General features: G+C 37.5%; 1 pseudogene; it reads right to left on the bottom strand.

Annotated features, from left to right (window-relative positions):
* Positions 1 to 21,509: 21,509 nt before the first annotated feature.
* Positions 21,510 to 94,116, bottom strand: LOC149169362 (uncharacterized; annotated as a pseudogene).
* Between the last annotated feature and the right edge of the window lie 28,186 nt (positions 94,117 to 122,302).

The raw sequence follows: 122,302 nt of genomic DNA, 5'->3' as shown, positions 1-122,302 counted from the left end.
TTTTTTTTTTTTTTTTTTTTCAGAACGTTCTTCCATAAACTCAACTTTACAAGCTCTCTTGGTATTGCAATGTTAATTTGTAATTGTGTAGTGTTGCATATTGTATTTCTTCAGTGATGATGGCATACGTTGACTTGAAATTGTGCCTATAGGCATTGCTCTGCATTGTGTTATTTGAAAAGGTTTCCAAGCAATTAAATATTTAAAATATGGCAAGCATTTCAACATTGGAAAAAGAAAAGATTGTGTTAAGGAACAATTTTAATGAAACCCCTTCATATAACCAGGTTTACTTGTTAATAGTATTTGGTTGGTTGGTAAAGCAGGGTCATTATTAGTTTTTTTCCAAGAGAAAAATAATCTTTATATTCATGGGTGAATATGCATGTTGCATCCCAAGTAGGGACTATTCAAAGACCTTACTCCATTCAAGACCCCAATCCATTCAGTAAAACAAAAAATATAGTTTCAAAAATCTGAGACCTTGTGCATCATATGTTTCAACATAGTTATATGTGTAGAACAGAAGGGATGGGGAGGGGGAAAAAATACATGGAATTTTGAATAACCACATCCACAACTTCTGAGATGTTAAAAGTCTCAAATAAGAAAGATAGAGCCTCTTTAGATAGGTCATCAACCTGGTTTTTTAGCTCTCTGAGAATATGATGAAAAGAAATCCATTCAAAGGAGTTATTTCCTCTTTTATATCCACCAGGAGAGGTTGCAAAGATATATTTTCCACTAATACTTTTTTGTTGGCCTTATCAATAGGGTCATTATTAGTTACCAAAAAATTTCAAGTACAAAACATGAATCAAAACTTACAATGCAAATCTAGACTTGACTTCAGAATCTTCTACAAACACTCCCAAAGATTACCTAAGATTACCTACCCTGCCAACCTTGCCAATTTGCACTTGACCAAACAAACCATCCAATCTAATGAAATTTGTTGAGAAATGGCAACAAGAAATTCCAATTTAATTTGTCCTTGAATTAAACTGTGAATTAAATTCGAATTCTATTCTCATAACAACTTAAAATAGTTAAATTAAGTTTATTAAACTTACTTAACTTAGGAAATTCGAGTTGGAAGTCTTTTGGAAGTCATTTATATGTTCTCCCTACTTTGTAGGAGTCCGGTGTGAGTTAATTGTGAGTTGTAAAATAGAAGACTCAATTTCATGAGTAATTTCAGTTAAATTAGTTCTCAAACTAATTGAGAGAACTAATAGTGAGTTAACAGTCAGTGGTGACACTAATAAACTCCGCCAGTGCTACTCTAGTTAACTGAATATTTACTCATCAAAAACTCATGCATGTCGATTCTGAGAAAGACCCAGTTGAGACTAGAGTGCATGGATAGTGTACTATTTGTTTTATATTTTCCCGAGTTGCACTGATAGTGCATGCAATCAGGGACTAATCCTTTAGGGATTGCACTATTTTTAGAGGCTTTATTTCCCTTTAAATACAAGCTATCCTTCATATGAATTACACATTGGAATAGAGACTTGGAGAGCTTGTGAAGAGGCTAAGCTTTGGCCTTGAGCTTTTTTATGAGTTGGAGATTGAATTTGATGAGTGCTCGGATTTTTCTAGAGAGAACAAGCATTGTAATGTCATCTTGATTTTCCAGATTAATACAAAACATATAGTGGGGTTTTGAGCTGTGGCTTTCCCTGGATATTTATTGTGTCATGTGCCTTCGATTCTCTTCCTCTTGTTGATTATTGCTTTGCTCAATCTTTATCGGCTTCTACTGTAAAGAGTAGAAGTAGATTCTTGTCTCTTGCTTTAGTACATTGCATGAGCTTGTAAATCTATAGGATTTTCTACATGGTATCAGAGCTAGATTTGTAGAAATATTTAACATGGTATCGGAGTTGAGAACAATACTCTAAAGGAGATTTCGAAGTTTTGAGTTTCTGGGTTACAAGTGAAAGTCGAATTTGCAATACATACTTCAGGATCGGCAGATGGCGTTCCATGGGTTGAGGCTTGAGTATGCCTTAGAAGGCAGCTCGAATTTCATAGCCTGGAGCGACAGGATGGAGGTTGTGCTAGAGGACAATGACTTGAAGGAATTTTTTGAACAAGAAATTCCTAAACGAGGAGCTACTGAAACACAGAACTTTTCCGAGCAGAAGAAGTGTGTGGTGAAGGCAAGGCGGATAATCCTTGAGGGAGTTCGAGATCATATTGTCTCGAGTCTTCATGGAAAGGAAACCCCACATGCTATGTGGAAAACATTGATGAACTTGTATCAGAATAGCAGTGATCAAAGGAAGTTGGCACTGAAGGATAAACTTCGTAAAATCAACATGGAGAAAGTCGAGACGATTCCAAAGTACTTGACGATCAAGTTCACTCAATGTCAGGATGAACTTGGAAGTGTTGGAATCACGGTTGGTGAGGAGGATATGGTGATCCTTTCTCTTCTTGGACTCCCAAAGAGTTGGCATAGTTATCAGGATTCTGTCAATAGTCGGGAGAAGCTACCAAATTGGGAATGACTATGGTCGGATTTGATGTAGGATGAGATCAGGAGGAACACCAGGGATGGACCTTCATCAAAGATTGATGATGAAGAGAACTGTGCCTTAGCAATTAAGGTGAGGAAGGGGAAATGTAAACTTTCCCATTCCAAATCAGAGTCTTATCATGGAGGTAAGAATAAGGACATGACGAAAGTTAAATGCTTTCATTGTCACAATATGGGTCGCTTTGCTACAAATTGTCCATTGAAGAAGTCCAACAAGAAGTCCTCAAGAGGAGAGGTGGGTGAGGCTTTGGCCTCACAATTCGAATTGGACTTTTCCCTCATTGAATGCATGGTGTCTTCAATGATGGGAAGTGTCTGGTACTTAGAAAATGGAGCTTCATTACACATGACTGGCGACAAAGAGTTATTCATTGAACTGGAGGAGAAAGATCTCAAGATGCATATTGAGATGGGTGATGACGGTAAGTATAGTGTTACTGGTGTGGCACTATTAATTTTCAGAGGGATCATATGGCTCCACTCACCTTGAAGAATGTTATGCATGTACCTGGACTGACGAAGAAATTGGTATCCATTTCCATGCTTGAGGATAGAAGCTATGATGTGATCTTTTCGAAAGGAAAGGCGTTCCTTCGACACATAGCCACGAGTCAAGTAAAGAAGATAGGGATTCAAGTTCAAAATCTCTATAAGATAGAGGTAGAGGATTGTGCTGCTTTGAGTTCAAAAGAAGAAAATATGTTGAGCCAGGAAGTCGGTGAGTTGTGGCACATGCGATTGGGCCACTGGCATCATGGGGCTTTGAAGATATTGCAACATCTCTATCGATCTTCCCAAAGGTACGCTTGAGAAAGTTGATACATGAAAGGGTTGTACTTTGGGAAAATACACCAAGTCTTCCTTTGGAGACAAAGATAGTAGAGCAGAGTCTATTCTGAAGAGAGAGTCCATTCAGATGTGTGTGGACCATTCTTGAAAACATCCACAGCCAAACATAGGTATTATGTTATATTTGTTGATGAATATTGTCATAAATGTTGGGTATTTTTTATGCAAAAAAAGGATCAAACTTTCACAAAGTTTTATGAGTTCAAATCATTGGTAGAGAAAGAGTCTCGAAAGAAGGTTAAATCTCTACGAAGTGATAACGGTGGTGAGTATGTCTCCAATGAGTTTAAGAACTTCTGTGCAGCGGAAGGAATTAAACGAGAGTTGATGGCACCCCATAACCCTCAAAATAATGGGGTTGCTAAGAGGAATAATAGGAGCATAGTAGGGGCAGCAAGGGCAATGTTTCATGATCAGGGCCTACCACTACACTTGTGGGTTGAGGCATGCAACACAATGGTTTATGTTTAGAACCATAGCCCACATTGGATACTTGAGATGAAGACAACAAAGGAGGCTTATTCTGGTAAGAGGCCAGATGTTGGTCACTTCAGGATTTTTTGGTCATCGGTTTATTGCCATGTGACAAAAGATGCATGGAAGAAGCTTGAGACAACATCAGAGTTGGGGATCTTTGTGGGGTATACTGATACACCCCACGACTATCGGGTGTACATTCTGACCAGTCGGATGACAGTGGTTTGCAAGGATATCAGGTTCGATGAGGAGAAGGCCATGCGAGTATCCCTTGAGAGGGAGCTTGAGCTACATGTAGATGAGGAGCTTTTAGCTCCTAAGGTTGAGGGGCCTCATATTGATGTGGAGCAGCCACTTGCAAAGGTTTGGAGACTGGAGACATCCACTCAGGCAGAGTCTTCCAGAGAGGGAATAGATCACACTAGAGAGGCTGATAGATTGTTGGATGATGCACGAGAGAATGTGGGAGCACTGTATTCTCAACGCAGACAAAGGAGGTCATTAGAGAGGTACACTAGATACATGGCACTTATGGGTGAAAGTGTTGTGACAGAGCCGTCTCCCTTTCAGCAAGTAGTGTAGTATCCGGTTTGGGTTGATGCAATGGTGGAGGATTATGAATCCATAGTTCGAAACGGTGTTTGGGATGTGGTCCCAAGACTAGAGGAAAAGTCAGTTGTGAGCTCCCATTGGCTTTACAAGCTAAAGAAAGCTGTAGATGGTTGTGTGGAGAAGCATAAGGCCAGATTTTTGGCCCATGGCTTTTCACAGGTAGAGGGGATTGACTATGATGAGACCTTTGCTCCTGTTGCAAGGTACTCATCAATCAAATCTATTTTAGCACTATCAGCACATATGGGCTGGAAGATCCATCAGATGGATGTGAAGATTGCCTTCCTCAATGGCATGATTGAGGAAGAGGTGTACATAGAGCAACCCGAAGGTCTTGAAACCTTGGACCATGAGTCGCATGTGTGCCGACTCAAGAGAGGTTTATATGGGCTAAAGCAAGCACCCCGTGCTTGGTACACTAGGATAGATAGCTACTTCACTAGGTTGGGCTTCATGAAGAGTGAAGCGGATGTGAACCTATATCACATAGTGGTGGAAGGTAAGATGTTGATCATTTTCACTTTATGTAGATGATCTCATACTGACAAGTGATGAGAAGCTCATCAAATCTTTCAAGGAGGACCTTGCAAGAGAGTTTGAGATGAAGGACATGGGGCTCATGCATTACTTTCTTGGCATGGAGGTATGGCAAGGAGATGGGGAGTTGTTTTTATTTCAGGGCAAGTATGCCAATGAGATACTCAGGAGATTCTGCATGGAGAGTAGTAAACCCATGGAGACTCCTATAGTTGGAAACTGGAGGAAGGAGGATGTTACTTAGTGGAAGCTACTGTTTACAAGAAGCTTGTGGGTTCACTCATGTACTTGGTGAACACATGACTAGATATGTGTTATGCAGTTAACCGGCTTAGTCAAGCTATAGTTAGGCCTACCAAGCTGTATTGGAAAGCGAAAAAGCATGTGTTGAGATACCTTACAGGCACTACTCAGTTTGGGTTATGGTACAGAGAGAGAGAGGGAATGAAGCTTCAAGGCTTCACCAATGCAAATTGGGAAGGGAGGCCATCCGACAGGAAGAGAACATCAGGAGGGATCTTTAGTATTGGGTCAACGACAATTTCTTGTTACAGTAGGAAACAAATATCGGTTGCACTCAGTTCAGCAGAGGCAAAGTACATGGTTGCAAGTCAGGTAGCATGTGAGGCTATTTGGATGAGGAAGATCCCGGTTGGTTTGTTTTGTCAGCAGATGGATGTGACAATGATTTATTTTGATAATAAGAGTTGTATCAAACTCTTTGAAAATCCAGTCTTTCATGATCGGTCCAAGCATATTGATATCTGGTATCATCATCTCAGAGATTATGTATTGAGGTAGATCATGTTGTTAGATTACATTCCCACGGAGGACAAATTTGTTTACATCTTGACAAAGGAATTGTCAATATGTAAATTTGAGTTTCACAGAGACAAGACCAGGGTAATTGATAATCCCTTTCTTGTTGAGAGGGAGTGTTGAGAAATGGCAATAAGAAATTCTAGTTTAATTTGTCCTTGAATTAAACTGTGAATTAAATTTGAATTCTATTCTCATATCAACTTAAAATAGTTAAATTAAGTTTATTAAACTTACTTAACTTAGGAAGTTCAAGTTGGAAGTCTTTTGGAAGTCATGTATATGTTCTACCTACTTTGTAGGAGTCCAGTGTGAGTTAATTGTGAGTTGTAAAATAGTAGACTCAGTTTCATGAGTTAGTTCAGTTAAATTAGTTCTCAAACTAATTGAGAGAACTAACAATGAGTTAATTGTCAGTGGTGACACTAATGAACTCCACCAGTGCTACTATATTTAATTGAATATTTACTCATAAAAAACTCATGCATGTTGATTTCGAGAAAGATCTAGTTGAGACTCGAGTGTAGGGATAGTGTACTATTTGTTTTAGATTTTTCTGAGTTGCACTGATAGTGCATGCAATCAAGAACTGATCCTTGAGGGATTGCGCTATTTTTAGAGATTTTATTTCCATTTAAATACAAGCTTTCCTTCATAAGAATTACACATTGGAATAGAGACTTGGAGAGCTTGTGAAGAGGCTAAGATTTGGTCTTGATATTGCTTATGAGTTGGAGATTGAATTTGATGAGTGTTGGGATTGTTAGAGAACAAGCATTGTAATTTCATCTTGATTTTACAGATTAATACAAAACAGATAGTGGGGTTTTGAGCTGTGGCTTTCCCCAGATATTTATTGTGTTATGTGCCTTTGATTCTCTTCCTCTTTTCAATTATTGTTTTGTTTGATCTTTATGGGCTTCTTCTGTAAAGAGTAGAAGTAGATTCTTGTCTTTTGCTTTAGTACATTGCATGAGCTTATGAATCTATAGGATTTTCTACAAAATCTTCCTTCCAAAAAATCCATCATCTTGACATCACAAGGTTAACAACGAGCATTGAACTTATGAACAAAATTTCATTGATAGAATCCTTGTGTATGGGCTTCATATTCTCATGACGTTGCTTCAGTTTTTTTCCTTCCATAGGCCCTTCTTGTCCATTTGCAAAAGCTTCATTGTTTCTGCCCAAAAGGGATTGATTGACATTCTTTATTCCATCTGTATCAACCAAATTACTGCCATTAAACCGTTTTGATTTCTCCATTCCACAAAATATTAGGGATCTTTATAAGAAAGCAAAGTCTCCAGCATGTTACCATTTCCTTGATGACTTCCATCATAAGTCAAAGTCACTACATGGCCCATCATTAGCAATGTTATAGGCCTCTCTCTCATTACTCTCCAATTTAATTATGTTTAATAATGGGTTTCCTTGGTTTGAAGGGTTGCTCACATCTTGCCCAATGAAATCAGTCCAATTCCTAAATGCACCCATATTAGAATTACAGTAATGCAAAGTCATGTTCTTAAATTTTGAAACATTCATAAAATCATCATGTCCACCTGCAAGTTTCGCTAGTCCTCCTTTCACAGCCACTGACATAGTATCATTATTACCATCTTCGGTATTTTTGCATATTGCCAACTTTCTGGATTCTCTCTCTGCAACCTGGGAACAAATATGTAACTTTCTACTGGATGAGTGAACATGATCCCCCTGATTCATGTGAGACTTTGTATACAAATAAATTATTACTTAACGTTGGAGAATGTAAACCACTATTAGGACGTTGGCTGACATCACAAAAAACCAGTGTTGCAACAAGATCTACATTCTTTTCCATATCAACCCACATATTGTCAACCCACTCTTTGGAAAGGTGAAAATCACATTTATGGAATGTTGAATAAACAATTTCACCTGAAAGATAAACATGCTATGTTACAAATTCTCAAAGAGGTAGTTCACGAGAAATTCAAAATAACTTGGAATTATATGTATATATCATAGGAATTATATTATACAACAATGAAGAGCATAAAACATATGGGGAAAATATATTTATACTTCATAAGAGGGTTCCTTTTATCATAACTACAACTCCTTTCCACCAACCATCATTCCACCATGCTGTAGAAATTTTGAATAATATGACACTTATTCACAGAGATTATCCTGATTATACACTATTGCAGAATGCATGCATAATACATAACCTCCTCTATGTTGATCATCAATTTTGTGGAATTAAAAACAATGAAACATCAATCGCATGTGCACATTAACATAGTATGTAACCCGAGGAAAGCATACAACTGAAAACCCCACACTATCTGTATATTATAATGATTGAGAACATGTAACAATACATAGTACAATACTTCTCACAAGTACTCAGTATTATCTCCACCTGTTACACACAAACTAGCTCAGATCTGAATCAATCACAGGTTCAAATCTCCTCCACTGCTTGCTTGCCTCCACTGCGTAATCCTGCATGAGAATAGATGAGTATGGCTGATCCAAACTCATATTTTCCTTGGCTAAACCACGCAATCCTCATTGGCAATACTCAATCCATTGATTGTGCAAATCTCATGCACAACTATAGTCACAATTGACAGCTGTCTTGCCCTTTCACTCACCTCTAACACCTGTCTCCACTGAACTGTCCATGCACTGAGTTAACTGATGTATTCTTTAGTTGCTTTATGAGTTAATAATTAGTGAATTAATTAATAATTAATTCACATCACTCATCACTAGTGTATTCTGCAGTTAGACTAAATACAACTAGTTTAACCAAGTCAAACTGAACACAACTCCATCAACTCCTCAATCAACTCCACCAAAACTCAACCACATGAGTTCTAACTGAAGTCCACCATGCAATAGCTCAACTGACTCATAAGAAAAGTGTATTTCCTTCTGACAGCTGCATGTGCCACATCTGTAGCTCAAACTGAAGTGCTCCAAGAGGATAACATAATGTTTATAGTCCAAATATTATTAAGAGCTAATAATATTTGACTGTTCTATTTTTGGCCTGGCAGTCTAAAACTAGAAACCGCCCATATGTCTAAAAATAGAAGTCCATCTATTTTTACCAACATGACCAATCATCCACAAATAGCATCCTGCAACTCATAGACCATGATCCATATGTCTAAAAATAGACTTTGTGCCAAAAATAGCCTGCGGGCCCACTTAGTGAAGGCGACTCCTTTCCACTAAGCTCCATCATCTTGTTGCATTTTCAACACATGCATCTACTACAGTTCCAACTTCAAAGCCATTAGGCATACTCTAAGGTGGGCAAGGACAAATAATAGGACACCCAATAATCCCATACCTAATTTATCTAGAGTGGCTATTCTTGAAGATATAATCCACTCCTATAATTATAATTACAAGACAAAACAAAAAATAGAAGGCTCAGTTTGCAAATCATTATCAATTTTTGGACAATTGTTCTCCATATTGAACAAATAATAGACAATTGGATCAAATACCAAACCTATAAATTCCCATTCTCGTCTTCATTCACAATATCTCTGTACCAAACCTTTAATTGATGATTTAGCTTTCTTGTTATTGTGCATCTAAACCAACAACCTCTGATGCCACTATCTTGACACAATACTTTAATATTGTCACCAATATTAAAAGACAAACTTTCTTATTCATATGCACAATTTGTTTTTCTGTTTTTTTTTATCCAATAGAATATGTCCCCTTTCAGGTCTACAGTTGTTTAAATCTCTTATCTGCTCCAACATCCTCCATTTGTTTAAATACATTTACAGAAACGACTCAACTTTTTCCCACTGCATTTCCCCCACAAATTCGATCATAGGTACCTACACATCTTTGAGAACATTTATTTCTTCTCGGACAACTCTTTAGTGCAATCCCAATCTCTACTTCTTCTTCTTCATCCACATCCAAGTTGTCACTTAGATAATGTTTGGAAGAATCTTGCAAATCAACCAAATCAATACTTTTAAGTATCTTCAAGTGTCAATAGCCTTGCATCTAATTTAAATTAAAAGGTTTAATGCCTTTATTGTTAAATTTCCCATAAAAAACATGAATTTGAGACACCACATATGGTAGGAGTTTGACCAAACATTTAATTTAAACATAGTTCAAACATATGATTTAGACATGCAAATTAATATTTGAAGCTCCATCTATTAGTTTAGAAGAAACGACAAAAATATTCTAATCTCTTATATTTTCAATCATAAAATTAAAACCCGTAACTAAAAAATGATTAATAGCTTCTAATAAAGAAATACCTATCAATATAACATAATAACATTTAATGATAGAGATACTCTATTTTTATATTATATTTTTGATGTTAAATTTCTATAAAATCTGAACAAATTCATTTATACAAATTTACACGCAATTACCACGTTTTATTTAGAAAAATATATATCAAATAAATCTTTGTCAAAATTGATTTTCGTGAACTCTAATTATTATTTTATAATTTTAATTACAGTAATTTATTTATTTTTACAATTAGTTAGTATTCATTAAACAATTTCAGGTTTCTTAGGAGACTTTTTACACGTGTGTTTTAATTTTGAAGGGACCTGGTTTGGTGACGCAAGACAATGTATGGAAAAGATTTGAATGCCCAGATTTTCCAGCAATGTTGTGAATTATTTGTTCCAACTTCCAAGATGGCAGGCGGCCTCACATGGTTAAACAATATCTATTCGGCGAAGCACATTGTTGAACAATATCTATTCATAAGGTCTACATTTAAGGGATTCATTTCCATACACCTCTTTAAGAAGTGTCTTTCCTTTCTCATTCAATCACCATCGATTTTAATAATGATCATAAAAGTAAGGTGTTTAAATATGTATTATGATCGATTTTAGTAAATCTTCAAGTAACCTAAAGTAGAGGATTATTCGCTCAAATATATCACATGGTCGAAGCGGATTTGTCCATGCTTTTTCATTTTTTTATTTAAATTTTTAATAATACAATTGATTGATTCGGGGTGTTTGAGAGTGGTTTTGATTTCATTAGATTTTATATAGCAAAGTAAAATTTTAGATTTCACTCAAAATCTGGCAGATTTAATTTAGGGAATTACAACGTTTCCATTGGACTTTGTCATGTATGAAGGTATGGAACTAACATTTGATTAAGAGGACCAAGCCCTTTGTCATGTATGAAGGTATGGAACTAACATTTAATTAAGAGGACCAAACCCTCTATGTACTTCCATGTTGGTGGCATTGATTGTTGAACCCTAGTAAAAATGCACCCATCACTCAAACCTAATCTTGAGAATTTAAGTTTTTTCTATCTTATTTTGATGCTTCATAGGTGATATTGATGATGAGGATCCTAGTATAAGCAATGGTTTTGTTGCTTCATAGGTGTTACTGATGATGAGGATCCCAGTGTAAGCAATGGTTTTGATTGTATATAGTACTAGTTATTTGTTGAAGAATTTTGCTTTTTAATTACATTGGTCATTTAGGGCCTCTTTGCACTTAGTGCTATTTTGGTTATATGAATTAGTTGTGTGATTGAATTTGTATCATCATCATGTGATTTAATTAATTAATTAATTTATTTTATATATTTCATATTTTATGTATAATTTACTATTTTTGTAATATTTTTTAATATATAATATATATCGTGTCCTCTATTGACTTTGCTAAAAACAAAAAGGATTAATAAGAGATTAGTAATATATCATAATATTGGTTTATGTTGATATATTGTATTACTAATATTATTAATTTATGTTTTTAATATTTAGATTATTAATATAATTAATATTGTTAGTAAATTAATATTCTTAACTAAATAGTTAAGAAAATGGAATTCAAAAGAAAGTGCGAGAGAGATAATAATAATTTATAATATCAAAGTAACAGTTTTATGATGATGTCAACATTAAAATTTTAATTAACACAACCATATAAAGTAAATGGCTAGTAAATACCAATAGGCATCAAGCCATGCTAAGCATCAAGATACTTATTTCATGATACATCTGGCATTGCTAAGATTTTAAAAATCATTAAAATTACCAATTGCACCACATGTTGCAAAGGAAACCCCATAAGGTGATAGCTTAGGAAAGATTATGGTGATAGCGTAGGAAAGATTATGCATATTTATCTATTTACAAGTGTTAGTATGAAATTTTATTTGTTTATGAGTGTTATTGTGAGAAAAACTTTGACAAATGCAATTTAAGTTATATTAAGGGGTGTACACTAACATTCAATTGAGTACTTATTCAATGTAGAGTCATACAACTAATGCAGTTACAAAATGGAAATAATGTACATACATTGAGTCATACATATAAATGTTTGTAATTGCACCACATGTTGCAAAGGAGACCCCGTAACTCTGTAGCATATGGAATAATAACATAGATGAAAGAATATGTGATATGCTATATGATATAAATGTTGCCTAGTTTGGAATTGTTTCCTTTGCAACATAATTACTTACTGAGAATAGGTAATAAATTAATTTAACTTTACAACATTTTTACCTGGGCGTACATGAATGGAGACCCCAATTCCATTTAATAATTATTATATTTTAATTTATAAAATAATTTTAATCAACTAAATTAATTAAAGTAATGAAATTTAAAATATAAAATTTGAACTTTGAAGTTGATAATGGAACCTTTACACATATGAAATTTACGACAAATTGCTTATTTGGCATTGCAATTGTCCTTCACTATCATATTGTAAACTAATCTTACAACTCTCTTATACATGTCCAAAATTTGTATGACCTCATGTACCCTTGGATCCAGCATGTCCAAAATTTGTATGACCTCATGTACCCTTGGATCCAGCATGTCCAAAAATTGTATGACCTCATGTACCCTTGGATCCAGCATGTCCAAAAATTGTATGACCTCATGTACCCTTGGATCCAGCATGTCCAAAATTTGTATGACCTCGTTTGGAATTGTTTCCTTTGCAAGATAAATTACTTAGTGAGAACAGGTAATAAATTAATTTAACTTTACAACAATTTTACCCGGGTGTACATGAATGGAGACCCCAATTCTGTTTAATAATTATTATATTTTAATTTATAAAATATTTTTAATCAACTAAATTAATTAAATTAATGAAATTTAAAATATAAAATTTGAACTTTGAAGTTGATAATGGAACCTTTACACCCAGATGCGGGTGACAACCAAGCTATTTATGACGATTAGACGAACAAGCGGCGAGAGGATGGGCCACATGGCCACCTGCGTTCCCTCCCATGCCAGCCTGAAAAAAATTCATGGCGGCCTGCAGGTAACATTAAATGGGTACTCTGGCCGAGATTTATCCATCATTCGCACAACAATGGATTCCACAGACCATAATGCTGCTCTTCCCCCCCTGCTCCATAGCATATGCCCTCCTCAGGCAGTGGAACCTTGTTCTTGCACTGTTGCCGGGAGCCGCTGCTGGTTGCTCAGCTGTGTAGACCTTGGTAATGGGTATCATTTCTCCCACACCGGGCTCTGCAATCTAACTCCAACTCAGACTTCCCTCACTCATCCTCAACTCAGCCATACAACCAATTTCCCCACTGATAGCTCTGCTTCGAATACTACCATGGCTCGCATCTGCCACCGAATGCGTAATAGAAGAGGGGGATGTTGTGGTGGTGGCGTCCGCCCTCTTGCGACGCCCAGCCCTGACTCTGCCTCCCCCTCCCCTTCCCCTGACATCCCCAATCCTCATGGCACCTTCTCTGGCAGGTATCCTGATACCCACAGTGGTCGAGGACGCGCACAACTCCAAAGTGCTAGCCGGAGAGACGTCGCTGTCCACACAACCAATTTTCCCCTCCCCCCTCACCCTGCTCCTCACACGACACAATTTCGTTTCCGCAACACCCTGAATAGGCCTGTCATTACAACCACTGTTACCATCGTTTTCTTTGAGCAAAACGACCTGCAGGATGCTCCGCTAGAGAACAATGGTGTGCAGCAGCGGGCTGCTCACAGGATCAGGAGCACCCATGACCCAGGCAAGCAACCGATGGATGAGGATGTCACCACTATGCATGGCAAGGAGTTGGGTGGTAGTCAGCAAGCTGCGGAAGGTAGATTTGGAGACACGCAGACTCCAGGAGGCAGAGTGGGAGACACGTCCAGCCCGCATGCAGCTGCAGGCAGCTCCGCTGAAATTCAACCCGCTCGTGGAATCCAAACTGGCGCGTCAACAGAGGAGGATGATTGGTACCAGTACGCGTGCCTCATCGAGGAGGTGCCCGCCCCAGATGACCTCTAGAGATGACACTTGGCAGTCATGTGTCACCCTTCTGCCAGCTGGGTGTTTCTTCTGCTGACTGGTTATTTTCTTAAATGATTTGTTCTGTTAAAACTTTCCTGGTTATTTTTCCATGTTCTGATATTTTTTGGTTTAAAACTGATAACCCCTGTGTGGGTTCTTTTTGCCTTCACGGTAGTCGAGATATTTTTTGATAAATGATGTTCAGTACTACTGAGGCCCGAGCCTCGATGTATTCATATTTTGTTTCATATCAATAGAATAGTTTTACTTAGAACAAAAAAAAAAGATAATGGAACCTTTACACATATGAAATTTACGAAAAATTGCTTATTCGGCATTGCAATTGCCCTTCACTATCATATCATAAATTAATCTTACAACTATATTATAATGTCCAAAATTTGTATGACCTCATGTACCCTTGGATCCAGCATGTCCAAAATTTGTATGACCTCATGTACCCTTGGATCCAACATGTTCAAAATTTGTATGACCTCATGTACCCTTGGATCCAGCATGATCCTTCACACACAATTAAAGAATCCAACCATAGTCTCACTATAATAGTCAAAGTTACCAAAGAAAAAACAATGTATAGTTGAGAATGACCCCTCTTATATTAAATGGGTGTTGGAGCATATTGTTCCATATATCATCAAGAAAATCCCATGATGTACATGAGGTTGCCCTCTTTACCTAGTTTTTGATAAAATTCTTGGCTAGATTCATTGTGACTCTATGCATGGCATCATGTAGGTAGGATCTAATGGGCTTGTCACTATTAACCAATAAATATTTATCAAAGGTTCACTAAGAGAAAAAACTTCCCTTCCTAAGCCCATGAGGATTCTCTGGAAACAAGTGAAGGAATAACCTGTCCCTAGATTTTTTGCTAAAGATATTAGCATATGGTTTTGTAGAAATAAACATTTTCTTTCACTCTAATTAAAAATTTAGAATTGATTGACAGTGGTAGGAAAAGGGGTGATCGTACAACAAAGAAAAACTCTGGTATCTATGAATTTATTTGTGAGGGCATGATCATAAATGGATTTGGTGATACTCATATTTTCATCATTTCCTCATTAAAAACGTCAATTTTTCATATATCCTCCAATATTAAATCAATGCAAGATATAGAGAAAAAAATAATATGAGTGATTGGAGACTTCCACAGTTAATCATATTGTTTGAGATTTTCGGACTAACACTGTGTAATATGTGTGATATGTCCAACGTTTCGAATGGTGACTCCCTCCATCATCAGGGACCACTAAGAGCCATATGAGTAAGACCACAGAGAGTCATACGAGTAAACGAGTGCTAGAGAGCCTTTTTATAGGAGAATAATTGAATGTTGAATAATGGTCAAAATTTGATTTAAATAAATAATATTTGACCAATTTTTGAAACCAGAAAATATTTGAATGTTAGGGCCATATGAGTAAGACCATAGAGAGCCATATGAGTAAAGGAGTGCAAGAGAGCCTTTTTATAGGAGAATAATTGAATGTTGAATAACGGCCAAAATTTGATTTAAATAAATAATATTTGACCAATTTTTGAAGCCATAAAATATTTGAATGTTGGGTTAACAGTCTAAATTTGATTTAGATAAATAACTCATATTTGACCAAATTTTGAACTCCAAAATAATAATCATTAGGATTTGGTAAATTTGAAAAAATGAAAATAGTAAAAATAGAAATAAGATAGTTTTAAATTTAATTTTTAATTGAAAATCTAGAAAGTTAATATAAGGAACTAGATAAGAATTAACATTTTTTAATTACGTTCTATATAATGATTATAATTCATATGATTTATTTATTTAAATCAAATTTGGACCAATAACCCAACATTCAAATATTTTCTGGTTTTAAAAAATTGGTCAAACACTATTTATTTAATTAAAATTTTGACCGTTATCGAACATTCAATTATTTTCCTATAAAAAGGCTCTCCAACACTCATTTACTCATATGGCTCTCTATGGTCCCTGATGATGGATGGAGTCACCATCCGAAACATTGGACAAATCACACATATTACACAATGTTAGTCCGGAAATCGTAAACAAAAAAAATATTAGCCGTGTCTTCATTATCAGTTTGTTAAGTGTCATATAATGGGCACCTGCTATACATGCTCCACACCTATCTCTATGTTGAATTTATCCAACAAGTTACACAAAATGGAGCAACCTCAAATTTTTTTATTAACTTATCCATGGACAGATTTAATAAATATTTCCCCTCTGAGACACAACGAAAAAATTTAACAAGGTCTTGGCCCTCCATTGGCCCTCCCATTAGTGAAAACGTTCAATGTAACAATGCAGGTGGTATTCTGCCAACACTTCGTCAACTTCAATCTGGCTATATATATATATATATATATATATATATATATATATATATATATATATATATATATTTGGGATTGATTGCCTCCTTTAACTGATTGTAAGATGTAAGTAAAGGATTTTTATCGAAAGCCAATAATTATAGAAACATCAAACATGGCCCAATAAAAGGGGTTATTTTTTGAAATGTAAAGGGAATGTCACCCCACAAGAGATGCTTGCACTCGATCCTGTCTTTTGCTTCATTTTCCTTTTCTGAACGACAAAATGAATGAAAGATTGTGCTCCAGGTTTTTTCCTTTGAACAAAGAACAATGATATGGTAGCAAGAGCAGGAACATAGCCTGTACAAGCAACATAAACATGTCAAATTTCTAGAGTTGAAATGAAATCATGAACAAGATTCAATTTCACAAATACATAAAAATCTCTGTAATTGTAATTTAAATTGGAACTATAATGATGCCCTTAAAACCAAGAGTTGTTTTTCCAATCCACTCATGATTCTTTGCATCAATAGGGAAGTTATCAATCATAAAAGCAGATGGTGAGAACTCCCCTAGCTTTTAATTGTACAAAGTGTAGAGTAGTTAATCGCAACCTGGAGGAGTAGAAGGAAGATGGGAAGCATAACCAAGAAGAGCCTTAGACTTGGAAGGAAAATAAGAGATAAATGATATATGACATGAAGGATTCAAGAGATAAATGATATATGGCATAAAGGATGCTTTGAAGATTCAGGTCATTGAGAAAACTAATTAGTACAAAATCTCTCAAATGCCCTTTCTAGTCTCACCTGACAATCACACCAGCACTAGTCAAATCTTAATTTAATTGAATTTTTCATAATCTTATCAACAACACGACAATACCTAATGCGTAGAATGACTTCCCAATATAACTCAAGTAATATGCTAATGAGTAAGAGGATGTTGTGCTTCATTGGTGAAGAGAAGGTTTGAGTTGAGTTTAGCCACACAAATGGGAACTAATCACGTCATTATATAAAAAATACAAGGATTTTCTATGACTTATTCTGATCAATGTTAGTAAAAAAGATTCGTGTAGGAATTTCTCTTCAAAATTTATGGCAATAGACTAAAACATTCACTATAGATAAACAATTGATACCACCAACAATCATACAAAGACTGTTGACTAAGAGAGAAAAAACACAAAAATTGGGGCCTCACATACTCGTTGCTAGAACAAATTGCCTATGTCAGCACCCTAAATTGATGGCGACTTAAGTATGCTTATACTAAGACCTTAAAATGAGAAGTTGAACTTATCAACTGCTATGAGTGCAATCCCAAGGAAAAACATGCTACCAATTGGGGATTAGACCATATGCAAGTTCAGGGTGAATTCGATGGGAATATATACCTTTCAAATGTCAATTTTATAGCCAAAGGTGATTTAAAGGAGTTTGAACCCTCTAATGTCAAAATATGTAACCAATAAATGCATCCATCCATAGTAATATGAAGTCAAAATAGCTAGTTATTCTATAAGCAAGCAATTTTCCAACTTCAACCTGTTTAGGACCTGTGTATAAATTTCGAATGGAATTTTATGTTTCAACCTGAGTGTAGTAGCGACAAGGAATCCTTGAGTACATGGGTTTGTCTCTTAATTAATGGCAGAAAAAATAGAATTGTACAAGATTGTAGGATTTAATGCTAGGTAAAATGATGTCAGACATGTATAATTAATTTGTGGTCCAACACCACCATACATTTTATATAGCAGTTTGTTTTCCTACAAGGCCATGCATTTTATAGAATACATTGTGATCCAATGAAGATATAACAAATGCAATTGCAGTTAAAAATTTATCATTTCCTCAATAGGCGGATGGTCAACTTCTGATGGACATATTAGTAACATAGGACTTCCACACCAAACTATTGCCTAAATGGATGATTTCCTTAAGATGTCCCTTCCAGACCAAATTGTTTCCTAAATGGACCATTGCCTTAAGTTGTTCCCAAACACCTTTTCATTTTTAATCAACGCAACAATTTAATGGGAATCAAAATTTCCAACATGATGAAATCAGAAATAAGCATCCTTAATTGTAAGTAACTTGTTTCTTTGGATGACTAGATCACAAAATTTATCCATGAGAGGTTAACATAATCATTGAAAACATGCAACGCAAAGGGATCAAAGGCAACATATGACATGCATCCTTAGTCAAGTGAGGGCTTTCTAGCATACAAAAAAAGTCAACTTAAATGTGTCAAGATTTACTTTCCTAAGCTTATTGTGAGATTCATGAATTGCCCCTCCCTTTTTAATGAAATTTGTTGAGTTAAAATTTAAAGAAAATTATTTGAAATATTTGGAATGTAAACTGCAATACAACCCTTCACAAATTTAGACATGCTATATAGAGTGCACTACACAGGGTCCTAATTTAGTAAGCGAGTGTTCCTATTTCCTTATGACAGAGGCCTGTACCTTCTATCATTAACATTTAGATTGGATGTATCATTCAACTGCAAGCAACAAAAATATCCAATCCATTGTGGTTTAGTTTATTTCTTATATGAATCTTCTTAAGACTAAGTTTTCAACATGTATAGGAGTTCACCGAATGCTGACAAGAAATTAAAATGAAAAAACTGAAAGAAGTAACACCACATAAAGGAGTTCAATATTTGTTTAAGCTGCTTGTTGGATAATTTTTGGAAATTAACATATGGCATCATTAAAAAACAAGTAAGATGCTAATGAGTAAGAAGATGTTGTGCTTCATTGGTGAAGAGAAGGTTTGAGTGCAGTTTAGGTACACAAATGGGAACTAATCATGTCATCATATAAAAAATACAAGGATTTGCTATGACCTATTCTGATCAATGTTAAGAAAAAGGGTTCAAGTAGGAAATTGTCTTCAAAATTTCTGGTAATAGACTCAAACATTCTCTATAGATAAACAATTGATACCACCAACAATCATACAAATATTGTCAACTAAGAGAGAAAAACCACAAAAATTTGGGCCTCCCATACTTGTTGCTAGAATAAATTGACTATACCAACACCCTAAATTGATAGAGAATTGCGTATGCTTATACTAAGACCTTAAAATGAGAAGTTGAACTTATCAACAACTATGAGTCCAATCCCAAGGGAAAACATGCTGCCAATTTGGGGATGAGACTAGATGCAAGTCCAAGGTGAATTTGATGGAATAGACACCTTTCAATGTCAGTTTTCTAGCCAAAGGTGATCTAAAGGAGTTTGACCCTCTAATGTCAAAATATGTAACTATTCCTAAAACACCTATTACTCGATTGCAGGCATAATATAGACATGAAAAAATCTATTTTGGGCATACGCTTTCGGTAGTTGTGCCTAAAATGAAATCCTTTCATTCCATTCTAAAGTACTCTTTATTCCCACATGCATGTTGAGAAAATTACCTATTAGTCACATTATAGAGACTAGGTAGTTTAATGTTGTTTTGGTCTTAACACTTTTTGAATATGTGCCTAAAATGAAACATTCATTCCATTCTAAAGTACCCATCATTCCCACATGTATTCTGATAAAATTGTTTCTTAGTCACATTATAGAGATATAAGATGCAAATTCAATATCAATTTCCAAGAAAATTCCAAGATGAAAGAGAGTACAGAGTTTTTTGTTGGGTTTCAAGAATTTATTCGTGTGAACCCAACATTGTCTTACAAGTTGTCAAGAAAAAAATAATATTTGGGTCCCTATTGAGCATCGAAATCCCTTCTTGCAAGCATTTTAAGTTTTTAATCATATTTTCTTAGTTCCAATTATAAATTTTCTGACATTACTCTCAAAATGCAGGTGGATTTTTGCCACACCTCAGATTCTTGAAGGTTTGTAATGATTTTATCAAATGTTTGCCTTGGGATGGCCATGTTTAGTCTAGGTGAGTTACTTTTATACCAATCCCAAGGGAAAACATGTTGCCAATTTAGGGATGAGACCAGATGCAAGTCCAGGGTGAATTTGACCGAATAGATACCTTTCAATGTTGTTTTTATAGCCAAGGTGATCTAAAGGAGTTTGATCCTCTAATGTCAAAAGATGTAACCAATAAATGCAACCATCCATAGTAATCTGAATTCAGAATAGCTAGTTATTCTATGAGCACGCAAATGTTCCAACTTCAACCCGCTTATGATTTGTGTATAAATCTGGAATGAAATTTTACGGTGCATTATCTCATCTGTTTCAACCTAAGTGTAGCAGCACACAAATGTTCCAACTTCAACCTGTTTAGGACATGTGTATAAATCTGGAATGGTATTTTATGGTGCATCATCTCATCTATTTCAACCTAAGTGTAACACTGACAAGGCATCCTAGGGTACAAGGGTTTGTCTCTTAATTAATAGCAGAAAAATAAATGAACAAAATATTTGTATATGAGATGGTGCTCAGAGAATGAACAAGTAACAAACTGATATAGTAAACATTTTAATTATCATTCTTTGGCTTTAAGAAGCTCCATAGTAGTTTACAAACACATAAATTTCCCGGTATGGAGAATATCTACTATAATTATTTCCATTATTATGCTTATTACAAAATGTTGGGATAATGTTTCCTCCATGGCAAAGAATACATGCCACAAGCATGGGAATAACAGTTATTCATTCTTTCCATTACATTTCCCAAACACCAAAAGCAACATTGCTAATTACTAAATTGTTTGAGACTTCACTTACTATACAAGTGAGTGTCTATGTGTGCTAGCAAAGAAAATGAGGGCCACCAAACCTACTACTATTCCATGTTAATCAGTATGTCCCTTGTAGAACATCGTCAGAAGAGACTTACTACAAACAACAACTTAACCAATGATATGGCTCTTCTTGGTAATAAAAATATGTAGAGAGACTCTAAGCCTTGGTGTCTGTATATTTTCTCCACAACAAGTTAGACTTTAGACGTTAGCATTTCAGTGAGTTGAAAGGAAAATCTACTACTAGTAAGTCCATTCATGCGGAAAAATGATATCAACGGACTATGTTTGGACCTCCAAACAACCAAGATAAAAACCTAATTTATGCTCATGGACATGCCACATTTCTCCTCTCACTTCCTCCTAATGCTTAGCTACCCTCGTATAAACTACAAAACCTTTGCTTTGTTTATTTACACTATCATAATACTTATAAACCCTAAATTATATCATATTTCTAAACCCTGGAATCATTGACCAAACGAATATGTCAGGGATACAACGTTAAGTAAAAAAAGGTTAAAGGCAAAATCTCCTTACCGCATCGGTTAAGCGAGGTCTCTGATAAACCACGCGGCTTTGAGCGCAAGTCCTCAACATTAAGGTTAAAATCCTGTACTATCCTTGGTAGAAGAAGAACCAGAGTGTCTGACCATCTAACACGGGATGTTGGGGTCAGAAAATTTAACTACATGGCTTCTGCTTGACAATGCGACCATTATCCATCCTTCGTGGCAGAAAAACACCATTGCCTCCAGATTCTCGTCCGGGTTCGTTGGAACTGAGAAATACTACCCTCATTCCAAAACCACCAATAATCTGTTGGCCAGGGGGGACATGCTGAGTAGATGCAACTCATTGGCTTAGCATGCTCACATCTATTTTTCCGTTGTTGGGCTTGTATTGCTTGTAGCCTTCCCTGTCTTGCCATTGATTTCTTCGCTTGCAGTTACTGATGATTCTAAAAACACACAAAACCATTCAAATGTAAGTTCAGTGCCTCACCCTCCAAATATTAGACATTGTTCAAAGAAAAGAATGAAATATGTGTAAAAATAAAAAATAGACTTGGTGAGCGCTAATTTTGCGATCTTTGACCCTTGGATGATGCTTCCAAGGCCTCTACTGGCAGTGTTAAGAGGTATTGTGACCATAATCGAAGCCAGAGAGTGCTAATAAGTATTGTAACCAGAATCAAAGCCGGAAAAGGCTGATCAACCATTCTAAAAGTCTGTAACGTTTTGAATCGACGAAAATTGAGGTTCCCCTGCTCCAAGAGCTATGGTGAAGCCCTTCACTAGTGACTTATACAAATCATAGTTCTGAAGAACTAGCATATTAAATCGAACAACCTAGTCTGCAGCCATATCGAACAATTCCCATGCATCTTCGCCTGCAACGCTGCTCGAAAGTATCAATCCCTCTGTAGGCGAGAAATGACTCCTCCCTAGACCACCACTTAATGTAGACTACAACAACCTCAAGATCATAAACCCATCCTAGGATTTCATAAAACCAAAAGAAAGAAAAACTAAAAGCATGAACATACCTTCTCATTACTATTATCCACAAAAAATGGTTGCTTCGAAGAATCCTAGTTCATGGCAGCATGAACACCCACGGCCACATTAATAACTTGCTAAAAATTTGCATCATAATCCAGCATAGCATAAGCAACCTTCTCGACCAATCCAACAATATAGTCATCTTCTTCATATGTTTCGTTCATCCCCAGTGGGGGTGATTCTCCAAAGTAATCAACTTGAAAACCGAAGCCTTGACAACACACAGTTAACTTGTGAAACGGTTAAGGATATAATCGTCATTCAACGGCAGAGAATAACTCAATCGTCTAACACCAAAATCAGCGGGAAAGGAGGGTACAGGCACGAGAGGAGAGTTCTTCCCATAGGAACACCTTACAACATAATTAACTAAATTGCATCATCATCATCATCATCATTATTATAAAGAACATTAATATATGATTTAAACATATATACATTTAAAAAAACATTTAATAAGATTCTTGACCATGGAGATTCACCCCAGTTTACCATATAGATTCTTAGAATTTGTTAGAAGTTATTATAATTTTAATATTAATTTAGGTCAAATCTTCTTAATTATAATGAATTCTTCAATTTAACAGTAATCAATTATTCTATTTATTTTAGACCTACACTCTTTAATTTCATGAAAGCTTTATGTGTCACTAATGATGGGTGGAGTTTCCACCCGAAACATCTGACATCTCCTGTAATCGACACAGTTGCTTCCAGAAGAATTACTCACCCACAAGATCTCCAAGTGTGAAAATATTCATACTCTGGAACATGTGTATGATATAATTATAATTTATAATTAATTTTTAATACACAATAGTATAATCACATATATTTATATTCTTTTATAGATGATTGAGCTTGTAGCAACAGTTTATTGCTATAAGTGTGGCTGAGTTGCAGTCTAGTAGTAAATTTGTAGGAGTTTTCTATCATTATACTAGGTTTAATTCTCAAAGGGAGGGTGTCTTTGGCTTCAAAAAGTGGAAATTTCATAATAACATGTCACACAATGGATAATCCATTAACTCTAACCTCAAAACCCTAATCCTTATAAATAAAATGAATCCAAGGGATAAGGGATATGTGGGGATATAAGTACCTGACTCTAACCCAAAAATAAAGGGGTTATTATTAAAGAAAAAAGCATCATCATAAGTATAATTTTATCACACCCCCTCATAATCCCACCCCAACAATGGTTAGAAGAAAGTGGTTACTATGTTGAACTGGGATCTAAGGTAACATTATGGGAATGGGATCTAAAAATTTTGATCATTTCCAAGTTCCTTAAAACTTCAAATGGATGACATAGTTACGTATGTCTCATCAAGAGGATTCCAATGATATAAATTTTGTCTTGATTCGACCTCTGGATCGAAAGTAATGGGAATTTAAAGTTTAGTGCCACATCATCAACTTGCCATGTGGCATCCACATGGCTATCCGATTCATCCTCATCACTGCCACTTTGCATTATCATATTAGCTGTCGACCCATTCATGACCCAGGGTAATAACATATAAATATATGGATGTAGACAGATAAACCACCGACCCGCTCCTACTCCCTCTCTTATGTAAGCGCACTGAACCACTACTGCCATGTCACCTCAAAGATAACCCCACCTTGGAGGAAACCATCCTAGAAGAAACTCCATTGCACGAAGTTCATAAACCATTGAGGTATGAGGTTATGAGATCTTGCCATGTCACCTTGGAAGAAACTCTTCTTGGTGAAAACTCCCTCAAAGGAAACTCTACCTCAACAAAAAACCATCTCAATAAAAACTATGCCGGACATAAATCATTCTTGGGGAAAAACCACCCTGGAGGAAACACGCCTCGGAGGAAACTATCATGAAGAAAAATCTGAGAGGTTGATCTCTAAAATTCCAAGATCGTTTTTATTGGCAACTGATGGAATAAGCGCCTATTAAGAGACATGAATAGTCAATGTCCCGAATGTTTAATGAGTCAAAGTGCAGTGACTAAATCTAAAGAATGACAACTTACAAGAATATTTTTTCATCTTGGGACAGACTCTTAGATGTTTTTATCTCATCCAAAACATCTCATATATTTGAGAGGAGCGACACTGCGAAAAATTCCTAGATTTGAGATTTCGAGGTCTCCATCACATGGGAAAGTCATATTAGCTCAAGTCCTGAAAGCATCAAGGGATGATATTAGAGGGACCACGCCTGTATAAGCCAATCTATGTGTTTGAAGAGACTTAAGCTATGTCTCGATCGCAATGGTTCTGTGAATAATTGATCGTGGCACTAGAACTAGGCCCATCACCCTTAACATCACTATTAGGTTCCCCTGGAGCTATCCCTCCTGAGGTTTCAATAGGGATATGGTCAACCCATTCAACCTTTGTATATATATATATATATATATATATATATATATATCTATAGACACACACACCTTACGTTATCCTTCTTGAGCTTAGAGACAATGAAACAATATCGACATAATAGACAAGACAGGGACTTATCCATTCAATTTTAATGAAATTAGTGAGCAATTATTATCCCATAGACACTCAAAGGTCTACCAACTTCTTAAGTTAATATTAATTGATAGAGATCAATCCCATCTTATCTCAAAGATCTCTGTTGGGTGTGGAGCCTAATTATCTTCTTTATTCAGAGGTATCGTCGCATTGGACACCATTTCGTAATGTGGCGGAAATGCCGTCTGTTTATGTGCACCGCCGTGGGGGTTGGGGGGGGTCTAGGGGTGGGAAACGACGATTATTTATAGCCCCCCCCCCCTTGGCAGGGTATTTGGGGAAGCTCCCTTGAAGCTAAAATAGATGTAAAATTGCATTGGGAAATGTTGTAATTTCGTAGTCAATTTGGGCCGTTCATTACACGAAAGTCTGATGGTAGAAGTTATTTTTAATTTAGGGTTTTTTTCCCTATAAGGAAACCCCTCGCTATATATGAGGGAATTGTATTGCGGCTATGTAGATGTGTATTCTGAGCGAGAAAGAGAGAGTAGATTGTGTGAGAGCGAAGAGGGAATTATAGCGGATCTGCTGTAGGTTGTATCTCTTCATTTTGCTGGATAATATAAAAGGAAGGACTGGCTATTTCTCCGTGGACGTAGCCGAAATTGTGTGAAATACATATATTTGTGTCTCCCTTGTTTTATGTGTTTTCTGTGTTTATATTTCTGCAATATATTCTATGTGTTCCATTTCTCTGTAATATATAATTTTCTAACAATCTCCTGATCTCTCGAGCTAATAGATAACATGAGATAAACCCATGCAAGCAAGCAGGAAGCCATATAGTACCCAAAGTCCTGCAAGAAATTAACATTCCATCAACTTTTCACAGGTAAACAAGAAAACTCATTCTAGATTCGATTTATAGGAATAACCACACATATGAGCATCAAACTAACATCATCACAGGCTTGTAGCCAACATAGTGAGCACATGTTAGATATTTGATTTCAAGAGTTAGAGAAACACTTATCTTATACAATGCAGAAGTGTTCCAACTGAGAGTGGGACTTCAAATCTCCACCCAATAGTAGACAATGTACAACCACTATTACTTGTAGGTGTCAACCTCGAGCCAAATTCCAAAGCTTCAGGTGGAGTGCTTTTGAGGTTTTTAACTAACAAATAACTGAAATAGGATGCCACGAGGCCACAACACCTTCATCCAAAAACTATGATCATTTCCATTCTCAATTTTTAGGCATATTCATATTCATAATAAGGAATGTTCTTCAGTGGTTAAGATATGAATGGGTAAATAAATCACTCTCCAGGTGGTTCATGAGTGAGTCAAGCACTATAACTTCAATCCCAAGGCAAATCCTAATGGTTCTTCATCCCTCACATGCACTTGAATGAATCTTCCCAACCAAATAGGTTCATAAATTCACAATCTTCCAGTGGGTTCTTCAACCGTAAAAGAAAGCCACTGTCGTTTATGATGTTTATGCCCCACCAACCTTTGAGAGGGTTCTTCACTTGGTTTCTAAAATTTTCCTAGTGCTTAACAACAACAGTTCTCTATGTTTTTCTCTACAATATTCCACAACAATAACTAGATGCTTCTTTCCTACGCTCATCCATACTTCTATGTGCGAGGGAGTTCATTCCCTTTTCATATGCCTATGTGTGTGTCCTCAAGCAAGAGAGAGAGAGTGTGTATTCATGTATCAATATGTTAGGTCCCTATCCTACTAGTGTAGCCCCTAATTTTTATTATTAGTGTAGCCCCCTTATTATTAATGTTGTGCCAATGTAGTTGCTATATCATTATTATTGTGCCCCATAGAATCCTACTATTGTTATTTTTGTGCCCTTACATTATTATTGTTATTTAGGCTTTGATTATATTGTGACCCCTTAGACTCCTATATATAGAAAGGAGGTATTTCCATTTGTATTATCCAAGAATTTTTCACTTATGTAATGTAAAGGAGGTTTCCCCCTTGAAGAGGATATTTTTTAAGTCGTTGATCTGTCTTTTTGTGAGTTGGTTACATAACATTTGGTTTCAGAGCTTTGGATTCTAGGGATTCGTTGCTGCAAACAGGCCATCATGGAATTTTCACTATAATTTTTTTTATACGAAGGTTCATAAGCTGAAAATTTTACCACAAGGATATGAAATCCTAATGAACCTTTTGTAAAATTTCAGATCTTGGTTCGCTAAATTTTCGGAGATATGGTCTGAAGAAGTTAGGGTTTTTGCATGCTCCAAAATTTCATCTCAAATAGGTGACCTTGGGAAAATCGTCATATATTCCTATACGACCATTGGATTTGAATTTCATAAAAAGTGGCTGAAATTAAATGGACTATAGTATCTTGTGTATCATTTTTATGGCCGAAGGTTAAAACATTGACATGTGGTACTCCATACAAGTTCGCTCTATTGAACTAGTTTATAGTTAGGTCATCACGGGAGATTGGACATAACTTTACCTTGAAGAATCCAAATTTGGCCTGAGTTATGGAATTGGAAATAATACATAGAGGGATACCGCATGACCGAATTTAAGACGTTGGAGATCAGAATTTATAGAGATACAACAAATTCAATATCGAGCTCCTACAAAGACAGAAAAATGTGTGTATTTTTTTTAAATTGGCATAAGTTTTGTTTGAAAAATCAGTTTGAAGTGATTCAAGTGGCATAGTAAAGCATAAATATCATTGTTTGATTCCAAAATGATTCAAAGCAAGAAAATGGAAACACCTAGTAAGCAACCATAATGATCTACTGTGACGCATGAAGAAGAGGAAGAAATGTAACATGATGTATCAAAATTACGAGACCAAGTGCAACAAATTTCGTTCTCACAAAGAGTAACCAAAAATGAAATGGAAGCTAAGATAGATGGTTTGAATAATGATATGGAAGCTAATATGGATGGTATAGAAGAAACAATGAAAGGAAACATGGAAGAATTGAATAATTTTTAAAAGAAAACATGCAAGATTTGAAGGAAGGTTTGACAAAGTTGCTACAAGGAATGCTTCCTAATGGAAAAAAAGGTATTAGATGAAACTCATGATAAGAACAAAATGAATGTTAATCATGATTCCATAGACTCTTAAATTTGGATTGAAGACACACCATATTCCAAAGATCGATATGAGGAATTTTGATGGCAAGGATCCGATAACATGGATACTACAGATGGAGCAATATTTCAATCTCCATAATGTGCAACACACACAAAAGGTACACATTACAACTTTATATTTAGAATCCAATTAGTTTGTATGGTATCGATGGATTTTTTGTCGTAAACCACTTGTCACTTGGTCAATTTTTATAGAGGAAATGATAGCACATTATGAGGATATAATGAGTAACACATTCTTTAGCCAATTAATAAATCTCAAACAAAAGGGTTCAATGGCGGAGCACATTGAGGACTTCCAAAAATTGAATATCAGGGTAAATGATATTCTAGAGGAGCATAGGGTTGATGTATTCATAGGGTCATTAAAGGATAACATTGAACATGAGGTTCACCTTTGCAAACCCGATTCATTGGAGAAGGCATTTAGGGTGGCAAGAAAAGTTGAAAGAAAAATTATGGCAACAAGGAAGTCTACCACTCACCACTATAAAAATGGAAGTGTTGCTTCTCCTAACCTTCCAAAACATACAAGGATGACACCACAACAATTGGAGGAAAAAATATAAAAAGGGTTGTGCTAAAACTATTATAGCAAGTACACTAAAGATCATAAGTGTGTCCAGAAGAAATGATTTTACATAGATTGTGAAGAGGAGGAAGAAAAGGAACAAGAAATGTCAAAAGAAGAGGATATACACTGGGAACCAACTCGAGAGAAAGAAGAAATGAATCCGACCATATCTTGTAATGCATTGGCAGGAATTACCACTCCTCAAACTCTCAAGATAAAAGGGCATATTAAGAAGAAAAAGGTAATAGCGTTGATTGATTGGGTTAGTACCCATAATTTTAGTCATTGTAAGATATCCAAGGAAACGAATTGCTTCCTATATCTAGCACTAGACTGTCAAGATTATGGTTGTAAATGGAGGAACTATAAATTGTTCTAGAAAGTGCCATACTATCAAGTTATCCATGGGGGAATATGTATTGAATATTCCTATTCTTTCCATTCCAATGGGTGGTGACGATGTTGTACTAGGATTCCAATGGTTACAATCTTTGGGGACGATAGCTTTTAATTTTCAAAAACTTTTATTGAAATTTTTTTGGGAAGGAAAGGAAGTTGAATTAATGGGTATCGTAGGGAAATCATGAAATATAATTAACTCTAATGGCATGCCAAATATTCTAAATAAATAACAACTGGGTGTAATTGCACAATTATGCTTACTAGAGGTTCAAACATTTAATTAATATATTTCTCCAGATATTCAAAAAGTCTTGGACAATCATTCCAAGGTATTTGAGACTCCCAAAGGCCTCCCACCTATTTGTGATCATGATCATGCTATTCATTTGATTCTAGGAAGTGTTCCTCCAAACATTAGGCCTTACAAATATCCTTATGCCCAAAAGAGTGAAATTGAACGTATAGTTGTAGAAATGCTAGAGGCCAGTATAATTCAACCTAGTCAAAGTTCTTTCTTTGCTCCAGTAGTATTGGTGCATAAGAAGGATGGATCATGGCGCATGTGTCCAGATTATAGCGAGCTCAACAAGATCACTATTAGAGATAAATTTCCCATTCCTATCATTTATGAATTGTTGGTTGATGAATTACATGGAGCAATTTACTTCGACAAGTTGGATCTTCATTCAGGATATCATCAAATTAGAATGAAGATTGAAGACATTAAAAAAAAACATTTAAAACTCATGAGGGTCATTATGAATTTTTGGTCATACCTTTTGGCCTTACCAATTCACCTTCTACATTTCAAGGTTTGATGAACTCTATTTTCAAACCCTTCCTTAGAAAATTTGTGTAGTTTTTTTTGATGATATACTAGTCTACAACAAGTCTTGGAAGGATCATGTTCAACATGTTGATAGGGTGCTCAAACTATTGGAGGAGAAACAATTGTATGAAAAAACCTCCAAATGTTTCTTTGGAGTATAAGAAGTGGAATATCTGGGTCGTATTATATCTCATGAGGGTGTTAAGGTAGACACTAGCAAAATTAAAGCTATTAAGGAATGGAAAATCCCCATAACCATAAAGCATATTCGAGGATTTCTCAGGTTGACAGAGTATTATCACAAGTTTGTTAAGAATTATGGGAGAATAACAACACCTCTAACAACATTATTGAAGAAAGATGCATTTTCTTGGACTCCAGAAGCAACTAATGTTAGAAAATTATATATTACAAAGCAATGGAACACATAAAATATTGCAGAAATATAAACACAGAAAACACATAAAACAAGAGAGACATAGATATACATGGTTCACCCAGTTTGGGCTACGTCCACGAAGAAACAGCTAGTCCTTCCTTTTATATTATCCAGCAAATTGAAGAGATACAACCTACAACAGATCCGCTGTAATTCCCTCTTCGCTCTCAATCTCCTCTCTCTTCCTCACTCAGAATACAGATCTGCATAGACGCAATACAATTCCCTCATATATAGTGAGGGGTTGCCTTCTAGGGAAAAAAACCTAAATTAAACATAACTTCTACCATCATATCTCCGCCTAATGAATGGCCTAGATTGACTATGAAATCACAACATTTTACAAGACAATTTTACATCTATTCTTAGCTTCGGGGGTGATGCCCCCGATCCCCCTGCCAAGGGGGGCTCCCAAAGGTCGCAGCTACCCCCCCTGGACCCCCTTACAGCGAATATTTTACGGGTGGCGTTGCCACCCCATTATGAACTGGGGTCCAATGCAGCGATACCTTTGAATACAGAAGATAATCAGGCTCCACACCCAACAATCTCCCACTTGGAGACTGATTATAGAAACTCCACCGCTGCTTCATTTGCTGGACAGTGACTCCACTTTGGACCTGGCTATTTCTCATTTTCTTCATCATACTTGAAGACCAATTGAGACTGAGCAGATTCTCAATTTCTCCCTGGTTACAACTTTTGTTAACATATTTGCAGGATTCTAGCTAATGTGTATCTTTTCCAGCTTCAATTGTCCATCTTCCAATGTTGACCATATGAAATGGTACTTGAGCTGTATATGTTTAGTCTTGGAATGAAATGCAGAGTTCTTTGCAAGATGTATGGCACTCTGGATGTCACTGTATAACTTTCCCAACTCCTGCATCTTACCCAATTCATCCAGAAACCTTTGTAACCAAATCATTTCTTTACTAGCCATTGTAGCAACAACATACTCTGCTTCTGTTGTTGAGAGTGCAAAAACACTTTGTAGTTTTGAGACCCAGCTGACAGCTGTTCCACCTACAGTAAACACATACCCTGTTGTGCTTCCCCTGTTATCTCTATCACCCACCATATCTGCATCAACATATCCCTGTAGAGCAATGTTTGAACCACCAAAGCATAATGCTTGATTTGTGGTACCTCTCAAATACCTGAGAATCCACTTCACCGCCATCCAATGTTCTTTTCCTGGATTATTCATGTACCTGCTTACAACTCTCACTGCATGTGCAATATCAGGCCTTGTGCAGACCATTGCATACATTAAGCTTCCAACTGCTGATGCATATGGAACTTTAGACATATGAGCCATTTCTTCTTGAGTCTTAGGACATTCCTCCTTACTTAATTTGAAATGGCTAGCCAAAGGTATACTAACTGGTTTTGCATTCTGCATATTAAACCTTTTCAACACCTTTTCTATGTACTCACTTTGAGACAATGTTAGTTTACGATTCTTCCTGTATCTAGTTATTCTCATACCAAGGATTTGTTTTGCAACACCCAAATCCTTCATTGCAAATGAGTTTGCCAATTTTCTTTTGAACACATTTATTTCCTGCATGTTAGAACCTACAACAAGCATGTCATCTACATACAATAACAATATAATATAGCTGCCATCATTTTGCCTTTTGAGATAAACACAATGATCAGAGTGACATCTAGTATAACCTTGTTCAGACATAAACCTGTCAAATTTTAGATATCACTGCCTTAGAGCCTGTTTTAAGCCATACAAGCTCTTCTTCAACCTGCACACTAGTTTCTCCTTCCCTTTTACCTCATATCCTTGTGGCTGCTGCATATATATCTCTTCCTCCAAATCACCATGGAGAAAGGTTGTCTTTACATCTAATTGCTCAAGATGCAAATCTTCAGCTGCTACTAGACTTGAAATAGTTCTGATTGAAGTCATTTTAACAACAAGAGAAAATATCTCATCAAAGTCTATACCCTTTTTCTGTGCAAATCCTTTCACCACAAGCATAGAAAATTTTAGGGGCGAATGTTCGCCCTTTGGCAAAATTAAGGGGTCTTAAATTTTTAGTGGGCGAATATTTTGTATCATAGTATATTTTTACAAATCACCTCAAATAACCCACCTTATTTTAAGGGAGAGGGTAAAAAAGGTAAATTTAGCCCTTGAAATTAGGAGTTACAACCTTCCATTTGCCCATTTTCAAGAATAGGTTTTATTTAAGTGAATCAATTCGCTCATTTTCAAGAATAGGTTTTATTTAAGTGAATCCTATGGGCCAAGGGCCCAAATACTATATTTATAAAAGAGGTATGGTAAATTAATAAAAATATAAATAAATGAGAGGTATGGTAAATAAATAAAACATTTTTTATATTTACTCCATAAGTCACCTTATATACATGCAAGGGTGTAAACAAATAAAAATATAAGTAAAGTGGAGGTATGGTAAATAAATAAAACGTCTTTTTATACTTACTCAAAAGGTATGGTAAATAAATAAAAATATAAATAAACTAGACGCATGGTAAATAAATAAAACCTCTTTTTATATTTAGTCCATAACCCTCGTTCTATTTATGAAGGCTCAAGAAAGAGGTTTTATTTAAGTGAATCCTATGGGCCAAATACCATATTTGTAAAAGAGGTATGGTAAATTAATAAAAATATAAATAAACAAGAGGTATGGTAAACAAATAAAACATTTTTTATATTTACTCCATAAGTCACCTTATATTTACGAACACTCAAAAAATGCATTATATTTAGGTGAAACCTATGGGAAAAATACTATGGGACAAATACCATGGACTAGATTGTTATTAATACCATGCAAAAAAACATTATTAACCCTAATATTAGTATTAATAAAAATAAAAATGGCACATGGTATTGACCCATGGTATTCACCTGGAATGTAGCCTATTTAAATGGGGGAATTAAACCAGCATAGATCCATCTTTACTCTGGATCTATTAACCCCCGAGAGGTATCAAATATCGTGATATGCAAACTAGCATAGAGTGAAAAAATATTTGATCCGATCAAGAGTAAAAATGGATGTTGTAATTTAATGTATGTTAAACATTTTAGCTTGGTTAAAATAAAAAATAAAATAAAAATCAACTATTAATTTTATTAATTTTTATAAATTACTAATAGTAATTTTTAAGCTCCAGGTTTATGATAACCCATGGTATTGACCCATGGTAATACCATGGTATTGATGTGAGCATAGACTATTTAAAGGGGAAATTCTATCATCTTAGATCCATCTTAATTCTGGTTCTACCAAGTGCTCAGAGGGATAAATAGATTTCACCCCCCTAAGAGTGGTAAATGTCGAGTTAAGATGGATATAGGTTGGTTTTTATGATAATGAAGATATTAAATAGACTTAGGAAATTATATTGTAAAAACATCTTAAGGTGAATGGTTAAAGCATAGAAATTGGACAAATATATTTGTATACTTCTGTTTAAACTGAGACAAATCCAGGGCTAAAAGGAATGGATTGATTGCACTAGTCATCCTTCTATAACTTTCCAACATAAGCTGGAGTAAACAGATTGTAATTTGGGTAATTTTTCTAATTGCAAACAGGAACATACTTGTGTATTGGCAGGGTGGTTACAAGGTCCCTAGAAGTGATGAATTTTAATTTTTCTTGGTTTTATATATAGTATTAGGTTTTTTCTCATGCTTTCTGTGAATGGCACAGGTGAATTTTATCCTATACCCACTAGGTTATCAATATGTAATTTCGGTCATTTTGATTTCTAAAGATATTTTAAAGAAATGCAATGATTTCATTTGTGTATTCAATAAACACAAGATTTTATAATTGATTAAAATATTCGCCATGCCTGGTGAGAGATTCGCCAAAAAATTATATATAAATATCATATTATTGATAAAATCGCCTTCCATTTTTCCTATATACCATGGAGATTCGCCCATTTATTATACATGTAAATTTAGGGGGGTTCTTAAAATTTTCCCTGACCACAAGTCTAGCTTTATACCTTTTTCTACCTCCATCTTCTTCCTTCAACTTGTAAACCCATTTATTCTACAATGTTGTTTTACCTGTAGGAAACCTGACTAAGTCCCAAGTCTGGTTATGTGCTAAGGATTCCATCTCTTCTTTCATGGATTTCTCCCACTTCTTCCTAGTTTCTACCTGTACTGCTTCTTCATAACATTCTGGTTCACGAGAATTAGTCAACAATACATAATATAATGAAGGAGATTATCGTTCAGGGGGTCTACTTACCCTGGTAGATCTTCTAACACCACTTTCAGGTGTTTGAGGTGCTTGTTGCTATTGTGGTTGTTGATCATTATGATTTTCAGGCACCATCACTTTTTCTGTGATCTCGTCAAACACTGTGTATTTTCTGTTTTCTTTTTCATGTTTCTTTTCCTGAAACTGATCCTTATACAAAACCTTTTCATTGAATATGACATCTCTGCTCCTAATGATTTTGTGTTTTTCATAATCAATAAAGCGATAACCAAAATCATTAACACCATATCCAATAAAGGTACATTTCTTTGATTTTGCCTCAAGCTTTGTTCTATTTTCTTTATTAATGTGGACAAAGGCTTCACAGCCAAAAGTCTTTAAAAAATAGTAGTTTACCTTTTTACCTATCCATGCCTCCTTTGGAATACCACCATCCAAGGAACTTGAAGGCCCTTTGTTTATTAGATAAAAAACAGTATCTACAGCATCTGCCCAAAATTGTAAAGCAATCCTGCATGCAATCTCATGCACCTTGCACGCTCCATGATTGTCCTGTTCATCCTTTTTGACACACCATTTTCTTCTGGTGTTCCTGGAACTATCTTCTCTCTATGAATTCCATTCTCTGAACATTACCTATCAAACTCTTTGCTGCAATATTCACCTCCATTGTCTGATCTGAGACACTTCAACCTTTTTCCTGTCTCATTTTCAACCAAAGCTTTCCATTTCTTGAAAGTATCAAATACATCAGATTTATTTCAAATACAATAAATCCAGGTTTTTCTGGTTGCATAATCAATAAAAGTAACATAATTACGAGAGCCACCAAGAGATGATACCTGAGCAGGTCCCCATACATCTGTATGTACAAGCTCTAATTTTTCGCTCTTCTTTTCTTTCCCAACTCTATGTTGGGTTGTGTTATATTCTTTCCACGACTAGCCCACGTAGTTAACCGGGCGGTTAGAGGGGGGGCCACATGGGGTTTGAGACGTACCCATAACCCCACTTTATGGGTCTAGGCCAGCGCCCCGGAAAATTTTGGTTTTGGAACCTATGTTAGGTTGGGCGGACCCACCTATGGTTTTGTGCATGATTTTCGCACATGTTTTTTTGGACACGATGGTTTTCGGTCCATGGTATTGGACGCGATGGTTTTTGGTCCATAGTATTGGATGCTTCGGCATGTATAAATATGTATTGTAACATTGAAAGGAACATAATGAAAAATCAAGCTCGTAGTCCCGGTTTTGGAATCCAAGGGAAAATCTCTGTGTATATGTGCTTTATGTGTTATTCTCTCACATTGTTTATTTTATGTGTTTTAGAATTCGTATGCAGGTAATTTTTGTATGGGGTTAAAACCTACATTCTAAGGAATCTGACTCTGTCCTGTTTTCCATAAAAACAATTCTCATAGAATTTTAAATCAACATGCTTCAAACCTGGCAACATATTTCTTGAGTGAATAATATGCATCCCCTTCTCACTCATGTGCCCGAGCCTATGATGCCCCATTTTCGTATCTTCTCCTGTAGAGGTTAAAGCATTAACAGAATTAGAAATACCATTGCATAAATACAATGTACCAACCTTTCCTCCTTTCACTATTACAAGGGATCCTTTAGTGACCTTCCAGGTTTTATCTGTGAAAGTAGTTACGCAACCTACACCTCCCAACTGCCCTGTTGAAATCAGATTTTTCTTCAAATCTGGAACATGCCTTACCTCCTTCAATAGCCACTGATTTCTATTTTGCTGTTTTATGAAAACTGTACCCATTCCAATGATTTTACAGGGTTTATCATCACCGAATTGAACCTGTCCAAAATCTCCTTGAACATAATCATAAAAATGTTTCCTATCAGGTGTGGCATGGAATGAGGCCCCTGAATCTACCACCCAAGCATCAATAATGTTTTCTAATGAAAGAATCAAAGCATCTTGCAACACACCACCTGTTACATTCGCTTCATGATTAGTTTCTTGTTGCGCGTCTCCTTCTTTTCCCTTTCGAGACTTGCAGTCTTTCTTCAGGTGTCCTTTCTTCCTGCATTTCCAGCACACTATCCCCAATCTGGACTTGGATCTTCCTTTTCTTAACTTACTGCGATATCCAGGGCTCTTTCATCTTTCCATTTTTCTTCCCCTAGTCTCTGCAGTCAAAGCATTACTTGATGTCTCATCGGAGCTTTTCCGTCGCATTTCCTCGCTAAGGATTGCATCGACAACATCATCAAACTTTAAAGTACTAGATCCAGAGATAGAGTTACTAATGGCCATAACTAAACCATTCCAACTTTCTGGCAATGAGCATAGAAATAACAGAGCCCTAACTTCATCATCAAAAGTTACCGCTACAGAACTTAATTGACTGGTAACTGTATTAAATTCATTTAAATTATCAGCAACAGATCCAACTTCTGACATCTTCATATTAAATAAACGCTTCATAAGAAATACCTTATTTGAGGGCAAGGGTTTTTCATATAGTTTGGCCAATGTTGACATTAAACCCTCTGTTGTCGTTTCCTTTGAAATATTAAACGCTACTGACGCCGCTAGGCACAACCGTATTGTTCCAAGTGCTTTTTTGTCGAGAATATCATTCTGTGTCTGTCATACTCGTCAGCTTCTTTGTCTTTTCACTTAATGGTTGGTATGGATCTCTCTGGTACAAATAATCTTCCATCTACATCTTCCATAGCTGGTAGTTTTGGCTGTTGAATTTTTCGACCCTAAACCTACCATCTTTCGCCATTGCTCCCACTCGAACCAGGAACCCTTCTCTCCTGCAAGTTTATCAGCCAAATAGATCTTCGACTCTGATACTAGTTGTTAGAAAATTATATATTACAGAGCAATGCAAAACATAAAGTATTGCAGAAATATAAACACATAAAACGCATAAAACAAGAGAGACACAGATATACATGGTTCACCGAGTTTGGGCTACGTCCACGGAGAAACAGCTAGTCCTTCCTTTTATATTATCCAGCAAACAGAAGAGATACAACCTACATTAGATCCGTTGTAATTCCCTCTTCGCTCTCAATCTCCTCCCTCTTCCTCACTCAGAATACAGATCTGCATAGACACAATACAATTCCCTCATATATAGCAAGGGGTTGCCTTCTAGGGCAAAAAACCCTAAATTAAACATAACTTCTACTGTCATATCTCTCCTTAATGAACAGCCCAGATTGACTATGAAATCACAAATTTTTACAAGGCAATTTTATATCTATTCTTAGCTTCGGGGGTGCTGCCCTCGATCCCCCCATCAGGGGGGGCCTCCCAAAGGTTGCAGCCACCCCCCTCCTGGACCCCCACTATAGCGAATATTTTACGGGTGACGTTGCCACCCCATTATGAACTGGGGTCCAATGCGGCGATACCTTTGAATACAGAAGATAATCAGGCTCTACACCTAACAATTAAGGCCTAGGAATCTTAAAGAGGCAATGTTCCAAGCAACGATGTTAGCTATGCCATACTTCACAAAAACCTTTATTGTTACATGTGATGCCTCAGGAAATGGAATTGGTGTTGTTTTAAAGCAAGAAGGAAGACCCTTTGCATTTGAAAGTCATCAAATCAAAGGAAAGTGTTTACACAAACCTATTTATGAGAAGGAAATTCTGACAATACTACATGCACTAAAGCAATGTAGAACTTACCTAATGGGAATACATTTCAAGGTAAAAACAAATCATAATATTCATAAATAGTTTTTGGAACAAATATTATCTTCAGAAGAGTAGAAAAAATGGGTCACAAAGATGTTGGGTTATGACTTTGAAATCATCTACAAAAAACGGAAGCAAAATGTTGTTGCAGATGCACTCTCAAGAAAGAATGAGGATATGGAAGCATTTCTTTGTGCCATTTCTATTATCCAATCTGATTGGATAACCGAAGCAAGAGATGAATGAAAGATTGATGAAGAAGTGTTGATTCTCATTAAAAATTTGCGGCAAGATCCCAACACATCTGATACATTTAGCTGGAAAAATGATTCATTATGGTACAAATATTTCTTATATCTTTGTAAGAATTCCCAAATCAAACAAAAATATTCGTCTGGAATTGCACACCTATCCCTTTGGAGGGCACTCAGGACTTTTAAAAACTTACCACAGGGTCAAGAAGGATTTTTTTGGGAGGGCCTTAAATTTGATATTCAAAAATTTGTGACAGAATGTTTGGTTTGATAAAAAAATAAAATTTAGATAGTTAAGACCTCAATTATGTTACATCCTTTAGCCATTCGAAGTCAACTTTGGGAGGAGGTTTCATTGGATTTTATCACTGGTTTACCTGAGTTCGAAGGAAAGAGTGACATCATGGTGGTAGTTGATAAACTTACAAAGTTTGCACACTTTTGTGCATTATCTCATCCATTTAAATCTAGTACAATTGCTATTGCATTTATGGAAACAATTCAAAATCTACATGGAAACCCAAAGATTACTGTAAGTGACAAAGATCCCATTTTCACTTGAAATTTTTGTGATGGAATCATTTTCTTGTCTAGGTACTCAATTAGCTCATAGCTCATCTTATCATCCTCAATATGATGAGAAAACTGAGATAGTGAACAAATGTTTGGAAGGATATATTCATTGCTTTGTATTTGATAAACAAACACAATGGTTCAAGTGGTTACCTATGGTTGAATGGTGTTATAACTCTTCATTCCATATTGCAACAAAAATGACCCCATTTATGGCACTTTATGGATATCATCCACGTCCATCACATCATCTTTAAGTGAAAATTCTAAGGTTGAAGCAATGGAAGATCACATTGAGCATCAACAACAAGTTCTCCAAGTCTTAAAGGATAACCTCACTTTGGCGCAGAATCGAGTGAAACAACAACCATATCAACATCGCAATGAAAGAAATTTTTATGTACGTGACTGGGTATTTTTACAGCTACAACCATACAAACAAATGTCCCTCAAGCAATATAAGAAGGATAATAAGTTATCACCAATGTACTATGGTCCTTAAAAGGTGTTGCAAAATATTGGTACTATGACATACAAATTGGATCTTCCTGCATCTTCCCAAGTGCACCTAGTTTTCCATGTTTCATGCTTAAAGAAGGTTATAGGTGATAAGCTCCTAGTTCAAACAATATTGTCAGAACTTGAAAAGGAAGGAAAAATCATATTGGAACCAGAAGCATTCATAGAAACAAGAACCTGAGAGCTATGTAATCAATCAATTTCAGAGTATCTCATCAAGTGGAAGAAATTACCACTGAAGATTCCACAAGGGAGGATGATAATTTTATACAGAAGCATTCATAACTACTCAAGCATTGAGGACAACACTTTTTTGAAGGAGAGGGGCATGTTATGTCCCTATGATACTAGTGTAGCCCCTTATTTTTATTATTAGAGTAGCTCCCTTATTATTATTGTTGTGCCCATGTAGTCCGCATATTGTTATTATTGTGCCCCATAGAAGCCCACTATTGTTGTTTTTATGCCCTTACATTATTATTTTTATGTAGGCTCTGATTATATTGTGATCAGTTAGACTCTTATATATAGAAAGGAGGTATTGTCATTTTTATCATCCAAGAATTGTTCACTTATGTAATTTAAAGGAGGTTTCCCCCTCGAAGAGGATATTTTTTAAGAAATTGATCCATCTTTTTGTGAGCTAGTTGCATAACACAATAGGGGTGAAAAATATGAAGGTCCTCCTTTCTCTTTCTAATGAACTAACTGCCCTCCTTCTCCATGATTTCACAATAGTTAACCTTGTGGAAAACACAACCCATGTTGTCATAATGTTTTTTCTTGTTCTTTTCTTGTTATTGGAGCCAAAGGACACCTGCCCCTATCCCTTATTCTTTTAGTTATTTATTGCTTAGTCAGCCCACTAAAACAACCAAGATTGATATCTGAAACAACAATTCCCTCAAGCAATGGAATTTCTGTCCCTCTCTCAACCATTTTTAAAATAATTACAATTATTTACAAGAGAGAAATATTAGCTAGGGGATTTCATAATGATAATATACTCATCATTGTTAGGTGGACAAATTGCTTATGCGGACAAAAGAAATCTCCCTAGATTTCTAACAAAACCTAGTAACAAACATCAAAAGAATTGCTACCTTTCCTTAGATTATAACTTGAAACATGAAACATGTAGTACACGAATAATCACTTACCTATTAGAAATGTGCTTGTAGAAGTCCTTTCAGTGCTTTCCACAACCAACTTTTCCTCAATGCCTTAGAGGCTTTCCCAATGCTTTCCACAGCTTCTCCATGATTCTCCAAAAGAGATTTGCATAGAAAAAAAATTCAAAGGGATCAAAGCATTTCACATATAAAATCAAAGGTAAATGAAATCCCTAACTTAGCATGCAACATATATTTGAATCAATAATCAATTATAAACCATGCGAGTGATCAAGGAATCTCACAAATAACATCAAAATAGACGCAATTAGGAAAGAACAACTACTTTGTATTAAATTCAAAGGAGAACAAGCTTACAACCTGGTTGCCTTGATGTCACAAGCCTCTTCCAATGGTCTTCATTCCTTCCCTTGATGACAAGCTCTTTAGACCGAAAATCAGCAACATAAGTTTACAAATCCAAGTCTCTCCCCTTCCTCTAGTGTTATGCTCAATTTATAGGCCAGAGGAGGAGGTTTCTAGTTCCTCTTCTCAAGAGATATGATGCTTAAGAGGAGGAGATTAGTTCCATGAACCAAGGGATAAGGTGCAGGTATGTAGTAGTTTGATGTTTCTAATTTGGATAATATTCCTCCATCAAAACTTCTAGAACTTGTTTTTTTATTTTTACTTGCATGAAGAGGATTGTGCAGGCCACAAGGGTAAAAACTTCACATGCGCAGGTGATGGCTAGGAAAACTGTGCAGAGACTCAAAAATAGTTTTTAAGTAGTGAAACCCAAAATTCCTTTTGTCCCTCATATTTTTTTTACTTCAAGATTCATAGGGGATTGACTTGAGACACTCATCGGATGGTGAGAGATTTGAATCGACAATCATGAAAATCCAAAAAAGATGTTTGATGGTTGAAGTGCTTTATCATGTCAAATCTTCAGATCAGAGACCAATTGGTTGAAGAACTGAAACAAATAATCAAGGATTACCATATCATTCTTTGATACAAATATCAATGAGGTAGGCATTCCCATACTCAAAATACAAGTATCTCAAAGAATCAGTATGGAAATGCATCTGAAGATCCATGTCAACAAAAGACACATTATGGATGAAACCACCAATGGATCTATGTTTACAATAATGAATATTTAATAACTCCACGCAGCCTGGATGGATGAAACTAGATCCAGGGTCTTGATCTCCATCTCTTGATGTATGAATCTAACCATGTGAGTAAATTTCTTGAAGTTGAACATGGTAGAAACCAAATGATTATTGGTCAATGATGTAAATCATTAACAGGTGCAAGAGAAACCACCAATAATGAAAATGGCTCTCAAGGTACTCCAATACAATCTATGAAGTGTCATTAAATGTTTTAAAGTCGAAACACTCATAGAATAATTCAATCGAAGGCCAACGATGAGAACCTGTCGTCAAAAGCGAGAAACTTTCCATTGAGGCATGCAGGCTCCAAGGTACTGAATGGGGGTTTCTAAGTCAAATTCCTGGATAATGATATAACGTCAACAGGAAGCGACCCATTGTAGGAGGGCCTTGATGCATGCCCTATTAATGACATGAAATGGGTATTAAGTTTTGAAGAAAAAAATGGAGTGATTCAGGACTGACTTAGGGATGACGACGCGATTGAAGGTTATGATATGCAAGGTAATTTTGGCTGAGGTTGGAATTCTCTTGAACATATAAATGACACAACATTTTGACTTGAAAACATTTGACTAAAAAATAGGACCAAAAACTAGTTTGAAGACTTTCAATGAGGTATGACCAATTAAGAGGAGAAAGGATTTCCAAACCTAGACACAAAGGTGATGGAGTGTCATGTTCAAGAGTGACATATTTCCTTTTACAATACAAAAACAAATGTTCTTTCCTATTCCCCCCCACCATTGCTAGAAAGTACATATTTATTTTTACACAATATTGAGGAGGATAACATATGCTTGTCATGTAAGCTCATCCCTCAGAGTATTTTTAACGAATCCTAGGAAGGAGTGGATCGGTCTCATCATGATTGACAAGTCCTACATTGTTTACATTTTACGAGTCCACTGAAGGGGTAACTTGATGTCATTTTCATATTTAAAGAGTTTTAAAAAGACATAAAAAGGAAACTCATTAAGCTCTTTCAACGTGAAGTTTTAACATGCCCAGAGAAAGCTAAGCATAATGTTTTTCCTTTTTAGGGAGTCAGGAGAAAAACATAAGTAAACTCCAAAATGTAATTTTTCATAGATTTAATCTCTCAAGCTCGGAAAAGGGTAAAATAATGTGGGAGAGAACTCTTTTGACCATGATTAGTCAAAATATAGATTTTTCATAAATAATCTACATGATCCATAAAAGGGGTAAACTTATATCAAGTAGACCATTTTTCGTTTTCTTTAACGAGTTCGAAGAAAACAAGAATACTTGGAAATCTTTTCATACTTTGAGAGTCAGAAAAGAGCTTAAAGGTTACTCTAGGGTTTCTCTTTTTCATAATTTTTAAGGAGCTTGAAAAAGTGATAAAAGTATACTGATATCACCGACTTTCAATCTAATTAACGAGAAGGAAAAGACAAAAATAACTCAGCATTTTCATGTACATTTTATGAGCATGAAAAGATAGCAAAAGAAGGTCGAGATTTTCATGAGTTTAACGAGTCTTGAAAATAATAACCAAAATGGACTCTAAATAGTTTTCATTTTTATACAAGCTTGAAACAGAGAAAAACTATGCTTGAAAGTGATTTAATTTTTACATAAGATTGAAACAAAGAAAAACTATGCTTGAGATAAGTTTTAATTCCCCCCAAACATAACCTGGAGAGTTACATTTCCCCCAAGCTTCGTTTGATCTACCTAAGTAGATTATTGGTTACTAATAGGTGGATGAAATGAAGGTTCATTTACGAGATCAGGTGAAAGACTTGACTTACTTAGGTATTTGTTTCACTTTTTAACGAGATCAAGACAGGAAAATAATTATGCTCAAGGAACCTTTATTTCATTTTTTAACGAGCTTGACACGTGAAAAGGAACTATGCTCATGGAAGCTTGCTTTATTTTTTAACGAGTTTGACACAAGAGAAGGAACTATGCTCATAAGTCCCTATTTCAATTTTTAACGAGGTTGACACAGTAAAAGAACCAACCTCATAAGACCCTGTTTCATTTTTTAACGAGGTTGACACAAGAAAAGAACCATCCTCATAGGGACCTATTTCATTTTTTAACGAGGTTGACATGGTAAAAGAACCATCCTCATTGAAACTTGATCATGGCTTCCAAATGGAAGAAACACATGCCAAGGGACACTACCTGATCATGGCTTCCAAGAGGGCCTCATCAAAAGGAATATAGTTCTCTGGAAGGAACACATGTTAAGGGAATCAATGGGATAATAAAACTGGGTTCAAATGTCCCCATTGAAGGGTCTACCATGTCAATTACCGGATCTAAGTCAAAATAATTCAAGAAAACAGTGAGAGGCTCACTTGCATAAGTAATTGAATGAATGGGACAGGTTGCCACATAATTAACCTGTTGTGGGGCTGATACCACTTGCATATAAGGAATATTCAGGGGTGTTGTATGGATGGTAGTTGAATCAAGACCAACAAATGAAAGTTGGTCAATATTCAGAATGTTTCCATTGTGAGGGAAATACATCGTGCAAAAGAGTGTTGATACGAACCTTTCATGGCATAGACATAATCTTCTCCAAGGAGAAAATTGAAGTCCAAGGGGCCTTGGACTACCATTAGATAAAAACATACAGTTTTTCCATCCAGAGTAATAGATAACTTAGGAAGGATCCCTAAAGGTTCACTAATGGTTCTGTTAAAATATAATAGATTCTATGTAACAAGCACAAGCTGAGGGGAACGTAAAGCTTTCCAAGTAGTTGAGGATAAAATACTAACAGAAGAACCTTCATCTACATTTGTGCGACACACATTATTATAATAAGCCTTCAAAATGATTTAGAAAGGGGTGGAAGAAGGAATATGAGGCTTTGTCAGTCTATTCCAACCAAAGGAAATAACCTCATTACTTGGAGGGGGTTCAATGGAAACATGTGAAATTCCCCCATGTATAGAATATGTTGAGGTAACAAGAATAACCTAAGAAATATTAATTTCACTCTCTAAAGGGAGAATGGGACCCAATGAATGTGGATTTGAGTTGGCCACTTGATCAACCAATGGTTAATCAACTTGAGTGATATGCATTTCACTCCCCAATGGAAGAGTGGGATTGATTGTACTTGTAATTAGATCAATCACTTCATCAACTAACGGTGGGTTGGGAGAAATTTTATGGTAACCAGTTGGAAGTTGTTGCTGTGAAACAATAATTTTTTCCCATGATTTTGAGGCTTCATCCATATGAGGGAAAATGTGACTATGATGAATCCCTTTGCATAACTTACAAGGAAACCTAACTTTACCCTTTTTCCCAGGAACTTGATAATCACTGGTCAATGGATCAATAGTAAGTTTATAAGTATTTGAAGACCATACTTCTAACACCTTTGGAATACTAGGACAATCAATAATAAGGTGGTTACCCTTACAAAGCTTGTAAGGGAATTTGAGCTTGTGGTTTGTTTTGGGCAATTCCTCAACATTTTCCATATTCAAATATGGTTGGTTGACCTCTTTCTTACCTTTCTTATTTTCATTCTTCTTCCCTTTCTTATTCTCCTTAGCCACTTGGTTACTAGCATCAAGGATTTTACCAAGAAAATAAGAAGAAAGGGAGGAAGCCATTCCGAGTGAAAAAGGTAAAGGGTTAACCGATGATTGGTGTTGTTGAGATGGTGAACCTAGTTGAGGTGAAGCACTTTGTTGAGGCGGTATAGTTTGAGTATTTGGGACTGAAGAAGTTGAAAAAAACCACACCGGTAAACCTATCGTGAATTCAGGAAGTGACAACGTAGCCATATAAGGAGGAATGAAATTTCCAAAATTTGGAAAAGGGCTAGGATTCTCGTTAAAGAGGATTCCTTAATCGGTAACTTCCAGAATTTTTTCCATTAGATTCAACTCAAATAAGTTTTATTAAGAATTTAAATAATATTCACAATCCACACCTAAGGTCTGTAAAAAGTAAAAACAAGCAAATAACACATGCTAATAATTCTAAGGAGTCAAACCATGCAAGCAAACTTTTCACAGTGAAATCACTAGTTGGTGATGAAATCCAACATCGTAGAGATTAATGTGAAAAGTGAATAAAGATAGAGAGGGTGGAACTAGTTACACTAACAACCTGTTTAATGAACATTGTCTGGTACAAGTAACTTCACTTATGCCATCTAAAGTGAATAATTCCCTCCAAAAAGGTCTGAGTGAGTGTAGCCAACGTATGTTCTAGTTATAACATAGAATTCCCCTCTGTTGTCACCTTGGGTAATAGCCCTAAGATTATGGTCTCTAAGGTTACCACTTACGACAATTTAACCTAGGGGGAGAGTCACAGATTAGACGTACATGCAAGGGAAGCGTAAGAAAGCTTAATCCCCTTGAAGGTTCCTCAACATGGTCAATTTAAGGTTTACCTTCAAGTGGATCCCAAGCACCTTTCGGAAATGTTTGTAAAACATATAAATCACTCTACTGTAACCAATGAAGTGGGGTCGATCACTCCATTGGGTCTGATATTATGTCATTCTTAACTCCCTTGTCAGAGGAGCTTCACAGAGCCAAACTGTAATAAATGGATTTGCTCCCTATTGCAAGATTCTAGTGTTTGTTTGCAGCTTTGGGAAGTTAACTCACTTCCCTATTCTAAAACCCTACAACCTAATTTGATGTAGATGGAAAGAGACCTAAAATAACAAAAATTCTAATTGATTTTATTACCGCTATTTTTTTTTTAAAGTTGTTACTTAATGGGTAAATGGATGTGAAACTAATGGTGTTATGACTTGAATAAAAAATTTAATGCAATAGAACATGATATTGTGATCTTTTCATTTATATGAACTCTAGATAAAGTAAGGAGAGAGGTTCTTATTTAAAATATTAACTCCAGAATGCACCACTTATAATTTTCCAACGCAATTCAAAGCCCTAAGTGCCAAACCATGCAATTTAATCTATGCACAATTTTCTTGAAAACTATGCAAATGTCATGTATGCACAATTTCTGTTCATCTTATACAAAATGAGAATTCTAACTATGCAAATGTAATCTATGCAAGATAATTCTTCGAAACAAACACAAGATGATTCCAAATTAGCGAAAGAACAACAAGACTATTTTCCTTCACCAATGTAAATAAAGAGCCAATTGAGTGTAAGTAAAGGAAATTGGGTGAAAATTTTAAAGATCAAAAGTGATGACACTCAAAGGAGATTAACACTCAGACATAATTTAGGCCCCCCCCGATGACTGAATGGGTTTTGTTTTGCAAAAATGAAAGCAAAAACAAGCAAAAATTTTAAGAAACTGAGACAAACCTCTAAGTAATGACCAATTGAAATCAAATTAATAATTTCTCAAAAAGAAAATTCAAAATTCCCAATCAAATTGATAGAGACTCTATAAGACTATAAATAATCTTAAGAAATCATAAAAACAAAAATTATGGACTTAAATATGAGAAATGCTAGTTTTTTCAGAAAAAATACAGGGTTGTGCAGGTAATTAGTTTGATTCAGTGTGCATGTGCATTGTGCACCACATAGAACTGTGCAAATTTGTGCTCTGTTTCTAAAGGAAATTTGCGCATACCTAAAAACTTAAGAAAAAATAAAAAGAAAAGTTCTCAAACCAGAAATTTCAATTCTTAAAAGGGTCTAAAGGTGTCAAGGGTCACAATAGGACACAATGGAGCACTCGTGTTCCCCAGTGGAGTTGCCAATTTGTTAGACGGACAAATTTCTTATGCGGACGAACGAAATCTCCCTAGATTTCCAACAAAACCTAGTAACAAACCTAAAAAGAATTGGTACCTTTCCTTATCTAATAACTTGAAACATGAAACATGTAGTACATGAAGAATCACTTACTTATTAGTGATGTGCATATAGAAGTCCTTTCAGTGCTTTCCACCATCGACTTTTCCTTATTTCCTTAGAGGCTTTCCCAATGCTTTCCACAAACTCTCCATGATTCTCCAAAAGAGATCCGCATAGACAAAAATATTCAAAGGGATCAAAACATCTCGCATATAAAATAAAAGGTAAATGAAATCCCTAACTAAACATACAGAATATAGTGGAATCAATAATCGGTTATAAACCATGCGAGTGATAAAGAAATCTCGCAAATAACATTTGGCACAATTAGTAAAGAACAACTACTTTGTATTAAATTCAAAGGAGAACAAGCTTACAACCTGGCTGCATTGATGTCACAAGCCTCTTCCAATGTTATATGTTCCTTCCCTTGATGACAAGCTCTTCAGACCCAATATCAACACCATAATTTTACAAATCCAAGTCTCTCCCCTTCCTCTAGTCTTATGCTCAATTTATAGGCAAGAGGAGGAGGTTTCTAGTTAGTCTTCTCAAGGGCTATGATGCTTAAGAGGAGGAGATTAGTTCCATGAACCAAGGGATGAGGCGTAGGTATGTAGTAGTTCAAGGTTTCTAATTTGGATAAGATTCCTCCATCAAAACTTATATAACTTGCATTTTTATTGTTACTCGCGTGAACAGGATTGCACGGTTTATAGTGGAAGAGAGTGCACGTAATTGCGCAGGCCACAATGGTAAAAACTGCACATACACAGGTAATGGCTTGGAAAACTGCACAGATACTCAAAAATGGATTTTAAGCAGTGCAACCCAAAATTTCTTTGGTCCCTGATATTGTTTTAATTCAAGCTTCATATGGGATTCACTTGAGACACTCATTGGATGGCGAGAGATCTGAATTGACAGTCATGATGACAAAATTTAGTGTAACAATCATCATCATAAGCATGTTGGAATGAAAATATTTGTAGGTTCAACATACATATAGAACTTCTAAATACGATCCATTAACAATTGATAGTCAAATAAAATATTTGACTGAGAGGTCGACTATGAGACTAACTAAATGGTTGTTTAAGCATTCCACTAGTTGGAAAATTAAAAAAACAAAAAAATGATTGTCGTACATAATAAGATACAAATTAAGGAGTTTGTTGTGTGCCCTCACTAAACTATGTTTACCTCATGTTCCTTACTTCAAGGGAGTTGGTTACATCTTGATGTTATATAATATGGTTCTATGAGTTGATCTAAATAAGCAATAAGTGTGTATAATGAATATGTGAAATTTATAAGCTACACCTAGTTGTGTTGAAGTATTGTAAAAGTGTGTTTAGGCACCACCTCTCTCTTAGAATACTACCTTTGTAATGTACCTAATCCTCTAATTCTCCAAATTATATGAAATGCTTTGATATCTAGCATGTTGTTTACAAGTCTCGTAAAGTATGTTAGTTGCATTTGCTCTTGACAAGTTGGATCTATCTAGTATATTAACTCAAGGTTTTGATGAGGAGTTTGAATATGGAAGCAGATTTATAGATAAAAAGAAAAATCATACATAAAACCTTAATATAAAGTATTCTATTGAGCAATATTAATATTATGAAGGGACACTTGACCAAAATGTCATTGACGGAGTCTTGGCAATAGAAGAGTAAACATGCACACACTCCTAGTGAAGATTAACTAAGCTTACTTGCAATTAATCATATCGGTATGGTGGTAATTGTGACCATTTACATGAATTACTTACCATCAGGGTAACGAAGCTCCATACTTAGCCAACCTGTGTGTAACCACAAGGTCGAAATTGGGTGGCTAACCTTATGATAATGATCCCACACCAAAGTGAACCTAAGTCACTACTATTGGATGATAGAAATAGTGATACCTAACTCTTGCCATAATGATGCATGCATATATTTCCTTTGTAATGGTAAAGTGAATCACATAAATAATCCCATATAAGAATGGGTATACATTCTCTCAAGCTAGTTAACTTAATATAATGTTTTATGATTAACAAAATCATTATTATGTTACTCGAAAATTTGGGTGATGTGTAGAAATCTTTAAGAAATAAATATGATACCATGTTAATCCCAAATCTATTAAGTTCCCAAGAAGAATCAGATCTCTCGAGGGGCAAATATTTCTTCAAGTTTTTCACTCTAAAAGAAGTTTTTACATAAAGATTTCATCTCTATCTGCGCTTAGTAGATCTGGGGTTGACTTTCGAATAAATTTTTGGAGATGATTCATCTATTTTGAATATTTCAACATTTTGAACTAACCATTTTGATCCATCATTTAGAGGGAAAGAGTTGATAAATAAAGAACCTAGCTATTAATGTGAAAAAGAGGAATACAAAAATTAAAAGGTTAGCCAATAAAAATAAATAAAGTTATATGAATTATAAATATATAAATATTTTTAAATAAATTCTTATATTTGTATAATATATTATAATGAAACTATATATATATATATATATATATATATATATATATATATATATATATATATATATATATATATAGATATAGCGAGAGAGACATTTTGATCCATCATTTAGAGGGAAAGAGTTGATAAATAAAGAATCTAGCTATTAATGTGAAAAAGAGGAACACAAAAATTAAAAGGTTAGGCAATAAAAATAAATAAAGTTATATGAATTATAAATATATAAATATTTTTAAATAAATTCTTATATTTGTATAATATATTATAATGAAACTATATATATATATATATATATATATAGAGAGAGAGAGAGAGAGAGAGAGATGGTCTTTTTCATGGCATTTTTTGATTAATTTTAATCAAAATCTAGCAAATATCTTTAAAATCTTTAGAGGGAAAGAGTTGATAAATAAAGAACCTAGCTATTAATGCGAAAACGAGGGAACACAAAAATTAAAAGGTTAGCCAATAAAAATAAATAAAGTTATATGAATTATAAATAAATTCTTATATTTGTATAATATATTATAATGAAACTATATATATATATATATATATATATAGAGAGAGAGAGAGAGAGAGAGAGAGAGAGAGAGAGAGATGAAATGAAATGGTCTTTTTCATGGCATTTTTCTGATTAATTTTAATCAAAATCTAGCAAATATCTTTAAAATCTTTAGTTTAAGTTGTTTAACCTATAGAATTTGAGTGCCCTATGGGATTTTTAGGGTGCTGAATCCATTTATGCATTCAAAAATGTATTTTAAACAACAATAGAATCACAATATTGCTTGAAATTATATTGTTGGATTCTGGTGATCTAGGTGGATCCCTAAAGAATTTGAGTGCCCTATGGGATTTTTAGGGTGTTGAATCCATTTATGCATTCAAAAATGTATTTTAAACAATAATAAAATCACAATATTGCTTGAAATTGTATTGTTGGATTCTGGTGATCCAGGTGGATCCCTAATATCCAAAAAATAAAAGTCCTTGGAACTTGCCGAAACCAAGACTAGATCAAAGAGATTGTCGCGATATTTTCAATGACACATACATCGCCCCAATCTGATGAAAGTTATGGTCAAACTTGACTAAATGAAAAAGCTAAGTGAGCGCTAGTTAAATTTGGAGCCTCGCCAAATTGGTGATCTGACCAAATCAATAGCTAAATCTGGCAAAGGTTTTAATAGGGGATAACTTTCTCGGAGCCACCATATATGGTGGAACCCCACTAACTTTGTAAAAAAGGTGGCCCAATTGAATAATGCCATATGGCCTAACTGGATGGCACCACATGGTACCCAATAGACGACCAAGTTGGCTCGACCCATTGAAAGCTTGGCGACATTGGTTGAAAATATCGACGGTTCAAAATATTGTTTTAATTCAATGGAACCAACACGTTCGATTTTCATGGGTGGCTTGGAAAATTGTTACAACTGTCCGTAGCTAATGTTAACGATAGAGTTCCAAATGGCCAACAGTCATCAAAACATGTCAGAAATTTATTTTTATATAACTAATGATTATATAAACCATATTTTCCATGGTGTAAATATTCAGGTGGTCAATAGACAATTACTGGGTGATTAATATAAACCTAGTCATATATTGCTATACGATTCCAAAACCATAACCGACAGACGATACTTTGGTCACAATTTGTTTTATGTTTAAACATATGCCAACAAGGGTTTATATATAGTGGCGAACTGTTTTATTATAACATCACATATTTGTTTTATATTACAAAATGGGGTTTGGAGGGTTTGAACCCTTGACTGGCCCCAAACCATACCCTATACAAATCATGTGGACCATTGTGCCAACTGCTCATTTCTTGTTTGGTTTGCCATCAAAGTTTAGTTAAGCTATGTTAATTCATTCAGTCGGGGGCCATGAAAGAAGAGTTGACGGTCCAATGGAACCATGAGTTTGGAATAGTGCAGAGACGAAACGAAGAGTCGAAAACTTACAGTACGCAAACCAAGAGGGGAATATTCCTAAAATATTCTGATGAAAATTTGTGAGGAATCTAAAAGATTCCCTAAGGGACCAGAGTTGCAGGTGACGAAATATAGTCAAGTTTATTCTCATTTTGCTTAGAATTTCACAAGGATCACAATGGTGTGGTTTTTTTTCATTTGAGAAATGAATCTCAAGGGTCATGGAAGAAAACCCACATTCTTCATTAATTAATGGGCTTGAAGTTCGAGAAAACAATGCACCTTTAAGAAGTAGGTCATGTTTATATTCAAAAGTATCATGAGGAAAAGACAAACCTACTGGTGTTGTGATTGTTGTGTTTTGAGCAGTCGAATTTCAAGTCACTCCTAGGATTGGTGATATAATGATTTATTTTTCCATGTACTCATTTTCATTTTTGTTGAGATGAATGAATTGACCTCCCCACTATTGAAGCAGGGCTTAGAGATGTAGTCCACACTAGACAAACTCTGTTATCAAACTTTTGTGTGCATTGCCTTTATGGTCTCCTTTACATTGCTTCTTATTTAAGTGTTTGCATATATGGTTTTTACATACTCTTTCATGAAATTATGCTAGCATCAACCGAAGAAAAGATCTTAGATAATGTTGGTATCATAGGAATACAAGATCAAGTTTTTTATTTGAGGGGTCTTCTTATTGATGTGAATTGCGAGTGTGGATGATAACCAGAGATTGGACATGAAACACAAAGAAGGAAAACAGAGAATGACAAATATTTCCATCAAGATTTCTATAGGATGACAGACATGGTAGATAAATTGTTTGTAGATTATGAGAAGAGAATGGCAAAGAAGGAAAATAAGAAGAAAGAGAAAGAGGAGGACAATGCTTCGGTAAATGAAGGAGAAGCTCCATGTCCATCTTCAAGTGAATGTTATTCTTCTTCATCTTCTTCTCATCATTCAAATCACATCGCCAGAGAATTCATGTAGAAAATGTTGAATTAAGGAGACTGCTACAAGACGCAGAAGAGAAGAAGAAAAGATTACAACTTAAGTTTGAGCCACGGAGGAGGCCTCGGTAAAGTTGCAGTGTAATGGAGGCTTAACGATGCCATCCTCATCCACTCCAGAATCGGAAACTGAGGTAAACAACATTAGTGATTCTTAAGTTTCAAGTCCTCATTATGATGATGATTTTGGTGCATTTGAGAGACACTCCAAAGTCACAAAAGTAAGGGAGTTTGAATCAATGTAGGCTGAGGCTACATCACAAAATTCTAGCAATTGTGATTGTAGGCCATCTGTAAAGGGAGGTGAACATTTTAGAGGAAGAGCTAAGGAAATCTCTCCTCACCAGACTTTCTCAAGAGACAATCATGTGGGGAAGGTTATGTCAATTAGGAAGGAGTCATGACATACGAATCCCTCTCCACATGAGGGAAAAAAGAAGGTTAGAAAATTTTGGAGGAAGAAAATCCATTGTAGCCATTGCAACAAGGGTGGACATAAGAAATCCACATGTTGGAAGTTCCATCCAGAACTACGACCAAAGAAGGACAAGGAGCATGTGAAAACACCTTTGAAGGAATTGACCAATGAATAAATTCAACAAGGAATCCAACTACAGGAAGAAAGCTCATTAAACTCGTTACGTAAGAGATGGGTAGCCTTTTTAAGTAGTTGAGTATGGTTTCCATTGAAAATCACATGTTTCTTTTTAAAGACCCTGTAGATGGGAAAAAACTTGTAACATAAATGAATGCAACATAGTAATATTTTGGCCTTTAGTTGGATAGCAAGAGATATGGGTTTTGTTGTAAACTTGACCATGAGTGTTCTATAAACTATTAGCAAGCATGGTCTTGTTAGTTGAACATGTATTAGAAGTTACAAATTTGCATATGGATACAAGTGTAAGTTTCATAACTCCATGTTCTGAAGTACAAAGGTGAAGGAAAGGGAAAGTGGCATGTCAAAGACATTTGTTATGGAGATAAGGATTGCAGTATTGTTTATACTTTGGAGGACCAAATGTCCTTTAGTGGGGATGTATGGTCTACGTGGATCCATAATGGCCCTAAAACATAATTCCTTGGATCACACTGAAATCAGGACCAAATCGAAGAAATCGTTACAAGCTTTCAAACGCCATATATGGTGCCCCAGTTTGAGTTCGTATGTGGAAGTTATGCCCAATCAAAGCTATAGTCAAACTTGAATAAAGGATAGAGTTAGTTGAGCGTTAGTTAAATTTGGAGGCTCACCAAATTGACAATCTGACCAAATTAGCAACTAAATCTGATGGAATTTCACTAAATCTCACAGAGGTTTTTAGTAGGGGATTACTTTAGCGGAGCCGCCAGATATGGTGAAACCCGTTTAACTTTGTAAAAAGGTGGCCCAACTAGATGGCACCACTTGTCACCCATTGGACATCCAAATTGGTCCGGTCAACCGACAACTTAGACTCATTGGTTGAAAATATAAGTGATTCAAAATATTGTTTTAAATCAACGGAACCAACATCTCTGAGTTCTGCGTGTGGCTTGGAAAATGGTTAGAACTATTTGTGGTCAATGTTAACGGTAGAGTTCCAAATGGCTAGTGGTCAACAAAATATGTCGGTGATTTATTTTAATATAAATAATGGTTATACAAATCGTGTTTTCAGTGATGTCAATATTCAGGTAGTCAATAGACAATTACCGACTGGTTAATATAAACTCAATAATATATTATTATATGATCCCAAAACCATAACTAGTGGATGATATTTTGGTTTATGTTTAAACATATGCCAACAGGGGTTTATATATAATGATGAATTGTTTTATTATAATGGAATATATTTGTTTTATCTTACAAAACGGGGTTCGACATGTTTGAACCCGCGATCAGCCCCAAACCAAACCTTATATAGAGCATGTAGACCGTTGGGCCAATGGGCCATTTCTTGTTTAGTCCACTACCGAAGTTTGCTTAAAATATGTTAATTCATTCAGCTAGGGGTCGTGAGCAGAGAGCCGACAGATCAATGCAACCACGAGTTTGGAACATTGTAGAGACAAAATCAAGAGTCAGAGTTGTGCGGTGCGTAAACGGAAAGGGTATATTTTGAGGAAATATTCATTGGAATATCACCAGAATATTCTATGTAGAATCTACGAGAAATCTAAAAGATTTTCTAAGGGGCCAGAGTTGTAGGTGACAAAATATAGTCAATTTTATACTCATTTTTCTTAGAATTTTACAAGGATCACAATGGTGCAGACTATTTTTTCATTTGAGTAGCGGATATCAAGGGTCATGGCAGAAAACCCGTGCACTTTTCATTATTTGTTGGGCAAGAAGTTCAAGACAACAATGCACCTTTCAAAAGTTGGTTATGTTTACAGTCAAAAGTCTCAGGAAGATGATACGGACCTGGTGGTGTTGTGATTGTCATGTTTTGAGCAATGGAATTTTAAGTCACTCCTAGGATTGGAGATATAATGATGTATTTTTCCATGCAATCATTTTAATTTTTGTTGAGATGAATGAAGCAACCTCCCCACTTTTGAAGCAGGGCCCAAAGACATAGTCCACACTAGATGGATTTTGTTATAAAACTTTTGTGTGCATTGTCTTTATGGTCTCATTTATGTTTCTTTTTATTTAATTGTTTACATATATGGTTTTTCCATACTCTTTCATGCAATTATGCTAACATTAACTGAAAAACAGATGTTGGATAATGATAGTATCAGAGGAATATTGGATCATTCAGTGAAAATGCCATTTCATTTATAAGTTAGATTGTAATTATGTGTGTGTGTGTGTGTTCAAACATCTAACATTATAAATATAGCCATACGAAAAATTAAAAAAAAATATATATATTTTTATATAGCTACATTTTACATTACTATTTTTTATGGGGATAATACCTTTATATTCCATATGAGGAATATATATGTTTTGGTCCTCGAGAAACAATTCATATTTTCAATAGATAGGCTCGAAGTCATTACAACAAAGTTCATCATATCACTTGTCAGAATATAACATGGGTAGGGAGGATCACAATCATTCTTTCCAACCACCCAAGCTAAATTCAATTGACAATTTTCTATAACTTTATTTGTTATTAGTTGTCGATATTTTAGTTTATATGTTTCTCTTTTTCATATTAATAAGTCTTGCACTTGGATCCTCTCCTCAACTCTTTTTCCTCTTATCACGGACCATAGTGGTTGGTCTAAAATGTCAAAATATTCAAAATGGATGTGGCATCTTTGGAAATCTCTTTCAACTCTCAAATATGAAATAAATCATCATACCTATAGTGAGTCTTTTTGCGTACTATTTTCCCCTACAATTAATCTATTTGAAGCTTCATAAAATAGGTTGCTCATGTGACAAGAAATAATAATAAATATACGACATTTGAGGGTTACCCCCTAATCTGAGGACTAGTTTGAAGGACTAAAGTGGTATAAAATATTTTCCCACACATTACGACCTAGCATTGAAACCATAGTACTAAATTAGAACAATTGGGGACAAAATAATCCATTTTTAAATTAAAATGGTTCATGAGTTGGAATTTAAAAAATGATTGAAATTCTTTTCTTTTGTTCTTTGGATGACAATGAGAATATTTGTATTGATTACAAATATGTGTCTGGATCACAATTGTAAATTAATAGTTACATTATGATTTTACTCCATATTCAGTATCATATATAGACTATAGAACCAAAATTATCCTCTGAAAATAATACAACCAATACTAAGCATATATGGGTCTTTGGAGGTCAATACCTTCTAATAAATTCCCAAAATTAAACAAAAAGTATAGTACATATACTTCAAATATAATCCTTGGTTACAACTTTTTTCCTTCGATCCCAATTGAATAATAGACCCTCCCAATATATCTATATATATATATATATATATATATATATATATATATATATATATATATATATATATATATAGCAGTTGTCTATAACGCGACTTTTTGAAAGCTTTTTCAGCGTGTTTTTTCGGTTGAAATCCGGCAGGAATTTATTGGAATCGCAAGTGATAGCTAGTTTCTGCACAATGAAAGCGTCCCAGGGGTTTTTCAGGGTGTTGAATCCAAATATGCAGTTAAAAAACCATTTTAACTGCAACAAATCAAGATTTAACCTCAATTTCTTCCGCCAGATTCCGTCACCGGAACATAGGATTCATACTTAATCCACAAGGAGATGGAGGATGGTATTAATTGACCATTAATCATCTACTCTCCAAACTTCAGATTGCAACCTTGGTTAGCACATTTATCTACTTCCTTGTTATTATCCCTTAGAATATGATTGAAACTCATATTTGGGATATCTTTTGATACCTTCTTAATATGATTTAGGATATTATCCAAAACTTTGTCTCCAGGGGAATATCCTTTGACCAAATATTGAATTATTAATAGGGAGTCACCCAACACAATGAGAGAAGCGATCTAAAATTCTTTGGTGAGAAAAATGTCTTAGAGTAAATCATACACTTTTGCCTAATTATATTTCATATTCTTGAAGCCCAATGAATACTCATTGTAACAAATTTTATATATAATATAATACGATATTAAATTATATGATATTGTCTATGAAAAAAATAATAATATTACATAATATGATATTATTTATTAATTGTAACTAACTAATTATATTTTATATTATATAATTCATTAATTATAATTAATATTATATAAATAATATATATGTTATAACTTGTTATAATTAAAAAGTTATATTATATAATATGTAATGACTATCAATTAACTATTTATTAATCATATTAAAATAATAATAATAACAATAGTTTAATTTTACGGTTAAAGTCAAATTGGTTCATGTGATCATTCAACTGTGGGGAATAGGATCTGCTTCTACATAATGATTTGATTACTAAAATTTATTGAGATGAACATACTCTACAACCTCTAGATTTTATTTTTTTGTCAATTAAAGTACTTTCATTAGATTTTCAGAAAAAACATTGAGTATGAAATTCATTTCAAAAGACCCCTTTCTCTCATTCCGACAAGACTTGTTGAGATCGGGACCTGGAGGAAACCATAGAAAGCAGATAATATCATTTTTCCCGATAGGCCTTGTAGCCTTAGCATGTTTAAAGAAAACAAAAAGTTAAAAAGAAGTGATGACAACATATTAAGGAGGGGGGTTGGGGGGTATTACAGGGAGAGTCGCGAAATAGCCAACATGTTCATGCATATGAAAATCAATATGCTCCACCCTCGCTTCTATGTTGTGGAGGTGTTCATTGGTGCGACAATGTTGGCATCGAAGGCTGTCCAATTGTTTCAGTATTTCATTCTGGTTGTACTAGACAAGGTTGATATACACCACCAACTCATTGCGGTGATCATATCAATGTTCCCAGAGAATATTCATGTTCAACTGGATATTTCACAGTTGTTCATCAATGGACTTTAGTGTGGCAGGGGCTACCACATGGCTTGGGGTACGAGCTAGAGAGATGGAAACAACCTCTTCTGTATTCTGCTTATCAGAAGTGTCCAAGGGTGAATTGATGCCTGGTTCAAGCTGCCCGACACGAAGGTGGTTGCCTCCCCCATGGCAGGGTTGTCCCCTTTGATGAAGCATATTGAGATAGATGAGATGAAACTGCCAAAGTAGAGGGAAGGCATGATATACCAATTCACAAAACGTGTAAGAAACAAGATAGCCAAACCTGGGGAAAATAAACCTCTGATGAGTGTAAAACAACAACCCAATACCATGCATGAAAACACATATAAAGGATGTGTAGAACTATCCCATGGCGCGACTGTTCAGGGAACCTTCATCCACCCCATGGATTTGCAAATGAAAAGGTGCCTGCCCCTAGGTGTCAAATATCCCACACATTGACTTTTCACCTTTTTCTGAGGCCAACGTTCAGGCCCCCAGAGGAGTGTATTGCATCCCAGGACAAACACCCCCCCCCTTTAATTGCAGTAAAAATCATGGACCAGAAGGACACATAAACTAGAGCGAGCCCAATTATAAGTCAGTTGGGCACCCCAATTCTGAGAGAAAAAATAGAATTATATGGGAATGACCTTACCCCAAACAACATACACAAGCTTCAATGCCTCCACATACTTTTCATCCCTTGAGCAGAAATTGTAGGTGGGAAGGTGAAAAGGCACCCCAGCGATTCACGTTCCAGGGTCCCATGGAAAATCCCAGACTTTAGTATCACACCACCCCCAACAATCCTAGGTGACTACCTCTCTTCTCACCCAAGGTCTTGACCTCGGCGAGGCATCCTGGGACTCAACTCCATTGTTCTCTGTGCAACCCAAATTCATTTCCCGAAACAAAAAACTGAAGGAACTACCACTGTAGGTCTTGTATTTATCGACTAAGCATGTAAGCAAGGTCTCCACTCGTGAGCATTTAGAGCTAGTCTAGTTTGTCATGGTGAGGTAAAGGCAGGTGTGGAGGCCAGACGGGCTCCTGTGGTAGTTCAAATTCCAAGTGGCCATCATGAAGTAAAGTACACCCCCATCGAGTGTACAACCTCTAGATTTGAATATATGATCTTTATATATATATATACATTTATTATTTTAATTATTTTATAATTATTTTACTTATATCTTTAATTTTAAGTTTTATGTATATTATTAAACCTATAAAAAATTAATAATTATTTAATTCCTTAACTTTAGTGATGTATCATTACATATACATAAAAATATTCTAACAAATGTGATATATAAAAAACATTTTAATGTCAACCATGTGGGTCATAAATAAAACATTTTAATGGCTATGTTGAATAAAATATTTCAATGTATAATTTTATCCATACTCTAGCATGGAGTTCTCTCTCTGTCTCTCTCACAAACATATATATAACCCACATAAATCTATATTAACCCCAATATATATATATATATATATCTATATATAGATATATATCCAAAGAGGGATAAAGTCTTTAAAGATACAAAAAAAGATGTGCACATAAAGAGATTTGATTTCTCTCACCCTTTAATAAATCTAGAGCTATCAAGGATATATGGAAGAAATATGTTTCTAGAGATTTTACATCTATTTTGAATATTTCATCATTTCAAACCAATCATTGTGGTCAATAATTAAGAGAAAAAGAGTTGATGAAAATAAAAATCTAAACACAAGACCAAATAACATGAAAAAAAGTAACCCAAAAAATAAAAGGTTAGTGAATAATAATAAATAAAGTTAAATATAAGTGTTGCATCCTCAAAAGTAAAATAGCCAAATAAAAGTTTGATAACTTGTTGCTTTAAGAGACTAAATGCAATCCCCATAGTCTAAGCCAACTTGTTTGCTCATTTTGGAGCAATTATGGTCTCATTTCCTAATGCGCCATGGGCACTTCAAGTGGTATCACAATTCTCTAGAATCCTACAACTGTAATTCTCAAAGACTCATTCTCTTTCTCCCAAATTTTATCTGCATGTTTTCAACCTATAGGTTCCTCCCAATCTGGTTTTATCTCTAATGTTTATGGACTCATATCCCCTCATGAGAAATATTATTTATATCCGATCTCCCCATTCTAGCTTTCCTAGTCAGCCATGATCATTGGATCCTAGGAGGAGACTTTAATCTATTTCGATCTCTACAAGAAAAGAAAGGAGTAAGCATTAGAGAAATTTTGAGGTAAAAAATGGTCCTTAGAACAAAAATATACAACCAAAATTAGCATTATAAGAACCAATAGGATTCAATGTGGTGATGTCAACCATGTGGGATGATTAACCATTTTTGGAGTAAAAAAGTAAAAAAAATAAAAAAATTCTACCTTTTCAATTTGTATTTTCAACATATTTCTCTACAATTTTACTTAAATTTCAAGCAGGAGAACTCGTTGGATGTGAAATTTAATTCCTAATCCAAGGAGTACCCATGTTTCATACTTTCGATGGACCTTGCTATATGAAAAATGAGAAATACATATAAACTTGCAATCACGTTTTTCATGTATTTCTAATTTTTTGTGTAGCAGGTTCCAATGAAAGTATGCAACATGGGTACTCCTTGAATGATGAATTAAAATTTTCATCCAATGAGTGCTCCTGCTCAAAATTTGATTAAAACCATAGGGAGATAAATTAAAAATACGAGTTGAAAAAGTGGTATCAGACAAGTGGTATCAGACAAGTTGGATGGAGGAGTCGTATCAGTGTACCCGGATGCAACGGAGGCAAGAGATCGCTTCAGCAAGATGCCAACATTGAGTGCATGGAAACCATCACGGAAAAAAATAATTGGCATCAGTTCACCACCATCAACCATCACAAGGATGTCAAGATTTGGTCTCACCACAGTGGTCCAAGTGTTAGTGATGGCTTGCATGGTTGCTCAAGCCATTTTGTCTCACATGGGTACATGTGAAGATTGTATGTAACATCTTGTCAAGTGTAAGTTCAAGTGTCAATAGTGGATGTAACAGTCATAGAGTAGATGAAGAGTCATGAGGGTAGATGAATTGTCACAAAGGGGAATGTCAAGGGCCACCCCACTCTTTTCTATAAATAGTTCCTCACAACTCATTGTAAGGGCTTTTGGTCATCCAATATTCCGATAAGACTATCTTAGAGAGAGCTTGGATAATACTGTAATGAGCCTTGGCTTCTCCACTACGCAGAGCTAGTACATATCTTTGGAGGAGCAGGTAGTTGTGGTTGTAACATTCCGCTATTGGAACTAGTGGTTGGACATGGATGTATTGTATGACTGGAACTTACACTTCTTAATATAGCAGAGCCAGCACATTTCATGCATATGTCATATTGTATTCTAGATATCTTGTTTACTCTAAATGGTATATGTATATGTTTTCTTATGCATGCATGTATGGACTATTCTGTATAACTATGTATGAATCTTACTAAAATGCCTTGATTGGTTTAACCATCACTTTGGATTATTAGCTAATTTTCTTACCAGTTTGTGATGCATCTTCGCTCGTGTGTTCCCTTCCAAGCCGCGTGCTACCACAGGGTTCCAAGGGGTGTACTCACCCAACTCTCTGTGTGTTAGAACCATTCATGCACCTTCCTTGTCTTATTGTAGTTGTCACACCCTTGCTACCAATAGAGTTATCTTACTTTCCTTGTGCAAAATCACGGTCAAGGCATTAACGTACGACCCACTGTCAAGACTCCTACACCAAACAGTCTGAGGTATAATGGGACTTCTTGCCAAGGAGATACCCTAACATGTTGGCGGGTCTAGCACTATCAACAATATAACAAGGAGATTTTCTAGGAGATTTTCCACCTTCTTAACTCCCTCAATCAACCAAGATCACCACACTCTCTCTCATCAGCTCGAGGTCATTTCTAGCCAAGCAAGACGAGGTCATTGGTAGCCAAGCAAGTGCAGTTAAAGAAGATCAAGATCCACCCTTATCCATTTTTGGGAAACAAACACTCCTTTTTTTAGGGAGTCGCTAGTAGCTACCATCTTGTAAAAATAAACATGCAAAATATCTCATTAGGATTTTGAAATTTGTTTTTAGATAGGAAGTTAAAGAGCTTAAGTACTTGATACTGTTATTTTTGACTGGTTATGTGATGTATTTGACATTGATGTTATGATAATGAGAAGTTTCTTACTGGTTAATCATTGAGTTAGTTCCAGAGGGTTGAGGCTCTTGGGCTTGAGCCAAACCCCAGTGTCTTAGGTCCCTCTAATGTATTGGTATTTATTTTTAGCTTAAAGTTCTTATTAGTTTTATGAATTGCATTAGAACATAACCCCCCAAAAATCTTGTGATTGCAACCTCTATCTCATCTCTCTCATGGGAGCATGAATGAAAGGATCTACAATCAGAGTCCAAAAATACTATGTTTATGATTTCTTGGAACAATTTCTATGTTAGTCATCTTGTTTTGCATGTGCTTATTATAGATTAGGAGTTGATTTATTGACTAGATCAAAGTTTTTGGCATAGATTAGATGGCATTTAAATTCAACTCATATTTTCCACTATTAGTTGTTTTATTTTGTCAATGATAAAAGAGTATGTGCATGTGATGTTACAGGGTTGTTTGAATATGCAGGAAAGGATCCTTTCACAATAGGAAAGGGTCTTCACCCTCTTTGATGAATCCCAAATTCTCTTCTTGAGATCATTCCCTTAGGTCATTGTCAACAACTCTCCTAGTGCAAAACAAGCCTTCCTAAGGTTCTAAGCTTGGCTAGGGGTTTTGGCCATCTTTAATCCATATACCCCACCCTCCATCCACCTTATCATCCCTTCAACTCATCATTCCTACCTCCTAAACCTTCTCAGCAGCCTTCCTGTAGCAATACATGGCACTTGTAGCAACCTCATGTAGCATACCTATAGCAGTTTGTTTCACCATATGTTTTGACCTATAATGAAATTTTCACTTAGTCTAGAAGTAGGTTGACCCCCAGTTGTGACTCCATGATCAAGGGAAGCACCTAGGCCATTCCAACCATCCTTTTCGCTCACTACAAAATAGAATAGCATTAGTTTCTTTATCACATATTTAGCACAAATAGAACTTTGATTTATACGCAAGTGTGAGATAGATAGATGATGCATGGAATCTTGAGTTATGATTTTCTAGGCTAGTTTCCTGTCTGCAAGTAGATTTGGTAGCTAGATGGTTGAATGCAACATAATTTAGTTCCCTTTTTGTAAGTAGTGTAGCTCTTGTCCTTTCATGAATTGATTCAATAACATTTACAAGTTGAGGCTTAAAAATCATTTTCCTTTTTATCATTAGAGATAGCTTGTGAATTTCACCTTCATTGGTTAGTTTCCTTCTAATTCAGTAGAAAGAATGATCTTGGAGCACTATTGATCAAATGTCCTAGTTGAGGGTGACATGAGTAGAATCTCATCTATTGTGTATATAGCATTGTCACCTCCAATTTTGTATGAACCCAAGGTTGGTAAATAGATTTGAGGAGCCCCTGGGAGTTTTAGCACTCTTGGTGCAATATAAGGGCTCACCACTTGCTACATGAAAAATTATAAATACATGAAAAAACGCGATTGCAATCACTGTTAGAAAATTATATATTATAGAGCAACGAAAAACATAAAATATATTGCAAAAATACAAAAAATAAAACAAGAGAGACACAGATATACATGGTTCACCCAATTTGGGCTACATCCATGGAGAAACAGCCTGTCCTTCCTTTTATATTATCCACCAAACTGAAGACATAAAACCTACAGTAGATCTAGTGTAATTCCCTCTTCACTCTCACGCAATCTCCTCTCTCTTTCTCACTCAGAATACAGATCTACATAGACGCAATACAATTACCTCATATATAGCAAGGGGTTGCCTTCTAGGGAAAAAAACCAAAAATTAAACATAACTTCTACTGTCAGATTTCCGCCCAATGAACGACTCAGATTGATTACAAAATTACAACATTTTACAAGGCAATCTTACATCTATTTTTAGCTTCGGGGGCACTGCCCCCGATCGCCAACCCCCCTTGAACTCTCCCTACAATGTATATTTTACCCTGCACCAATAATTATGATTGTTGGGTCCGGTTCGATACCCTTTTTAGGACGTAATCTAGAAATGTAGGTTCAATTGGGAGAGGATTCTTGAACCCCAACTGCTATGCTGATGGAAGCAATACAACATTTGAGGGAATAAATGTCTAATTTAAGAGTTGATAATGATCCATTGATGTGGGAGCAAGAGCAGGTTATGAAAAGTCTCATTGATTGGAAAACTCATAGAAACTATGTCCTAAGTCCTGATAATGGGAACAAAGTTGAGTCATATAGACAAATAGAAGGCAATATGTTAGAGAAAAATCATACCCAGGGATCAAAAGTGATAAGGATGAGAATGAGGAAGATTCCAGAAATGTTTCTTACCAGAAAGGATAAAAAGGGAAAAAGATAGAATTACAAAGGGAATTTAGAAAAATTAAACCTCCAACATTCGATGCTAAGTAAGAGGAGAAAATTGACGCTTGGTTAATCAACATGAACAAATATTTTCATATATATGAATATGATAATAAACTAAAATCTTGATTGATGATTTACTAGCTTCAGGGACATTAGAGAAATTTTGAGGTCTAAAATGGGCCTCCTAAGGAATATCAAAAATAATAGTGGAAATAATAAAATAAGATTAAATAACATCATTAAATTTTAGAGGGAAAAAAGGAAAAACTACTTTTTCAACTTGTAATTTCAACTTATATGCATATGGTTTTACTCAAATTTCAACTAGGAGCACTCATTGGATGAAAAATTTAATTCGTCATCTCAGGAGTACCCATGTTGCATACTTTCAATGAACCCTGCTACATGGAAAATGAGAAATACATGAGAAATGTGATTGTTGGGTGTGGAGCCTGATTATCTTCTTTATTTAGAGGTAAAGTTAACCTCCCTTACTAATGTTGTTGTTGGCATTATGATACAGGTATTGTCCTTGATGGCAACTCACTCAGATGAAAGTTCACAGTGCAGCAAGTCAACAATAAAGGATTACAGATCAAACTCCAAATAATGAAGAAAGAGAGGTATACGTTGGTTCACTTTGTCCAAGGCGCGTATACATGCGGTTTAACAGAACAAAAATAGCATATAACGTATACACACACTTTCACAGGAGGAAAAGTGCATACATGTTGGAAAACCAAGTTTTTGGTCCAAGGTATTTGATCCAAGGTATTTTGGTCCAAGGTAATTGGTCTAAGGCACTTGGTCCAAGGTATTGACCCTAGGTATTGGGTCCAAGGTATTGGTCCTAAGTGGTTTTGGTCCAAGGTATTGAGAAAGGCCTATGAGTATATAAGGAGGAGAAGATCATTAGGCCAAGGTGTGCAAACAATGAGATTCTAAGGAATACTTCTATCTGAAGTATATATTATGTTGCAGGGTTATGTTCGGGACTAGATCTGAAATATTCATGTGCACCTTGAGTTCAACATTGGATCAAGAATCATGAGACTTGAAATGACTTATTCTTGAATGATCTGATATTGGGAGTGACTAGATCTGATGTTTTGCACCTGTTCTATTTGTTATCTATCATGATCTGGATTTGTCTGAAGTCTGGAATTGCAGCAAAGTTCTGAGTCAAAGCTTGCAGATCTGTATGCAGGTTCGTCTCGGCCAAAGCATGTGTACGCAAGTTCGACTCTTCCAAGTAGCGTATAGAAAAGAAAATCTTATGTTCAGATCTGAATAATCTATTGGATCAAATTCTATTGTTTTACTGCTATCTGTCAATGAAGTCCTCTTAGACCTGAACGTAGAACTGTTGTATAAGGAAATTGAGTCTGTTTGATTGATTGATTGAGAAGGAAGGGTGATCCTTGCTGCTATTTGTTTGAACTCTGTAATATGACAATAGATCTTCAGAATGTCACTGATTGGTACAGTGTGTGGTTCAGAAGTTTATGATTTAGTACCTTTAGAGACATACATAGGTTGGGTTAAAGGAAGTAGCGTATACACGTGGGTTGGGTTCAACCAAGTAACGTATACACTCTAATCCATGATTTTTGAAGTTACAGCTAGTTCTGAATGATGATGCAGGGTTTTGGGTTCAGCACAGTGTTCTAGTGTCAGTGATCTAATTGTTCAGATTAACTGAATATTGGTTGATGCAGTTTAAGTTTAAAAGGCTTTGATGGGTCCAGTGTGAAAATTTGATGAAACATGGCCTTCAGCTTGTGGTGTTGTGATCCAAGAGTATCCAGTCTGAAAATTCATGAAACATGGTCCCTGGTGGAAGAGTGGATTTTTCTGTAGGTTGGAACCTACATACTAGTAAACATATTGGCTAGTACAAGAGCTAGGGGGTTGTAGCTCCCTTCCAGTAGAAGCTGGAAAACAAGAGAAGGTTGTAACCTTCTGCAGGTAGAAGCCTGCGTACTAGTATGAGTCTGCACCAGTACAAGATTGTAAGCAGATTTTCTTATTATTAAAAGAAGACATATTCGACAGCAGCAGGTGGTTTTTACCCACATTGGGTTTCCACCTTAAATCTTGGTGTTCATGTGTGTTTCTTATGTGTGATTCTTTATTCTGCTTTTACTGTATTGTCTAATAAATATCTGATATACTAGTTTAAGCTCAACACATGATAAACTGTCTAAATCAAAAGTTCTTTGTATATACGTTGGTTTCTTTAAGCACATTCGCGTGTACACGCTAGTTCACTTCACTGTAGTAGCATATATAAATCTGTTTTGGAAATAAAATTATTGATCTGATAATACTGATTCGCCCCCCTCTTAGTATTATTTCCAACAATTGGTATCAAAGTAGGTCCTTTAGAAGAAGCTTGATCGCTTGAAGGGAGATCCAACAACATGAATAATCAAGAAAGCATGGGATCCATCAGACTGCCAATCTTCGATGGAAGCAACTTTGTTTATTGGAAAATAAGAACCACAACCTATCTACAATCACTTGGAACGGATGTCTGGGAAATTGTGGAAGGAGGATATACATTTCCAACTATAATTCCTACAGCTACGGCAGGTAAAAAGCAATATGAAACTAATGCCAAAGCTTTCAATACTTTATTGGGAAGTCTGTCACAATCAGAGTTTGTCAAAGCCATGCAGCTCAAATCAGCTAAAGAAATATGGGACAAAATCATTCTGAGCTACAAAGGAGACTCTCAGGTAAAACGTGCTAAGCTTCAAACTCTCAAAATTTAGTATGAAACTCTTAAGATGCATAGTGATGAAAGCATAGCTAGTTACTTCCTACGTATAGATGAGGTTGTCAATTGTATGAAGAATCTGGGTGAAGAAATTAAGGAAGTTACCTTAGTTGAGAAATTTTTGAGATCCTTGTCTGCTACATTTGAATCCAAAGTGTTTGCCATAGAAGAAAAATAGGATCTGCAGAATATCAGTATGACATAGCTTCACGGAATCTTCACTTCCTTTGAGATGAGAAAAGGAGGACCATCAGATATGAGAGAAGTCACATTCAAATTTCAGCAAAAGGAAAGGAAGAACACAATGAATCAAGACATATTTCAGAAGAAGAAGACGTGGTAAACTTTGTCAAAAAGCTTCAACGAGGTTCTGGAAGATTTAGAGGTAAGTTACCCTTCAAATTTTTTTCTTGTTGTGGAGTCGGTCATTATGCTACCAGATGTCCTCATAAAGATAAATTTTAAAAAGGAAAGGAATATGAAAAAGGGAATAGAAAACAAGATGTGAATAAAAGGAGCTACTATACTGATGAAGATAGCGATGGTTTATCTAATAGTGATGAAGATGAAACTAGACAATATTACAGAGTTCTCATGGCTTATGATGATGATAATTTTTGGGAGCTTTAGAAGAGGAAGACCTTCATGAAGAAATATATAAACTCAAAAACACAATGATACCTTGAAGAAAAGAATATGATTATAGATACCTTGATATACCAACTTGCTGAAAAAGAAAAACACAATGAAAAACTAGAATGTGAAATTGTGGGTCTAAGAAAGGATCTGGAGAAAAAGAAATCTCTCAATCCTAGATTTTCTAAAGGATCAGAAGATTTAAATGAAATTATCAAAGTTCAGCGTTCTCCTCTGATAAAGACAGGTCTTGGATATATTGAAGAAGCATCTCAATCACAAAAGTTGTCAACCTCCACCAAAATCTATCTTGATGCAGCAAAGACAAGTGAACAGTATGACAATCGTCAGCAAAGGCATAAAGCAAATCACCATGTAAATCAGACTCAATCTACTACAAGGATAAATAGAATCCACAACTAATCTCAGGTAAATCATACTCAATTTTCTCCAAAGATGAATATCAATAGAAACTACAATCATCGGGTCAATAGATTCGATAGTCGCAAGAACTTCTTTAATGGGAAATGTTTTTCATGTCATAATTTTGGACACAAAGCTGCTCAATGTCTTGCTTACAAAACCATCATGACTAGAGAAGCACGAAATCAAAGGAATGTAATAGGGATCAAGAAAAGTTCCTATAATAACTTCTCTCTTCTTGAAAATAAAATAGAATGCTCAATCTGTAACAACTTTGGTCATGAAGAATCTGAATGCAGGAGAAAATTTTGGCAAACATCTCAAAAGGAGAAAACTCCATTAAATCCCAAGATATGGAGAAGGAAAGAATCTCAAACAGAAAGATGTGGTACAACCTTGTATGTAGAAGGACAAGAAAATCAGTGGTACATCTACAGTGGGTGCTCAAAACACATGACAGGTGACAAAGAAAAACTTCACTCATATAATGCCTTAGAAAAGGAAAAAAATGTCTCATTTGGAAATGAAATTCCTGATATCATAAAAGGTAAAGGCTCTGTTTTCTTGAAAGAAAAGGTTAAAGCTAGAAATGTTATGTATGTAAACGGTTTAAAGCATAACCTGTTGAGTGTCAGTCAAATGTGTGATCAAGGAAATGAAGTGGTGTTTCGATCAAATGGATGTGTTGTTTGTGAGCTTGATACAGGAGAGGCTGTGATCAAAGGTACAAGAACTCCAAACAACTTATACATACTCAAGGGAGGACAACAACAATGCTATCTAAGCAAAAATGATGAAAACCGGTTGTGCCATAGAAGATTGGGACATCTAAGCTTTTCTCGAATAAGAAAATCATGCAGATTCAAGGTTGTTTGTGATCTTCCAGATATCAGCATCCCAGAAAATAAAATATGCAACCCATGTCAATTCGGCAAGCAAACCAGAGTTCACTTCATGGAAAAGGAAGGGTCAGCTAGTAAGCCTCTTGAACTTGTCCATACTGATTTATGTGGACCATCAAGGAAAAAGTCACCTCGTGGAGAAGAATATTTTATTTTGTTCATTGATGATTTTTCTAGAATGTGTTGGATAGGTCTTCTAAAGCATAAGGATGAAGCTTTTGAAAAGTTCCAAGCCTTCAAAGCTTTGGTTGAAAATGAATTAGATCGAAAAATCAAATGCCTCAGATCTGATCGAGGAGGGGAATTTACCTCGGATGAATTCTTTGACTTTTGTGAACAACATAGAATAAAAAGGAAATTATCCACTGCAAGGACTCCTCAAAAAAATGGCGTGGTTGAAAGAATGAACAAAATAGTTCAACAAATGGCTCGAGATATGCTAGATGAATCCGGAACTCCTGCAACCTCCTGGGGTGAACCTACATTCGTTGCCGTAACTATTCTCAACCAAGCAAATGTCTGGGTAAACAGCACTCAAACTCCACATGAACTTTGGTATGGTAAGACCCCTACTGTAAAATACTTTAAAGTTTTTGGAAGAAAATGTTATATCAAAAGGACTGATGAAAAACTTGGTAAGTTTGAACCTAGAGAAAATGAAGGTATTCTTCTTGGTTATTCTTCTAGAAGTAAAGGGTATAAATGTAAAAGACTTGGAAAAATTGTTGAAAGCATTGATGTTGTAGTTGATGAAGCATGCAAAAGTCCAAAACAGATAGAATCAACAGAAGATTATGACAATGAAGAAGATGGGGATTATTTTCCCACATCAAATCAAAATCATATTGAAGAAGAAACCAATGAAGCACCAGAAGAAGAGATAATGGTAGAAGAAAAGACTCCATCCAGGTATGTTTAGAAAAATCATCCAGAAACTCAAATTTTAGGGGAAAAAGAGGCAGGTGTACAGACAAGAAGAACTATTACAGGGACCTCAAGCTATCTAGCATTACTATCCTCCACCAAACCTCAAAATGTAAAAGAAGCATGCAAAGATGAATGTTGGGTCAAGGCCATGGATGAAGAACTTGAGCAAATTGAAAAAAATAATACTTGGGAATTAGTTGCTAGGCCTCATGATAAAAATATTATAGGAACTAAATGGATATTCAAAAACAAGTTGAATGAAAATGGAGAAGTCATTGGAAACAAGGCCAGACTTGTTTGTAAAGGGTATGCTCAACAAGAAGGTATAGATTTTGAAGAAACTTTTGCACCTGTTGCTAGACTTGAAGTCATAAGGATGTTTCTTGCTCTTTCTAGCTTTTAGAAATTCAAAGTATACCAAATGGATGTAAAATCAGCCATCCTGAATGGAGATTTAGAAGAAGAAGTTTATATTGAACAACTAGAAGGATTCATTCTTGGAAATGATGCAAAACTTGTATGCAGACTCAAAAAGGCCCTCTATGGTCTGAAACAGGCTCCAAGGCCCTGGTATTACCGCCTTGACAAATATCTACACCAACAAGGTTTTACAAAAGGTTCATCAGATAGAAATCTATATACAAATATTGAAACTGATAAATTGCTGATTATTATTGTTTATGTTGATGATATCATTTTTGGTAGCAGTGAAGAATCCATGAGTCAGAATTTTGCTTCAGTAATGCAGCAAGAATTTGAAATGTCCTTGCTTGGTGAACTTACCTATTTTCTTGGTCTACAAGTTCAACAAAATAGAGATGGTATTTTTCTCTCACAAACCAAATATCTCAAACAGACAAACAGATCCTTGAAAAGGTACAGAATGGAAGATTCTAAACCTGTATGTACCCCAATGGTAATAGGATGCAGTCTTAGCTCAAATGATGAATCAGCAGCAGTACATCAACCAATTTACAGATCCATGATTGGTAGTCTGCTTTATCTAATAGGTACCTGACCTAACATCATGCATGCAATAGGAATAGTTGGAAGATTCCAAGCAAATCCAAAGGAATCACACCTTCAGGCAGTCAAAAGAATTTTCAAATATCTTCAAGAAACTCAGGACTTTGGTTTATGGTATCCTAGAGATACAGATCTTACTCTTCATGCATATACAGATGCAGATTGGGAAAGAAGTGTTGATGACAGAAAAAGCACTAGTGGTAGTGCATTCTATATGGGTTCGAGGTTAGTGTCTTGGTTCAACAAGAAATAAAGTTCAATTTCTTTATCTATAGCTGAAGAAGAATATGTGGCTGTGTTGATGCCTCGAAAATCGCTGCAACAACATCGGGGATAACCACCCGGTCCGGACCTTAGTACAGCTCCTTTTCTGTTTGGAATAATGGCTCTGACTGGGGATAATGGGACCAGTTTCCCAGAAATAGATAAACGGGATGGATGGATGATTATAAACTACGCTAGCGATGAGTGAATAACTAAAACTATTTGATAAGAATATAATAACTATGATCTATCCCGGGGACTTATTGAGCTTTTAAAGTGCAGCGATTGATGATCCTTATCTATAAACGGGCATATAGATGACTACATTTGACAGACATGGACGTTATTCTGTGCATGATTGCTATGCCTAAATAGTTAAGCAAAGTGATTAAGGCGATATTACCACACTTTATCACTTATATCATTGACATATACATGATTTAAAGAAAAGGCACATCATAAAACATCCAATAGTGGAATGAATAAAGATCTGCTGTTACAGCGCATGCATATAATCAACAATAGCAAGAATAATCAAATAACAATTCACATAGCAGGAATGAATTCAGACATAGATAGAAATACCATATGAGCCGCTTTAACACTCCCAAATATCAATCACTATTTGTAGTTCTTCCTTCAACGCAAAAACATCCTCAACAAAGACAATAGTGCACAATTGCATAAAGAAGCTTCCTTGTCAAATTAAGAACAATTGGTCTGGTTTCATAAAAGAATATTGACTGAAGCACAGTAGTGCAAACTTCAGTCTTTTAAGTCTGTTACAAAACTTTACGACCCTTTCCAAAACAACGAAATGGTCTATAAATACTAAACTAATCTAAATATTTAATAAACAGAAATCCTACATAATTGGCATCAATAAATATTGATCCTATTTCCCGGAGCGATCTGGCAATCGGCGACATGATTCATCAGGTAGGCTGCTTGCCTTTAAACCTGAGCTGACTTATCGCAAGCATTGGCTCTACTTCAGGCGGTTTGTTGAGACGCGAATTGAGCTGGGCAGCATAGGTGGCATCCCGAATGTCGGGAATTATACACCCGATTGCATCTGTTAAACACTTAAGGGCGGCTCGCTGTGTGTGCGGCTTAATCAGAAAAAGCCAATATGCATCCATAGTTAAACTATTAATCCCAGCGATTAATCTCCCTTTCTCCTCTAAATCAGGATAGCATGATTGTTCCAATGTATTTTTTGTTGTCATCTTTCCTGGTGTACATTGGGAAATCATATTTGCTAAGTAGAGAGTGTTGTTAACTAGATCAACCAGATTGCTGGAAGTTGATTTACACCTTGAAGCTGCCCTTTCTGCTTTCATCACCTGAGTGTGCCATTCTGTGAAAAGTATGTCTTTATATGTTTCTGAAATCTTGGGCAAATTTGCTTATTTCCCTTGATCAGAATCTTGCCAGTCAATATATCCAGTTATGATCTCTTCGGCCTGGTCTAACTCATTTCTGACCTTCTCTACCTGCTGATTTATGGATGTCGTTAGCTCACACAATGGCTCTGCCTGAGCGATTTGTTGACACAGGAGCCTAATCTGGGATATCAATGCACTGTTGATTAGTGATGCTTCCTTTCTGAATTCTACCACTTGTGAAGTGCCCTTTGCTTTTTCGAGCTGCGATGATAATTGAGCGATTTTCTCATCTTTCGTTTTCATCATTTGCTCATTTGCTGTTCTCAATTGTGCCAATGCTTCCGACAATTCCTTCTGTTTCTGGATCGCGCTTTGGTTGATCTTTTGCTTTTCTATTTGCAATTGCTGGGTTAATTGATTGTTCATTTGCTGTTGTGCCAGCAACTGCTCCTCTGCTTGCGCTGCCTTCTGCTTTGTCTCGGCCAATTCTGCCTGTAGTGCAAAAATTTCTTGGTCCTTAGTCTTTAGTAGAAGACTTACCTCCGATGCCTTGTCGATTGTTGCTGCGGAATAGGCTCCTGCATACTGTGACAGCTTTGTTAGGTCATCGGAGGGGTCCAATTCCTCCTTCCATACTACATTACCCGTGACTGTTTGCTCTGGAAAGATAGAAGGTTGATCAGTCCTTCGTCTTTTCCTTGATCTCTTTACAACTGATCTATGCCTCGGGCTGTAGAAAACATCCAGGGGAGGAATATCTTCTACCTGGAGAATGATTTGATCGGAGGGGTCCTTTGGAATTATCTCAACATCCTTAGAAATGGGTGGGCCGCTGGTTCCACTTAGAACCTGAGGTGAAGTGATGTCCTGTGTGTCATTTGTCTTGGAAGTGTCCCCATCTTTTGAACATTCCAATCCACTGATAATGGAATGAAACTGCTGCCATTCCTGGAGTAGTTTGGGGTCTACGGTAGTGTCTATATTGACATCGGTGGTGGTCTGTTTCTCCTTTTCGGCTTGGGACTCCTCCCGTTCTTTTTCCTGCTCTTTCTTCTGTTGCTCCTCTTGTTCCTTCTGTTGCCTTTCCTCATGTTCTTTCTTTAGCTGTTCCTCTTTCTCTTTCCTCTGTCTTTCCTCATTTTCCTCTTGTGCTCTCCGCTGCTTTTCTGCCTGTTCTTTTCTCTGCCTTTCTGCCTGTTCTTTTTTATGATCTTTTGTTATAACAGGAGGTTGGCTCGACTGTTGCCGACCGGGCTCGCTTGATGATGTAGCTGGGGTCGTTGCCAGTAAATCTAGAGGCAGAGTTTGCAACCTCTGTTCTCTAAGTTTATTAAACTCAGTCAACCCTTCATCATTATATTTCATTCGAGCGAGTTCTTTAGCCTGACCTATTGTTTCGACTGAAACAAATAGGTCGTCAAATATATCTTCTTTGTGCTCAAATTTTGTCAATTTGGCATGTTCTAGTGCATTGTAGGCAACTTTCTTTGGATCATATGGCCTGTTTGGGATAGTCGCCAGAGTCAGAGATTGAATATTTGTGGCTTCCTTTTCTGCATGTTTGAGATCATGCAGGGTATAGACACCACACCTGAAGGGAAAAGAGGGCCAGCCCCTCTTCTTTTCTTTCTTGAGAGTTTGTGTAACACTCTCAGCCGTAATCTGATAGGCGATTTCTCTTGCTAGCAACTTATATGGTATATACAAAGGGAGAACATGTGGGTCGGCTTGGCTGCCGAAAACTCTTATGTAGGTAAATCTTTCCTCCCCAAACCAACTCGCTACCGCCGTTATATCAAACGAAGCTTGATAGGAAATCTTGGGAATGGGTTTGTCAAAAATAGAATAGTGAATAGGCACCATAAAGCCATTGCAGATTTGGTACAGATGGTGCTTGTAAGAGGACTTCCATAGTTTCTGATGGTATATGTGGATGGCCGTGGGATCATGTGGCGTCCACCTCCAGCTGAGCACGGGGAATTCAGAATTGAAACATAGTGTATCTAAGATATATGCACTGTAATAGAATGGGGGAATTTTCCTTTCTGTGACGATAGTCTGATGTCTAAAGTCATGCACAGCTTGTGCTAATTTGTCAGAAAGGATGGTGGCCCAATCCATAATTATACCGTTTACAGCTGCCTCCATTAGAGGAACCATCTCTATGGTAAAATTAGTAGAGTCATGCAATCCCCATAATCTACACATCATTATTCCCGCATAGAAATAAGGAGAAGCAAGAGGATCGACCGAGTACTTACCGGAAGATTCGTGTTTGTGTTTAGCTGGATTTTGTCTCCAATCCCGGATGGGTTTGGATTCAACTTCATTTTCGCTTGCAAACTTCTCTAGGAATGCTTTATTATATATCTTCTCCGGCTCGGGCAAATGATACATTTGTCTTAGATCATCCGGCCTGAACGATCCGAAGATTCTCCCATCTCTAGTGTTGAAAGTTCTGTCCAAGATTGGGATTTCTTGAATCGCCCATCGCACGACGTCTGTGTATGGGAGAATTTTCTCCCTGGCCGCTATTCTGTGAAGGAAAGAGTCGGCTAAATCTTTGAGAGTACAATCAGACTTGTGAGTAGGATCCGCAGTAGCTTCTGTTACTGTCTTTTCTGGTTCTTCGGCTTCAATTAGGTTGTAAGTGCCTTGCCAAGTGACTCTGGTGAGACCCGTACACGTAGTATCATAAATTAAGCCCTTCTTCTTGTCTACGGCAGCTTGTCCTGCAACTGGTGTAGCGGAAGCGCCCGCGGTCTTCTTGGATTTCTTCCCCATTTTGTTTGAGTTTTCTCTTTCGGATGGATTCTGCACAGAGAGGCAAATGTGCATAATACAGAGATAGCAATGAAAACTTGCAAGTGATGAGAACATATGCATAGGTGCGTAATAAGGGATTAGCCTTTAAAAATGGGCGCGGACACAATCCATGGAAAGATTTTAAGACTTATGATCTCATTAATTGGCCGTTTAAAACCTGTCATCCCTTAAATGCCCATTATATCGTTATTCGGCTGAATGATTCACTTAAGCGTGCAGTGGGCGTTTTGGCGGTTGAGTGCAGGTAAATGACTGCTTAACCGATCAAGCTTTAAATATGAATGAATTGTGATATCCCATCACTTAACGGCTTTTTATTGAAAACTGCGCTTTATCGCATCGCGTCGGGAGAATGAGGATTATAAAGTGCACATATAGTGTATCGCCGATCGCCGATAGCGATATCGGATCGCATCGGGGGTATGACCTGTGCGCCTTAATGATGTGCATTGGATATTGCCGATTGCATCGTATCGCGGGGAAAAGCTTTGAGCACATTAAGACTTAAGTAAAGATTACCGCTGATATCCGATCGCCGATTTCGCATCGCATTGGGGCTAATGGCATGGGGCGCTTTAAAATGTGCATGAAGTATTTCCGATCGCCGATTGCGATATCGCGTCGGCGGAAATCAATGTGTCATTTATTTATACTTCTTATGTCATTGCGATATGCGATCTTGTGATCGCTTTATCGCAATGACAAAGATTTGCCTTATTTCTTTAAATGGGTTTTTCAAAAGGGTTTTATAAAATGAGTTCATTTGATTATCGGACCTTTTTGAACAATAAAAGTATTGATACCAATTAATCTTTAAAGGGACCCATTTCATATGTTAATATTTATAAATAAAAATGATATGAAATGGGGGGTTGTTGTAGAGCACAACAATTGGCGATTCGCTGGAAGAACCAGTTATCTCTGGAAATGATAGAAATACTTCAGCTTTTTCAAAAATAGAGTTTCAATCAAAAGGGGAAAATTCTAATATAACCAGATATATATGCATTCTGAATAAAATGAAACTATTTTGTTAACTTCCTCCCCTTTCTAAGAGAACAAATACATTCTAAGCTTTAAAATAGGCCTTTATTAGTTTATAATGATAAAACAGAAAACCTTTCCAAATCAGCTTTTAAAATGAACTCCTCTGTCATAGGTAGAGCCTCTGCTGCCAGCAAACATCTATAGTTTCGACAGGGATACCTTTTAACCATGTGATTGTCCATTGTCCCATCCAATTAAGAGTGTGATTAACAGAATGAATTCAAAATATGTTTTCATATTTTGTACTTCATTTCCTTTTCTGTTGTTGATAAGATAAAAAGCCATTGTCCTGGTTTGGTGGCCAGCTATTGACAATGCCATTCACTGGTAGTAGTTTAACTGAACAAGCTGGCTCGTGATGAGACCCCTTGTCTTGTAATTTCAAGCCATTACCCTGTTTTGGTTTGTAGTATTGGTAATGTCAGATAAACTATTTCCCTATGAACATGGTAAGCAGACTTGTAATAAGACCTCTTATCTTTAATATCTTATATTTTAGAATTACACTCTGAATAATCATAAACTTTAGTGAATGGGGTGAACAATCTTCTCCTTAAGAGTAAATGGATGACAGGGTAAGAGTTGAAGATGCTGAAATTGGATTGATTTCTATCTTGATATTGGTAACCTTTTGAGACCAATTTGAAAATAGAAAATGATTTACAATACTTCTATGCTTTGAGAGGAGTTGACAAAACTTGAACTGTGGTTTCAGAATACAATGATATCTAATTTCCTAGAAATTATCCTTTTTGGTTAAAAGTTCTATTATTTAAAAGCAAATATTCATACTAGTTTTGTGGGACAACTTTTCAAACACAGCAAAAGGTCAATGGAAGATATCTCACAACCTTATTTTCTAAAAAATCCTACAAACTATAAAATCCTACTGAAATGAAAGGAGAAGGGGTTACCTCCTCAGTTAAAGAATTTCTTCAAGATAAGGCCATTAACGGGGAGAGAATCTCTCAAACCTGATAAATCTTTCAATATAAAGGTTGAATGGCCTATCTTTTCACAGATCTGAAATGGTCCAAGCCACAACTTCTGGAACTTGGAGTGTTTACCCTTGTCCTCATGGGCTTTGTCCCATTTCAGAACTAAATCACCGACTTGGAATTGTTTTGAACCGGATGAGACTGAATCAAAAGCTGCTTTGATGACTTGCTGATGTTTGGCATGGATAACCTTGGCTTTTTCTCTTTCCTCTTCTAATTTTAGAATTTGGTCATGTCTAAACTGAATAGAAGAGGAAGGTGTTTCCTCAATAAACTGCACTAGGGCTAAAGAAGGAATAACAAGATTCGTGGGTAGTATTGCTTCTTTTCCATATACAAGATTAAATGGAGAAGTTCCAATAGAAGCTTTCTGTGTTATCCTATCAGCCCATAATGCAAACACTAAGGATTTGTGCCAATTTCTCTGATTTTGTTCGATAGTTCGCTTAATGATTTTAATCAGATTCTTATTAGTAGACTCCGCTAAACCATTACCTTGGGGATAGTAATTAGCAGAATATTTTAACTTAAATCCTCTTTTAATAGCGAAATCAAAATAGCATTGCCTGAAAAGTAAGATGCATTATCAAAAACAGAGCATTTGGGACACCAAACCTGGTAATAATGAATTGATCTATGAATTCAATGATTGCTTCAGAATTTGCTGTCTTTAAAGGGATTGCCTCAACCCACTTAGTAAAATAATCGGTAGCAGTAAGGATATACTTATGTTGTTTTGAAGACGATGGAGTGATTTCCCCAATGATATCCAATCCCCATTGCTCAAATGGTTGTTCAATGTTGACTGGTTGCAGAGGGAAAGCTGATTTTCGTTGTCTTCCACTAGATGTTTGACAATTGAGGCATTTCCTTACATACTCGTGGGTATCTTTAAACAAAGTGGGCCAATAGTAACCAACATGAATAATTTTGTGAGCTGTTGTATCAGCTCCAAAATGTCCTCCCGCTGGTCCATCATGTAACTCCTGCAAAACCTTTTGTGCTTCAGGTTTCTCAAGGCATCTTAATAAGATGGAATCATAATTCTGCTTAAAAAGCACATCATCAATAATTGTAAAATTCTTTGCTTTCAACCTAATGGCCCTTTTGTTCTTGTAAGATAGATTTGGAGGTGCATAACCATTCTTTAAATAAAATACTAAATCTGCATATTGAGATCCAGAATCAGTAACACTTATCTGATTGATTTCTTCAGTTTGACATGTATCACTTGATTCTGGAATGTTTGATGCTCCCACCAATATCCTGCAAAATCCTTGACCCCTAACAATCTTCGCTGGTTTAATTTCTAAGTCATATTCTTGAAGCGCTGTGACCCAATTTGCCATTTTTTCACCCAGTTCTTTTTGGATTAATAGTTGCCTAATTGCTGGGAAAGGAACTATAACTTTTGTGTGGGTTTTCAAAAGGAAGGGTCTATAATGTTTGACTGCTTTAAAAACAGCAAAGGCTTGTTTTTCTACATCGGAGTAATTCAATTCGGTACCCTGAAGATTTGAGCTAAAGAATGAAATGGGTGCTTCCAAATTGTGAGCATTTAGCTGCGTGAGAACTGCAGCATAAGACACGTCGGATGCAATGGTATACAATGTAAAATGATTAGAAACATTTGGAGTATTCAAGGCTGGGGCATTGATTATTGATTGCTTGATTAAATCGAAAGCTTGTTTTTCTGCTGATCCCCACTTAAAGACTGAATTCTTCTCGATCATTGTTTGAAGTGGCAAAATAATTTGAGAAAAATTTGGAACAAATCTTTTAACAAAATTGATCTGGCCTAAAAATGACTGCATCAACTTTTTATTGTGTGGGAAAGGGATTTCAGAGATTTCTTTGACCCGATCAGGGTCGATATAAATGCCATTTTTGGACACAATAAAACCCAAGAGTTTTCCTTGATCAAGAGCAAAGAAATACTTTTTAGGATTAAGAGAAATACCATATCTTTTGCAGCGCTGAAAGATTTGATTTAGATCATGCAAATGATTATACCTCTTCTTGGAGAATACAGTAATATCGTCTAGATAGACGACTACTGTTCTATTAATCAACCCTCTAAAAGCTATATCCATAGCTCTTTGGAATGTCGCTCCTGCATTTATAAGTCCAAAAGGCATTTTCTGATACGCATATGTTCCCCATTTTGTTCTGAATGTGGTTTTAAGTTGGTCATCAGGATGAACCAGAACTTGGTTATATCCTGAGAATCCATCAAGAAAAGACATCAATTCAGAGCCTGTCACTGATTGGAGTATTTGCTACATAGTAGGTAATGGGAAATTGTCTTTCAAGCTCGCTTTGTTTAAATTTCTGAAATCAATACAAATTCGAATGTCTCCATTTTTCTTTCTGACTGGCACCATATTAGAGACCCAGTTTGAGTGTCGGACCGGAAAAATAATCTTGGCTTTCAAGAGTTTGTTAAGTTCTGACTTTATCTGGCTCTCTAAATTTGGATGTATTTTTCTTAACTTCTGCTGAATCGGTTTCTGATCAGGAAGCATAGGAATGGTATGCTGGATAATGGATGTATCATATGTCTTCAAATCATCATACTTCCAAGCAAAGACCTGTTTGTTTTTTCTTAACAGTTTAATGAATGCCTCCTTCTCTTCCAAGGAAAGTCCTAATCCTAAATTAATGTTTTGAGGAGCATGGTCAGTACATAGATTTATCAATTCAAACCTAAGGGTAGAACTTTGGAGCTTTGCATTAATTATAGGTTTAAACCTGTCTTTGATATCATAAAGATCTTCGAGCTTTACCACTGGTTTAGGAATTGAATTTTCCTGAGGTGTTTCTTTCATTTGTAGATCATGGTCATTTTCCTCAATAATTTGATCGTCATAGGACTTTTCAAAAGTTAGAAATTGTAAAATATCTTGATCATGGTTAAATACTCTCCAATTAGTGACATTGTCGAGAATTGAAGGCCTAAAAAGTAATTCTACGGAAAATCTATCAACGCTGTAGTCTTCAGAAGGTAGAAGCTTGGAAGCTACATTGGCTAGTAGGTCGGCTGCCGAGTTTTACGACCTAGGAATGGAGGAAATGTTAAATGCTGAAAAGTGTGAGGTAAGATCTTGTACTAGCGATTGATAATACTTGAGGTGATTTGAAAGACAATGAATTGCATTCCTCACCTGTTTAACAATAATTTCAAAATCGCCGAATACTTTTAGATATTGCACTTTAAGGCCGATTGCTTTATATAATCCCTGGACTAAAGCTTCATATTCGGCTGTGTTGTTAGTGCATTCAAATTCTAACCTACAAGACAGCATTGTATTTTCTCTTTGTGGACTAACCAAAATGAAACCTGCTCCTGAGCCCTCGCTGGACTTAGAGCCATCAAAATATAAAGAAAAAAATAAAGAGGTATTAACAAAAGTATTTACATTTTTCTCAGCATCATTGAAACATCTAGAGCTATCAGTTTGTGAAAAATTTTCAATCTGAGATGTAAAATGATTGACTGAAAAAGGAGATGGTTGGGCAACAAAATTGCCAAAGAATGACTCTGACGAATAATTCCCCAAAATGTTGTTGTTGAACGCTACAGGTTGGTTTTCTTGCTCAAATTCAGTAACTGTGTGGGTCATGTGTTTCTCTCGATCGATCCTTATTTGATTTGGCTTGCCCTTGTAGGGAAGCCACATATGTGACCAATCTGTGGAAATATATCCATGCAATTTTTCGGACCAATCCCTACTCAGAATTAAACCGTAAAATTCAGGTATATCGGCTATTAGGATGTCAATCCTTTGTACTACTCTGGGATCAGCAGACAACCTGATAGTTACGGAATTAATTTCTCCCACAACCTGCACTTTAGTCCTGTCCAACTGTACAATATGAATATCAGACTTCTGGGGTTCAATGTTCAGTTTAGAGCAAACTGAAGCTAGCATTATGTTAGATGATGCCCCTGAGTCAATTAGACAGTTGTGCAGGTTTCTGTTATAAATCTCATAGGTCAGCAGGAAGGGTGGAGTATGAGAATTCGATCTATCTCCAATTAGAACTGAATCGGTAGCTTCAACCATACCTGGAGGAGGTTGGCCTGAATCATTAGCAGCTTTTGCACTGGGAAGGGGTGTAGAGGGAACACCATTCAATTCTTTAAGAAGTAATTTTTGCTGATGCTTTAATTTACTAAGTTCAAACATAGTTATGTTTGCTTTAGTTTTCTTCATGTCATCAACAATGTTATATTCCATTGAATCAGATAACACTAATGTTTTAGATGTTGAAGGAGAATTAGAAGTTGAAGGCTGGTTTTGGGGAACTACTACAGGTGATTTCTTTGGAGGAACTTTTTCCTTTGTTGTGGTAGCACCTGCACTCCTTTTCTTTGAAGTTGCCTGGGCAGGTTCAGAAGTACTTTTACTTCTAGTAGTAACCGGGAAGGCTTCTTCTTCATTATCGGTATCAGAGTTGGGGAGTATAAAATCCCACATTCCGTGGCATTCAGCTACTTCTTCTTCTTCATCAGTTTGTGAGGTTGTTTCCTCTTCTTCTTCTTCTTGCTCTGAATCTGCGTTAGATATGACATTCGGTGGCTTTGGTTCAGTTTTCTTATAAGTCCTAAATGGTCTTTTGTTTGAGGTTTCGGCCACCTGCTTCTTTATTTCAACCATTTCGTTAGACAAATTTTTCAGGACCTTTTGCAAACCCTCCATGTCATATGGGTCTTTTGGGGTTTTCTTCTTGGAATCCTCTTTAAATGAGACTTTTTTGGCTTTTTTGTCTTCCAAAGCAGCTTTCTTCTCTAGAGCATTGATGCGCTTTTCCACAGCAAGTGCTTCTCTCAGGTTTTCAGCTAAGGTAGGTTTCCCAGCCTTGTCTACAAAAATGGCTATATTGGCAGGTAGGGCGGTAATATACCATTCGCTTCGAATTTGTTCACTTGGTTTGGAAGCTGTAGGGATTTTATTCAGGAGTTTATTAAATCTAGCATTAAATTCCTTTATTGGTTCCCTATGCTCTATTCTCAGATTGGAGAGGTCGTTTATTAAAGTAGATAAGGACCTATCATCTCCATATTTGGTAAGAAACTGCTCTTGGCAAGTGTTCCAACTGGTAATGGAACCAGAGGGTAAAGAAAAATACCAGGATCCTGCTGATCCTTGCAAGGTGTAAGGGAAGAGTCTAACAACAACATCTTGTCCTGTTACTCCTTTCAAGTTGACTGCTAACATAAAATTATTAATGTGTTCTTCAGCCTGGGTCCCGTCATCTGGGTTAAATTTAGGTAGCCATTTTTCAGGAGCATCTGGTAAAGGATGCAATGGTGCAGGCATGTTGACTGCACCTGGCCTGTTCCATGGGTCTACCATTATAATAGCAACAGTGGTTGATACTGCTGTTGGAATTCCTGATGTATTGGAAGAAAATAATGCTGAGGAGTGAGTAGGTTGGGATGTTGAGGCTTCTAATCCCTGGTGAACAACAATATATAATGGGGGAGTGGATGGTTGACTTTGCAGAGGGGAAGATGCAATGGAGGATGTGGATGAAAGCTCTTCACTATCAGATCCTTCAGTAATTTTCTTCGCCTTTTTCCTTTTGGGTAAAGGGAACTCAGTGGGTTCAATACCGAGTTTTTCGCTCTGAAGTCTGGTGAGAGGATGAGTTAAATTGAACTGCGAAGTTGCAGTGCTTTGTGATACCTCAGATTTCTGTGGTGAAATCGAGAAGCTCTGAAGTTTGTGGATAAGAGACTGGAATTCAGGTGATTCAACACTTAATTGTTCTGGAGTATGATGGGTTTGAGCAGTGGTAGTTGATTCCCCTTCTTCTTGTTTGGATACCGGCGAACCAGTATGCAAATGGGAAGATCGAGGGGATTCGGAGGGAGAATTACTCTTAGAATGGCTTATAGGTTTTGACTTATGTGCCATTCACAGTTGATGGCCCTCCTTCTAGCGCCAAAAATGTTGATGCCTCGAAAATCGCTGCAACAACATCGGGGATAACCACCCGGTCCGGACCTTAGTACAACTCCTTTTCCGTTTGGAATAGTGGCTCCGACTGGGGATAATGGGACCAGTTTCCCAGAAATAGATAAACGGGATGGATGGATGATTATAAACTACGCTAGCGATGAGCGAATAACTAAAACTATTTGATAAGAATATAATAACTATGATCTATCCCGGGGACTTATTGAGCTTTTAAAGTGCAGCGCTTGATGATCCTTATCTATAAACGGGCATATAGATGACTCCATTTGACAGACATGGACGTTATTCTGTTCATGATTGCTATGCCTAAATAGTTAAGCAAAGCGATTAAGGCGATATTACCACACTTTATCACTTATATCATTGACATATACATGATTTAAAGAAAAGGCACATCATAAAACATCCAATAGTGGAATGAATAAAGATCTGCTGTTACAGCGCATGCATATAATCAACAATAGCAAGAATAATCAAATAACAATTCACATAGCAGGAATGAATTCAGACATAGATAGAAATACCATATGAGCCGCTTTAACACTCCCAAATATCAATCGCTATTTGTAGTTCTTCCTTCAATGCAAAAACATCCTCAACAAAGACAATAGTGCACAATTGCATAAAGAAGCTTCCTTGTCAAATTAAGAACAACTGGTCTGGTTTCATAAAATAATATTGACTGAAGCACAGTAGTGCAAACTTCAGTCTTTTAAGTCTGTTACAAAACTTTACGACCCTTTCCAAAACAACGAAAGGGTCTATAAATACTAAACTAATCTAAATATCTAATAAACAGAAATCCTACATAATTGGCATCAATAAATATTGATCCTATTTCCCGGAGCGATCTGGCAATCGGCGGCATGATTCATCAGGTAGGCTGCTTGCCTTTAAACCTGAGCTGACTTATCGCAAGCATTGGCTCTACTTCAGGCGGTTTTTTGAGACGCGAACTGAGCTGGGCAGCATAGGTGGCATCCTGAATGTCGGGAATTATACACCCGATTGCATCTGTTAAACACTTAAGGGCGGCTTGCTGTGTGTGCGGCTTAATCAGAAAAAGCCAATATGCATCCATAGTTAAACTATTAATCCCAGCGATTAATCTCCCTTTCTCCTCTAAATCAGGATAGCATGATTGTTCCAATGTATTTGTTGTTGTCATCTTTCCTGGTGTACATTGGGAAATCATATTTGCTAAGTAGAGAGTGTTGTTAACTAGATCAACCAGATTGCTGGAAGTTGATTTACACCTTGAAGCTGCCCTTTCTGCTTTCATCACCTGAGTGTGCCATTCTGTGAAAAGTATGTCTTTATATGTTTCTGAAATCTTGGGCAAATTTGCTTCTTTCCCTTGATCAGAATCTTGCCAGTTATGATCTCTTCGGCCTGGTCTAACTCATTTCTGACCTTCTCTACCTGCTGATTTATGGATGTCGTTAGCTCACACAATGGCTCTACCTGAGCGATTTGTTGACACAGGAGCCTAATCTGGAATATCAATGCACTGTTGATTAGTGATGCTTCCTTTCTGAATTCTGCCACTTGTGAAGTGCCCTTTGCTTTTTCGAGCTGCGATGATAATTGAGCGATTTGCTCATCTTTCGTTTTCATCATTTGCTCATTTGCTGTTCTCAATTGTGCCAATGCTTCCGACAATTCCTTCTGTTTCTGGATCGCGCTTTGGTTGATCTTTTTCTTTTCTATTTGCAATTGCTGGGTTAATTGATTGTTCATTTGCTGTTGTGCCAACAACTGCTCCTCTGCTTGCGCTGCCTTCTGCTTTGTCTCGGCCAATTCTGCCTGTAGTGCAAAAATTTCTTGGTCCTTAGTCTTTAGTAGAAGACTTACCTCCGATGCCTTGTCGATTATTGCTACGGAATAGGCTCCTGCATACTGTGACAGCTTTGTTAGGTCATCGGAGGGGTCCAATTCCTCCTTCCATACTGCATTACCCGTGACTGTTTGCTCTGGAAAGATAGAAGGTTGATCAGTCCTTCGTCTTTTCCTTGATCGCTTTACAACTACTCTATGCCTCGGGCTGTAGAAAACATCCAGGGGAGGAATATCTTCTACCTGGAGAATGATTTGATCGGAGGGGTCCTTTGGAATTATCTCAACATCCTTAGAAATGGGTGGGCCGCTGGTTCCACTTAGAACCTGAGGTGAAGTGATGTCCTGTGTGTCATTTGTCTTGGAAGTGTCCCCATCTTTTGAACATTCCAATCCACTGATAATGGAATGAAACTGCTGCCATTCCTGGAGTATTTTGGGGTCTATGGTAGTGTCTATATTGACATCGGTGGTGGTCTGTTTCTCCTTTTCGGCTTGGGACTCCTCCCGTTCTTTTTCTCGCTCTTTCTTCTGTTGCTCCTCTTGTTCCTTCTGTTGCCTTTCCTCATGTTCTTTCTTTAGCTGTTCCTCTTTCTCTTTCCTCTGTCTTTCTTCATTTTCCTCTTGTGCTCTTCGCTGCTTTTCTGCCTGTTCTTTTTTATGATCTTTGGTTATAACAGGAGGTTGGCTCGACTGTTGCCGACCGGGCTCGCTTGATGATGTAGCTGGGGTCGTTGCCAGTAAATCTAGAGGCAGAGTTTGCAACCTCTGTTCTCTAAGTTTATTAAACTCAGTCAACCCTTCATCATTATATTTCATTCGAGCGAGTTATTTAGCCTGATCTATTGTTTCGACTGAAACAAATAGGTCGTGAAATATATCTTCTTTGTGCTCAAATTTTGTCAATTTGGCCTGTTCTAGTGCATTGTAGGCAACTTTCTTTGGATCATATGGCCTGTTTGGGATAGTCGCCAGAGTCAGAGATTGAATCTTTGTGGCTTCCTTTTCTGCATGTTTGAGATCATGCAGGGTATAGACACCACACCTGAAGGGAAAAGAGGGCCAGCCACTCTTCTTTTCTTTCTTGAGAGTTTGTGTAACACTCTCAGCCGTAATCTGATAGGCGATTTCTCTTGCTAGCAACTTATCTGGTATATACAAAGGGAGAACATGTGGGTCGGCTTGGCTGCCGAAAACTCTTATGTAGGTAAATCTTTCCTCCCCAAACCAACTCGCTACCGCCGTTATATCAAACGAAGCTTGATAGGAAATCTTGGGAATGGGTTTGTCAAAAATAGAATAGTGAATAGGCACCATAAAGCCATTGCAGATTTGGTACAGATGGTGCTTGTAAGAGGACTTCCATAGTTTCTGATGGTATATGTGGATGGCCGTGGGATCTTGTGGCATCCACCTCCAGCCGAGCACGGGGAATTCAGAATTGAAACATAGTGTATCTAAGATATATGCACTGTAATAGAATGGGGGAATTTTCTTTTCTGTGATGATAGTCTGATGTCTAAAGTCACGCACAGCTTGTGCTAATTTGTCAGAAAGGATGGTGGCCCAATCCATAATTATACCGTTTACAGCTGCCTCCATTAGAGGAACCATCTCTATGGTAAAATTAGCAGAGTCATGCAATCCCCATAATCTACACATCATTATTCCCGCATAGAAATAAGGAGAAGCAAGAGAATCGACCGAGTACTTACCGGAAGATTCATGTTTGTGTTTAGCTGGATTTTGTCTCCAATCCCGGATGGGTTCGGATTCAACTTCATTTTCGCTTGCAAACTTCTCTAGGAATGCTTTATTATATATCTTCTCCGGCTCGGGCAAATGATACATTTGTCTTAGATCATCCAGCCTGAACGATCCGAAGATTCTCCCATCTCTAGTGTTGAAAGTTCTGTCCAAGATTGGGATTTCTTGAATCGCCCATCGCACGACGTCTGTGTATGGGAGAATTTGCTCCCTGGCCGCTATTCTGTGAAGGAAAGAGTCGGCTAAATCTTTGAGAGTACAATCAGACTTGTGAGTAGGATCCGCAGTAGCTTCTGTTACTGTCTTTTCTGGTTCTTCGGCTTCAATTAGGTTGTAAGTGCCTTGCCAAGTGACTCTGGTGAGACCCGTACACGTAGTATCAGAAATTAAGCCCTTCTTCTTGTCTACGGTAGCTTGTCCTGCAACTGGTGTAGCGGAAGCGCCCGCGGTCTTCTTGGATTTCTTCCCCATTTTGTTTGAGTTTTCTCTTTCGGATGGATTCTGCACAGAGAGGCAAATGTGCGTAATACAGAGATAACAATGAAAACTTGCAAGTGATGAGAACATATGCATAGGTGCGTAATAAGGGATTAGCCTTTAAAAATGGGCGCGGACACAATCCATGGAAAGATTTTAAGACTTATGATCTCATTAATTGGCCGTTTAAAACCTGTCATCCCTTAAATGCCCATTATATCGTTATTCGGCTGAATGATTCACTTAAGCGTGCAGTGGGCGTTTTGGCGGTTGAGTGTAGGTAAATGACTGCTTAACCGATCAAGCTTTAAATATGAATGAATTGTGATATCCCATCACTTAACGGTTTTTAATTGAAAACTGCGCTTTATCGCATCGCGTCGGGAGAATGAGGATTATAAAGTGCACATATAGTGTATCGCCGATAGCGATATCGGATCGCATCGGGGGTATGACCTGTGCGCCTTAATGATGTGCATTGGATATTGCCGATTGCCGACTGCCGATTGCATCGTATCGGGGGGAAAAGCTTTGAGCACATTAAGACTTAAGTAAAGATTACCGCCGATATCCGATCGCCGATTTTGCATCGCATTGGGGCTAATGGCATGGGGCGCTTTAAAATGTGCATGAAGTATTGCTGATCGCCGATTGCGATATCGCGTCGGCGGAAATCAATGTGCCGTTTATTTATACTTCTTATGTCATTGCGATATGCGATCTTGCGATCGCTTTATCGCAATGACAAAGATTTGCCTTATTTCTTTAAATGGGTTTTTCAAAAGGGTTTTATAAAATGAGTTCATTTGATTATCGGACCTTTTTGAACAATAAAAGTATTGATACCAATTAATCTTTAAAGGGGCCCATTTCATATGTTAATATTTATAAATAAAAATGATATGAAATGGGGGGTTGTTGTAGAGCACAATAGGCTGCTGAATCTTGCTGCACACAACTACTTTGGATGATGCAAACCTTGCAAGACATTCAGATCACATATACTCCACCCATCTCCATTCTATGTGATAATACAAGTGCCATCAGTATTTCAAAGAATCCAGTCATGCACTCCAAGACCAAGCACATACCCATCAAATGCCATTTTCTACATGAACAAGTGCTTGAACAAAAGGTCAAATTGGAGTATGTTCCCTCCAAAGAATAGGTTGTTGATATATTCACTAAACCACTGCACAGAGAAAAATTTGAATATCTTAAACAAAATCTAGGAGTAGTTGTTGCATTATCCTACTGTTAAATCTAATTTTTTCAGAGAAAGGTTATTATACATGTGTTTCATGAAGTATAGTCGCGTACACACACGGGTTTTTGTGGGTCAAGGAGCGTATATGCTTTTCAGACGAGAAAAAAAGTGGGGCAGGCTCTGATATGGGTGCTCTGTTTGATGTTGATGATTACAGTCTATTGATATGCTCTGTTCATTAATTTTTTTCTAACTAACAAAGATTCCTTGATCATTTACTTGTTAACAATGCACAGGTAGCACAGGTTCAGGGGGAGCATTAGCCTTCACTCGCATTCTACATTATTGGCATTATGGTTTATGAGTCCATCCATGGCTTCAGATACTTATACTTTTTGTTGCTTAAGTCATGTAAAAGTCTAGGGTGTGATATGTCTTCTCATACATTTGAATGAGTCCTATTGGACAAATGATGTAATTTGTATCCCCACTTTCCATGGGATGGATGATGTAATTATATTTTTGTCATGTATAAACAATTGGTATATCCCCACTTGGTTGGGTGGATGAGTCAAATTTGGTATATCCCCACTTCGTTGGGAGAAGGATGTATGTATGCGTCATTGGTGATAGGAAGGTCATACTCACAAAGTTGAATTATAGAGTCATATTATTCTTTTGGACAATATGTTTGCAGACCCTGCTTATGTTGAGGAGGAGCATGGACAATTTCAGTGCATCTCAGCATGTACAAAGGGGAGCTCAATCAGAGAAATCAACATGTACTCAGGGTGAGCATGAACAACATAGGGGAGAGAATATCTTGGTCCACCCATTAGCCCTTGATGTCAAAGGGGAGAGTGTTTTGTTGTGTTGTTGCCATCAAGTCCAAAGGGGGAGATTATTGGCATTATGATATAGGTATTGTCCTTGATGGAAACTCACTCAAATTAAAGTTCACAGTGCAACAGGTCAACAAAAAAGGATTACAGATCAGACTCCAAAGAATGAAGAAAGAGAGGTATACGCTAGTTCACTATGTCCAAGGTGCGTATACACGCAGTTTAACAGAACAAAAGTAGTGTATAACGTATACACGCACTTTCACAGGAGGAAAAGTGCGTACATGTTGGAAAAACAAGTTTTTGGTCCAAGGTATTTGATCCAAGGTATTTTGGTCCAAGGTAATTGGTCCAAGGCACTTGGTCCAAGGTATTGACCCTAGGTATTGGGTCTAACGTATTGGTCCTAAGTGGTTTTTTTCCAAGGTATTGAGAAAGGCCTAAGAGTATATAAGGAGGAGAAGATCATTAGGCCAAGGTGTGCAAGCAATGAGATTCTAAGGAATACTTCTATCTGAAGTATATATTATGTTGCAGGGTTATGTTCGGGACTAGATCTGAAATATTCACGTGCACCTTGAGTTCAACATTGGATTAGGAATCATGAGACTTGAAATGACTTATTCTTGAATGATATGATATTGGGAGTGACCAGATCTGATGTTTTGTGCCTGTTCTATTTGTTATCTATCATGATCTGAGTTTGTCTGAAGTTTGTAATTACAGCGAATTTCTAAGTCAAAACTTGTAGATTTGTACCCAGGTTCGTCTCGGCCAAAGCGCGTGTACACACAGGTTCAACTCTTCCAAGTAGCGTATACAAAATAAAATATTATGTTCAGATCTGACTGATCTACTGATCAAATTCTGTTGTTTTACTGTTGTCTGTCAATGAAGTCCTCTTAAACCTGAACGTAGAACTGTTGTATAAGGAAATTGAGTCTGTTTGATTGATTGATTGAGAAGGAAGGGTGATCCTTGCTGCTATCTATTTGAACTTTGTAACATGACAATAGATCTTCAGCATGTCACTGATTGGTATAGTCTGTGGTTCAGAAGTTTATGTTTCAATAGCTTTATAGACATACACAGGTTGGGTTAAAGGAAGTAACGTATACACGCAGGTTGGGTTCAACCAAGTAGCGTATATACTCTAATCCATGATTTTTGAGGTTACAGCCAATTCTGAATGATGATGCAGGGTTTTGGGTTCAGAACAGTGTTATGGTGTCAGTGATCTGATTGTTCAGATTAATTGAATATTGGTTGATGCAGTTTAAGTTTAAAAGGCTTTGATGGGTCCAGTGTGAAAATTTAATGAAATGTGACCTTCAACTTGTGGTGTTGTGATCTAGGAGTATCCAGTCTGAAAATTCATGAAATGTGGTCCCTAGTGGAAGAGTGTAGTTTTCTGTAGGATGGCACCTACGTACTAGTAAACATATTGGCTAGTACAAAAGCTAGGGGGTTGTAGCTCCCTTCCAGTAGAAGCTGGAAAATGAGAGAAGGTTGTAACGTTTTGCAGGTAGAAGCCTGCATACTGGTATGAGTCTGCACCAGTAGAAGATTGTAAACATATTTTCTTATTATTAAAAGAAGACAGAGATGAAAGCAGTAGGTAGTTTTTACCCACATTGGGTTTGCACCTTAAATCTTGGTGTTCATGTGTGTTTCTTATATGTGATTCTTTATTCTTCTTTTACTGCACTGTCTAATAAATCTCTGATATACTGGTTTAAGCTCAACACATGATAAACTGTCTAAATCACAAGTTCTCTGTATATACGCTGGTTTCTTTAAGCACAGTCATGTGTACACGCTAGTTCACTTCACTGAAGTAGTGTATATAAATCTATTTGGGAAATAAAATTATTGATTTGATAATACTGATTCACCCCCCTCTCAGTATTATTTCCAACAGTTGCATACTTTCAATGGACCCTGCTACATGGAAAATGAGAAATACATGAGAAATGTGATTGTTGGGTGTGGAGCCTGATTATCTTCTTTATTTAGAGGTAAAGTTAACCTCCCTTACCCATGTTGCATACTTTCAATGGACCCTGCTACATGGAAAATGAGAAATACATGAGAAATGTGATTGTTGGGTGTGGATCCTGATTATCTTCGAACATTTTGGTGCAGTCCCTTACTGCACTACTGATCTCTTCCATCATAGATGTAATAGCGTTGACGCACTGTTCTCTGACTTCTAGAGGGGTGGATGGTTGTGCCTTCAACAACAACTTTGTTATCTGAAGGTTCAGCTCCAGCTAAACCTTGGTCATTTCTTCTTGCGCCTCGCACACCCCTGCTGCTAGTCCTTGGATGCACGCCTCTACTGGTGCTTCTGCTAGGATGGCTAACTCAGGGACCATCTGGCAGGCTTCTTCGAGTACCTGTACCATCTGCCTGTTTTGTGACACAACCTCGTCACACTGCAAGCTCAACAACTCCATGTTGTTCGTCCGCTCACTCAGCACTTGCAAAGCGCGGCTCTCCCTAGCCCACAGTTCTGCAGTAATCCCATCTTGTAGAACATAGGGCGTCTCCCGTGGGAGTGCAACCATGTTGATCCCTGTCCCTTTTAGTGCACTAACCGTAGGCCTGTCGGCCTCATTTGTTGTAACCAATGCCCCTTCTAGCAACACTATTGTGTTGGTTGTCCAAGCACATAGAATTTGCTCGGTTACAGATGTCCCTACTTCGAGGTTGGTCGAAAGAGTACCAGCCTGAGGAGTGCACACCTACAACTCCTGAATATGCGCTCGGAGGGCCCCTAACACAATCTAATTCTCCTCCATGAAGTTCTGGAGGGCCTCGGTGGTGACATCGCACACCGTCTCGCCTATGTCGTGCAGGTCACCCTCAATAAGGGTGATTGGGTCGATCGACAGCTTGGATGCTTTCACCTTTTTGCGTGGCCCCATCTACTCGCTCGAGCACTAGCGCTTCAATAGTGTTGACGTTGTTTGTGGGTCCGCGCCACCCTCCTCTTCCTCTGTTTCCATCTCTTTCTCCTGCCCATGTGAAGCCGACTTCTAGCCCTCTTGCGTCTTCCCTATTGCCTTCTGTGCTGCTGCTACTATGCCCTTCTCCTGTTCTACTACTGCCTACGCAGCGTCCTGTGCCTCTTGCGGTTTTTCTGTCGCTGCTTCTTGCTTTCTCTTTTCTGCCAACTGTGCCATGCGTAGTGTGGCCTCCTCTTTCTTCTTCTGCGTACCAGACTTCTCCACTGCCACGATGTCTGGGGCGCACCACTCTAGTGACCATGTCTCCAATACATCGAAAATTACATCATCTGTGGCTATGAAGGGTAGCTCGCTCCATTTCTTGGTCGGGTCCTTGCGTGCTCTAATATATATGTTGTGGAAGTCCGCTTTAAATTATGCAAAACTTTTTAGGTTGTTGTAGACAGTGGGTGATAACCATGTTTTGTGATTAATCCCCATTCTAATTTCATCTCCATGAACACCCTGAATATCTTACTGTCGCAGATCTAGTTCGCATCCTTAGTGGCCCATAGTGAAGCGTACTTCACAGCCTCCAGAAGATCCCTGTCAATTGTGGGGAACAGGCTATCCTCAGGCAATTCCCCTACCACCAGCACTATGGAAAACAGAAGCCATGCATAATGGAATGTTTTTCCTTGTTCCTGTGCCTCGCGGCACTTTTCTAGGAACTCTTTGCATAAGAACTCGAACTAGTTAAACTGGACCCCCTCTGTGCACTGCTCAGCAAGTACAACCACCGACGTGGGCACCTTGTCCACATGGCACTTCTGCATGAGTTTCCCTGCTAGTATCTAGGTCGCAACTTTAACTACTTTGTTATTGATGCTGGATATGGTGTAGCCCCTTTTCTTCTTCTTCAGCTTGTATTTCTTCTTCATGACCTCTGTGATGGCCAAATCACTGCTCTTCCCCTCCGAGATGTTTGCGGGGTCCTCTCCTTTGCACGAGAGCTGAGTAATGCGATGGATTAAGTGGTCCGTGATGGGGATGGGCTCCTCCAGCCACAAACGCCCGCCATGCACTAGGCAGAGCAGCTGGCTGATGATGAATATCGTTACTGGGGCACGGTGGAAATGCAGCACCCAGAGCAGGTTTAATAACCCTGCCTTTTTCACTCTGTTCGCGGTGTTTTGCTTGCGCTTCATAAGCTGTGAGGTCTCTAGATGAGGGAATTTCTAATGGTCGGTGAGATCCCAATCTTCAAACTTCAATTTTGGCACTCGTCCTAGGTGTGTGCCCTCAAATATGATGTCATCCGGGAGGAGCAGAGTCTAGAGAGAGCTCTTGCTCTTTTCAAGGTCCTTGGGTACTTTTGCCTTCCCCTTCTGTAGGGGTATATATGCAGGCAGCTTTGTTGGAGGGTGCGTAGGCTCAGTTTCTTCCTCCATGCCCTCGTCCTCATCTTCTTCAATTATGAGGTCCTCCAGGTCTTCCTCCTCCTCGTCGGTTTCCAGGTTAACTACATTCCCTTTCTCCTCCATCGTTAATATGGTGCGCAGCAAGTTTCGAGGGGACACACGCATCAGAATCATCGAATGTTTGTCTTTCTTCAGTGTCGATGTGCGCAGTGATTTATGGATTTCCGCCACAATGACGGTGCCTTCAAGAACATCTTCTACGGTTAGGGCCTGCGCAGCCTCTTCGGCGGTAATCTCTGCAATTTCCATAGTTTCTTTTGATGCTGCCATATTGCTGGTCCTGAAATCTCTTAATCGCTTAATCAGGGGCTCAAACAACGCTCTGCACAGGGCAACCAGGTCTCAGCTCAGAATACGCGGGGCATACAACATCTCAATTCGCAAATGACCAAGTGTTGTTTGCTGGGTAGCCATTTGTAATTTATAGCGTCTTTTGAATTTGAATTCGACCGTTCCCCCAAAATCCGGTTCATTAATGCTCCTTTGGCGGCAAATTTTCCCAAATCTTGCCCATAAAGCATGTCTTAAATGCCTTCTACCCACTCCATTTGGTCTCAAGTCGAGCATCACATCATGAATGGTGACTCCAATGGTCACTTTCTGGCCAACCCACGCAGCAACGCAACCCCCTTTGCGCAGTCGCGGACCTTGTGACACTTTGCTCCTGCGCACAGCTCCAACATCATGCAGCTCCCGGGCAGAGTAGTTTATAGTCCCGCACCTCCTTTCAACTGCCTAGAGTGCTAAGACTATACTTCCCACGGTTAGTCAGGTGGTCGCGCCATCTATATAGGGTTTCAATCAGTCATTCATCACTTTTCCTGGAAAACATCCAACTTTTATTGTTACTAACTGTGTCACGCGCTTTATCTTCTGCAGCACACCACCATGGTTGATCCGTTTAGTAATATGCGGTCCAATCCAAGGCATCAAGCTGATCAACTCTCGGCGGTAGTCTCCAAATTCGTCAACGTGATCGTGTGCACCCTGTCTTATCCCCCTGGTTTTCTTATCGATAAAATATTTCTTTATTTCGTCCTCAAGCTTCTTGACTTCCGCTTCCACTAGAGCGTTTTTCTCCCTTAATCGCACCCTTTCTTTCATAAGTTATTGGAGCCTAAGATCATCCTGTCGGATTTCTTCCTTAGGTCTTAGGCGTTTTGCTTCATTCGGCTGCGCGATCCCTTCTTCCAAGGCTCCGCGAGTTGTCATACCTACCGGCGCTGCTATGTGCAGACTAGGCATTTTACACTCTATGGGGTTTTCAGCATTTGCTCCATACTCCAGCCTCAAAGGCATCTGCATTATCAGTTTCTTGCACGTGGTCTTATAAGCCCACAAAACCATTGGTACGCACAAGTCCCAATCAATCCACTGCTCATTGTGTACCTTGTTTAGCGCTTCGCATATGTTGTTAAAGGCTTCTGCATGGATAACTTTATGCCCACTCATTCTTTCCATACTCCGTTGTTCCACCCTGAGGGGTCGTTCGCGTAATTGTCTTGCCCATATATGCTTACTAACCATGTCTCTTAACACGAAGTTTGTGTGCATCCGTGCAGGTTTTTTAACATATGTCTATACCCATTTGGAAAGGTGTGCACGCAGATCCCTCCTTCTAGCCTTCGTGTCTGTAAATCGCACCTTAGGCTTCCCAAACCGTATTCGCATCATTATCCTGCATTCGCACCTGTCCTCAAAGCTTCCTTGGTGCGTGCCCCACCCCCTTGCAGGAATGGCGCGCAGTACCCATTTAAAAGCCTCGAAACGTTGTTGTTCTGACACTTCTCTTTCGAATCTATTCAAGAAGTTATCTACCTCGCTTAACCCATCATACATAGGTAGATCCCTTACCTCCGTTGATACGTAGGTCAGCGATCTCGTCATTGTGTTATAGTTCAGCGTGGTTACCTCGTGTAGCTAGTTCTACCATCGCTCTATCTCCTAGTCAGAATTTGATGTACAGGAGATTTCGCGCTCCCATGAGATTCGCCCATCCACAATTGGATTTACCCATTCTTGCTCTTGCCTGGTTATCTTGTAGATGCAATCCAAGTCGGCGTCGCTTTCATAGTCGTGCACTGGCTCTGTGTGGTGCGATCCTTCTGCAGGGTCCAAAGGTATGACTACGCGCAGAGACTTTTTCTCAAAAATCATCTTGCGCTTCTTCAGATTTATCACCCCATTCATGTCAGTGGCCCAATCGATTCCTAATATCGCGGGGTAGGGATTGTTGTCATCAACAATCTTTATCACTTCAAAATCTTCCAGTGCGCTCGTTCCTTCAATATCCACTGTGATCCCATGCAATCTTCCCATAGGTAGGATCTTTTGTTGGTTCACCATTCACAGTTGGATAGGAGACCATTGCAGCGTAGGCGTCCCCATGCACTCCCATGTCTGCTTCGGCAGAACTTTTGCGTCTGATCCCAGGTCCATAATCACTTGGTCCATCTCGTATTCTCCAATCTACGCGGTCAATCTCATTTCTCTTCCTGTCCTCGTTGCATGCTTTCCAACCTTCCTGACTTTGTGCGGTGAATCTCCTGGCGCAGTCCCAGAACATCGATTGATGAGTTCCTATAATCCCTTTACAACCTTGCTATCGCATAGCAACTTCATGCATGTTTCCAAGAACATTGTGAGCATTGATGGGTCCATTTCCAGCTCCGGTCTATCTTTGCTTCCTGAAGTGGAGGCATCAGCGAAGCTCTTCCTAGCTTCCATGAAGGTTTCCTTAGCGCACTCCAAATCAAACTCTGGTTCTTTTGTCGAAGCCTTGTGAACCCAAGTACTATCTTTAGGCTACTTGTCTTTATCATCCCCTGTCGTAAATCCACTTCAGAGCACAATGTTCACATTAGGGTCTTCCTCTCATGGCTCAGACCTCATCATTTGCAGGTTCTGAGTTGGGGGAGGTTGGACCGCTCCCTTGTCGCACAGCCTCGCTGTCAGTGTGGGACAATCCTCTGTCTCAAGATCAAATAATGTACAATACAAGCATGATGGATGCATCAGATTCGTACAATCGTGGGAATAATGTCCTGGCCCTCCGCAATTGTAACACATCAGTTGTCTGTGACCTCTTCCAGGTCCTCCTCCTCCTCGGCCTTGTCCGCGCCCCTAAAATCTAGTTCACGCCATCCCTGCGTTCATGTGAAGGGGCCATGTTTCAGCCTAAACTATATAGGTAGGAGTCCTATCCATCATCAGCTCATAACTTCTACAGGTGCACTCATCAGGTCCCACTGATCTACATAAATTACAGAACAATTGTTGCTAATTCTGTGTGTACTTCTGCAATAAATGGAATTTGTTCGTAGCATGCTTTCCCCCTATTTGACAAATTGTGCGCCATAATGTAGGAGTCACGCTAGGTCCTGCTTGTGCCTCTAGTCTCAATGGCATTGGTCCTCCTCCCATGAGATAATTCACGAACACCGGGTAGTGGTCCTTTTCATGTCCCTAACCCTTGCACTTTATGCACCATACCTCGTCGCACACTTATGGGCGAGCTATTTTGTCTTTTTTCAGACTACATCTCAAGGCACAAGTTTTTCAACTGCGTGTGGATCTGCTAAACTCCCAAGTTAGGATCCTGCATCAGAGTCTCACGCAGTCTCATCACGATCTTCAAGGCCTCGGCCTGAGTTGTTAGCCTCTGTTGTGACAACGCATTCCTTAAATGTGGCATCAGCGATGCTACAAACCATTTGCGTGTTGTCCATCTGTCAAAGTCATGTTAGCTTCGTGAATTGTGCACTTTAGTATCTAATCCAACTCCCAAGGAGTCTCACCTGGTAGCATCGTGATCTCCTTGAACCCAATGATCAACTGCACCTCTGACTTCGGCCTGCTAAATTCTCTGTTTAGTGCAGTTTGGATGACCGCGATCCCTGCATTCGAATTGTCATTAGAATGCTTAATGTACCAGGTCAGCGCGTGATCCTGTAGAGCGCTGACCAATGTTGCTTTCTTTATATTGTCATCTGTGACTCCCTGCTGTTGCACTAAAAATTATCACCTTGACTTTCTACAATCTTTGTGAATCCATTACCACTCATACATTCCTCCTTTGCAAGTCTAAAGCCTCAGTTCTTCATATCAAGCCTTGAAAGTAAGAGAAAAGCCCTAAAAATCTCTAAAACTCTGGTTCTGCACTTTCTCTTAGTCTTACCTGCGGTCCCGCACCTAATGGTCATGTCCCCCACGCATCTGACCGCTCTGTCCTTGTGTTATGGGTGCAGACCCCTGTAAAAGTTAAAAAGGTGCGAGTTTATTCTAAAAAAATCACTTTCAGTCATTTCTAGAAGCTTCTGGAAGGAATCTTGAGGTGGCAAGTTCGCTCTCTTAAGGTTCATGCATCCCATACCTTAAGGAGCTAACCCCTTGATGTGAGGAGATTATCCCTTTGAAGGAGGATTCTATCCCTTCATAGATGGACCTATAACCTCCTCCTCTGCACTATAAAATGGAGCATTGGGTTGGTTACTGGGGAGGTTGAAAGCTGAATATTTTTGAGGTGAAATGCTGCTAGAACTTAGTCTTCTTAGTTGAGTTTTTATGAGGAGAGATTACATACCTCTAAGAACTCATTTGGAAGAGTGCAAGGCTTGTCAAAGTAAAGGAAATTCTTGTTTCGGACCCGAGGAAGAGCTTGTTCAACATCAAGGCTAAAAAGGTTGTAAGGTTCTTCTACTTCAAAGTTAATACAAATAAGTTTGTTTTTCTCAATAAGCTATTCATTGATGGTTTATTTTATGGATTCCTTGATCACCATAATAGACATGATTTACTATATTTGCTATGCAGGTGTTATTTGATGTTTGCTTGTTTGTGATTGCAGGTCTTTAAAGATAACTCTTTCGGACGATCGAGGGATGACTACAACGAACAAGCGTTGGATCTAAGGTAGGATCGTAACACCTCTATAGTCTTTATTTTTAAATTGCATATGTTTAGAGAAAGATAGATTTTTTTGTCTGTTTGTTGCTAGATTATCTTGTGATACTTGGGAGATTGGTCTTCTACGCAAGAACGATTTATTCGGCCAACAAATTGGCAATTCCACTGGGGAATGGATTTGGTTTTTGGTTTTCCTTTGTTTTGACCTGAGAAAAGTGTTTTCGTTTCTGGTTTTTGATTAATGTATACTGGCTTGGGTAGTTTTTAAATCTGGGAGAGTTTTTTTGTTTTTTTCGAAGTTTTCAGGGGACCGCACTTTCTCTTCACAGACAGTGCAGGCATCTCCGCACTTTTCCTTTAGTAAACAGAGTAGGACCGCATCTGTTACTTTTGGAGCCTGCGGACCCTGTAATTTTTTTTGAAAAACCTAAAATTCCTTTTTCCAGTTAGGTTTAGGTTTGATTTATAAGCTTTAGGGTCTACCCAGATCTGTGTTTTTCCTGTCAAAAACCTCTTGTGAGTGAGCTCCGATAGTATTTGTGTTTTAGATGATTTTCTAGAAGCTTTGCATGCTTGGAGTGGTTTTCACTTGGTACTTGTACTGACTCAAAGATCAGAAGCTTAAGAAACCTTAGATCACCCTGGTGTCTTTTTGTCTTCTTGATGAGTCTGACTTGGTTGTGAAATCTATCCTCTGTGAGAAATAGATTCAATTTTCTCATTGCAAATCTTTGAACAAACTTTGTCATAAGTTTTGAATTTCATTTTTACAAAAGAAAACATATATGGATGTTTTTTTATTGGTTTTTTATTCTAAACAAATTAATCCTTAGTTTACTGAACAACTAAGTAAAACGTCCTCAAAAAGAATTAAAGCTTTCATTAAATTATATTTTTAAAATTTTTTAGATCTCAAAATTAGTTTTTGTAGTTTTGAGTGCTTTTCTAGAACTTGTAGATCTCTTTTGAAAGGAAAATTGTTTTCTTGTAGTTTCGAGTTTTGAAAAATGAAAGGAATTTATTGTGAGCATTAATTATTAGTCTCGTTATGAGTTCTTATTGAAAAAGACAAAAAGATTTTCTTTTCATTTTCATGTTGAAAGAAAGATTTGTTTCTTAAAGAATTGCATTCTCGAACTCTTTCTTTTAGCTAGAATTTCATTGAAATAAAAACAAATTGCTTCTCATTTTAGGTGCACCTTTTAGCGTTTGGAGTCGAGTCTTCACACCATCAAAGTTTCATTTCCATACCTGTTGACTTAAGGAACAACCCATAAAAGCAACGCTTAATTAAAATTGATCTAGTAATCTTTTTTATTTCTAGGGGTCTTATCTCCAATATAGCTTAGGCTAGTATCTTGGAGTAGGGAGTAATTAACTCTCCAAGATATTCAAAACAAACAAGTAGATATATCTTGCGGTAGGAAATAAATCCAATTGTAATTGATACATTCTGGAAAGCTTCTCTTAAAGGAGTCAATCACGAGATTATGTCCGAACCTTTGAGACAATCAAGTCTGTTTCATTGAGAAAGATAGAAGATTTGCACGCATTATAAACAGTAAACCTCGAATTAACCATTGTCGAGGAGCCTAGGGTCACTTGTTGGTAAACCTCAGATTGATCATGTCAAGAATCCTTCGAGAGGGATTGAGCTTTGTTACTCTTCCCTTGCGCGTAGATCGGATCGTAGACTATTCCCCCAATTGTATTTGTTGCTGTTGGTAACCTTAGTGTCCATAAACTTAAGATTATTTCCTAAGGTGACGGTGAAGGATGGGTCTCACTGTACCTAGAGCAAAGGTTGACTAGACTCACTTGGACTCTCTGGGGGGTTCTCTTCACTCGAGATGGTTTTGTGAAGAAACTTATGCTAGTCTGTTTCATTAAGCAGGTTGTCAGGGTAACTGTTCCAACCGCCCTTTTTGTATTAAATTTCTACTAAGTTGGATTTCATCACCAACTAGTGTTTTTAGTACGGGAAGTTACTATTTGTGTGTGGTTTGAACTCTTAGATTTTTTAGGCGTGTGATTCAATTGTTTGTTTCTTTAGAGACTTCAGGTGGTTTTATTGAAATTTTCTTTGTTTGGATGTGAGTAATTAATATTTAATCATGGCTGAATTACCGAGACAATCTCGTAGACTTTAGGGGAAACCTCCTAAATATTCACCAAGTTAGCTTGAAGGGCTACAAGCTCTTGTATCACCTAGTGACAGTAGATTTGGATCACCAAAAGCCAGAGAGTCATCTTTAATTGTTCATCCTGATTACCAGATACAAACAACAAAGTCCATTCAAGAGCCAATTCCATTTCCAAAGTTACTAGTAGTATTTCTCCTTCTAGTGAATTAGCTGAAGAACCTGTTATTTCTGAACCTGACACTGAACCTGCTGTTACTCCAACTTCGGGATTTGCTTCTCCAGCTTCTAGTAATCCTGGTTCACCTAGGGTAAGCAATATCATTACTCAAATCTTCCTTCTGGCCTCATTTCTATTGAAGAACTTGTTAATCCAGAAGAAGACATAACTTTTCCTGAAAACCAACAGATTTTAAATCTTAGGGAGCGTGAATAAATATTCTACAGTCCTTTTAGGAGCGATTCTTGGTACATTTCATTGACAAATTTTTTAGAAAACCCGAGTCTTAGTTTTTCTCCACCTCGAATTCCTTTTCATCCTACACCAAGAGGTTATTATCCTTCGTCGATTATGGCAAGACAGTCATCCATGTTTTCCCAAACACCGGAAACATTTTTATCTAGTGGTCCTTCTATTCCTACGGGGTACCAGTCACTTTTTGGTACCTTTTTAGGAGCATCTCCTTGACCAATTGAACATGTGTTATCATCTGGAAATAATGGAACTCAAACATTGAACGCAGAACAAATCCTTATGATGTCTGGTAGTATTCCAAATCCTCAACCTCAAGGTAGTCAGATACCGCCTGGGGGGCAACCTCAAGGTAGTCAGTTACCACCTGGGGGGCAACCCCAAAGTAGTCAGTTACTGCCTGGGGGGCAACCCCAAGGTTGTGAGTTACCGCCTGAAGGGCTTCCTCAAGTTTATCAATCTTCAGGATAGTACATACCTCAAGATCAACCTCAGACTCAGTACATACCCCAAGGTCAACCCCAATTTCAGTATATACGCCAAGGTCAACCCCAGTTCCAGTACGTGCCTCAGGGTTATCAACCCCAAGGTTAGTACCCAACTCAAGGTTTCCAACTACCTTCTGGTCAACCATTTTTTCAAGGAACTGGAAATGTACCCCCTAATTATCAACCCTACGTTCAGCTAGGTTATGGTCCTCCATATGCACAACCTTTTGTAGGTCCATACTCTGGAATTCACATGGTGTGGGATCTGTCTCAAACTCAACAGAATTTGCAACCTAATGTGCAGTTAGTTAATCAACCTGGATATCCATTGGTTTCTGGTCCAATACAGCAACCTGTCCAACCTACTATTCAAACCCCTACATCTGGTACAGTTAAACAACCTGGGCCTAGTTCACCTCGTACTCCACCTCAAACTGTTGCAACTACTGCAACCTCTCTTCAACCTACAACACCTATTTCTGGAGTGTCAGCAACTCTGGTTTCTACTACCCCTGCATCAGTGCAAATTCCTCAAGTCTTTGTGCCCCAGTCAGGACCTATGGTTCAGACTTCAGTCTAGATTCCTATGGGACAAGCTAGTAAGATTGCTACCATTGCTACAATTCAACCACAATTTATGTATCAACCGTACCAGGGACAATATCAATTTGGTCCTACTATGCAAAACCCAGTTTATCAATATCAACCATATCTTGGTTATACTTATCAACAGCCTCAACAACCCCAGTTTGGTCCGGTTAATCCTGGTTTCCCAGGAGGTTATGATATTCCTAATGAAAATCTGATTCTAGGTTATCCTAGATGTCCTCCTCCTAGAACTGGTCTCGCTACTCAAGGTTTTCGCGACCCTAACTGTTAGTTACCATTTATTGCAACTTTGGATTTACCTAATTTGTCGTGCCTTACGAACGATCCAATTTACTATCTTCCGTATTGGCCGCCAATGCCTAATAAGTTGCCTAGTTGTTATCGGGAAAACTAGTGTCTATTCAGAACTGCTAGTCCCACTAAGACGGGTAGCTATCTTAGAAAAAAACAAACTAAATTCACTTGTGTTTTCCTTTACGAGAGATAGATGGGAAAGAAGCAGAGAGTACCAACCTCAGTCTTTCGCTTGGCTCCTTGCTTGTTTCCTTTCCCCTTTGACAGAATCTCGCCACTCCTTCCTTACTTGTCCCGCTTCAAAGAGCACCTGTAAAGTCAAAGCAGCATAATACCATCAAATCATAGAGATCTATCACTGTAAACAACATAGGATCATATATATATTGACCATACAAATGCATATATCAACACAATATTCAGAGATATATAAGAATATGGAGGAAAACTCAAATAGCTTTATTGATAGAAGTAGTAGAAGAGAGGATTACAACCACTTGGTCTGACCCAGCGCCATCCTCCCAACATGAAATCCCTCTTCACCTCATACAAAGCAAGATCACCTAACAATGTCTTCAAAGAGAAACCAATAGCACTTCCTTGCAAATTACAAAATTCCAGCCTCTGGATCTCTTGGATGAGGGATCCATATATAGATGTTTTCAGGGGAGTGAGTCAGCTTCTGGGATTTTGATTAGTGTCATTTCACTGATAGTTCTTGGTTCCACATGGAGATTTTAGATCTCTTACTCATCCCTGGGTGAACTCAGAGGGGCAAGTGTCAAATGAGCAGTTTCTAGAAGATTCTCAGGTTCTCCACCTAGCAAACTGCTTGTGCCATTTTTCTGCTCTCGCTCATCGCACCCTACAGAAGGGCTTTCCAGTATGCATCGCACTTTTTGCATGTGGTAGGTGAGATGCATCACACCCTTAGCATTAGGCAGTCTGTATGGTCCTGCTTTGACCAATTCTGAGTAGTTTTTCATGGATAACTTCTGGGAGATGATGTAATCAGCTAACCTTGCTCCTTTAGGTTACGAAACAACACTTTTAGGGACTTAGAAGCCCTTGGTTTATGGACATATGTGATTGGGGTTGCAGTCCCCAAATATGTCTATAACAGTTGCCCCCTAAAGCATGAGGTTGTAAATCCTTTTGATGTCAGGTGAAATGCTTTATAATGAGGATCCAAGGTTTTTCGAACTGGAAGGTGACCTGTAATAAGATACAATACAATACATTATCTTCATAATATTTTCATGATCTAGCTGAGGCGGGCATTCCCATGCTCAGCTTTGATAAATTAATTTTCATGTACATAGGAAAGACAACCGTCTGTGTGCAGATTGATGATTCTGGTAGAGCCATCATCCCTTAGTTTGGATGATTATCTGTGCAGCAATGATGTACATTTGATGTCTTTATTTTCCCGAATATATCGCAGCCCAGATGGATGAAACTAGATCCGAGGTCTTCAAAACTCGTTCAATCTTCGCCCAAAAGTACAAGTCGGTCCATGTGAAAAGATGTCTTGATGTTGAACATGGAAAGACATCGCCTGATTACCAGCGAATGATGAAAGCTGTTAACAAGCGCGAGAGGAATCACTGATGATGATGATGACCCTCAAGGTATTGTAGCACAATTCACGTGGTGTGAATACATGAGTCGATGTCAACCACCACGCAAAATCTTTCGGTCGAAGGCCATTAATGTAAACCTGTCACCGGAAGTGAGAAACTTGCCATTGAGGCAAGAAAGCTTCAAAGTACTGAAAGGGTTGTTCCTAGGTCGGCTTCTTGGGTAATGAGCTGATGTTGACAAGAAGTGACCCGTCGTAGGAGGGCATTAATGAATCCCACATCTATGACATGGAACAGAGCAAATGATTTTGTAGAGGTGAAAACGATCTGATGATACAAGGTTCAGGGTGGCGGTCATGAAAGAATGAAGCATGAAGGTATTGCAGTGGATGAGACACAAGCTGGGTAGGTGAATTCTCTGAGCGACTTCTCTTGAACATATCGGTGACACTGAAATGGATTGGTAGCGTTAACCCCCAAAAGTGGATGGTACGTTGGACCAATGGTAATATGACCGGTGAATGGAATAACCCAACTCGACTCAATCATGGTGATGGAGCAAAAGTGTCATGTTCAAGAGCGACCTATTACCAATAAAGTTTCTTCAAGTTTTCTTCCCAATTTTCTCCAGTCATTCCTGACTAGTACCTCTTTATTTTTGTCAAGCTTGAGGAGGATAACATATGCTTGTTCTATAATTTTCCCTTCGCGCAAACCCGTCACTATGTTTTTACGAGACTAGCGACAGTGAAACTCGCTCTTGTCTGAATGGACAAGTTTTTCGCTATTGTTTTAACGAGTTTAACGACAAGGATAACTCGATTCTTTTCAGTTTTAGAGAGTCTGAAAAGAAACAGAAAGGAGACTCCAATATTCCTTTTTCGTAATATAATCCCTTAAGTCCGAAAAAGTATAAAACAATGCGAAAGGGATGACTTTTCGATAGTTTTAACGAGCCGAACAAGACAAACGCTCGATCTTTTTGTGTAATAATCCCTCAGGTCCATAAAAAATAAAATCTAGAGGATGGATGGCACTTCCAATCACTTTAACAAGCTGGAGAGACCAATTGCTCGACAATATTTTCATATTTTACGAGTCAGACGAAAAGAGCTTAAAGGAGACTCGTTTTTTTAGGAACGAGTGATGTTTTCGGATAACAGCTGGTTCCAGGTAATGTTTGGAACTTTTCAATCACGGCAGTGTAAATAAGGTGGCTAATAGGATCACTCGTCGCAGTTGTTCCTCAAAAGGGGTAAACAATCAAATGGAGGCATATGATCGGCTAAAAAAGAGTGGAGGTGATGGTAAGAGCATGACCAAGGCTCAAAGCTGATAATAATTCCATCACAATGGTTATCTACCGGAGGTGGGTTCATTTTTTAATGAGCTTAAACTCTGGTGGAACATATGCATTGCTAGGTTTATTTTTTAATGAGCTTGAACTTCGCATAAAACTACTCGTGCCAGTCGTATAATAAGGATGTCTCATCGATAGGTTCATTTTTTAGGGAGCTTGCACCATTTGAAATTTTGCTCCGACTCCTTTTATTATGTAAGCTAGGAACGACCAATCCTACGCGTTTAAAGGGTTAAAGAACCTACAAACTAAGAAAACAAATGGTCGCTTTTCACTTTCACGCAAAAAGGTTTGCATGCCCCCAGGTATAGTGAAGTAGAGTTTCCCAGGTTACCCTTCAATTTGCAGACAAAACATTTGTTCTGTCGAGAAAGGCATACCTTCTGACAGAGGTATCTTATTCCGGTCTAATCCCATTTTCCTAAACAGATGGATCTGTCAAACTAGTCATATATCCTCTGTGGAAACCTACCCTATACCTGAATCTTTTCTACCGAAGCAGACCAGGGTGCATGCCCCCTGGGTTTCAGTCACAACCACTGAATCACTCGCACTCATCAGGTGGACGGATTGGAGATTTATGAGACATTCCTTGCACAAAAAGACCTATCAGGGATGTCATTTGACTATTGGCTATGTGTGAACCGGGGAATGAAAGCTGGTCTACGAGCTGGACCACTCTGCCTTCATGCAGAAAACACATCACTCAAAAGAGTGAGGAGACAATGGCTCCCATGTTATAAATGTAGTCATGCCCAAGGAGTAGATTGTAATCTAAAGGTCCTTGGACTACCATTACGTTCAGATAAAAGGTTTTCCTTCTCAAAGTTATAGGAAAATTTGGAAGGATCCCTAACGATCGATTGGTTCCTTTGTCGAAGCCTGTCAGATTTCGCATCTCAGGCAAAAGAAATGGTGAACCAAGTGATTTCCAAGCAGTTGAGGAAAGGATACTCACAGAAGCCCCTTCATCTATGATGGTACCAACCATGACCATTCTGTAAGTTTGCACTATGATTCGGAATGGTACATTAGATGGTAGACGGGGTCTACCTAGAAGATTCCATTTGAAGGAGACGACTAGGTTGCTTGGAGGTGGGACCGAATAAATGGCTGGATACATCTTCGACGAACTTCCTTCTTGCGATAAAGGAACGGGTAGATTGCCCCCATGTTCATCGGATTCTGTGTTTACGAAAAGAATTTGAACGGTGTTGTTCTCATTCTCTTTGGTGACTGTATCATCTAAAGGTAAATCCTCTGAAGACAAGATGGGGTTGACTTCCATCTCGACCTGTTGACTTTGGTCCGATGTGGACTTAGAGGGTTCATCTTCAATGATAGGCACTTCGACCGAAAACAAAGGTGTGTCAGTCAAATTTTCAACTAGCAATGGACTCGGCAAGAGTTTCTTATATCCAGGAGGAAGTCGCTGTGGTGATGTAGGACAATTATCCAAGATTCTTTTAGCTTCGTCCAAGAAGGGACAATGGTGGAGGGCATGATCGCCTTCACACGGTCTACAAGGAAATTTAGATTTTCCTTTCTATCCGGTGACTTCGTTTTCACTAGTTGACGGTGTACTCTCAACATGATCGTCAGAGGTTGACGACACCGGATTGTGCAAGCGGGGAGAGTAGTCCCTTAAGATCCGTGGGATGCAAGGACAATCTCGATGATAGTGGTCCCCTTTGCAGATGACACATGGAGATTTAGGTTTGGATGGTGTCTTATGTGTATTTTTGCTAGATGATGCATGGTTGCCCCTTTTTGCCGTTGGCTCCTTCTTCTTCTTCTCCTTCCCTTTCTTCTTCTTCTCAGTTACTTGGTTTTTAGTTTTACTAGCTTCACCAAGCGAAGAGGAAGAAGGAGAGGGAGAAACAAACGAAGTAGAAGGTTGGGGGGTAACTCTAGTATCATCTAGTTGTTGATTTGATTGCTCAGGAATCACGGTGCTTTGAACGACAGAGGTCGAGAAAATCCATACTGGCAGGCTAACTGTCAATCTTGGGAGGGACAATGTGGCCATATGAGTTGCACCAACATCTCCCCAAGAGGAGAAAGGACTAGGATTTCCTTTGAGACTAGGATTTCCCCCAAGGGGAAATCCTTGGTTGGTGGACTCCATTTTCTCAACCCAAGATCAATGAGGGAACAGTGACATTATTTTGTTTAAAATAAATTTTAGACACTTTGACACAACTTGCTTTTTCACTTTTTAAGAGTCAAGAAAAGCTAAAGATGACTCTAGTCGCCTTCGATTTTTAATGAGCCTGAAGTGACAAGTGCTCAGATGGATCTTTTCCTTTAAGGAGTCTGAAAAGGAACAAAAGAGACTACTTTGGAAATCTAGACAGATGGATTACCAAACCAATCACAAAACTGTAGAATACTTTTTACGGTACGGTAGCCAATCTTCCCAAATGCTGTGTTCAGTGCATTGCTATCGATAGGGCGGTAGACACGGCTTCCTAAGGATAAAGGATATAGCCTATTATGGTCTCCCAATATATACTTGACGGTACGTGGGAGCACAAGTCTGTACTCGCACTTGTCATCTTAAAGAGGAGGAATCACCCAACCTACGATGAAAGCGACAATTACGAGGCTTTGCAATGCCGGAATAGTCTCTAGCCTAGACTTCTAGATGTTGTGCGTTAGGTTCCAAAGCGTTTTTATGTTCATTAAATTTATTTTACAGTTGATCTTTCTTAAGAAGTTTGCCTTTAAGGTTCATTGCATGATGTAGATATACAACTCCTAAATATGCAATCTAAGATGATAAACATACGTTTACTCTTCTTTTTGCAATGAAAATCCTAGCTACTAAGGAAAGAGAAATGAAATCCTTTCAACATAGAGTAGAGAGCACACACTAGATGCACTGTCTTAAATCAAAATCAACAAGCAGTGTAAATGCAAATGCACGTGCATGTATTTGTTTTCTTCTATCTTAATGTGTGAATGACAAAAAGAAAGCTAAATACAAATCTGAATTATCTCTTCTTTCAAAGCGACAGTACTAATGATTTTCTTTTCAAAAATATGACAGGAAGGTAAGACGACACTTTGTGATTTTTAATTGAAAACTGCTTTCGACACTTGAAATACTATAAATTCAAATCAAATACAAGAGTAACAGTGTAATCGACTATCAAAAACAGAAGGATTCTTTTCTTTGACTGAAAACGACACTTATGACACTTTAAAATCAAAAGACGACAGTTCGATAAGCTACTATTTTGTAAATGAGAACTGTGAATGGTGAAAAATACACAAAAACATTCACAAATCTTTGTACAATGGAGGCTGAATGATGCAAAGGAAGTGGGTTTCAACAATGGTCTACTGATCATAGACAGCAAAACTCTTGAATAAAACTGAAGACAGTGAAGAAAAACCAAAATCTGGAGGCAAAAACAGTCTTACCTAATCATCGCACCTGTAACACAGGGAAACAGGGATGCATCTCACCTACTGCACATGGGAGGTGCGATGCATCCAGTCTGCCTAAAGGAGAGGGTGCGATGGACCAGGAACGAGATTTTAACTTGGTTTTTGGTCACATTTTGCAACTTAGTTCAGGGATTTAGGCCGAGCTAACGATAGTCAGTAAAAAAAAGTATAGGGCTGATATAATGAGGTTACTTGAGCTACCTCTAGGGTACTTAGGATGTTTACAAGCCAGTTGTTCAGTTCATAAACAAACCCGGAGATTGACTGAAGCAGCATTGATCTACTTTTCACTTGCATAACAAATACAGTTCGAAGGCTAGCTGGCTTGACTTCAGGATCCGTCTGGGGTTTATGAATCAAACAAATAGAGACAAGCAATCAAACTATTTGCTCCCCAGTGGAGTCGCCATTTTGTTATCGGGAAATCTAGTGTCTATTTAGAGTTGCTAGTCCCACTAAGACGGGTAGCTATCTTAGAAACAAGCAAACTAAAGTCACTTGTGTTTTCCTTTACGAGAGATAGATGAGAAAGAAGCAGAGAGTACCAACCTTAGTCTTTTGCTTGGCTCCTTGCTTGTTTCCTTTCCCCTTTGATAGAATCTCGCCATGCCTTCCTTGTCCCGCTTCAAAGAGAACCTGTAGAGTCAAAGCAGCATAATACCATCAAAGCATAGAGATCTATCACTGTAAACAACATAGGATCAGATATATATTGACCATACAAATGCATATATCAACACAATATTCAGAGATATACAAGAATATGGAGGAAAACTCAAATAGCTTTATTGATCTAGAAGTAGTAGAAGAGAGGATTACAACCACTTGGTCTGACCTAGCGCCATCCTCCCAGCATGAAAGCCCTCTTCACCTCATACGAAGCAAGATCACCCAACAATGTCTTCAAAGAGAAACCAACAGCACTTCCTTGCAAATTACAAAATTCCAGCCTCTGGATCACTTGGATGAGGGATCCATATATAGATGTTTTCAAGAGAATGAGTCAGCTTCTAGGATTTTGATTAGTGTCATTTCACTGATAGTTCTTGGTTCCACATGGAGATTTTAGATCTCTTACTCATCCTTGGGAAAACTCAGAGAGGCAAGTGTCAAATGAGTAGTTTCTAGAAGATTCTCAAGGTCTCCACCTATCAAACTGCTTGTGCCATTTGTCTGTTCTCACTCATCACACCCTACAGAAGGGCTTTCCAGTATGCATCACACTTTTTGCATGTGGCAGGTGAGATGCATCGCACCCTTAGCACTGGGCAGTCTGTATGGTCTTGCTTTGACCAGTTCTGAGTAGTTTTTCATGGAGAACTTCTGTGAGATGATGTAATCAGCTGACCTTGCTCCTTTAGGTTATGAAACAACACTTTTAGGGACTTATAAGCCCTTGGTTTATGGACATATGTGATTGGGGTTGCAGTGCCCAAATATGTCTATAACACTATTGATATCCTGAAATTCGAGGGTAAGTCAGGAGAGGATCCGTCAAATCATGTTATGACTTATCACCTCTGGTGTGCATCTAATTCCATCATTGATGATTCAATTCGATTGCGTCTTTTTCAACGAAATCTTATTGGTCTTGCAGCCAAATGGTACATTGAGTTACCACAAGCCTCTTTTTATAATTTCAATCAGTTAGCCATTGCTTTCTTAACTCATTTTCAGTTTCCTATCAGATATGACAATGGCACGGAACTATTGACTTCACTGAAACAATCAACGTCCACATATATTTCTGATCACATTCATTTATGGCGACATAGAAGGCATTTAGTGAAAGTTTTCATTTCGGATCAAATTTTAGTGGAATGGTTTATTAAATCATTGTTACCTAAAATCAATAAAGATGTAGCTAAGGGAGGAGTTGTTACTGAAGAGAAAGTCATTGCTCAGGCCCAGTACCTTGATCTCGTTTATACGCACTCAGGTACTTTACATGAAAAAATCCCTGATCTTCCAAAACACAGTCAAATAACTGCAGCTTCTTTAGGGTCTCATGCCGTTGATGGTATAATTGGTATAGTTAGCACTAAAAGTAAGAAGAATTCTTCAAAGAATTCTTCTCCCATAATAACTTTACCTGATTCCCCGACAGGAGAATCTTCCGCTGAAATTTCTGCCGACATTCATGTCGTAGAATCATCTATTGCCAAATCAAAATCCGGTAGTAAAAATAAGGGGAAGAAGAAAAATAAACAAAATTCAAAAGATAAAACAGATAAAAATGAATCTACTGACGAAAAAAAAACCTCGATATCCTTGTTTCATTTGTGACGAGGATCATTTTACCAAAGGCTGCCCACATCGAGCAGAGGTTTCGAAAATCGTTAAAGGTTCTCAAACACCCGCTGTCTTTAAGGATCCTTTTCCTACTCAAGATAGTAAAATGATTGGTTCTTCCTCGAATGCCTCAGAAGAACCCATTATGATGATGTCTCATGTCAAGATTGCGATGCGATCGCAAGATTATGGTAGTAAAAATCCTATTGGTGGTAAAGAATCAGAATCTTCTAATTCAAATGCATCAACTACACCTCCTAATGGTTCTGGTCCACTACAGATCGAGAAACCCAACCCTGACTTAGTAATCAAGCAGCCTGCTAAAGGTATACTTCGGAAATCAGCTTTCAATCCACATGCAAGAGCTGCTAAGAATTATAACATTGTTGAAGACTTAGCTATTTCCCCTTCAGCGATGTCGACTTTGGAAGTGCTGCAATCGTGCCCAGCACAACGTAAATTACTATTGTCTGCTACAGGAGCTGTCGATATTCAGGATTTTAACCTAATAATCTTCGATTTAGAGAATAGTACACCCCACCTCCCTCATCAAATGGCTTTCCAGATTCCAGTGTTAGTCAAAAACAGACCTTGCTTTAGGACTGTGATTGATGAAGGGGCTTCTAGGTGTATTATGTCAATCCAGTGTTGGAAATCACTTGGTTCTCCCACACTCAATCAGTCTCCTAAAATTCTAAAGGCTTTTGATGGCCACGGGTTCCATCCTTTTCGCATTTTGCAGGATTTACCTATAGGGGTTGAAGGAAAAATCGTGAATCTAGATGTGGAAGTGGTTGATGCCCCTCTAGATTACAACCTTCTCCTGGGTCGCAGTTGGTATTATGCTATGACTGCTATTGTTTCATCGGTCTTTCAGCTTATTAAGTTTTCTCATAATGGAAATATTGTTACAATAGACCAACTGACTTATTTCTCATCTAACCCAGCCTCTACTGATAGTATTCAGCACATCGGTAAAACAACTATCCCTTACAAGGATGTTGGCATAGGTTTGATTAAAGATTCTGGTTTACTAGGAACTTTTTCCTTCCCTCCTAACGTATCGCCTTCTATTGCAACTATTCATATGATTTCATAGAATACTCTTACTTTTGATGATCCTTGGATTGTACCTTCTGATTTTGAGGTGGATTCATTTGGTGGCGCAATGCCTCTGAGTCCCTTTGATATTACATATCAGGCCTTACAGTCGTTTTCTGATGCCTATTCAACCGAAACTGATCCAATGAATGTGATCCATGGAGAGTCACTTTCAATATCAAACTCAACTTCATCAACACTTTCTGATCCTGTTCATTCTAATGAGCAGATTCGTGAACTATTATCTGTTGATGATTTACTATGGGAAGATCTGCATCACCAGTCTTCGTTTTTACCTGAGCTTGATCATTTTGAAAATGATTTCTCTTCTATTTTTACGATTGAATATGTCAAAGAACCGCATAATCCATTGCAACATTCTAATTCTGAGTTAAATTTGGAAAATATTTCTCGAACGGTTCCTATTGACATTTCAGTTAAGCCTGGAATTATTGAAAACATTCATATAGGTGCTTGTTGTACGGACGATGAAATCCAAACTTACAAAGCCCTATTTCAAGAATTCCGTGAAGTGTTTGCCTGGTCATATGAAGAAATTCCAGGAATCGATCTGTCAATTTTTGTCCATGAAATTAAAACATACCCGGATGCTAAACCTGTCCGACAACGCTTACGTCAGATACATCCACGAAAAGCTGCTGCTATCAAAGCCGAAATTGAGAAATTACTTCATGCAGGTTTCAATTATCCAACTCCTTTATCTGATTGGGTATCGAATATTGTTCCTGTCAACAAAAAACAAGGAACGATAAGAGTATGTATCGACTATAGGGATATTAATCGAGCTTGTCCTAAAGACAATTATCCGACACCCTATATCGATCAAATTATTGATGATTATGCCGGCAGTGAAATTTTTTCCTTTATGGATGGTTTTTCTGGTTATAATCAAATCAACATACTCCCTGCAGATCAAGCTAAAATAGCTTTCATTTGCCCATGGGGGACATTCGCTTATTGCAAATTACCCTTTGGATTGAAGAACGCTGGAGAAACTTTTCAAAGGGCTATGTCTTACGCATTTCATGACATAAAGCATATTGTGCAGCCTTATCTCGATGATTTACTTGCCCATTCATTACGTAGAGCTGATCATCTCATTCATTTACGAGCTATCTTTATGAGATGTAAGCATTATCGAATTCGGCTGAATCCACACAAATGTGTATTCTGTGTAGAAATGGGTCGCTTACTGGGATTTATAGTATCAAAGGCAGGAATTCATGTCGACCCCTCGAAGGTGGAAGCTATTGTCAATCTAACTCCTCCTTCGACTCTTCGACAACTCCAAAGTTTGCAGGGGAAATCAAACTTTTTACGTCATTTCATTCCTAACTACGCCGACATAACGAAAGGTTTTACCGGGTTGTTAAAATAGAATATTCCATTCTTTTGGGATGAGATCGCTGATCGATCTTTTAATGCACTCAAACACGCGTTGACCCATGCACCGTTACTGCATCCTCCCAATTACAACTAGGATTACTTTTTGTACCTCGCCGCTTCTCATTCCACCATTGGGATGGTTTTAGTTCAGGAAGATGAATTCAACAGTGAACATGTGATTTACTATCTTAGTCGAACTCTGCATCCGACTGAGATTAAATATTCACATGTGGAGAAATTGGCCTTGGCAGTTGTTCAAGCTGTCCAAAGATTTCGTCACTACATCTTATTACGCAAAACCATGGTAATTTCTGACTGTAACCCTATGATGTATATCTTGACCAAACAATTGCTATGGGGAAAGTATTCCAAATGGATAGTTATCCTGTAGGAATTTGACTTGGAATTTGAAAAATCCAAGGCAAAGAAATCTTTGGTTTTTGCCGAACTGATGTGTGATTTCCTGCATACTGATACTGAAACTGTGGCGGAAGAGCCCATTGCCGATGAATCCTTGTTTCTTATTAGTACTCTTGATCCATGGTATGGAGATATTATTGTTTATCTCCAAACCAAATCTTTTCGGCCTGAAATCTCACGATCTTAGCGACGGAAAATACGTTTCCAATCCCAACAATACAACATTATTGGGGATACACTTTATCGTCGTGGAGCAGATTCTATTTTCTGACGTTGTTTAACTCATGAAGACGCTGAAAAGGTTCTAAATGACTGTCACTCTAGAGCATGTGGTGGTCATATGTCTGGGTATGCCACAACCCAAAAGATATTGCGTGCTGGTTATTTATGGCCATCCTTATTCAAAGATTGTATCTATGCAATCCGGAAATGTCACAATTGTCAAAATTTTATCGTAAGATGTGCGCTCCACCCGCTCCTCTTCACCCTATAATTGTTGTCAGTCCTTTCGCAAAGTGGGGCATTGACTTTATTACATGTAACCTTCACTCGGTCGGGGGGCATGCGTATATTATCCTAGCGGTAGATTATTTTACTAAGTGGGCTGAGGCGATGCCTACATTTTTGGCAAATGGCAAAACTACTGCAACTTTCATATTCAATCATATATTTGCTAGATTTGGTGTTCCTCAAGCTATTATTACCGATCATGGAAGTTACTTTCGAAACATCATGATGACTGAACTGACAGATCAACTTGGCCTGCGCCACGATAGTTCTACTCCGTATTACCCGCAGGCTAATGGTCTGGTTGAAGCTATCAATAAAGTTTTAGTCACTATGATTAGACGAATCATTGGTATTCATAAGTTGAATTGGCATACCATGCTTTTTTTAGCACTTTGGGCATGTCGGACCTCAGTAAAAACATCAACTAGTTTCACTCCATTTCAACTTGTCTACGGTTTGGAAGCAGTGTTACCTATTGAATGCGAAATTCCGTCATTGCAATTAGACATAGTATTACTCCCAGCTACTTCTGAAGAAGAGAAACATTTTTTTTACTTAGCTCGGCTAGATGAGAATCGATGCGCTGCTGCAATAGCAAATGAGACTCATGTGAAACGAGTGAAAGCTCAATACGATAGAAATGTTACACCTCGCAATTTTTTGGAAGGGGACCTAGTTTTACTATATGATCAAGCAAGCGATAAGCTAGGGGCTGGAAAATTTGTACCTATGTGGCATGGTCCTTACATTGTTAAGCGAAAGCTGGCAAAAGGGGCTTATGAATTAATAGATTTTGACGGTGTCTCTTTGGGTAGACCCAGAAATGGACTTTATCTGAAGAGATATCATGCTTAAATTGGTGTGGAGATTTTTTGTTAGATTAGTTTCTTTACTGCTGGTTTGTTTTAGATTAGAAAAGTGTGCCTAGCTTAGAGAGTGCTCTTATCATTATTCCTACTTATCTTGATTTTACTCTTGATATTGCAGATGTCGACATCTCTTCAAACATACATTGGTTTTGCTACTGGTGCTTGTCGTAATACACGGAACATTTCTTTCGCAGCTTTGGTTATCTATTCACCCTCTAATGAGTTAGTATCTATGCATGGGGTAAGCCTCGGTCAAACAACGAATAACATTGCAGAGTATAGTGCAGTGATTGAGTTATTATCTGAATCCATTTCATTTGGGATTCGGAGTTTGATTGTTAGGTTGGATTCTAAACTCGTTGTGTTACAGCTTAACAGAGTTTATGCCATTAGAAATCTAGTGTTATTAAGGTTATTTTTGAGATTTCGTCTCTTGGAACGTGAATTTGACTACGTTGAATATCAACATATTCCAAGATATTTAAATACATTAGCAGATGTAGTTGCTTCTAGTATGATAAATAGACATTTGCAATAATCAAAACAGTAAAGTTAAAAACATTCGACAACATGTTACACAAGATAGCCAGTAATAATGATATATCATAGCATAGAAGTAGTGTTTCAAAATATACATCGTCTTCGATCATAGGTTGAAAAACACCTTATGATCGGCAAAAATAATAACACAAAAGTCAAAAATGTCATGAGTCTACAAAATCGATCATCCTATCCCTGGCGATGACCACGATAAGAAACCATTGTTGGGCCACCCTACATAGGAACCTCCTAAAAGGTCCTGGGACCCCAATCACATATCTCTGCAACCTAAGTGGGATATCATCTATACCCGTCTCTGGAATATCTAGCGTCAAGCGCTCTAGATGATGCTCCAAATCAGTCAGGATCTCTGCTGATTGGTCCTGTGGGGCTAGTGCTACTGCAGCTGGGTGTCTCCTCTTGAAAGGCTAGAGAGCGGCTGGTCGTCGTGGACCCACATCTGCATTTAAACTTTTGATTATCAGTTTTGGATGATTTAAAAAAAAAAAAAAAAAAAATAGAACTTAGAAAATTTTGAAAATGATTTTACCTGAATCATCCCATTGTTCTCCTAGTGGGAGAATCATGTCTGGGTCACCACGATAATCCATCCCAGCGTATGGAAAATCTTGAATCACAAAAAGTTGGTTGTTCAACCAATGAAAGTACTCGGGCGGAAATCAAACAACCTCTGTACCCTCCTCAGGGTGGCGGGCCATCAAGGCAACCCGGCGAACTATCCTAGGCTCTCAAGGAAGTCCAGCACCAACAGGAAGATGCTGTGGGGCTAGCATAGGGATCCTCTCTAGAGCAAAGCTAACCATGATGAATCCATATCCAAAATTTTTCAACTGTCCGTTCTTTACTCTAGTTAGTTGTCCTTTCACATTTTCCAACACAGCCTCGCACCAGTTGAATATTCTCCCTCGAAATAGTCTACTGCCATCTGCATCTAGGATCCTGTAGCCACATGCAATGCTGCACTCCGGCATAACCTGGTAACAGTGAACGCAATGACCTTAAGATCAGGACTATTGATAGTTTTAATATCAATCAGTTTGTCCTTCGTTTGATCATCGCAAAACTCTAATCGGACACTAGCAACAGACTGGCCACCTGGTCTAGTCCCAAAAAGAGATAATTGTTCACCCCTCTTGGACAAACTAGTCAAAAAATAGATGTCTTCCAGCTTGATTTCGAGCTGGTGGCCTCCAATGATGAAACACTGGTCTTGTATGTTCCACATGTCTACCATCCATTGCAAGAGGTCTACTTGGGCCCTCATACCCTATATGCCCCAAAATTTTAGCAACCCGCATGATCTTAATGCCTGCATTGTGGGAATATGGTTTAATGCGACAAAATCCACATCCTCATGCTCACGTTCTCGCCAAATAAGCATTTTGAATGTCCTACAATGCATAAAAGACATATTAGAATCAACTAGTTCAAAAAAATTTGGGCAAAAATGGAGAAAAACTAATTTTGAAATTCATTTTCACGGGGTCCGCACCCACCAGTTACAAATAGTGTGTATGTCCGCACGGGCTGTGAACAGAAGGTGTGGAGCCACGACTTTTTCTTTGTAGAAAAAATTCGAGGTCCGCAAGGGCCGCATGTTGCGCCTGCAGACCCCCGTGAGCGAATTTTTAAACCAGTTTTTCCCTTAAAAAATAAATCTAAAGCCTAAAATCAAAATGTAAACAGATGAAATGCAAGATAAGGATGTCGTGGATTACCTGGAGCTGGCGGTTTTCGATTTCGACGGACGGATTTTCCAGAATCTTCACAAGAACTTTCTTACCCAAAAGCTCCCACTTTTCACTCTGAACTCAAATGGTAAAAATGAAGTTGGAAAACTCCTTTTTATAAGTTTTTTCGAATAAATGAATTTTTAATTTATTTATTTTTCACTTTAAAAAGGTAAATTTTTAAATCATTTTTATTTATCTTAAACAGGTATGTGTAATGTTTTGAGTTTTTTGTGCAGGATATTGGATTTTTCGGGAAAGTTTATCCTTTTTCAACAAAGAGCATACTTTTATCACTTTTTCGGACTCTTTCAAAAATTTACGAAAAAGCAAACCATTGGAGTCCTCTTTTAGCTCTTTTTAGACTCTCGAAAATTTAAAAGATTGCCGAGCACTTGATTGTTTGAAATTGTTAAAATAAATGAACAATCATCCCTTCAGTATAAGTTTACCCCTTTTACAGACTGAAATGGACTATTTACAAAAAAGGTACAATAGACTCCTCTTTAAACCCTTTTCAGACTCGTTAAAAATGAAAAGATTGTCGAGCGCTTGTCTATTTCAGCTCGTTAAAGTATTGAAGAGTCATCCCTTTTGTATTATTTTATCCTTTTTTGATCCTAAGGGATTATTTTACGAAAAAGTACCCCCATGGAGTTTTCTTAATTTTTTCTTCTGACTCCCTAAAATTGAAAAACACCGAGTTTTTCCTATACTGGACTCGTTAAAATTTAACAGTAAAGGACCTGTTCAATTTAAAACAGGAACGAACCACTCCTTCTTAGGGTTCGAATTTTAAACTAATTTGGACTCATCCGAAGGATGAGCTTATAAACAAGCAAATGTTATCCTCCTCAAGCTTGTCAAAAATAAAGAGGTACTTGCCAGAAATGTTGGGGGAAAAGAGAGAAAAATGAACCTACTTGTTACACTTTGTTTTATAAAAACCCGTCAACCACTCTCGAACATGACACTTTTTTTTCACTTGGGTTGGGAAAATCCTTTGCGTGATAGTTAATCAAACCATATTGAAAGTCTTCAGCTGGTTTCTGGGTATTAACTTTGGGTCAATTGCCACCAAACCATCTGCAGTGTCGTTATGTGTTCAAGAGAACAATTCAAACCAACCATTCATCTGCAAAATATCTGTCATTCATTTTGACCATCCCTGAGTCAGTCCTTGCAAATATATTTCTTCAAAACTTGATCTAGGATTTCGTGTTGTGGGCTTGCCAATGACGGATCACTTTCTATCGACTTCAGCTCATTATCTGGAAAGTTGATCTATAAATCGTCAATACCTTGAAAGCTTCATACCCTAATGGTAGTTTTTCTCGCCTTCGACGATAGGTTGCATCATTGACCTTCGATCGAATGACTCCGTGACATGTTCGACTTCGACTCATTTATTCACATTTCATGGATTGTACTGGGTACTTTGAGGACCATTGACATTACTGGTGGTTTCTCTCACACTTGTTAATAGTTCACATCATTGACTGGTAATCAAATGGTTTCTACCATGTTCGACTTCGACACATTCATTCACATGGATAGGATCGTACTAGTTCGGGGAGTAGAAATCAAGACCCTGGATCTAGTTTCTACCATCCAGGTTGCGAGGAATTTTGTTATTCATTATGCAGTGGACTATTCATAAACAGATGGTTGCGTCCATACTGTGTCTACACATGTCTATACTCTTGATGTATTACAAAATCATTCCTGTATCAGAACAATTTAGTCAGTTTTGATCTGAGTATGGGAATGCCTACCTCAACGATGATATGTCTATATATATATATATATATATATATATATCATTGAATGTTTTTATAGGTTCCGACTGGGGTGTCCATAGGATGATCCTTGAAATGATAGAGTACTTCACTTTTCATACATGAAAGACTTCATCTTCATCTATTACAGACTTCGCACTTTAGGGGAAATCTCTTGCACTAAAAATTGTCACCTTGACTTTCTGCAATCTGTGTGAGTCCATTACCACTCATACATTCCTCATTTGCAAGTCTAAAGCCTTAGTTCTTCATATCAAGCCTTGAAAGTAAGAGAAAAGACCTAAAAATCTCTAAAACTCTGGTTCCGCACTTTCTCTTAGTCTTACCTGCGGTCCTGCACCTAATGGTCATGTCCCCTGCGCATCTAACCGCTCTGTCCTTGTGTTATAGGTGCGGACCCCTGTAAAAGTTAAAAAGGCACGAGTTTATTCTAAAAAATTCACTTTCGGTCATTTATAGAAGCTTCTGGAAGGAATCTTGAGGTGGCAAGTTCGTCTCTTAAGGTTCATGCATCCCATACCTTAAGGAGCTAACCCCTTGATGTGAGGAGCTTATCCCTTTGAAGGAGGATTCTATCCCTTCATAGATGGACCTGTAACCTCCTCCTCTGCACTATAAAATGAAGCATTGGGCTGGTTACTGGGGAGGTTGAAAGTTGAATATTTTTGAGGTGAAATGCTGCTAGAACGTAGTCTCCTTAGTTGAGTTTTTATGAGGAGAGATTACATACCTCTAAGATATCATTTGGAAGAGTGAAAGGCTTGTAAAAGTAAAGGAAATTCCTGTTTCAGACCCCAGGAAGACCTTGTTCAACATCAACGCTGAAGAGGTTGTAAGGTTCTTCTACTTCAAAGTTAATACAAATAAGTTTGTTTTTCTCAATAAGTTGTTCATTGATGGTTTATTTTATGGATTCCTTGATCACCATAATAGACATGATTTACTATATTTTCTATGCAGGTGTTATTTGATGTTTGCTTGTTTGTTATTGCAGGTCTTTAAAGATAACTCTTTCGAACGATCGAGGGAT

The sequence above is a fragment of the Pinus tabuliformis genome, chromosome 4_2 (assembly GCF_031772625.1).
Source record: "Pinus tabuliformis cultivar Carrire ecotype Pingquan chromosome 4_2, CPIR1, whole genome shotgun sequence".
Lineage (NCBI taxonomy): Eukaryota > Viridiplantae > Streptophyta > Pinopsida > Pinales > Pinaceae > Pinus > Pinus tabuliformis.
Note: the sequence above shows the minus strand (reverse complement) of the source record. Positions and strands in the feature narration are given on the sequence as shown.